Consider the following 144179-nt stretch of genomic DNA (forward strand, 5'->3'; position numbering starts at 1 on the left):
TAGGCTGTACATTTGCCTCATTGGAACTTACATTCGTATTTCCACCACTGAAAAGAGGCAACAAAGTGTCATAAATGTCTTGTGAGCTTACATTACTGTCTCTAGTACATGACAGCAAGGGCTGAACAGAATCTTCCACAAACACTACATCCCGAGAAACCAGAATACGTTTTGTTTGCGGATGATACAACCTGTAACCTTTGCTTTCAGCACTATAACCAACAAAAATACATTTGACAGCCTTATCATCCAATTTTCTACGCTGCACTTGTGGCACCAAAGCATATGCCAAACAGCCAAAAACACGCATGTGCTCAATAGAAGGTTTTCTATCATGCCATGCTTCATATGGAGTAATAGACTGCAAAGCTTTCATAGGACACCTGTTAAGTACATAAGTGGCACACATGATGGCCTCAAGCCAAAAAGAATGCGGTAAAGCTTGACTTTTGACCATACATCGTGCCATTTCCGTCAGTGACCTGTTTTTCCTCTCAACAACACCATTTTGCTGAGGCGTATAAGGCACTGTACATTGGTGTTTTATCCCACGACTAGCCAGAAAGGCATTAAATTCATGAGACATGTACTCCCCCCCTCGATCGGAACGGAGGGTGCCCATAGTACATTTCGAGACATTTTCAGCCATAGCTAGAAATTGTTTGAAGCACATAAAAACTTCGGACTTCGCTTTAAGCGGAAATACCCATGCATGCCTGGAGTAATCATCAATGAAAGTCACGAAGTACAGGTAATTGCCCAAGGACGGAGTTCGCATGGGCCCACAAACATCACTATGCACAAGCTGCAACCTGCATGTGGCCCGAACTGAACCATCCTTTGGAAATTTAGAACGCTGCATCTTACCCAAAATACAACCTTCACAAACATGTTTTACAGGTGCTTCAAGAGGCGGCAAAGAAGCAACCATATCAGATTTTTGCAAACGCAACAAACTGGCAAAATTCAGATGACCAAAATGTGCATGCCAATGTTTTGCATCTGAAATAGCCCTTGAATCTGCAACACCATTTGCAAAATTTTGTCCACACTTGTCATACAAAGTGAGCTTATACAGCCCACGGCACAAAAGGCCAGATGCAACAATTTCATCACCAAAGCTGAGATCATGAACTGTACATCTGTCATCCACAAATCTGACTACAAGTCCAAGTCTAGCAAGTGCGGATACAGACAACAGATTCTTCTTGATCCCAGGTACATAAAGTGCATCAACAAGTGTGAAGGAACTGCCATTAGCAGCAGTGAGCACAATCTTTCCAACTCCCTGAACTAGATAAGAGGCGTTGTTGGCACAAGTGACTGAATTCCCATTAGGGACAGATTCGAGAGAGGTAAATAATTCACGATGTGAGGTAATGTGCTTTGTAGCACCACTGTCGAAATACCACACATGTGAATTTGCAGCAACTGACAAGCATGCATCATGGATAGCAGGATTGTAAGTGCACTCTGCGCTAAAAGCCCATTCTGCATCAACATCAGCATTACAGTCTCCTTTCACAGAAGACTCAACAATGGCTGCATTTGTAGTGGAACCACCATTTGCAGTGGAACCACCCTCTTTCTTCTTAGCCTCTTTGGCCTTCAACTTAGGACACGACTTGATCAAGTGATCATTGGCTTTACAATAATGGCAACGCATCTTCTTTTTGCCCTTATCACTAGAATTGCCAGATGAAGTGATGCCAGTAGAAGCATTAGGAACAGAATTTTTGCCACTCACAGCAGAACCATGAGAAGTGGCTGCATTACTGTTACCACCCTTTCTTTGAGAAGCAATAAAAGCCTGTTCAACTGCACGCTGCCTAGTCCTGTTTTTTCTGAAAAGTGACTCTTGCAACAGCAATGTGCATAATGCATCAAACTTGACAAGTTCTGGATTTCCTTGGGTCATAAGTCTCCAAGTACTAGCAAAAGTCTGGTAGGAATCTGGTAAGGCATCAAGAACAGTCTGCACAAGGGAATTGTCTGAAATGACTTCACCTACAGAAATAAGCTGCTCATTGATATCCTTGACACTAGCAAGGAAAGTGTCCGTATCATCTTCCTCATGCATAATCTTCGACTCCAGCTCTTTACGCAACAGAGCAATTTTAGCCTCATTGCGGCTTGCATAAAGACTTGCTAAAATATCCTGTTTTGTAAATTTTGCTGAACGGATGTGAGGAACAATGGTGCGCTTCACAGACAACGCAATCAATGCATGAGCCTACGCATCCTTAACATCCCAACGAGCTTGTTCTGCCGTAGGCAAAACAACTCTAACAGCTGCAATCCTTGCAACAAGACCTGCAACATCCTCAACATCGCCTACATCCTCAGAACCAGGACGTACATCAATGGCCTGCACAATGTTCCAAACACCCTTTGACACAAGAACATGTTGCATCATATAAGCCCACATAGGGAAGTTGTCCCCATCCAACTTGTCCTTAGCAGCAAACATCTTGAACACATCTGTGTTGTTGTTGTCAACCATGGTAAATGCTGCACCTGATTTGAAAACTGTCCGAAAATAGGAGAAACGGAGCGGGAACACCTGTGCTTTATAGCACAAACCGTAGAAGACTATAAGGCACCTGTTATGCAGAAAACGGCACTAATAGAAATTCTGCACAAAATGACGAAATAGCCTGTGCAGTACTGCCTGTAGTGGAAACGGAGGCCGAAATGAGCCCAAATCAAACTTCTGAGCAGACCAAGCTCTTTGAGCCCTCCCAAAATATTTGTCGACCTGCGAACGCTCGCCAAAGCTCACTGAAATCGGAGAAAGTGAGTAGGCGTGTGTTGGAGCAGCTGGCGACTAAGCCCGGGAGGACGTGACCTGCTCTGATACCAATTGTTGGAATTAGGGTTGCAGAGAAACAGACACAGCTTGGGGAAGAACAAGGAAGCTCAAGGCACACAATAGAGAGTGTGTTACTTAGTGTGCAATGGAAAGATAAATAGCCCTAGAGTGATGGGCGTATATACAATGCTCGGGGTAAAAAACCTCCGAAAGAGGGAAAAAATGCCCCGGCGGTCCTAGTGTGTTCACACACATCACTACCACATGTATATGGTAACACATGCATTGAGAACTCTAAGGAAAGTGACCGTTCGTAATTGGAGAGGTGCCCTGCCCCCTTAGAGTGATCATAGTTGGGGAGGTGCACTACTATTGCATCCAACAAAAACAATTCAATGCTTTTTCAACAATCCTTCAACGTTGCCAAATTTTTCCGTGCTATTAAAATCTATATGGATCTCATCCAATAGACCTTAGTAGCTACATGCATTGAGAACTCTCAGGAAAGTGATTGTTCGTAATTGGAGAGGTGCCTTGCCCCCTTAGAGTGATCATAGTTGGGGAGGTGCCCTACTATTGCATCCAACAAAAACAATTCAACGCTTCTTCAACAATCATTCACTAAGCATATCCTCCTATAAGAGGACTCTTAGAGACTTTGTTTATCGAGAAACCCTAACTTCGTATCTGGTAAAAATGACCCACTACTTCTTGCCATAGCTATGTTAGGTGTATCTTGCACTCAATGCATTCCAAGAGGCAACATTTCACATATAAATTCCATCAAGAATATGTTTTGATTTCATAAGGGCACCACTTTTAACATAGATATCGATCAAAACATTAGCAAGCACAAAATGTTTCCTGAATAACCTTTGACTAGCAATCTCACCGCACCGTGAATTCTTCGCCCATGAAATTTGGTTAAGCTTCCTTGCCTCCTACATGTTGATCATATCCTATAACTCTTTGGTATGTCGTTCTCTTACAGCGAATGTACTGGTTGCAAGAGACAACACCAACTGGCAACCACACTTGGCATACATAACAAACAAAGCCTTGCCAAGAATGACATCTTCCCCTAATAGCCCCTGAAAAAATCTCATCATGAATTCTCTCATCCATGTCAACTTCTTGTGTAAGACCACATGCCTTTAAGAAGATAGCGTAGGTGATTGTATACTTCCCTTTGCATCCAATGAACAGTAGAACTAAGCATGGCATAGCCATGTTTGGGATATCTTGCAATCAACATGTTCCAAGAGACAGCATTTTAGACAAAAATCTCATCAAGAACTTTTTTTGCTTTCATAAAGGCACTATGTTTACTATACATATCAAACAAATCACTGCCAAGCACAACATAATATTTATTCAAGCGCCACTAACTAGCAATGTCAATGTGATTTCTCTCACTCACGTAAAGGTCTGTAAGGTCAAAGGTCTCCATGGTACATGTTACACGGTTGAATTTTTTAGAAATACCTTTTGTCCATATGCATATCCACATAAGCATTGCCAAGATCAATGTGTTTCTCCAACAACCTCTAGCATAGGTGATTGCATCTAGCGAAAGGCCTTTGTTTGCATGTGGGTTATATAGCCTAGAGCTTCCTTGCCACAACTAGGTTGGGCATATCCGGCCATCAACGTGGTCCAATAAATGAGGTTTTGAACAAAAATCTCATCCAAGAACTTTATGTGATTTTTTAAGGGCACAACATTTGATATATATATATATATATATATATATATATATATATATATATATATATATACATAAACCAAAGATTAGCCAAGCACATGTTTCTCCAATAGCTCTTAACTAGAAATCTCATTGTGAATTCTCTTACCCATGTAAAAGTCTTGCGTAAGGACACATGCTTTCATGATGCAAGAGTAGGTGAATGAAATTGGAGAAAGGACTTTTCTTTGCATCCAGATAAGATAGCCCAAAGCTTCCTTGTCACCACCATGTTGGGGATATCTTGCATTAAACATGCTCCAAGAAAGGGCACTAATGTTGCAAGGGTTTCTCAACAATGATCCGTAGATCTTGCAAAGTTTATTTTTTATAATGAGATGGAACTAATTGCTCTTGGTTTCTCACTGTTTGATTCCATCTTTGTGGTCCAGATTTCTTTCAGGGTTCGTTTCAGCTCCTTGCATTTTGCTTTGCATTTGGTTTTTGTCATTGGAGGTTCTCACACAATGGTGCCAAAATGTTGATCGCTGCCAAGCCTCACCATATCGATGCTAGCAAAGCAGGAACCACAGACATAAGATGCCAATCCGTGCGACATAGCTGACTCGACTAGTGCATGGAGGTTACAAGGGATAGCTAATCTCTCAAAAAACCCAACTCCAATGTGCTCTTGCCTAGATCGGTCTTTGATGTGCGTCAAACATCAAAAGCCACTTTCCTTATTGCAAGCTTAACTTGATGAATTTGTATAGCTACGATGCTCCAAACGCAATAAAACTTACTACCTAGAATATGCAGAGTATCCTCAGCATCCCCATATACTCGAAAGTCATTTCTGACACTCATACAAATTGCACCTAAAATAAACAGCCTATTTTGGGTTGGTCAATTTCAACCTCCGAAGCACTCTATAGCTTCCTTAGGCCGTGCTCTATCTATCCCTGTGGTCAAAAATCAGTTTAGATGCATGTTTTGTGCGTAGGGAATGAAAATAGCTCGTAGATGAGCACAACCAAAAACACAACTTCCTTGCGTAAAATTTACATAGCAAGGAAAAGCTTTGACCTGCGAGCACGTTGGATGCTCAGAATCACAATGCAGCATCGCACAAGGGAGTCATAAATACTCAAAACAACAGAGAACTCATAGTATTGTACTGCAGCATACACTCACTTTCATTACCCACAAAAATTAGGTCTAAAGTTACAAAAATTGGCTTTTATACCTTAGCCAAGGTTTAAGAAACGGATTCCTAACTAATTGGGCTCAATAATAAGGCTTAGGGACTATATTTAATTACAACTTTGGAAGCCCTTGGACCCTTTACACTTTTTGACGACCAATAATAATACAACAACTTTGAACTTTTACGAGATTTCTTGCTAATACATGAGGTTGTGATACAATTAGTGGGGATAAATTTAATAATAATGTTCTTTTGATGCTTCTGTTAGCTAAGTAGCTAATAATTCCTTGGAAAATGAGGTCTTTTCTCATATATCTAGGGCTAGAGATGGGGTGAGGGTAAAAACTATGAGATTTTACAAAAAGTGAGAGCTAGGAATGAATCTAATGACATCAGTATACTCATTCATGTCTTTGGATTCACCGCAAAGTAGTATTTACAAAAGATGGCTCAGGTGATTTACATCGCCCATTGGGCACCAAAAAGTGATGTAGGCAAAAATATTGTTTAGGGTGAGGATGCGATGACTTTAGTGCTTCCTGCTAGAGTGTGCATCTAAAAAAACTCGTAGTTGTTGCTTGGCCTCAACACTTCCCCCTCTCGACTTTTTTCCGTCCTCGAAAAGACCTTTATTTGTGAGGGAGTGACATGGTCTTCTTCATTTTTGACATGTGCTAGTTGAATGCCAGTGTCATTTTCTCCCACTGGTCTTGTTTTGGCTGATGATAGAGGCGTGAATACGGCCTATCGCACTCATGAATCATGTAAGAATTTTTTTTGGCACGGAAGTCCTTGCAGGCTGGCATGAAGATTGTGTTGTTCATCTCAAAGTAGCTGGTGTAGAAGGCTTCTTCGAATGTCTGCATGTAGCAACCTTGTAGAAACATCAAACATGTAAATAATCTGAATATGACTTTCATTTTGGAGTGTCATTAAGGTTAAAGATTAGACTTTTATGACCTTCCAAAAATGAAGTCCACTTGATTTTTGTGATTCTGAGTTTTTCACTGTGTTGATGCAGGCAGACAACAAACCCAAAAAAATGTTTTTTTCCAAAAAAGATTCAAAACATAATTTTGCACCCTCCAAAGTCTTTCTAAATCTATTCTATAGCTAAAAAGTGTTTTTCTCTCTCTAAAAACCCTTTTCCAAACTCTCCATTGCTGCAACAACCATATGCACCACATATAGTCCAACATTATCTCTCTGCTTTCTCCCACCTCCATCTAGCACCAAGAAAGCTCCTCCCCCATCTCTTCCCCTTGCCCACCACATATTTTCACACCAAGCTAGCTCCTCTCCCTTCTCTTACATCCATTACAGCATGAAACAAGATTGTCCACCTTCTACTTTCATTCACTCACACTACATGGAAACCTCTACTCCCAAAGGTGGCAAAAGTATGAGCTCACATGACTTGCATACCAAAACAACATGAGGTGTGAATGGTGAGTGGGCATTGCAAGGGTTCACTTCCAACATAAAGATAGAATGGTAAGAAAACTACCTTTGTAGCTTACATTCAAAGCTTAACATTATCTCCATCTTTAAGTTTATCATGCTGGAGATAACCAACCTCTTTATGGCTTTCAATGTCTAGGGCTTCACACCTCATAACATTGGGGTGTGCTATTTTGTTGATGGCTTTGGTGCACCGTCTAGGGTTGTGTAGCATGTGATTGAGTCTCACAATGCAAGTAAGTTATGTTATCTATGGAGAGTTATCAAAGATTCTCCTTCTAATTTTGTCTTTTGTATAGTTGTCACTAGATTATTAGAATGACATCATTTTGTACTTTGTAACTTTGTGCTCACAAGATTTGGTGGTTACTTACATAGTCAACTTGATTTGAGAGGACATGGGCAAGCAACCATGTGCAAAGATGGAAAACACTGTATTCTTGGTCCCCAATGAACCTTTTGCTACCATATTAAAAGATTTCGATAAGAATAGTAGGATTTGTGTAGAATCTTGAACCAATAGGTATTCTCTAGGAGCACTTAGAAAAGCCCTCCATAAAGTACTACCATCTTCCCTAGTATCATAGACACACAAATACTCAAGTGTATATGAATCTCTAGATAAGAAAGACAAACAACTATAAGAGAACCATGACAACAACAACATTGTCTCCCTTTGTAATGCTTTTCATGAGGTTGGATTCCTTAATAAATTCTTTTGTATTTATACTCATTTTGGTGCAATGTAAATATGTTTTTTTGTTAAACGGTGTCATATTGAGTGAGAGTATTTAATTTAGATTACTAGAGTTTCATACATATTTGAGAAACATTGCTGATTTGCCTCTAAGATGTTTCAAGTCTTAAGTCTTAATCACTCCACCATGAAGAAATTCAAGCAATATTTTGATTTTAATTTAATCATTAATGGTTATTCTTATTAAAGTGGATCATAACCTTTGTCAAGATGTCCTCTTATGGGGATGTTGAATATATCCTGCTTCATTAGCACCGTTTCACAAGTTGAAAAAGCCAAATTATTGCTTTCCAACATGCTATTGTTTCCATACTAATATGCCTATGCCAAGCTTGACTTATAGAAAAGACAACTTGAGATGGAGGTGTTGATGTAAAGTGGATATTGATAGGTAAACAATTAACGTATTACTGATTCATTTTTCAGCATACATATATTGTAAATCCTTTGAGTTTCCATCTTTTTTTGAGTAGTGTTGACAAGTGTTTGGTTTCAAATCTTCTTAAATATCCCTATTCATTGGCTATTGGTAGCTATTTCTTTGGTATTGCTAAATATGATACCAATAGCTAGAACTTAACTGTTTAATTGTGAATTTGACCTCTACTATATGTAGCTCATTTGGATAGAGAAAGTGTAAACATAAATTATAGATGCATACATTGTTAACATAGAAGATATGTACCACTCGTGCCTATGTAAAATGATAATCAAGAAACCTTTGGTTGGATACTATAACATTAGAGGTCACATGCTAAAAATACCAAAGAAATGCTTTTACCAAAACGTTCCCAAGAACATGGGGTGGACACAAGGAAGTAAAAATTGGCTCCTTGTTTGGTTGGTTTTTAGTGCTTAATGTTAAGTGCACAGGATTTGTGAGGCCTTTGACCCGCCTTTGAACACAAATCAAAATGGGGGGGGGGGGGGTTCTTGCTTGGATTACATCAAACACTACAGCTCGATCTCATGGCCATGCATTAAAAAAGGCCATGTTTGCCATTTTAAGGCCCTAGGGACCCCAACAAGTGGGGCCACAAGGGGGCGTGACATGTCCAACAAACAGGGACCAATGGCAAATAAAATGGCAAATACAAGCACATTTTAGCTGTTTGGCAATGATTCAAGTAGTAAGTTTTTTTTTAAAAAAAAAGTGTTGAACTTTTAAGCTGTTTTCAGCAACTTGTAGCTCCAATCGACTCCGAATATGTCCAGGCTTGGCTCACATAAATTTGTTCATCTCGTTGCGCTCTTCAACCATCGTGTGATGCAAAAAAGTCATATCTTGCTCGATTTCTCCAAAAATCAATGTGCAAGTTTGTAATTTCTTTAAAAAATGATATAAGATATACATTTATTACTTTTTCCTTAATCTATAGGCTCAAACGAGCATCAAAACCATCGAACGAGCATCAAAACTATGGAATCTAAAAATACTCAAAGAACCAATGTTTTTCCTTATGTTAAGGGCTATATTTCCTACATACGAAACTTTCCCAAAATCTCACCCTATCACATAGTTCTTGCATCCATTCCATGACATGGTATGCTCATGGGGTGACTTGTCACATAAAAATATCTTTGGTGGGGGTACCCTCATGTTAGGATATGGTGTGTTGCAAATGGAAAGTTGTTGTATTGTCCTACTATGGAGCTCTCCATGTTAGCATAATGGTTCTTGGTGTAGTGGTAGCCACATTGCTTGAGGAGAACTTTGTGCCACCGTAAAAGATTCATGTTATGTAAGTTCCTTGAGCCATTGTTGCAAACACCACCACTCACCTAGCATAGTAAGAGGTCACCTTGTACCATGACGCGTTAGAGACATGTTCTTTAAAAAAAACATGTATGAATTCAACATTTGCAAGTTGTATAATAAAGACACTTGTTAAGAATATGCTGTACAAATTTGCAAGTATTTGCATCCAACTAGGAATAAACAATCCTAAAAATATACATTTTGATGAGATTACCCACCTCTAATAAGCATGGATTTGAAGCATTTACCTGCAAGATGTAACAAAGAAGGTTGTTTCAGAGAAAAAGTGGTGGCACTTAACTTCTCTAACCTTTGACCTTTCACTATTTGACACTCATCAATTTCAACACAAAAGCAACATTTCGCCAAGCACTCCAAAACAAGTAGAGGAAAAGGATGAAAAGAGAGAGGGGGGGAGGGAGAGGGAGGTTTAAAAAAGGTCAAAAATGGTTTTTTTGATAGTCAATTTTTGGCCCTTAGTGACACACATTTTTGTTGATGTCGCCACACTCCTCTACTCCCTTCACTTTCAAAAAGCTAGAGAGAGAAAGTGACCTCCTAGGTCTAAAAAAAAGACTAGAAAAGCCTATTCAAAACTAGCCTCTTGAATGTCCTTGTCATCTTAACCCTACACAACATTAGCCTTAATCCTTAAAAAATAGGATTCCTTAAAAGGCCCACGAAAAGTCCATATTTTTTCTAATGTTCTTGCATTTTTAGCAAGCCCTTAGGCTGGATGTTCGCTATCATTGCTGCTAATAGCTTTATCTTTGCCTTGAGGTCCTCTTAGGCTTCCTCAGCAGTGTAGTTGGCCTCGAGAAAATCTTGCACTATTGCTTCTGGGTCAAATGGAGGCAGATCCCCGAGGGGAGGCTTCTCCTCTTGCCTCTGCTCCTCAACCATGGCTTCGCTTTGCGCTTCAAGTGGTGGTAGCCCTTGGTCTTGGCCTTTGCTTTTCACTGGCCTCACTTCTGGCTCTTTTGATTGTGCTTGTTATGCTTCCCTCTCTTATTCATGTGCTATAGAAATCTCCATTGATTGTTCACAAAGTGGCTCCTTGATGTCCTCTAGCTCCGCAGGGACCTGAGAAACTGCTTGGTGATGATCGAGCCATCTTTTGGCGCTTCGTTCTCTTGTTGTATCGTCATCGAGCTTAACTTTCTTCTCTTTCTTCTTTCTCAACTGTAGCATCAGATGGTTGCTTGGCTATCTAGCTGGTTTGGCCTCTGATCTTCTTTCTTATTAGGACTGCCAAGTTATGGGCTTGCTCTTCTCTTTCTTGTTTCTAGGATTTCCATCGAGCTTGGGTGGATTTTCTTTATCTTTGCTTTTGCTCTTCCTCAGCCTTTGCCTTGAGCTCCTCTTGCTTCTTGACTTTTTGTTCCCTGTGAGCAATCCTTTGCTCAAGTTGAATCTTCGACCGTCTATCTTGTTTTGGTGCTTAGAGCTCAATCAGATCCCCATGAATTTTTGAGTCGAAGCTCATTGAAGTGGTGGATCCTTCGTCTCTCAGGTAGTATGGCTGTGTGGTCCTCCTGGCCTTTGGCTGCTTGAGAGTCACTATAGGTGTGGATGCTCCCTTGCTTTTTAGTCTTTGCATGATGTCGGACCACTCTGCCGATGTTGGTGCCTCTTGCAGTAAATCGGACTCTCCGACTAGGTATGCAACTATCTTTGTCACAGCACTTCCGCTTCTCCAAGGTGCGATACTCCTGTTTTCTTTTCCCATTATGTGCGTTCTGTTGCAGCCCCATGATTCTATCAAAGGCCCATTCGGCCACATGAATCGTCAAAACCTTGTGTGTCCACACGATCTTGTGCAAGGTGGATGCAAGATTTCTTTGAGGCCTAGTTTATCTTGTTTGCTTGTCAAAATGCATGTGTTGGTGGCGAATTCTCATCAGCATCTCTCCTTCACATCCTTAAAAGTGAAGAGATTTACACCGCCAAGCTCTTCATCGGAGTAGCCTTGGGCTTGATTGGTTCTCCCCTTGTCAATTTTGTGATCTTTGCAACAAGCTATGGGGTGGGACCATGTCAATATTCTCTTTTTGTGCATTGGCCATAGTGGCAGTGGTCATGTCTGCTCTAGTCTTTGTGAGCATTGTGATCAGCTCATAGGCTCGTCGGTACTCTGCTTGCACAATGGGCTGTGCTAGAAACACGTCTAGGCCAAGTCTAGAGATGGCCCTATCGGCATTGGTCAGCAAATAGGCTATTTTGTTGAAGCCTGGAGGCATTTGAGGTACCTCCTATCTTCTTTCGGCATCATCTTTCCATGCGGTTGTGAAGTTTCTTGACCCTTGATGCTGCTGAGAGTGAGTTCCTTCACAAAGCAAGCCTTTGACCCTGTGATGTTTGCCATATCCACGTGGAAACTCTTCATGTCTTCTAGCTTGTAGATATAGTGCATATCCTCATCTTCTTAAAAGTGTTTGATCCTTTCGGGTCACTGTCACATTTAGGTCAAAATTCGATGTCTTCAATGTTTCCAATCTTTTCTAGGGAGTTCTTCATGGTATGGCATTTTGTCGTTTGGCTTTGGATTTTTCATTGCTTCTCCATATTTTTTTATTAGAATTTTAAAAATAAAATCCAAAAAGGTACTTAAGAAATTGCAATAAATCCACAATCTAGCAAAATAAAGCCAAAATTACCCAAAAATTAGGTAAATTATTCTCGACAAAGAAAATAAGATTTTTGCTACATATAAAATATTTAGGCCATTATTGGTCTATTTTTTTGTGTTTTTTCTTGATTTTTGACCGTATAATTAGAGGCAAAATATGAAACGTTAATTATAGGAAGTATATACAAGAGTATGGGGTTACTTTTGGCTCTGACATGACTTGATCCCCCTTTAAGTACTTATGGGCATTACTTAGCATTTGTTGAAAAATCAAATCGCAATAAAACGCAGTAAGGTTTATACCATTGTTAAACAGTGTCCTGTAATATGTATAAATCATTTTGCAATAAGTTTCGTATTGAATGCCACCCCCCTCTGATAGTGAGTCCTCCCAAAGAATTGCTGATGAAGTTCTTGACGTGGGATGATAAGCCCTTGGGCTTATGGAATTTGGTGCAAAGGTGGTGCTCCATGTTTGAATGAATATGTGCCATGGAGTTTAAGTTTTAGTTGAAGTATGTGGTCCTTCATAGGTAAGTAGTAGAATTCTATTCTGACCATGGATTCTTGACCCTTGGGTTGCAAAATCTGCTTGGTTTTTGACATAGGTGACATATGCTATTCTTATTGGCGAGGTTTTTGGCTTTGGGACCCAAATCTTCACTTGGTGCTGTTGTGCTTGAAGTAGGAGCTTTGAAATCCAAATTTCATGGGTTGATCTTGTGGACTTGGACCATGCTTGGGCAGCTTGGTTATTTGGTCCGTTTCTTGAGCTGAAAGGATGCCTCTTATTCTTAACTTTTTGCTTGTCTGCACCCTTCTTTAGCCGTTGGCATTTTTCTTATTTCCGTTGTGGATGGGCATGGCTTGTGGTTCTTCCTGAGCTATGAGACACCATCTATTTGGGAATCCACATGAATTGTTGATCCTTCTATGCTTGAACCAAAATTTTGAGAACCCAGATAATTTGTTGTCATCTTTGTTGCTTGGGTTTGTGATCCCAAAGTAGCATGCATGTTTGTGGCCTTCTTTTTGAGGGTTCAGGGGCATTGTTTTTTAGGGTTCCTTGGTGGATTCTACCTGTCTGATCCATTGGTAGGATTTTTGTGGCCTTGTTATTTTAGGTTTTGTTGTGGAATCTATCTTTGTTGGCTCTTTGGCTGATGGCTTGAGTTTCCATTTGTAATGGGAATGGCCTATGAACTTTGAGGATAATGGAATTAAGAGAATTAAGGTGAGCATTTTTGTGAGATTACTTTGAGAACATAGAGGGTGAACTTAATTGATGGTAGCAAAATAAACATAGCACTTCATTAACTTGGCATGAGTAATACATTTGCAAGAGAGAGAGTATTAGAGAACATGACAATAGTTGAGGACCGGATTTACTTGGAGCCGGTCCCCCCTCCAAAAGATGTTTGTATTATAGATTCTCTCATCAAGAGAGACTTTGTTACAATACAATATTTGTGTTCCTTGTGACCTTGGTGATGCTATGAAGATGGAAAGCTTCATGCATCACAAGCTTAACATAAACTTTGCAAAAAGTATTAACTATCCCAAGCCTCAGTCCCAAAGCCTCAAACACCTTCAAAGGTGGAGAGAGCTAGCGGGGAATGAGGGTAGGGAAGTGGAAGAAGAAATAGTTTCTTAGTTATCATCACTCTTCTTGCTTAGTATAGCATAATAGCATACTAATGAAGATGAAGAAGATGGAAAGCTTGAGCATTGAAGCGTGGCTCTTGGTTGGATTTGCATTCCATAGCCAAGAGTGTTGGTGTAGGCTCTCCACTTCTCCACAAGCTTGGAGAAGGAGATGGAGCTCTTGCATTTTGCACTCCACACAATGAGAGAATGTGTGTGTGTGTGTGTGTGTGTGTGTGTGTGGGAGAGTATACCCCCTCTCTCATGCTTGGTCCACACCTTTCTCTCTCTGTTGTATTATTTTATTATTTCATTTGGACATGTGTCCTCTTTTTCTTCTTTGAGAGAAAGAACCTAATTATTTATTTTTATGTATCTAAACTCTCATTGGACCCCTTTAAAACCTAACCAATAGCATTCAAGCACATCATGAGGGCCACATGTGGAGGATCATTTGAACATGTGTCTTTTATGCTTATTAAGTCATTTGGTTGAATTGAATACTTCAAGGACTTAGTCAATCAAGCAAGCATGTGTCTTTTATGCTTCTTAAGTCATTTGTTTTGAATTGAATACTGCAAGCCTTAGTCAATCAAGCATGGACGTTCATGCCTCTTGAGAATTTATCTTTGAATTTAACATTTCAAAAACCTTAGTCGTTCAAGCATAAAAATCACCTCAAGCTTTGGGCAAGGTTCCCACAACCACTTTAAGCAGCTTAGCACCTCATGCTTGGGTACGATTCCCACCTCGAGGTTAGCCCTAGCTTGTGTAAGGTCAAATGACTTTTTAACACTAAATTTTGGAGGTCTTTAATGAAGCTAACCATAAGGTATTTTAAGCTCTATTAGATGCACATTGCTCTTTGATAGACTACCTTCATTTGGATCCCTTTTGAGATGTAACCATCTCTCCTCTTGGTCCCTTGCTCAGGTAAATCTAGAAGCACTTATTGCACATTGCTCTTTGGTAGACCGTCTCCTTTTGGACCCCTATTGAGATGCAACTATTTCTCCTTTCGGTCCCCTGTTGCGATAGGTCTAGAAGCACATATATATATATACTAACTCTTGTTCCCCTTTTATCTTCCCATATTAAGTGATCAGTTTAATATGAGAAAATCATTTGGTAAAGCTAGATATTATATTTTATGACATTACCTCTCTTGAAAGCATAGTTGTCCTCGACTATGAGGTAGAGAAGATAAAGCCTAGTCATTAGTCCATGTTTCTTAGCGGGTAGAAGATCCCTTTTTACCCGACGACATCATTCCAGAATGGATGACTAATCCATGTGGTGCTCGGGAGACTTAGCTGCCACAAGCATGTCTGCTCTTTAGTTCATATCATACTTCCAAAGTAGAGTGACAAGTTCTACTTGGTGTTTGGGAGACATCATCACCACAAACATGATCCTAAGAATGCATACTTCTTAAACTTTGTGCACAATAAAAGAAAGAGAATGAGTTTTATAAGACAAAAACGTTGTTCATTTAAAATGCAATTTCATTTGCTTACTCTAGTGTAGCATTGTAAGCATTGACAAGGTTCATATTATCCTTAAGCTAAGTTCCTTATCCATCTAGCATCTTTAAAATGATAATTCTTAAACTTAACAAGATATCGTTGGATAATCTTACCGTTTCTTAGTACCTTGTCTTCGTGTGTCAAAGAATTGATTCAAGCTGCAACACCTCTTCTTGATCTTCGATCTCTAGCGGGTTCTCCATTATTGGTTCTTTTTGTGGCTCTCCTTTGTAAGGCTTAAGTAGGCTGACATGATGGTTAACATTGTGAACGAGACAATGGTTGGCAACTTTAATTGATAAGCCATCTCATTGATTGGCTTAAAAATTTAAAAAAGACCATAATATCTTTTTGCTAGTTTAGCATAATACTCTTGGTGGCCCGTAAGAATCTTACCCATAGTATGCCTTAGATGAGCCTTGAGAAACTATTGCAAGAGCCAATCATTTTTCTTAAAGGCTAAGGCTCTTTTGTGCTCATTAGCAGCAACCCTTTTTGCCTTTGCTGTAAGATGGATATAACCCTTTTTACTCTTTGGAAAAGATTCTTGTAAGTCTCGGCTATATTCATCAGCGGCGAAGATCTTCCCATATACCTTAAGTAGCAGGGGACTTTTGGATCTTCCCTCTTTAACGTTGAAAGGTGCTTTCCCCATAGAAGTATGTACAATGTCATTGTACGCATAGTCTATAAGAGGTAGGTACTTCTCTCATTGAGAACGTTGATCTACTTCCATGACATAGGCTTTTAGTAGATTCAAGAATCATTAGATTAGTTATTTCACTTTGGTCATGTGTTTGTGGATGATAGGCCAAAAGAGAAATTTAATCTACTTCCTAGATTTTCAAAGAGACTCTTCTAGAAATTACTGGTCATTCTAGGATCTTTGTCCGACACTATGGATGTTGGCAAGCCATGATACTTGAAACTTTATCTAAAGAGGGTTGCCATTTGATGTGCCTTAATAGTCTTTTTGACAGGCATAGAGTGTGTCTTTTTGCTAAGCCTGTCAACTGAAACAATTCCATTTACTTCCCTCGATCAAATTTCAAATTTTGGTATACCACACATTATGAAACATACTCTTGTATGTTTACTTTTCATGGCAAACCAACAGAAATACATTTCTACTCCTCGAAGAGTAGATTATGGAATCCCTCTTTGCTCCACATAAGGAGAAACATAGGATTCATACATGACTTTCTTATTGTATTGATAAGTAACACATAGCCTATTGCCATTTGGAAGATAACCATCCTTCAAGGTGAATGGTTCTTTTTTTTTCTTCCCTAATGCAAAGGGTGTAATTACTTACTTAAATTCTTGGTCAGTAGCATACTCATCTATCATGAAAGATTCATTATTGTGAGTTGCTATAGAGACCACATTTACCCTTGGCCGTTGTGAAAGTGCATCACCCACTTGATTGTGCTTGCTAGAAGTGTGAGCAATATGAAATTTAAATTGCGAAAGAAAACTTGTCCACCTTATTTGTTTGTCGGAGAGCTTGATTTGCGTCATGAATTTCTTGAGGCTTTGTGATCCATTCATAGGATGAATGGAGCCCCCAAGAGATAGTGCTTCCATGTGTCTAGGGCATGTAGAACGGCTAAAAGTTCTTTTTTCGTATATATCCAAGGCCCATTCATCGGCATTGAGCCTTCAGATCTACTATGCTATGGCATGCCCTTCTTGAAGCAAGACTGCTCCAAGGCAATCACCACCACAAGCATCACATTGGACCTCAAATGGCTTTGAGAGATCCGAAAGCATGAGGATTGGTTGGGAGATAAGTTTCTCTTTGAGATTTTGAAAAGCATTTTGTTCTTTAGCAGTCCATGAGTACTTAATATTCTTCTTTGTTAAGTCATGCAATGGTCTTTCTATTTGAAAGAATTTTTCTATGAAGCGTCTATAGTATGCACACATACCAATAAAGCTTCTTAGCTCATGTAGATTTCTTGAATTAGGCCATGCTTTTATTACCTCCAACTTTTATGTTCCATATAGATACCATCTTGAGAGATAATGTGACCTAAATATTGAATCTCTTGTAGGAAAAATTCACTTTTCTTTGGATTAATGAAAAGCGTATCCTCTCTCACAACTTGAAAGATTACCTGGAGGTGTCACTTGTACTCCTCAAGAGAATTTGAGGGCCTGAAGATTTTTGTCCATCGTGAGTTTGAATGTGGCTGGAGCATTTGTCAGGCCAAAACTTGCAAATAGATCTTCTACCCGCGGCACGGGAAATCCTTTTAAAAAAAAATAGTGATCCTATTTAGTGCTCTATAGTTGACACACATGTGATATGTGCCATCTTTATTTTTCACTAAAAGTATTGGTGAACAGAATGGAGAGGAGCTATAGTTTTTTTAAAATAGTGATCCTATTTAGTGCTCTATAGTTGAGACACATGTGATATGTGCCATCTTTATTTTTCACTAGAAGTATTGGTGTACAGAATGCAGAGGAGCTAGGCCTCACCATCCCTTTTTTCCACCAATTCATGCAATTGCCTCATGATCTCCTCTTGTTGAGCTTGTGAAACTTAATAAGGAGATTTATCAGGCGGTGAGCTTCCTAGTAGAAGCTCTATTGCATGGTCATCATCCCCTTGTTTTGGAGGTAGCTCACTAAGTATGTCATCAATGAAAACATCTTGGAGTCCATTTAGGAAATTAGACAACTCTAATTCCTCTTGATTCCCTTTATTGCTACTTGTGAAAACATTAGAATCATTTACAGATTCTCTAACAAAAATCATATAAGCAAAAACTGAGCTTTTTATTGACTTATCAAAAGCAAGCGTATTTACCAGGGATATGGTGTTCCCCAAATCATTAGCATCTACATTCTCTTTTCTCTGCAGGTGAAATAGATTCTCCTTTCAGGGGACTTCATATTGGCAACCATGCGATTGAACCATGGTGCCCCTAGGATAACATCCTCATGTTGGAGAGGAGAGATAAAAAAAAGTCTTCTTTGTCGACATAGCTTTGGACATGAAGCCTCAACTTCTAAATCAAGGGAGTAACGGAGGCTTGCTATTCCTTGAAAGCTCCATTGGCAATTACAGTATCTCCCATCTCAAAAGCTTGAATGCCCAACTTAGTGGCTAACTTCGTTGATATGAAGTTGTGAGTAGAGCCATAGTCAAACAAGATGAAGGCATCATGTTCCCTTACCTCTCCCCAAGCATAGGAGAGAGGTGATCCTTTGCAATGAGTATCGTCTTTGGAGCTTCAACCATGGAAGCTCTAGGAGTGTCATTGAGTACATTTCTTTTGGGGCAAGAACGATAACCATGTCCTTGCTCCCTACACTTAAAGCATTTATGGTCTTTATGAAAGGCCTCTAATTCTTTGGGAGAGAGCTTATTTTTACCTTTGTAAGCTCCTTTCTCCTTGGCCTTGTTGTTGTTGGTGTTAGTGTTGCCTTGGGAATATTTTTAAGCATTGCTCTTCCCTTTAGCTTCATTTTGATCCTTGTTTTCCATGGGCTTGAAATTTCTTCTTGCCCCTTGTTGGAAATTGATCCTTGAAGCAACCATAGTGTGGTGGATGACTTCGATGATAGTACTAGGTTGTTGTGAGCTGACATACTTGGCCATTTCTTTAGGTAATACCACACAAAATTGTTGCTTTTTTTTGGCAAAGTCTATCCTTTGAAAGACTGTAGCTTTGAGATGTAAATCCCAAAACTTGTTTACATATTTGTGAATAGACTCATGTGAGAGAAGCTTCAAACTGCGACATTCGGTAAGTACTTTTTCCTTTACATCACTTGCAAGGAATTGCTTCATGATGGAAACTCGTAGTGTTTTTCATGTCTTTGGGGCCTCACCATTGCCATGAAGGCTAGCCCACCATTGATGAATAAATTTCTGGGAGTGCATAGCTACATGGCGTAACTTGGAGGACTCCGTGAAGCCCTCGTCTCCAAAGGTCTCATCAAATTGTTGGATGAAGGTCAATGCTTTGATGGTGGCACCAAAGGTGCCATCATAGGTGAGAAAAGAGATCCTCCTTCCTCCCCCTTTGAATTTCTTAAGCTTTTGGGACCTTTTCCATGCTGGGTAAGTTTTGCGATGTCCTCTCCTCTTGTATTCTCTAAGAGAATAACTATTGCTTTCATCGGAAGAGGAGGAGGGTGAAGAAAAAGGAGAAGAGGGTGACCTCTTTCTTGCCTTTTTCTTTCTTTGTTTCCTCTCTTCCCTTTTGGAGTGACGAGGAGAAGGACTATTTTTCATGCTTGCACAAAGCACATTGAGGTGCATTACCACTATGTCAGGGAGAGGCTCTCAACAGGAGAGATCAGCTTGGCTTATGTGCCAACATAGGACAACCTTGCAGATCTTTTCACAAAGGCATTGTCTCATGATAAGGTCGAAGCTTTCCGCAAAGCTTTGGGCTTACTCCCCTTTGTGGACTGATCATGTCCTCAGGGAATGGCACTTCCCTTTACTCATGTGCCAGATCTCGTTCACCGCATCACTCCAGGGGGGATTTGTTACCATATACATGTGGTAGTGATGTGTGTGAACACACTAGGACCGCGGGGGCATTTTTTCCCTCTCTAGGAGGTTTTTTCCCCCGAGCATTGTATATACGCCCATCACTCTAGGGCTATCTATCTTTCCATTGCACACTAAGTAACACACTCTCTATTGTGTGCCTTGAGCTTTCTTTGTCTTCTCCAACCTATTTTCGTTTCTCTCCAACCCTAATTCCAACAATCCACACCGGTCCTCCTTTTAGCTTTTGTTGTAGTAGAAATTTGCGTCTTTCAATGTGTTCTTTAGCTTGTGCTTGAGCTTCATCTACCACTCTAGCCTTTTCTTTTGCGTGTTGTTTTTCCACATGGATATTTTGTAGCATATCCCTCGTTAGTGACATATGATATTTCTTAATCCACTAAGCCAATTAGGCATCTCTTTTCCTTCTTATGTTGCAAACCTTGCTTGGTGATAGGTCTTTAATCACCAAGGGTCCCATCTCTCACATTTTAAGTTTTTTATCATGTTCTACATCATTGTCGAATCCAAAATGCTATGGAGAGTCGTAGAAAAACTCTTCCTCCTCCTTTTCATTGTGCTCTATTGTTTTGGGTTCATTTGAAGCTTGCATTGACCATGTGATGGTATCACATCATAGCCATCCTTCTCATAGAACTTTGTAGTGGGACCATCTTCAATAGCACACACATCCAAGGTTTCCAAAATGTATTTCCATTCTAAAGGCTCTAGTGCTTCTTCTGGAAAGGAATCTGGGATATATTCTTTGTCTTCTAAATCCCTTTCTAGGATACATTCTTCTCATTTTAAGCTACCACAATGTGAAGCTGTGCACATCCATAGCTATTTGGATTGACCTAACCATGCTGGAAGTTCAAATCTGGCTAATGTAGCTGAATCAATTTCTTTAATAGGAGTTCTTGTCACTTCCTTGTAGCTATGGTTGTTTAAATTTATCATGGTTGTGTTCTCCATGTGCCTTAGGTAAATATGATCATATCCTTAATTGTGGACCATTTTTCATAAATGGTCTTCCAAGTATGATGTCATAGTTATTCTTCTTGCCAAAATCAACAATGACAAATGTATGCTCATATTCAATCCCGCAAGTGGTAACAACTACTTTCTCTAGAAGTCCTAGGGGTTTCTCCATTTATCTATCTGCGAGCTGTAGTTTCATTCTTGTTGCTCTTAAAGCAGGCTTTCCCTATTATTTCCATGTTTCTTTTGTAGCAATGGCTGCCCCAGTCCTACCATCAAGAATTGCCATAGTGATGAGAAATCCACAAGAAGAGTCATATTGAAATATTCACCTTCACAATATTCTCCTACTTTGTTTAATGGTATATGCCTGATATTTACGTGAGGCTTTTGAGTTCTTGGATTCCCTCTTAAATTCATGACAAAGGATCCTTCACACCAAACTTTTGGAGACAGTCTTCTACCATAGTCCACATGTTAATTTGTATTCGTAATAGCTCAGCTAACGTTATTGTACATTAGTGTCAATAAAATGTCTATTAGACCTTTCGAGTCAATGAATTTCTTGGAAGAGAGTCTTTGTGATAGGACTGTGACAATATCTAATTTGGACTCTTGCTCTCCCATATAGGATGGTAGTGTTCTTAGCGAACAGGGTCAACTGTCTATAAATAGAACAGATCCTTGGTCTCCCTAATACAATTGCATTTCTAGATTTATTTGAGATCCTCAATTCCTCTGTCGGTGGAAAAAACACTCCTCTCCCATTATCGATCTGGTTTACACGTTTGCTTAGCTCATTAGCTTTGTTGGCCTCCTTGACCTATTTCCATAGTTTGTCAAGACCATCTATTTATCTACACTCCTCTAGTACGCTTGGGTGAAATCCACTGAAAGACTGATCCATGGTATTCAACACTATTCTTGGCCCTTGTATTGATTTTTTGGGTTTTGGTTCGTGCTTCTGACTAGCATATGACCTTATTCGCTCCTCGCTTGGTGGAATTGTTGGTCCTGGTATGACGATTATCACATCCTCCGGTCTCCCAATTGGAGGTTCTAGTAAAGCTTGGGCTGTTTGAATCATTTTCTATGTCAAGCCTTTGCTTCTCTAGTTTCGCACGTGGATATGTCATCCACCTTTGTTCTTGAGTTTGATTATTTTTTAGCCATGCGTCATATGCTTTAAGGAGGGCATCTAATGATTCGTTAACTTTTTCTACCAAAATTGATCCTTCTGAGCTAGCGCTCTTGGTTTTCTCAACTATGCTTGGCTCTCTGGTACTTCCTCAGGGGTTTCCTCTTCTTTATTTGTTTCTTCTTCAAGTTTTGTCAATTTTTCTTTTGTTGGTTTCAATTCTTTAGCTAAGGAATTTTGTTCACGTTCCTTCCTAGCTTTCATCCTAGCCTTCCTAGCTTTCTACGTGTTTCGCTAACCCTTACGTCCAATGCCAATCATATCTATTTTTGGTTCTTCTATGATAGGTTTGTTTGCCATTTTCTGAGCTTGTGCTCTTGTGATTACGTGGATTGGTATCACATTTTTGTTTTCTGATCCACTACTAGATGGTATTGCCTCTAGTATATTCAATGCCACTTTTTCTCCTTTGTTAGGGTTCCTTGGGCAATCAAAAATCAAATGAGTGATTCTAAAATCAGGACAATATCCATTCACTCTTATGATCTCCATGTGAGGACATTCTTTCATCAAGTGGTCACCACCACACTTAATAACATGGTCCTCTAGGTTGTTGAGGTGCTCCTTGAGAAGCTCTCTGCGGATAAGCAGGTCTTGATCCCATTAATCCTCCATTAGCTATGAATAACAATGTGCGTTCATCTAAATTGTATCTACCTTCTTCTAAAACATGTGTAGCAGCCGGTGGTCCAACAGATCCAATCATGCTCCATGGTTTTGGCACTTTTGGTTCTTCATGTGGATAATATCCCGTATTGGTCATATATCCACTAGGCTCCTTGCAATATGCAAGGATTGGCACAAGTGCCTGCTCCTCAGGCTCTTCTACAATTGGTGAATCTCTCATTCCTACAGGTCTCTTTCCTAGTAGTGGAGGTTTTTGTCCTAAGTCTGGTTGTGGTCTTTCAACTCTTACTGGTACGAGAAGAATTCCTACTATGTATCTTGGCATTGATGGGACTTGCGCTTGTGCTACTTGGGCTTGTGGGGCATAGTGGTGTTCTTTTACGTACCCCTTGTTGTAATAGCACTCTTCAGTCACGTGATTTGTCCATTTCTACTCTATCTCACACCACTTAGGTTTCTTAATTTGTAGCTTGGCAAATGGATTAATCCTCTTGAGCACTTCTTCGATGAGATGTTCTTGATTTAGAGAATATTTTAATTTTTGTACTGACTTGGCAGACTTGGATCCACTATGCTATGTTGAGGAATCATCATCTAAATCCTTGAAATCTCCTTCCTTGTAGACAACACAATTATCTACCAAATATAGAGCTTCTTTCGTTAACTCGTTCAATGTAGCGCTCTTTTTCATGTGTAGATCTTTTTGGAGATCTACGTTCCTCACTCCTTGGATAAAAATGAGCATTTACCTTGACTGGGTTGGTAGTTCTTCTACTAGAGAAGATAACCTTGACCTTGACAAAATTCTCAAGAAAATCAAGGCCGAACAATTGGAAAAGAGAGATTTTCCCTCTTTCTACTTAAATTTATGGATTTGCGAGACGGTGTTATGAGCTATTCCTCTTTGAGAGAATTCCTTGATAAGCTCCTCAACACGTCCTTGATTTACTCAAAATACCTACGTTCCACAGAATCAAACTTGGTGGTAGCGTCCTCTTCGAGAGTCGGTCCAAATCTTGCAAATTGCATTGGAAAATCTAAAACTTCCTCATCTATATTACGTGCACAAAGGCTACCATGTGATCCCTTGGATCTTTGTTCCCATAATACTTCTTGTTCACCCATTTATAGACTTGGGATGGTTTGATCCTATGGTGATCCACTGACCTAAGCATAGGGTCTCCTAGTCCTCCTCTATGAACTCTTTCTAGTCTAAGGTATTGTAAGGGTTTCGCCACTAGAGGTGCTCCTGATCCATAATTCCTGGTTGGTCTTGCAGGTGGTTATTTCTCTCTTTAAACCCTTTCGCTTTGCTCTCAATCTTGGTGTGGCCCTTCTATCCCTACCAAATTTTGCATTCTCGTCCCACTCTCATCTTAGTACTCCTGATGGAGTGGTGATGGTTGTGGTGGTGCTCCTAGCCTTGACACGGCTTGATAACCACCTCTGTTTGCGTTCTGTTTTGATGTTGCATAATGTTGGAGCCATGCTTGCAATGATAACAATGTTGTTAGCTGGTCTTGAGGGTTGGGCAATGGTTGTCTATTTGTATACAATGTGGTGTTGTATTCATTTGCAAAGGGATTTGTGGACTTGCTAGGGGTATGTATGGGCCTTTGTCTCTCTACGTGTCAACACTTATAGAGCTATCACTCTTTCTACATCCCTAGGAAGGATTGACTCATATTCACGTCCGTACTTGTCAACAAAAATGACGTCAATTCCTACTGGCGTGTCATAGGAAAACAAGTACATGACCTTGTATGTGCTTAATTCTTTAGCATAGAGTTACATGCATTGGTAGTAAGAGATGGCTCTCCCATCCCCATGCTTGTAAATCCCTACATTATCATGAACCGTAGCCACTCTTGTCACTCTCTTGTCACGAACACATAAGGCTCTAGGAAGATCAATCTTAGGAGGTAGTTCTTGTGTCTCCATGACCATCTTCCCTTTTTCTGCGTTCTCTCCATACTGGTTGTAGTTTTTTGGTTCTCTTAAAATAAGGCAGTGATTCCCTTCTTCATACTGGTTGTAGTTTTTTGGTTCTCTTAAAATAAGGCAGTGATTCCATTCTTCATCGTGAAATCTATCAGCATCATCATATACTCGGATTATTTCTAATCCTTGAGAAAGTAGTTCTTCAATATATATTCATTTGCATCCTCCAGTGTTGCATAACTAGGGATCCATGCATGTTTGATCCCTCCAGGAAGATTTTCATGTATTTCAACATGGTCAATGTTACCATATACATGTGGTAGTGATGTGAGTGAACACACTAGGACCGTCGGGGCATTTTTTCCCTCGTTAGGACATTTTCCCCCCCGTGCATTGTATATACGCCACATCACTCTAGGGATTTCTATCTTTCCATTGCACACTAAGTAATACACTCTCAGTTGTGTGCCTTGAGCTTCCTTCATCTTCTCCAAGCTGTGTGTGTTTCTCAGCAACCCTAATTCCAAAAACTGGTATCAGAGCAGTTTGCATCCTCCCGGGCGTAGCCGCTAGCAGCTCCAGCACACGCATGCTCACTTTCTCCAATTTCAGTGAGCTTTGCTGAGCATTCATAGGTCGACAAAAATTTCGGGGAGACTTGTAGAGCTTAGTCTGCTCAGATTTATGATTCGGGCTCATTTCACCTTTATTTCCACTACACCTAGGTCTGCACAGGCAATTTTGTCATTTTGTGCAGAATTTTTGTCAGTGCCGTTTTCTAGAGAATAGGTCCTATACAGTCTACTGCGGGTTGTGCTATATAGCATGTGCTAGTCTCACTCAGTTTCTCCTCATTTCGGGTAGTTTTCACATCAGGTGCAGACATTTTCCATGGCTGACAACAATATAGACGTGTTCAAGATGTTTGCTGCTGAGGACAGGTTGGATGGGGACAATTACCCTATGTGGGCTTACATGATGCAACATGTTCTTGTGTCAAAGGGCATCTGGAATATTGATGTACACCCTGGTTCTGAGGATGTAGGCGATGTTGAGGATGTTGCAGGTCTTGCTGCTATTAGAGTTGTTTTGCCTACGGCAGAACAAGCTCTTTGGGATGTAAAGGATGTGCAGGCTCATGCATTGATTGTGTTGTCTGTGAAGTGCTCCATTACTCCTCACATTCGTTCAGCAAAATTTGCAAAATAGGCTTGGGATATTCTAGCAGGTCTTTATGCAAGCCGTAATGAGGCTAAAATTTCTTTTCTGCATAAAGAGCTGGAATCGAAGATTATGCATGAGGAAGATGATATGGATACTTTCCTTGCTGGTGTCAAGGATATCAATGAGCAACTTATTTATGCAGGTGAAGTCATTTCAGATAGTTCCCTTGTGCAGACTATTCTTGATGCCTTACCAGATTCTTACCAGACTTTTGCTAATACTTGGAGACTTATGAATTAAGTAAATCCTGAAGTTGTCAAGTTTGATTGCATTATGCACATTGTTGCTGGTGCAAGAGTCACTTTCCAGAAAAAATAGGACTAGGCAGCGTGCAGTTGAACAGACTTTTATTGCTTCTCAAAGAAAGGGTGGTAACAGCTATGCAGCTACTTCTTATGGTTCTGTTGCGAGTGGCAAAACTTCCGTTCCTAATGCTTCTGCTGGCAACAATTCATCTGGACATTTTGGTGATAAGGGCTAAAAGAAGATGCGTTGCCATTATTGTAAAGCTAATGATCACTTGATCAAGCAGTGTCCTAAGTTGAAGGCCAAAGAGGCTAAGAAGAAAGAGGGTGGTTCCACTGCAAATGCTGGTTCAACTACAAATGCAGCCATTGTTGAGTCTTCTGTGAAAGGAGACTGTGATGCTGATGTTGGGCTTTTAGTGCAGAGTGCACTTACAATCCTGCTGTTGATGATGCATGCATGTCAGTTGCTGTAGATTCAGATGTGTGGTATTTTGATAGTAGTGCTACAAAGCACATTACCTCACATCGTGAATTGTTCATCTCTCTCGAGTCTGTCTCTCATGGGAATTTAGACATTTGTGTCAACAATGCCTCTTATCAGGTTCAAGGAGTTGGAAAGATTGTGCTTACTGCTGCAAATGGCAGTTCTTTCACACTTGTTGATGCACTTTATGTACTTGGGATCAAGAATCTTCTTTTGTCTGTATCTGCACTTGCTAGACATGGACTTGTAGTCAAATTTGCGGATGACAGATGTACAGTTCATGATCTCAATTTTGGTGATGAAATTGTTGCATCTGCCCTTTTGGCCGTGGGTTGTATAAGCTCACTTTGTATGACAAGTGTGGACAAAATTTTGCAAATGCAGTTGCAGATTCAAGGGCTATTTCAGATGCAAAACTGTGGCATGCACGTTTTGGGCATCTGAATTTTGCCAGTTTGCTACGTTTGAAAAAATCTGATATGGTCGCTTCTTTGCCGCCTCTTGAAATGCCTGTCAAACATGTTTGTGAAGGCTGTATTTTGGGTAAGATGCAGCGTTCGAAGTTTCCAAAGGATGGTTCAGTTAGGGCCACATGCAAGTTGCAGCTTGTGCATAGTGATGTTTGTGGGCCCATGCAAACTCCGTCCTTGGGCAATTACCTTTACTTTGTGACTTTCATTCATGATTACTCCAGGAATGCATGGGTATTTCCGCTTAATGCGAAGTCCGAAGTTTTTATGTGCTTCAAACAATTTGTGGCTATGGTTGAAAATGTCTCGAAATGTACTATGGGCACCCTCCGTTCCGATCGAGGGGGGGAGTATATGTCTCTTTAATTTAATGCATTTCTAGCTAGTCGTGGGATAAAACACCAATGTACAGTGCCTTATATGCCTCAACAAAATGGTGTTGCTCAGAGGAAAAACAGGTCACTTATAGAAATGGCACGATGTATGGTCAAAAGTCAAGCTTTGCCGCATTCTTTTTGGCTTGAGGCCATCATGTCTGCCACTTATGTACTTAACAGGTGTCCTACAAAAGCTTTGTAGTCTATTACTCCATATGAAGCATGGCATGATAGAAAGCCTTCTATTGAGCATTCTTGGCTGTTTGGCATATGCTTTGGTGCCACAAACACAACACAAAAAATTGGATGATAAGACTGTCAAATGTAATTTTTGTTGGTTATAGTGCTGAAAGCAAAGGTTATAGGTTGTATCATCTGCAAACAAAGCATATTTTGGTTTCATGGGATGTAGTGTTTGTGGAAGATTCTGTTCAGCCCCCCTTGCTGTCATCATGCACTAGAGACAGTAATGTAAGATGATCACACGACATTTATGACACTTTGTTGACTCTTTTTAGTGGTGGAGGCAAATGTACAGCCTATGGGGGTTTCCAAAAATGTTACAGATCAGCCTATTAGTGATGCAGATGTACATGATGTACTTGATGAGGAAAGGGCTGAAAATGAGCAGGCTAGAGGTATGCCAAAATGGTTGGTGCATACATTGTGTGACAGTAAATTGGATGCACCTTTGTCTAGTCGTACTCGTTTAGGCTCTGGCCATGCATCTTATGCATCAGATTGTTATGCTTTGATTGTGTCTAGCTTACATGATGTTGAGGAGCCTTTGTCTTTTGATGAAGCACAAAATTCAAAAAATTGGATGGCTGCCATGCAATCAGAATATGATGCACTTATAGAAAATGACACATGGAATTTATGGCAAAAAGGCCCTTGGTACGAAGTGGGTTTACAAGTTGAAACGCAAGCCAGATGGTGAGATCCATCGCCATAAGGCTCGGCTTGGTGCAAAGGGTTATGCACAACAAAAAGGCATAGATTATGAAGAGACTTTTTCTCCCACTTTTCGTCTGACTACTATGCGTTTTCTATGTGCATTGGTAGCTCACTTTGGTTGGGATGTACATCAATCAGACATTGTTACTGCTTTCTTGAATGGTGACATATTTGAGGAAGTGTATGTAACACAGCCTTGCGGTTTTATCAAGAAAGGACAAGAGGACAAAGTGTGCATATGTAAGAAGGCTTTGTATGGGTTGAAGGAATCTCCTTGTGCTTGGTATGAGAAAACTGACACTCATTTGGTCAAATGAGGCTTTCATAACAGTCCAACAGAAAGCACATTGTATGTAAAGTGTGAGGGTGATGTACTTCTCATTGTGGGTAAAGCATGAGGGTGATGTACTTCTCATTGTGGTTCTTTATATAGATGATTTGCTGATCACTAGACCAAATGAGAGACATATTACTGAATTTAAAGCTGATTTGAATGCTACTTTCAAGATGAAAGATCTGGGGTTGCTGCATCCTTGGGTATACAGTTTAAGTAGCATGATGGTGGTATTGCCTTGTGTCAGAAAAGTTACATAGAGACATTGCTATGTAAGTTTGGACTTGAGGATTGCAAACCTATTGCCACTCCCATGGAAACAGGTTTAAAATTGAGTCTTCATGATGCTGGTGATCCTACAGATGTCACTCTTTACCAAACTGCTGTTGGATGCCTCATTTATGTATGCAACAGGAGGTCGGATATTCAGTTTGCAGTCTCACAGGTCAGCAGATTTATGCATAGACTAGGGTCTAAGCATTGGTAGGCTGTCAAGAGGATTTTCCGCTACCTTAGTGTCACTTTACATCTTGGCTTGTTTTATCCCAAGGGGGGATCATTGCTGCCAGACTTACATGCTTTTTCAGACTCAGATTGGGCTGATTGTTGTCCACAAGTGGTTTTTGTTTCATGCTTGGTAGTTCATGTATATCATGGTTGATCAAGAAGCAACCTAATGTGGACACTTCTAGTTGTGAGGCTGAGTACAGGGCAATCTTCACAGCTATGGTTGAGTGTGTATGGCTCAGACGCCTTATGGCTGATTTGGGTGTTGGATAGGACATTGCCGACACTATCTACACTGACAATCAGAGCGCATAGGCAGTTGTGAGGAACCCAGTTTTTCATGCTCGCACAAAGCACATTGAGGTGCATTACCACTATGTCAGGGAGAGGCTCTCAACAGGAGAGATCAACTTGGCTTATGTGCCAACACAGGACAACCTAGCAGATCTTTTCACAAAGGCATTGTCTCGTGAGAAGCTCAAAGCTTTCCGCAAAGCTTTGGGCTTACTCCCCTTTGTGGACTGATCATGTCCTTAGGGCATGGCACTTCCCTTTACTCATGTGCAAGCTCTCGTTCACCGCATCACTTCAGGGGGGATTTGTTACCATATACATGGCACTTCCATTTACTCATGTGCAAGCTCTCTTTCACCGCATCACTCCAGGGGGGATTTGAACACACTAGGACTGTCAAGGTTAGGAGGTTTTTTCCCCCGTGCATTGTATATACTCCCATCACTCTAGGGCTATCTATCTTTCCATTGCACACTAAGTAATACAGTCTCATTTGTGTGCCTTGAGCTTCCTTCGTCTTCTCCAAGCTGTGTGCATTTCTCTGCAACCCTAATTCCAACAGTCAACGAGATTTGGGAGGTGCTACCTCTTGTAGCTCTGTGTTGCTAGAAGCCTCCTAGTTACTGGCTAGACATCAAGTAAAATGACTTGTCAAAAGAGGTGTCGGTCTCACAATCCTCTTCTATGATAGTCGATAGTGGGTCAAGCCTCACTTGATTGACACTCTCTTTGGAAGACACAAAACTACCTTGGTCAGCCGCTACTCTACCGTTTCTCAAAAGATATTTACCCGATCTCAAATACATGAAATAAGATAGAGGCTCTTGTAAAAACCCCAACCTCTTACTTGTAAGGTTAGCTAGCTCCTTTGTATAACCTTTGCTTTTGGATAAATTGGATACCTGTATACACACGATCAAGCACTTTCCTCTTGGCCTTTTGAGTGCTTAGTCCATATTTCTCTTTCAAAATCTTCACTAAAATTTACAAAGATTGCAAACAAATTTGAAACTCAAGTCAAAATTTTGAAAAGTCAAGCCCTAACTTCCACAAGGTCTTTAAGAGCGATTATGGAGTCTATTTCAGTGAACAAGGGTACTTCTAGGAACCTCTTAAGGTAATCTATGTTCAGGTATTCTTAAATCTCAAATCTGGGCCAGGTGGCAGTGACTTCAACCTAGTCACTTCCTACTGATTGTCACTGTGAGATGAGTCTATGTACTATGTATGAGGTGTTTTGACACTTTTTGGCCTCTGTTTCACCTTGGTGCCATAATTTGGCTTTCTACCTCATTGTTTTGGGCAATTTTGTGGTCTTACACCTATTCAATTGAGATGAAGTAGGTTAATTTGGGTTCTATGCACTGTTGGGAATCAACTGGAACCACTCTTGCAGCTTTTTGAGCACTATGGCAATGACCGTGGTCAGTACCACTGGTGGACTTTTGAAAACCTAATGCTTCCTATAGCTAGGGTTTCCTATGTGGAGTATTTTTCCCTTATGTTGGACATAAACTGATGAGATTTGGTCAGTCTAGTGACACAAAACCTTCAACTTTGGCCACTTATGGACAATTTTGTCTTGGTCTGGCAATCTGTAGATCGTTTGGACTTGGGGTAATTGGATTCTTGTTGTATAGAGTATGAGGGTCCTGATGATATGCTTAATCTATGAAAATGGGGCAATTGGCAATGACCACGGTTGCTGCCACTGGTAAGCTTTTTGAACCAAGTCAGTTTCTGTAGCTTAGGCTATGCTCCTGTGTTACTCAAAGACATCCTCCACCACTTAAAATCACTTCCTTAAAATGGTTTAGTTTAGCTGGTTCTCAAAGTTAACTTTAAATGAAAAATCCGTTATTTTGGACAGTTGATGAATTAAACAACAATCAAAATTTCCAGATATGTCCTTCTAAGGTATATGCAAGTGCACAAACAAGAATTTCTCAAGTCACAAGTTATGCACATTTTTTGCATGTTCAAATCACTTTTTAAGTTGTTAAAAGTTGCAATATGGCACTCAAAAGAAACTTCGACTGATATGCAACACCAAAACTAAGTCTTTACCTAAATACTCCCCCTATCTATAACCTAAAACAATGAAGTAACAAAAACAAAAACAAAACATAATAAAATGAAGTGATAGCGGTGTAAAAGATAGCATAATTTTTTACTCTAATCACAACTCACTGCAACCACCTACTAGACACAAACTACAACAAGACTCGACGTGCGGATTCAATGCATAATGCACTAAAACCAACAACTAAGGTCGTCCTAACCTATGTGGCAACCAAAGGAGCTCGACTCCTAAGTCTACTTAAGAGCTCACCATGCCTCAGTGACGCTCCTACCTAAGGATAAATGTAATGAATTGTGACACTCGGTAATTGGATAAAGAAGAACCTCACCGCGATCTCCTCTGCTAGTGTAAGTCCTATGTCCTCGGCTATGGTGCCAATGTTGTCGAGCCATTGTGATCGGATGGAGTAGCCTAGTAAGAACTCAAACCAACATAAATTATGTCAATCCGAGGACATAGTTGACCCAACTAGTGCATGGAAATGTCAAATGCAATGTCCTAATGACAATGCACTAAGGAGAGAGGTGTCACAAGCACGTAAGATGAGGAAATAGCCAAAATGCTTGTCTTCCCTGCGGTCTAACTAAGACTCAAATGGCCATAATGATGTCAAATGAACCCCAAACAACATGAAGCTTAAAATATGAGGCCTCTAGACTATAGGCAACATGGTGCTACCATCTAGTCCCATTGTTCCTATGGTTAGGTGGGTGATTGATTGTGATCATTTCCACACCCAACCTCAACCAAAAATGACGAATGAGGGGTCGTTTGTCTTCCCCTTAGCCCTACTTACCTCTCTCCATGGTTAGTCTCATAAAAAACATCATTATTAACAAACCATAATGAACGATTAAACACACGAAGCAACCTAGAGCCAAGAATGCGCATTGCATTGCACACACACACACACTCAAACACGTGGAGGAACCAAATCGTTTCAATACCATTCCATAGGAGTTAGAGGGAGGCTCTCACACTAACAATGAGCCTGTAAATGAAACATATGCAAACTTGGACCAACGTAATGCTGAGGATAGGGAGAATTCCCAGCATTCTCACCAGTCCAAGTGAAGGCATTTGGAGAGAGCAGAGAGGTGCTCTCACTCCAATGGATCTCAAAAGGGTAAGAGCAAAAGTCAGAAGTGTAATGAAGACAGTGATGACAATAGGAAAAGTCACAGATCATCACATAGGAAGTCAAAAAAGAAGATGGAGCCAGATACTGTCTCAGAGAGATGACAACGACAAATGGGACACTGATATAGATCATTATAGTGAAAGATAGACCAAAGAGAAGAAATCAATCTCAAAAGACGAATCCAAACATTATGAACATTCTACTGATTTGAAGATTGCATTTCGAGTTTTCTAATGGGGTAAGAAGGATGACCCAGATATCCATATTCAGGCGTTCAAACAATATGTTGAGCTTAAAGATATTGATGAAGATGAGTGGGGAGAGTATTTTTCATAGACACTGAAAGAGGTAGCTAGGAAATGGTATTACCATTACCCAGTCTTCCACCTCAGGACATACAAAAAATTGATTAAATCTTTTTGCCCAGAATACTCTGATAACAGATGGGTCTACCTAATACCACATCTTTAACACTTTGCCTTTTATGAGCGCGTAACTGTGTTGTTTTTGGCTTGTAATAGGAGGGGCTCTAATACACAGTCATGATAGTTGGTAGACTAGTATCAAGATATTAAGGCTACCACCTTATTTTACTTGTCTACTATATTATGCTTCTCTATTATGTACTAGTTATTATAAGTATAGCTTACCTATTCGTGTGATGTATTTTAGTCTATAGTACAAGTCTCTCTGTCCCCTAGTAAATGTTTTATTTTGAACCCTAAAAAATAGGTTGATTTTGCTATCTTTAATGATCTCTTAGTCTATTGTGAGATTTCAACCTTACTTTCTAGTTTACTAGCTATCAAGACTCTATGATGAGATTACTATGAATAGTTTCTTTTTCTACTATAGACTACTTTGGACTTAGTATTTAAGGACTGATTCCTGTTAATTTCTTTAGACTCGTTTTCCTTATATCTATCTAAGACTATTTTGCTTCTAGATGGTCTTAAGTTAATTGGAATTTTGTCATGTTTTAGGTTGTCTCTTTGGCACAAGGCCTTCCCTTACCTATGGATTCTCTCTCAAAGGCTTTCTTACTTGTTTTAGAATGTGTTCAGGATGTTGAGGCATCGATGCTTATTTTATGAAAGCATCTTTGGACCCAAATTAATCTCTTGTTCATTGAATTTCCTTTGATCAATGGGTCAAGATCCTTGCTTTGATAATAAAAAATGCTTCAGATGGTATTAAGCTACTCTCTAAAAGTATCGTCAATGTTTCAAGGATGGATCAATCTCACAATCAAGATCTGGATAATTTCTCATCTATAGGTTTTGAACTTTCTAATCAGCTTAGGAAGTTTTGTGGTCTTAGCCCCAACACCCCCCTTTATGGGAGGCTATTCCACTTTTTTTTTTTGGAAACAGGATAGTCTGGGTCTACTGGCATCTGAATTTGTCAAACAAAAAAGCAATAGACCCTTTAAAAATGCCTTGCACACGTGTCACTTAATTGGGGGACGTCTAACGGCAATAAAAATACCATACAGACTAAGGTATGGGACTAGTCTATAAAAAAAGGGATTTTCAAGTTGTTCCTTTGGCAAGTATGAAACCAGCTAGGGTTTCTGGTGGATGTGTTGCTTACTAGGCATGCCCTTAAATTGGAGATGGGTAGGCCTAGAGTGTGCGTTAACTTGAAAGAAGTTCAGCTTGTTCTTTCTTTCTCTCTCTCTCTCTCTCTCTCTTTATATATATATATATATATATATATATATATATATACATATATAACAAATTCGGGTCCTTTTTACACTTCACAACATTAAAACTTGCTCTGCTTTTGGTTGGTAGAGAGATGCCCACACTGTGCATTTAGTATTAAGCACAAAACTTATGGGACCGCAGGTTATCTATGAATGTGGTGGTGTGTACGTGCATCCAATTTATAGATAGTGTGACACTTCACATGATGAACATCATGGACCAGAGCTGTAGAGAGAGAGAGAGAGAGAGAGAGATTTCCATCTCGTTCTAATTAATTAATGCCCCTCTTAAGCTTTTCGTTCTGGGCTCGAGTTCAAATCTCTTATTGCATCTTCTCTGTAACGCACACAAACATGTCGTCTTCTTCGTACGATAAGGTCAAGCGAGCGAAGCTGTCGTTCAAGGGAGGCCTTGACCCCGCAAAGAAGATCGAAAAGAAGAAGAAGAAGAAGCAGAAAGAGGTGAATCTGAGGGATCCAACAGAAGTTGAAGCAGAACAAGGAAAAGGGGCAGAAGAGACCACCGAACTTGACAGCGGCACTGGCCATGCACCCGAAGGAGGCAAGAAAAGCAAGCTTTACGAAGAACTTTTCCCTGTCGAAACCAAGCGTTTTGGCTACCAAACCCAGAAAACGGTGTCCAGGGAAGAAGCCCTGGACGTTAGGATCAAGCAGAAAGCGGACCGCTATTGTAAATGATCATGTAGGTGTGTAATTTATTCAGATCTTTTCTTCACTGGCATATGGGTTGCTTCGTCTGCATGCATTTTGTTGTTGTGTGATCAGGGGTGACATTTGTTGATTTAAGTTAAAAGTACGGGCATCTGTTGTCGGCAATCAGCCAAGGAGGGAACCATATTCGTACGGAAAATGATATTACACTTGGCCAAAATTGGCAAGGAAAATTCAAGCTTATGATTTATGCAGTCATGAATGATAGTTGTTTCGAGACTGAAGTAAGATGTGAAAAGTTTTAAATTGCTAGGGTGCTATGGGTGCTTACCATGTATAATCGCTTGTGTTTTTCTGGAGTAAAATTAAGGTTCCGTGTGTTTCAAGTTAAAGGATTGAAACATACTCCAACCTAACTACTACCAATCAAGGTTTTGGGATTGTTCCTACAATGTTTAAATTATATTTTTCTTCTCCTTCTTCTATCAATGAGGAGAATCAAAGGGAGATTCTTTTGACGATTTTGGCCTGATTTTGGATTCAGCCCCAGCAATTTGTATTTTTGATACATAGCTTGTTTGTTTTGACATTCTGTTCTAGTTTTTGTTAGTATTGCTTTTGGCCTATCTATTGCTTTGTTGCAATAGATAGTCCTACTTTTATTTGATGCATTGATGATAATTTTACCTATGTTAGTTTGTAGATGGCTAAATCAGAGTTTCTGCTCTAGCCTCTTTGTAACAACGATGGTGGTCTTTTTGGCTTGGCCCAAAGGGGTGAATCCATAGTGATGCCTCCCCTTTTTGCTAATGAAAAAGGGGAGGTTATGTTTTAAGAAATGCAGAGGTTTTGATCGCTTGGAAGAGATAATGAAGCATTTACTGATCAGATATGTCATGATGAGAATGGAAGGGGTGAATGATAAATTATTGATATTCATTCAACCTTAGGCATATGTTAACTATGATGTTGGATCACTCATTGCACTTTTGGGAAGGTGAATTTTGGACCTTTTCTCTCAATAGATTTCGAGGTTATTTGTAGTTACTTTTTGGCTTGAATGAACACTTGGCACCCATGGTAGAGACGTTTAATTTGGTAGGGATGGCAACAGAAATGTGGCTTGTGCAAAGGAGGCGGCAAGTGGTAGGTTAAAGAGGTCTTCCCTGGAGCTGTATGGCGCTAATTGTAGACTTACGCTCTGTGGTGCGAGGCATCCAGTGTGCAGGGTCGACAGTGTAGGGAGTTGACCAGGAGTAAGGGCTAGTGGGAGCGAAAGTGGATGCAGGTGCAGCAATGAAAATCTATGCCTGTATAGGCTTAACTGTGTGGATTGAGGGTGTTCAAAGGTCGGTACAAAGCGAGTAAGTAGGTTTTTGAGCTGGATGGTGGCCAATTGGTGACGTGTGCATGAGAGGCTGTGGCTCAGCCAGATGGTGTTGTTAATAGTGAACAGATAGAAGAGCAAGCAAACAATTTTGGTCGGTGATTGAGAGGACGACACATGCACACGAGAGAAAGTGATGCGTTTGGCGGTCAGAGTTGGGACTGGCTGGCTTCAGGGTCAATAGAGGGGATGGCCTTGTGGTAGGCATAGCAGACTATCGAGTGAATTTGGTGGTGTTGAAGGTGGCAGAGGGCATGTAGCACACAATGGTGGATCAACGATAGCTTGCTTCTAAGTGCAAGCCATCTCTCTATGCTCTGAAGCAATCGGAGCTTTCAAAATAGCACGTCTACCTTCATGTGCGGTCGCTATGTCTTGGCCCAGAACTGTCTGCTCCACCCTTGCGGCCATCTCCTTTGCTAGTCCTGCCTCTACACCTTCTCCCATTCTTTCTCTACCACCTGAACCCCTGGAACATGGGGAAGGTTTTCTGGGATAACCCATGCAACTTAGGAAAAATTTAGAGGCGACTGAGCCAGACAGAAGTGCGAAACAGCATGCAAGCCAGAGCGGGCTGGCTCCAAAACCGAAAAAGGGCGTGTAGCCAAAGTGGGGACAGTCCTGCATTGCATAGGCTACATCTGCCAAGCAGGCATACCATACCCAACCCCTTTGGTGCACCTCTCCTCTGTCAGCTGAAGCTCTCTCTCGTGAAGCCTCAATATGCGGGCTCCAGCATGGTTGCTACTGTAGAATTGCGCATACTACCGTCGGTGCTTCCAGAGAGCCGTGCACTTTGCTTATATATTATTAAGTCAGGGTCCTTACTCTCTACTGAGATTGCAACGGGTGCTTGGAGGCCATCCTCAACAGAAACTTAGTGACTCTCTCCTTAGTGTTCACCAAATCTGAGTATGCTACACAATGAGGAGTCCATTGCATGACTGGTATGTTATTGCCAAAATTGTCACTTCATATTGTTATTTTCAATTAATCTTTGAGATGAGTTTTGCATTGGTTAGAATGCAGCTCGTTACACCGGTTTCTTATATCTTTTTGTATGCCACTCTAGTGTGATGCTCATGTCTAGATGTGTATGTGGACACCACATAAATCTTCTCCTTTCCTCCGACCCTCTTGTATCTGTTCTCTTCCAGAGTTTGCCACTTTGCCCTATTTGCATGGTGTAGCTTGCCTATATCGACCTGGTTAGTATAACTAGCACCATCAACATTGCATCACGATGCGAAAAATACTTCCAAGCACTGACAAAGAAAGAAAGCATTAAGATGAAGAAAGAATTGTAGCCATATGTGGCTTGGGGAATTATGGTGCCCTTCTCAAGATGGAGCATTGTATTAACATGTCTCTTTGAGTTGAAATTCTCCTATTTGGCTGCTTCATCCTCATCCGTGGTGCATCAGCTATGGCCATGGCAAGAGCAAGTCTTTAAGTGGTGGCAGTGTTTATAAAGAACGAATAGGCAAACCATTGCAAGCTTCCTTGGCAAAAGTAGCTTGAAAATTATCATTGATTTGGCATAAGTTTTTTAGCTTGAAGATGCTGCAAGAAGTCACCTAGTTGGAGGCTTTAGGGGTTACGGAGCGAGTGTTAATGTGAATTATGGGAGTGTTTTTGCTTTATGTCCGTGTGGGCATGGACATGATATTGATTGACTTGTACAAGTCCAATTAATTGATTTGGCATTGATGTCAAAAGGAACATAGTGAGGATTGATCATTTATGTTTCTCTCAACGATGAGTACAAAACGTAAAGTAGAATTGATACAAAATGGAGTATGGAGATAATACAAAATTTGGATGATTTACCTTCCTTCGAAAGTAATTGCAATAATTTTGTTAGACATGGCATGCTACCAAAGGCACGATCTATATAGCTATCACGATTTAATATAATGGGGAAAGAAATTTTGTGAGGAGTCTGCCATGGGCATCATATGCTATCACAGCTTGGAGCTCCTCTGGCAAAACCTCCTTATTCATTTTCTTGATGGCTAGGGTATGAGATAAAGAGATGGATCGATGACCCAGCTTGGCTGCATCTCAGTGAGATCTGATTGCATATGACAAACAGAGCCTTGGAAAACAAAGCAAGCTCATGAAGAGACCACAGATATTACTCAATGCACCTACATCTACTCCATGAAAATAGGTGTGTCAAGAAGAGATGGCATTCAATAAGTGGGCTTCATAATATGCGACGAACTAATGAATATGTGTCTGATGGTGGAGTTTGAGTGTACTGAGTATACTTATGGCAAATATAAGACATATCATGGATATTAGTTTAGTATTTCTATGTTGGCATGTTCAGAGAATGTGGCCCATTCAATTCTGATATGAACGTGTGTCTCTTTCTAATGTAAGAAAGCCATATGCTTAATTCATATGCTAACTAAACACACTATGCATACCTTAATTTAGATATGTAAGGAAATATTCCCAAGTAGGTGGGTCAAATTTTTTTTTTGGTGGGTTTGATTAATGGGTATTTCAAACAGATATTGTGTGCAAATATATGCTTACAATATCTTCAAAAAATGTACAAATGAAAGCTCCCACTTAGCATGCTAATGTTTTTCTTCCCATGGTCTACATCGGTGGGCATTTGTACGGTGTGTGTCAAGCATGCTCATTACTTCATCCAAGGAAATGTTTTCTGAAACTTATATAGCCATTTGCTATGATATGATTTTGGTGAAAGGCTATTAGGTCTCCCCAATCTCGAAAAAATGAAAATCCTTTCATCTTAAGTGCATAAGTGAAGGGTGAGTTTAGCAAAGGAAAAGACCCGATAGAAAGTCCAAAGCTTTTATGTACCCATATAAAGAGATTAGTATGTGACCCGCGTGTTGCTGCGGCAAAGTAAACAGCGTCTTTATTCTAAGAGTAGAAAGCTCTCTCTCTCTCTCTCTCTATATATATATATATATATATTTATTTATTTATTTATTTGTATGTGTGTACACACACACACACACACACATATATATATATATATCCCCCAAATTTGAGGTCATTGTGTTTGTTTCTATAATATTAAAAATCCCACCCTCTCTCCTTCCTTGAGAAAGTATGCGCGCATGTAAGCACTAGCGTTCAAGAATCAAGACTCATTGGCTATATTTTTTAGGTCTCTTGTCCTCTTCTTCTTCTTCTTTTCTCTCTCTTTCTCTCTATCATCTCTCTCCCTCTCAAATCTCATTTGATAGTACTTGTCACTCAATTATTTATTTTGGTGATACTAAACATTGTGTGTGTGTGTGTGTGTGTGTGTGTGTGTGAGAGAGAGAGAGAGAGAGAGAGAGAGAGAGAAATTGATTTAAGCTATGCAATAGGACGGCTTCTTGGCGAGCAGTGTTTGGAGAAGGTTTACTTGAGCTTGGGGGTTGAGAATTTAATTTAATTGGTCTCAAGACCAGTTAATAGGAAGTAAAGCTTGAGAGAGAGAGAGAGAGAGAGAGAGAGAGAGAGAGAGAGAGAGAGAGAGAGGGGCGGGGGAGGGGGGGAGGGGAACATAACCTAGTCAAGGGAGACACACATGGGGCCACCGCTATTTGTTGATACACTGGGCTGCGAGCACCTTCTCTCGCAGCAACACTATGCAAGGGTAGAAGGAGAGGGTTACGTGTGGAGAAATTAAGAGTCAGGAGACTATTCATGTCAATAAATAAGCTTTAGAATATTTTGACATCGTAAAAAAAGTCTCAAATTATTTCAAAGATTTGAAGGATTTGATAAAATTGGAATGATATAGAGATGACTCACATAAGTTAAGCTTTCTCTCTCTCTCTCTCTCTCTCTCTCTATATATATATATATATATATATATATATATATACATATACATCTATACATATATATACATATCCATATATATGCATATGTATATAGCACATAGGCCTTGAGGCATCTTCCTATTGTTCCAATACAGTAACTATAACATTCAAAATTTATATGCTACCCCCCCCTACACCCCCCCCCCCCCCCCCCCCCAAAAAAAAACCTCTCTCTCTCTCTCTCTCTCTCTCTCTCTCTCTCTCTCTCTCACACACACACACACACACACACACACACACACACATACACACAAATGTTGGGTGGATAGCAGTTTGCATGGAGCTCATGTGTGCATACACAAACGACTTGTCATTGTGGCATACTATTTGACGAATTAACGGTCTAGTTGAAGTGACGATCCCAAGTGGACATTACAAAAGGAGAAGCGAACTCCTTTTTCTCATTTTTTTGAAATGAAAAGTATAGATGGCACACACACAGGCAATGCGGTTGTCTCTCCTCTCTCTCTCTCTCTCTCTCTCAATAACGTGGATAACAATCCTTGTATTTTCATGTCATGCATGTCCTTAAAGCAAGATAGCCCCAAGTCGATGTTAGGCGAGTTTTTTTCTTTAAAGAAATACACTTCCAAAAATTTCTTAATAATATTAATATTGGTCTATCTTGTGTCTCTCCGTCGGGTTCTCGGTCTCTTTGCTTGCCTCACCCAAGGTTCAACCGGCGCAGTTGGTTTTTCTTGTACCTCCATTGAGGGGCCATCCATTTCTTTAGCCACCTCCCCTCCTATCCCATCTTGTTCACCAGACTTCACCTCCATTTCATTAGCCTGACTTGCAGGCTTGTCCTCTCTAGTTACCCACCTCCAACTCGTCTTGCATTGTGGGTTGTCGGCCTACTTATCCCTGCCGCCTCGGTGCAACTCCTTGCAAAATGACCGATTCTTCGGCATTTGTAGCAAGCATTGGGGAAGGAGGCAAACGCCAACTCTTGTCGAAAGGCGCCAAACTCTCCCATATTGAGATATACGTATTTGGGAACAGGATGGGTATGTTCCATAAGACACACACCTTGACATCCAATTTGGGTCTCATCTTCTGCAGTCTCAGTACAAAAAGGGCTCGGCCCAATGTGGAAGCGATGGTGAGAACATGATCAAGAAGCCATAAAGGCAAGCTCTTCGACGTGACTCACACATGGCACAAAATCAACATCTTCTCATTGGGGAAAAATTCTAGTGTCCACGGCATGACATACGCAAAGTAGGACGCCCCCCAGACCCCTCCTCTTATCACGAGATCCTGGGCTGCTTGCTTAGAGGTGCAAGCCGCCACCATAGAACCCTTTACCCACATCTGTGAAGCAATTAATGCCATTACAATTGCCAAGCGCTGTTATCGCCCACTCTCACAATCCTTGTGTGGTCATCCGTCGACCCATGAAGTACATGACCACACATCTGGCGCAACAAGTCTCCAAGCTCTATAAAGCCAGCTTCGGATTAAAATCAACATTCATAATATAACCGTCATGATCCTTATCGTGACTCAGCTTAACCGCCCCGAGTAACAACTCCTCGAACAGAGTCCACTCTGACCCGTGCTCATTAGCTTCACACTCGTTATCCCAAGCACATTTACGGCCCTCCAAATTGAAGACAAAGTTCAAATCCTGCACCAAGGATCTCTCCTGCTCCAAGTCATGTTGTTCACTCCCCCCCATCATCACCTTCGGATGATTCACATCCCCCATCGTGGCATCAACGTCTTGAGCCATGGCAAACCTGAAAGGCGTCAAGCAAAGCCATCCCGAGCACGGCTTCAAGATTGAGGAGTGTGATCACGCTCTTGACCATTAACCAAACCGGTGCGCTTAATACACCCCAACCCAAGCCACCCAAAAAAGGCATGCTGAAGCGCTTACTACACCCCTAATGCAACCCCGCTTAGTCGCGGACTCTAACCAAGACCCTGAGCTCATCTCAACGAGCATCGCAAATCTTTTGGGTAGCTAATTCTGCTCTAGGATACCTCTATGCCAATTGTTATTATGAAATTCTTCTCAATAGTCTTGTGTAGGCCATAGTGAATTTTCACCTTGTTTGAAACCATTAAGAGACCATTGATTGAAGGCTATTTGGTGACATGTGTTTGGTGATTTATAAATTTACGCTTTATGGTGGCACGTGTGCTGCATCTTTATAAATTCTATAGCTAACTTGGGTCGCTTTGAGACTTTTGAAATTTAGGATTCCTGGCCAAAAAGCGTGGGAAGAAATAGAGATCCTTCCCACAGTTAAAGAACTTTTTAGGGTGATAATGTTAGGCCAAACATCTAGACAATTTTGACCACTTTCATTACGTAGACCACCTTGAGTTGCAAGGGACAATTTTTACGTAAACAATTATAGTTTACTAGTGTGGACGACGACCTTCGGTGGCCTCTCCCTCTTTCTACATACTGTCTTGCTGAGTGCGCAAGGTTGCAGGGCACACCACCGAATGAAGGAGGAGTCGACACGTGGCAAGGAGGGGCCCAAAATCCCTCCCCCCATTATATATGCCCTTTCCCCATTATATATGTATAGATAGATCTGTAATTTATTTATGAAATCAGATTTAAAGAGAGGTCATTATTTTTCATCCTTCCAAGTTTTGAGATTATTATGTGGCTCCTTTTACATCTTTCGTATCATCTCTTTTTATTTCTTTTTAATAATCTTTGACACAATAACGAAGCTCAAGGATTTATAAAACCGCTCCTCTTGTTTGCAAGTTATGTATTGTCTGGTGAAATTTCATACGCCGCTTTATCATCTTATCAGTGGAAGGCCTCATGATTTCATCCCTTGTTCTGTATCTATGAACTTTGAAGTATCTTTTCGTTCAAAATTATTACAAAAGATTATTATACAAAAGGGAAAAAATTACAAGGTGTTATAGTTTTGGCATCTCAAGATGTACTGCCTAATGTGATCCCATTATTTAGTTTAGCTTTTAGGTATTCAATTTACTTATTTGTCAAAGGGTAGGGCAATTTATTGAGGTTGCTATATAAGCAACCCTTTGTCCATTGTATACACATTCAGTCATTGCCAAGGTTGATTAGTTCACGAGACTCTCTCTCTCTCTCTCTCTCTCTCTCTCTCTCTCTCTCTCTCTCTGTGTGTGTGTGTGTGTGTGTGTGTGGATAGTCTCTTACGATGTTAAATTCTCTTCTTCTCGGGTGTGGGTGTGTGTGTGCGCGTTAATAAGAAGAGGAAAATGGTATAACCTTTCTATCACCCAAGTCTAGTAGATTGGTTATGCCATTTCCCTCTTGAATAACAGGTCTTGAGTTCAACTCTCCTTGTCAGATAGATCTTTAAGGTCTCTTGGGATAGTTTCCTATGACGTTAAAATTCTCTTCTTCTCGGGTGTGTGTGTGGGTGTGTGTGCGCGCTAATAAGAAGAGGAAAACAGTGTAACCTTTTTATCACCCAAGCGTGGTAGATTGGTTATGCCATTTCCCTCTTGAATAACAGGTCTTGAATTCAACTCTCCTTCTCAAATAGATCTTTAAGATCTCTTGGGATAGTTTCCTATGACATTAAAATTCTCTTCTTCTTCTTCTTCTTCTTCTTCTTCTTCTTCTTCTCTCTCTCTCTCTCTCTCTCTCTCTCTCTCTCTCTCTCTCTCTCTCTCTCTTTCTCTCTCTCTCTCTCTCTCTCTCTCTCTCTCTCTCTCTCTCTCTCTCTCTCTCTCTCTCCTTGGTCTCTACGCTTCTGCATCGTCGACTTTGGTAAGAACATCCTTGGCGTAAAGGAGCTGTCCCGTGAAGAGTAGAAGAACCTCATCGCCATCGTTTCTCTTGCCAGCTCCCTTTGTCGCTGCCCATCATTGCTGCTTGCGTATTGAAATGTTGTTGTGCAACGGTGCCAGTCTCACCCCTTCTTGCTTGCGTTTTGAATGCTCTGTCCACAGGCGGGCTCCCTTGGTGACACCTCCAAGCTATGTTGTCTCGAGCATTTTGAAACGCTGTCCTGTTTCCCCCCCCCCCCCCCCCCCCCCCCCCCCCCCCCCCCCCCCTTCTCAGTGACAGTTTTCTCTGCTGCATTTTGAAACGCGGTGATGACATTGGTCCCCCCTTTTTTTCAACATTGAGCCCGATGTTTCAAAACGTTGTGGGTTGTGGACGGCACCATTGGAGATCTAGAGAGGGAGAAGGTGGAACTTGATTTGGTGGCCTGTGAGAGGCTGATTGTGGGGCGGTTTGGGAGACAACAAGGCGAGCAATTTTGTAGTTGAAGAGAGGGATAGCAGAGGGTGCGGAGCAGCTTGGGAGTAGCAGACGAGTGGAGTGGCTTGGAGATGTTATGGCTTGGTGCTAGTGCGGCCACCCTTGGAGTGCGAGAAGGTTTCCCAAAATTGCAGTTCTTGCAACTTCATCATGCCCCCCCTTGCTTGACCGCCCGCGACGACTACGACCAAAACCAACAAGTGGCTATGGAAAGCGGATTCACCATCCAGTTAGTGGCCTATGCACCGGCACATTTCTCAAGGAACACGGCAAATTGTTTGGCTCGAGATTGTGAAGTCAAAAGCAAATGGAGGAGTTTGTTAGAGGACAGCGACAAAGGCAAGCTGGATAAGGATGGCAACACCAGTACTCAGTTAGCTAACTTGGTACCCGCAAGGTAAGACCACAGTTGTTGTGAATGGGACTCGACGCTTTGATTGGCTCGAGAGTTTGAAGCCAAAGGCAAAAGCAGGAACTCACAGGTAGGTAAAGACAAAGTAAAGCTGGACAGAGATTATGGTAATAAAGATTTGACAGAGGAGATTGGCATGGCATACATGGCGGCGGCCACGGTGGCCTCGACGTCAGATTTCTAGTCAAAGTGTAAGTGTCACCACTAGCTTCAGTCAGAGGGTGACTTGCGAGTGGCAGAGAGGGGCAAGAAGTGCTCCCTATAATTAATTTGGACCCTTGTGTTGGAGTTCAAGTTATCGGTGTTTGGATCCGTAGGTCGGAGTTCAATGCACATGCATCTGGCAAGGAACCAATCAGACGTCTAAAACACTATGGATGGGTGCACCAATTCATCAGCTCCGCCTAGTTTTTTCTCAGCCTCGGTCCTAGCATGGCCCGCATATAGAGCAGCCCCCCCTCTCCCACATTCGATGAGATCCTGAGTAGTGTCCCCCTAGATTTGATGCAAGTTCATCACACCCGCTGCCGTAAGAAGTCCCCCCCCCCCCCCCCCCCCCCCCCCCCCCTCCCCCCTCCCAAATTTAGCCGTCTAAAACACTATGGATGGGCGCACCAATTCAGCAGCTCCGCCTAGTTTTTTCTCAGCCCCGGTCCTAGCATGGCCCGCATATAGAGCAGCCCCCCCTCTCCCACATTCGATGGAGATCCCGAGTGTTCCCCTAGATTTGATGCGAGTGTCATCACATCCCCCCCCCCCCCCCCCCCCCCCCCCCCCCCCCCCCAAATTTAGCCAAGCCTCTCTACATTTGGTGTAGCCCCCGAGCCCGCCCCCCCCCCCCCCCCCCCCCCCCGAACTTGATGCAATTCCCCCCACATTCCCTGTAGGTCTCCCCACATTTGTTTTGTACCCTCTCCCATATAGAGCAATTCCCCCTACATTTGGTGCACCTCCTATTGCTTTCGGGGCTACCCTACTCCCAATTTTCGGAGCTTCCTCAGTCGTAGATGCAGCTTATGGATGGCCATCACTACAAGATAGAACTCCATTGTCATAAAGATTACACTATGAAGAAATTGAGACAAATTCTTTCCAAAATGATATAAGGTTATACTTGGAATTATTGAAATTTGAAGGGTATTTTGGGAATTTCCACAAATTACAAGGAGATTTAGGTAATTTTCCCTATTTGTTGAAAAAATAAAAATATAATTTTTTTCAAAAATTTATTTTAAAAATCTCACGGCTAATTAATCTTAATCTTTACTAATCTTCTTGTTTAACTTCTTTCTATGGCTTGCTCTTTAGTACTCCCCCATAAAGAGCTTACGTTTCCTTTTTACAATATATAATATCTAAATCTTTCCTAATGAAAAAAAGTTCATCCAATACAATTCATAGCAATAGATGTTGTGATCAAAGTGGAAAATATAGAAATGAGTGTGCTTCTTGAGAAGACATTGAATCTTATGGGTGAAGGGACCTATGTATTAGATGAGTAGCTTTCACGTAAGTAAAAGGTCAATGCAAACTATGTTGAGCACTCTGCAAGCTCACTCACTACGACTCCCATTGCAATAATAGATAGTCCTCCGGCCAAGCAAACTGATCAAAGGGAGATCATAGATTTGAGTAGCCTGCTTCAAGTTTTGCTCCCTTGAATAGCTTCAAGAGGAGTACCCGACAGAAACTTCTCCAAAACGAGAATATGGGTACATTAACAAAGCTTTTAATGCAAATACAATGGGTGGAGCAGGTTTCAGAGATTCCAAGAGCCTACAATGGAGACCTTGTTTTGGAAATTGCACCTATGATGGGAAGGTGCAACATATGGATGCAATGGAGAATAAGTATGACCCTCATTTGTGGTTGAAGCCTCAAACATCCAATATAGTTTTCCCTGGAGTGGTACATCTCAGTCATTGTGTGGGGTCTTTGAAGTGCATGAATGAACAATGTGCCCATTTGGTTAATACAAGCCATTTCAATGGCTATCTACGGAAGGCCTCTATACATGGGCAATATTGTGAGATTAGAGAGCCTTACATGCCACTTCTATAAGGCAATTGCTTTGTGCATTGCATTATGATTTGAGTGTGTCGTGTACTATGTCATGCCAATGGACAAGACCACCACGTGAGTGATGAATTTATCATGGCACACATAGACACAATGTGCATAGTGGCACATCAAAGACACAAACGAATAGCACCAAATTGATGGTGCTAAATATTTTGACCGTGGGCCCACACGCAAGAGCCACAAAGGTTTAAATGTGTTTAGCGAAAGAAATCATTAGTTCAAGACTTCTTTGCAACAACACCAAGGACGGAAGTTTAGGTGAACAACAACTATTTGCAATCGCAGAAGAGTTGGGACCCTTGGTGCAAGATAATTTGTGTGTGCATTTGTCATTAATCGTGTTTTAATGCAAAACTCAATTCTTGTGTATATTTAGTCCTAGCAATGTGAGCTTCGTAGGTTTTGAAGTTCAGTGTTCGCTTCAGTGGGGAGGTGGTGACGAGGTGGTGGCAAAGAGTCTTTTGGCATTGATGCACTCCTTAAACTCAAACAAAACTGCACACATCTCAACACAGGGCCAATGGTAAAGGGGTCCAAATGAGAGATGATCTATTAAAGAGAAAGGCTAGCTAATGGAGCTTAAATACCTTAGGGTTGGATTCATTAAAGACCTTTGGCTTCATTAAGACCTCCAATGGTTAGTGTTAAAAGTCCTTTGACCTTAGGCAAGCTAGGGATGTGCGTGAGGTGGGAACCCAACCCAAGATTGAGGTGCTTGTTGTGCTTGATGACTGAGATGCTTGAGGTGCTTGTCATGCTTGAGATTCTAGGGTTGTACTTGAGGTGGGAACCCAACCCAAGCTTGAGGGGCTTAAGGGCCAAGATTGTGGTGGGAATCGGGCGCAAGGTTGAGGGGCTTGAGGTGCCACAAAAGTCAACAAGATCCCTACAAGGAGGGGGCCAGCCCTACAAGAAGGGGTATGAGAGAGAACACACACACCCTCACACAAGGCAAGCCTAGACCAAGGAGGCAACAAGGACACATGTCAATCTCCCCTTCATGTTGTGTCATGTTGTGCCTAAAGCCTATTGGTTGGCCTCCCAAGAAATCTAGTGAATTTAGTTAATTTAATTAATTGTTTATGCATTTATCAAGTCCTCTCCTCAAAAGGGAAAGGGGGACACTTGTCCCAAGGCTACCTTTGTTGCCTGATATGCACCAAGCTTGTGATTGGCTAGGCTTGGGAAGGCCAAAGAGCTTTCATTTTGAGCTAGAAGAGGGGGTCGCGACCCAAGCAAGGAGGGGGACTTGCTTGCAGGATATACTCTCCCTCTCTCTTTCTCTCTCTCTCTCTCTCTCTCTCTCTCTCTCTCTCTCTCTCTCACACACACACACACACACACACGCACACACACACACACACACATTGTGTGTTAAGTGCAAAGTGCAAAATCTTCATCTCCTTCTCCAAGCTAGTAGAGAAGTTGACAGCCTACACCAACACTCTTGGCTATGGAATGCAAATCCAACCAAGAGCCATGCTTCAATGCTTAAGCTTTCCATCTTCTCCATCTTCATTACTATGCTATTACGTATGCTAGTAAGAAGAGTAATGATAAGTGAGGAACTATTTCTTTCTCCTATGAATGTTTCTTCTTCCTCTTCCCTACCCTCATTCCCCGCTAGCTCTCTCCACCTTTGAGGTGTTTGAGGCCTTGGGACTGAGGCTGGGGATGGTTAATGATTTTTACAAAGTCTATGTTATGCTCGTGATGCATGCATCTTTCCATCTTTATTGCATCACCTAGGTCACAAGGAACACAAAGATTGTATTGTACCAAGTCTCTTTTGATGGAAGAATCTATAATACAAAAGCCTATTGGAAGGGGGACCGGCTCCACATAAATCAGTTCCTCAACTGTTGTCAAGTTCTCTAAACTCTCTCTCTTACAAAAGCATTGTTCATGCCAAGTTACTTAAGTATTATAATCAAGTTGTTATTACTAAATAAGTTCACCCTCTATGTTTTCAAAGTAGTCTTATAAAAATGTTCTCTTTAACTCTCCTTATTTTGCTATTCTCAAAGTTCATAGGCCATTTCCATTACATTGGTATCAGAGCTATTGGTTTCTCTTTTCTTGCTTAAGAAGAGAGGTCCTTAACATGTCCATGAAAGGTTGGGCATGTTTATTGCAATAGGGTAAGTGGGACAGGGATCTATTATCTTGGTTGAGAAGGACTTGGTTCAAGGAACACCATTGGGAACTATAGTCTTAATAATGGAGCCTCTCGGGGCTTGCCTTTGGCTTAACCGTTATTGAGCTACGAGCAAGATCAAAAGGAACCGTAATCAACCGAGCAATGGTAGACCCTCCCCACTAGTCTTTGCAATCAATAATGTCTAAACCATGGGTGTGGCTGCTTGAGGATTGATTTTCAAAGGTAAAGAAGGGTAGCGACTAAGGTTTTTGAGGGTACCAAAGCACAAAGTAATCCTATACATCAATTTAATCAGCATGTCTGTTGAGCCAGCAGAGGATCACACCCACATTTTTGCTCACACTCATCATTTTGTAACCATTGATTGTAATAAATGTCTTTCCGACATTAATTTTGATTTGAGCCATTCATTAAGTAACGGGACTCAATTGAGTTTCCAGCTTGTAATCCCGAAGTAATTTCACTTGCTGATGTAATTAGTTAGAGATGTTCTCACCTCCAAGGCTGAGGTATATAAGCCAAAGTTTTTGTAACCCAGGGGAGATTATTAATCAAAGTGAGTTTTTGAGCGCCGTGACTGTGTCTGAGAGAGAGAGAGAGAGAGAGAGAGAGTCTTATCTACTTGCTACGCGAGCTACGGAGCCGCCATTGGAGAAGCGACACCGCCATTGTGTTAGCAACGGCGAGAGCTACGCACAGATACCAAGAGTGCGCGCTATCGGCTTCTATGTGTGGTAAGTTCCTACGAGCTTCGGTGTGAGTTTTCTTCCAACTCGTGTGTCGGAATTGAGCATGCAGCATATCTATAGAACCACAACGAGTAGAGCTACACATTAGTACCATCAGGGTCAAGTTTCGGTCACCTGTATATTTCGGACTGTCTTCATACGCGTTTACCGCACGGAGTGGTTATAGGTTGATTTTGCAGTTCAAGTCTTTAGGGTGTTGTTCTTACCTAGTGTATAGACTTCACCTTGAGTTTGAGATCGATTCAATGATTCTAGATCCTGTTTCGTATAGCATTCGTTCGTAGTACGGATTTTAGTAACTTGCGTATTTTAGAACTTAGATTTGATTTCCTTAGTAGTGATTGTCATTAGAAGGTCGAGTAGGTGATTTGACACCCACCTAGTTGTTTCCATGCGCCTGCGGGTCAACCTCCGTCCTCGTCTGACAAATTCTGTTGTTGGTTGAGTTCTCGCTATTTAGCTTCCGCTAGCGGCGTAACCGCCTTAACATTTGGCGTCGTTGCCGGGGACGAGAGCCCTAAGTAGGTGACCTTAAACTAATCCTATGAGGTGAGTCGTATAAACTACTTTGTATACTTTAGTTAGAAAATATCTAGGAGTGGTGGACTCCGAAGATCTCGGGAGATACTAGGAAGTGGGGTATTCCTGGGTCTTCCGTGTTGACAGTATTTTTAGTTTAGCTTAGATTTGTTTGTTGTTTTGTTGGTGTTGAGTAGTTGTTGATAGAAGAAGAATTTGCTAGTCCGTGAGTGGCAGTGGATCTCTTTAAAATCACAATTACCAAACCCATTTTATGATTAGGAATAGCTTAGGTAGGACTTCATTTGATCTTGATCTAGAGCTAGTAATCATTGGAGTATTTGCTTGATATGGTTGATTGCATGTTAGATCACTAAACCGTCGAGTTAGTAGTGAAACTTGCAATAAACAAAAGTCAGAGAAATTTTCTGTTTATCTGGGAGTTGATGAGCACTTGAGAAAGCTTTAGGAAGGATTCTGTGCCAAAAAACTGGAAATCTGCAACTTTAGACATCATACGCGTATGATGTCTAAATGACCAAACAGAGACCAAAACAGAAATTTTGACTTTACTTGAGTGTTCAAAAGGGGGGTTATACCCTAATTTCAACTTAAAACAAGAGCATTAACACTCAAAGAAACCCAAAAAGACAAGTCGGAGTCCAAGAAACGCAAAGAATAGAAATTTTGGATTAAGATCTTGTTTTTACATTCAAACCTGACAAAAACACTTGAAACTCAATTATAAACATTGGAGAAGGCTTAAAACCAAGAATAGTCAAAATCTGGGACAAAAGACATCATACGCGTATAATGTCGTTTAGCACATCCACTGCTTATTTTTGATATCTGACCTGACAAGATTGTTACAAACACTGTAGAAAGCATAAATATCAAGTCTTGACCCAAATTGATGAAAAAGACATCATACGCGTATGATGTCTTTTACCTAATTTTGGACATATTTTGATACTTTGCCAACACAGATCCATTGTAATAGCTGTCTAGAGGTTATATTTCAAGTTTCATCCCATTTGGATCACAATTGACCCAAAACAAGTCAAAAGCAAAAAATTACCAAGAAAAGCCTAAATTAGCCATAACTTGCTCAAACAGAGTTCAAACTGAATTTTGTGAGTGGACCGAGCATAAGGGGGCTACTGAGAGTGAGCATAACCAAAATAGTCCAAATCTGTGAAAAAAGACGTCATACGCGTATAATGTCTTTTTCAGTATAACTGCAACAAAATTCTCACTTGATGAAACAGAAGTTGTCCAACTGACAAGATTAAACAATTGACCTAGTATCAATCAGTTTGGATCAATTCTGACCACAAAAACTTGGGAAAACAAATTGCCGAGACGGAAAAGTTAAAGTCCTTTAGGGGAATTGATGAATTTGAGATCGGGCAGGAATCTCCAGAATAACCAACCAAAACAAGGGGAACAAGCAAGTGTCATATCAACCGAGGGAAGTGTAAACCAAAGTTGGGTGCAACCATTAGAGCCGATCTTTGAAGGAAGTGTTTCTGATACTTCTTCGGAGAGATCTTACGATATTTTCACCGAACACTTGGAACACTTGAACCTGAACAACAGAGAAAATATGGCAGCAGGACCATCAAACCCTTCCGTCACAATGGAGCTATTGTTCATAAAATATCAGTACGACAATGAGCAAGGTTCCAAGATCTACAAAGATGGAATGGACCGCTATTGTGTAAAGATAGGAGATAGACCAAGTGAGTTCAAGGACTTAGTGCCTGTGAGCTATAGCGGAGATAGATATCTAGATGACGAGGGTACCATGTATTTGGTAGTCCTAAACCCTAACATTGTGGACAAGTGGGGATTGATGGGCACCAAAGCCAAAGTAGATGAAGAACTTGAGGAGAAAGCACCAATAATGAACTTCCCTGATGCGAGGTTAAGAAGAGAGAATGAAACTACAAGGATCAACACTGATAACATCTATGTGGGGCTATACAAATATAATAATGGGGAGCAAGATCTCTATTATAGATGTGAAGAACCCTACACTGGAGAGTTGACAGACCAAAAAAGACTTTATGTCTTTACCTACACAGAGGGATCGGAAGTGAAAATTGCCGCTTATGACAAGTATGGGAGGCAATACTCAACAATGGGCAAGAAAGAATTAGAAGGATATACATACTTTGGGGGACCACTACATCAGTATTATGTTACTTCTAGCTCACAAAGACCAGCACCAACAAATGGAGTGCAAAACCCAATGACAACAGGAGGACAAAGAATTCAGGCTGCTGACTCTTTCAGTCAACCTCAGTACTCGAAGCCCGGACCAATGGGATCATTACATTCCAGAGAGTCAATGGATACGAATCGAGGTAGTGCAGTTCCAATCCCCACATATACCACTCCAGGTCCAAGGTTTGAAGCGGAACCATCACATTTACCTCCTAGTAGTAGACTCAGGGCAGGGGAACCGACAAGAGTAACCCATGAAGTCCATGATGCTAGAGAAAGCTTTAGCCGGGACACAGGAGCAATGAGATTGGTAGTAGACCATAGACGTATGAGGCCATCTCAAGTAGCCAAGTGTATGCCAAAGAAGTATGGTGGTTCAGGAGATCCGTATGCACATGTGTCACTCTTTAAGCAAGTCTTAAGAGCTGAGCAGATAACAGATTTCCATACACAATACGAGGGATTTGGTCTTACTCTAGAAGGTACGGCATTGACATGGTTTCAACCACTGAACAGAGGGGGATTCCATGACATTGACCATTTGCTAAGAGATTTTGCTGAGGAATTCTCAAAACGAGGGATTAAGCACAATACGGTCTCACAAATATATGCTTTTAAACAGAGAGAACACGAAAAAGTGAAGGAAGCTTCACTTCGCTTCAAACAATACATTGAGAGATGTCCAGTACATGAACGACCACAAGATGACAGACTATCTGTTCTCTTTATTGAAGGATTGAGAAATGACACTCTCAAGAAGGACTTGCACTTGAAAGCTTGTACAAGTTTCGAGCAACTAACGAGAGAAGCATTGTACTTAGTGGATAACTGTACGGTTTATGGAGAGGTGTCAGCGGATACAGATTTTGCATCCAGTAGCTCTTTCTCCGTAGCGAGTGAGACTACCACTAAAAAAATTGTTCAAACAACAACCATGCCAAATGTAGAGCAAATGATAGAAGATGCTCTAAAAAGGATGGCACCATACCAAAAACCATTGCCAAAACCACTGAAATGGTGTGCTATTGAACAAAAATGGACAAACCATCCAACTGAGGAGTGCTATTACAACAAAGGGTATGTAAGGGAGCGTCAGTATGCACCTCCTGCTCAATTAGCACCACCTCAGGTACATCCAGTACCTCGATACCCAACGGGAAATGTACCAGGACCTATGGGGATAGAAAGACCGCAACCGGTATTGGGACAACAACCACCTTTACCAGGAGCAAGACCAGTGGGCATTAGATATGCACCAAACTTAGAGAATCAGGAGGAACAAGCCTTAGTGCCTGTTCAAGCCTATTATGAAGAATCTGGTGCACACATGTCTCCAACTGTGTATTACCCACCAGAAGAACCCAAACAACCAGAACCATGGGGCATGATTGGGAATGTTGGAACACCAACAGTTACAAGTGCTTCTGATGAAGAGAGATACAATTTGGATGCAAGAACATTGATGTTCATAGCTCATGGAGGGTTAACAGGACAAAGACCATCCTATCCACAAAGGACGAATCAAGTGGGACCAAGACCAGCACTAGGACCCTGTTACAAGTGTGGAGGTGACCATCTGATGAATGTTTGTCCACATACGGAAATCATTAGAATTAACGCTTATTGCACTGAGTGTGGGGTTACTCACTTCATTGAGGATTGTTCAAAGAATCCAAACAAAGTGCAAAAGAAGACATTGAATATGCTAGAAACTATTCCTACCAGCAGTGGGTCTGAAAATGAAACTCTGATACCAACGCAAGTTGTTACTAGAGCTCAAGCTAAGAAAACCGCTAGAGAACCTGAGAATGGAAAGTTAGCGACTGAAGTGGTTAGTCAAGGACCGCGGAGTCAGAGAAACACATGGAAAGCTAGAAAAGCACGCATGAAGTTGAGAAAAGAACGTGAAGACGCTATTCTAGCTGAGGAACTAAAGCGAACTAAAGATAAATTAGAAAAACTTGAGAGTCAAAACGGGAAACGAGAGATGAGCCCGGAAAGAACGAAACAAAAGAGTATCAAAGAAACAACGAGCTTAAGCTCAGGGGGATCAGTGCTAGTCGACAAAGTACACGAACCATTGGACGCACTGATGAGAGCTTACGAAGGTAGGTTAAAGAACAACCAAACACAAGAACAGAGGTGGATGACATACCCAAACGCGGAATTGGAAAAGCAGAGACTTGAAATGTGCCACAAAATGATCGAGAGTGCACAAGCCTTATTAGAATCACCAAAAGAAACAATGAATTGTGGAACAGAAAACCCAATTCAGCAAGAGACTATCGTTTCATGGGTAGCTGAAAAGACTCCCAGTGCACAAAAGCCTGAAAATACACACAAGGATGACCGCATAGTATTGAACACAACCGATCAGGAGATAGAGAGTTTTCATCCAGTCATACAGAGGATTTACGAAAGAGATGAGGATTACAATGAATTTTGGAAACAAGTGAGAGAGGCAAACTTTGCAAACGAGCTAAGTTGCCAAGCTAATCAGACAAATTGGGAAAAGGACATCAGGAATCCTCCCATAGTGGAATTTGAGGCAGGATCTCAAGTGGACTTGGATCTGCAATCTTACTGGGGAGATGGGGGCTCTGTTAGAACAATGGAGAGCAAACCTCATTCACTGAATACCTTACCTTCATACTTAGGAGAGTATGAAGCAAAATCCGAGATTAGAGCACTTCCCTCACGAAGAATCTCATCAGAAAAAGTCATGGACTCGCAAGGATTGATAGAGATCTTGTCAACACCAGTGACATGCACTATCACTCTAGCTGAGCTTTTGAGGCTAAGACCACATATGTGGACCACTGTAGGAAAATGCTTGGAGAAATTTGGGATAAAAGACCCAACATCGAGACTGCAAGAGGGTATACAAGAGCTGAGCAAACCACAAAAGAACGCTAAGCCTGTACCCTTAAACAAGGTCGGAGAGTATTGCGAAGGTGAAGAGGGGAATACAACCTTACCAGTTGAATTCCAAGGAGTGAACACGATGGCAATACTAGACAGCGGAGCTGGGGTAGCCATTGCTACAAAAGAAATCTGGAAAAAATGGGGGAAACCAGCAATAAGGAAGACTAGGTTGAAACTCCAATTAGCAGATGGACACATGGAGAAACCTATGGGGTTATTAGAGAAAGTCGTAGTGACTTCTTGCGGCATTGAATACGAACATACTTTTGCTATTGTCGATTTTGGCAAGGAGAATAACTATGATATCATACTGGGAAGACCATTCATGAGACAGTTGAAAATGGTCCAGGATTGGGGCTACGATCACATATACCTGAGAAATATGGAAACCACTACACGTGTGAACCTGAGAGACCATAGCTACAAAGATGTGAACCGAACACCGGTAGAGGAGTTTGATTCAGCTACTTTGGCGGGATCCGAATTTCCAGCTTGGTTAGGTAAGCCCAAGGAGTTATGGATGTGTGGAGCCTCGAAATGTGGAAGTCTGAGGCGAGAAGAATATGTTTTAGAAAGGGCTATCGAAGACGAAACTTATATAGGAGAACCCTTTCCAGAGGACACGCTTGAACCATTAGAATGGACACACATTCTAGCAACCCTAGATGTTTGTGCAATTCCGGATGGTCCCACAACGAAATTTTGCGACAAGGACGGGTACGACGTGGTTCCGTACTTCATGTTGAGAACTGTACTCGAAAAAGAAACTGAAAAGAACGATACACTGGAAAAGGAAGATGAAGAAGAGGTGTTTCACGACATTCCCGATCATCCAGAGTGGGGAAATGAAGCAGACAACGAGTCAACGGACAATTCAAGCGGAAACGAAGAAACTATAACGGATGTCCGATTTTATGATTTTCCGAACCAAACTAAACAACGCCAGAAACGCTATAGAGCAAAGAGAAAAACAAAGGGGTTAGAACCAATCCGATGCCTAGAATAAGAGGAAAAAATCAATTCCTAATGCTAGTAAAGGCGGAAGATTGTGTTAAGGACAAGATTTCTGGAAGAATGAGAGGCAATGATCAAAAGAGCTTACGAAAAGACAAAAGAAGCTCAAGAAATCAAGTTCAAAGAATGAAACGAAAACTGAAACAGAAAAATCAGAAAAGAACAAGCGCAACAGAGAACACACGGAGTCCAAGTTAGAACGTAGAAACAAGTACAGAGAGCTCAAGAAAACTCTGAAAGAAGTTTGGACGACAGAAATTGAGAGTGGAGAGGACGAAAACGCCAAAATCAAGGAAAACATGGATGTTCCCTCTCACTACAGGAAATTCACAATAGAGGATAGGAAGGTGGTATTAACCCAACCTATTCGAGAGAGAAGGGAGAACGAATCTTATGACGGACCGGAGGATGCAAAAAAAGTTGATTTAGCAGCTCCAGGTGAGACACCTAGACCGGTGTACATAGCCACAGATTTGTCTCCAGGCGAGGAAGAGAGACTTTTGAGTCTTCTCAGAGAGTACAGGGATGTGTTTGCATGGTCTTATAAGGACTTAAAGGGAGTTGACCCATCGATATGCCAACACACAATCCCACTAAAACAAGACGCAAAGCCTAGCAGACAGAGACCATACACATATAATGATACGTTTGCTAAGCGAATCAAGAAAGAGATAGATAAGCTAATGGAAGCTGAATTCATATACGAGATTGAACACACCGATTGGGTATCTCCGATTGTGGTGGTACCCAAGAAGAACGGAAAACTCTGAGTGTGTGTCAACTTAAAGAAAGTGAATGCTGCAACAATCAGGGACAATTATCCCCTGCCTATAACTGATCATGTTCTAGAGCGTGTATCAGGGAAAACAACATACTCCTTTCTTGATGGTTTTTCAAGATATAACCAGCTAGCCATAGCACCGGAAGATCAACATAAAACAGCTTTTGCAACAGAGTGGGGAATTTATGCTTATCGGGTTATGCCTTTTGGTCTAACCAATGCTCCCGCAACCTTCCAGAGGTTGATGACGCATGCTTTCAAAGAATACTTAAGGTTGTTTCTAGAAATATACATGGATGACTTATGCGTACATTCTCTTCTGAGAGATGAGCATCTAGAACACCTAAGAAAAGTATTTGAGAAATGTAGGACATATCGCATTTGTCTCAATCCTGAGAAATGTGTGTTTATGGTCCGACAGGGCAGAATTCTGGGACATATTGTCTCACAAAACGGAATATCCACGGATTTAGAGAAGATAAAAGTTATAGTGGATATGCCTAGACCAACCAATGCGAAACAAGTACAGAGCTTTATGGGACATTGCGGATATTATAGACGATTCATTTACATGTACGCTATAATAGGCCAACCACTTTACAGGCTAATAGTGAACTTTGAATGGACAGAGGAGTGTGAGGAATCATTCAAGAAATTGAAAGAGGCACTCATTACTGCTCCAGTCTTGAAATCACCAGATTGGGAGAAGATATTCCATGTGCATATAGATGCTTCGGCATATGCAATAGGATGCATTCTGGCTCAGCCAGAAGAAGGAAACATGGATTTTTCTATCTGTTACGCCAGTCGACAGCTCAACAATGCAGAGAAGAATTACACCACAACAGAGCGAGAGGGATTAGGAATGATATATGCTGTGAAGAAATTTCGGCATTATCTTCTAGCCAACAAGTTTGTGTTTTTTACGGATCACCAAGCCTTGCTCTACCTAGTGAATAAACCATGCAATACCGGGAGAATAGTGAGATGGTTCATTATCTTACTGGAATTCGACTTCACGGTAGTAGTAAAGAAAGGAAAAACACATCTTAGAGCTGATCATCTTTCGCGATTGACGAATGGAGAAGACCCTATAGGAGTAGATGACGACATGCCAGACGCGTACTTGTTCAACATAGAAATGATACCGAAGTGGTCTCAAAATGTCGTTAGCCTATTAACCTATGGAGGAGAGTTTGATAGAAGAGAATACAACCAGAAACATATTGCTATTCAGCAATCCAAGAATCTTCAATTGGTTGCAGGAAGGTTGTATCAATTGGGAAATGATCATGTTTTACGACTATGCATCAATCCTGAGGAATATAATATATATCTGCGCGAAGCACATGTTCAGGAATGTGCATTTCATTGTTCAAGAAGGAACACATATAGGAATTTGTTACAATTGGGAGTCTATTGGCCAGGAATGAAAGAAAGCGTACATGAATATGTCACTGTATGTATTGTATGTTCATCAAAACCGCCAGCAGAGTATTCGACATTATATCAGATAATGATCGCTCCGAAATGGAGTCAGTATATTGTTGAATATCTCACAAATAGAACTTTCCCAGAAGGAACGTCAAAAGCTCGTCAGAAATCTGTAGAGACAGAAGCTAGAGATTACGCTTTAATAGGAGATCAACTCTATAAGAGAGGTAAAGACAACCAGCTTAGGATTTGCGCATCAGAGTCTGAGTATGTGATAATCCTGGAGCAAGCTCATGGAGGAGTAGGTGGAGGCCATTTCTCAGGTGATAAGACAGCAAAACTTGTCTTAGCCGCAGGAATATGGTGGCCAACATTACATATGGACGCTGAGGAATACGTTAAACGGTGTGATGACTGTCAGCGGACCAAAGTACCACTTAAAAGAGATGATATGCCGCTTAGACCAATGATGGGGGCAAGAGCTTTTGCAAAATGGGGGATTGATTATGTCGGACCCATTTCACCTCCTGCATATAAGACTCATGCACAATACATCGTTGTGGCTACAGACTATCTAACAAAGTGGGTCGAAGCAAAGGCAACTCAAAAAGCAGATGCCAGGACCACGGCACAATTTCTATATGAATACGTCTTTGTACGATATGGATTGCCAATAGAAATTGTGAGTGATCGAGGCACACATTTTATAAATGAAGTGATAGAGATCCTTCTAGATGAATTCATGGTAATCCATAGGAAATCAGCCCCGTATCATCCACAAGCAAACGGACAAGCTGAAGCAACAAACAAAACCATATGCACGGTCCTTACGAAGATTGTATCTGAGTCGAGAACTGACTGGGACCAGAAGTTGCATTCAACATTATGGGCATATAGGGTAGCATATAAAACATCAATAGGAACGACCCCATATAACATGGTTTTTGGGCTAAATGCTATCTTACCAATAGAATTCTTGATTTCAACCTTAAGGGTGGCTAAGGATCTAGAGTGGACAGGGCACGAGCTTTCTGATAGAATAGATGACCTGGAAAAGCTAGACGAGCTTCGCCTAAAAGCAGTAGCTTCTATCTACGCTCAAAAAAGGCGACAAAAGGAATTTTTTGATAAGCATGTGCGGACTAAAGAGTTTAAGGTTGGGGACTATGTCCTAGTTTACACTCTGAAACAGCATGCTAAGAAGCTTAAAAAGCGAGGGATGGGACCTCTGGTGATTAAAGATCTATCACCAAGTGGAGCCGTCAAGCTTGCTACATTAGACGGAGAAGAAATGCCCAATTGGATTAGTGGATGCAGAGTGAAAAAGTATCTTTTGCCGCTAACCCAAGACATGCTTCTCAAAATACATCAAGAAAAGCTGCGTGTCCAGAAAAAGAAAAAGATTGTGGAGGAAGCGCAAGCCGAGGCGAAGGAAAGAATGGAGAAAAGAAGACTACTGCGTCAGAAACAGCGCAATGAAGGAGCAATACGAATAAACGCAGTCAGTATAACAGAAATGGATAATGACAAAGAAGAACCCATCATTGAATGCAAAGTAGGAACCAACCAAATCAAAGCCAGAGCACTATTGGATTCAGGAGCTCAAACTAACCTACTTTCACTCAGTTTGTATAGACAATTGACAAATGACACTAAATTACAAACTGCCAAGCAAGAGTTAAAGAGTTACTCTGAGAATTCAATCAAAACTGTCGGATGCACAGTTTTACATATACAGATTAACCAGTATGTGTATCCTCATATGTTTTACGTGGTTGAAGACCAAGCTACACAACATCCATTATTGCTAGGACAACCATGGCAGAAGCAATACAATGCAATGATTGACTGGAGTTCTAAATCAGTGCTTATCAAATACGAAGGTGAAAGTCAATCAGTTAAGTTCACCAAAGGAGCAGAGCCAACTCCAAAGGAAGAATCCAAGAACAAAGGTAAACAACAACCAGAGAAAAAGAAGAAGCAATGGCAACCAAAAGTTTCTATACAACCGGATTACTCTTCGACGAGGAATTCTCAACATTGGATAAGGAAGACAAGCAATAATATAACAGCTCAACCTTGGGAAAAAACGGAGTCAAAGTTGGTATGGAGACCAAAAAAGGTTGTGCCAGAGAACACAAAGGTGGAAAACAGAGTCTTCAATACCAGACAACAGAGTGATTCCAGACAATCAAGGACAGTGAAACAGATCTGGATTCCAAAGAAGTTCATGACGGCACAAAGCTATAGCAAGCAAATTTGGATCCCAAGGATTTGTAAACAGGAACTCCCTTCAGTACAATCCACGGAAACTCCTAGGTATTTCAAGGCGAGGAAATCAACACAAAGAACAAAGCAGGTTTGGGTCGCAAAGAGTTTGTGGCAAGCACAAGCGAAGCGGAAGCAGATTTGGATTGTGAAAAAGAACAACAAGGTAAAGAAGAATCCATCTACTGATTCTACTACCAAAGTACCAAAACCAACCCAAAACCCGACCACCAATCCTTCAATCAAACAAAGAGCAGCTTTATTGGAAAGACTGTTGTATCATCGCTCTACAATTGCATTGGGAACTTATGACCAAAACAACTACAATGCTTCGCCCACAGACACTTCATAGTCGTCCGGGAGGACTCAGACTAGGAGGGGGGGAGGTATACAGGTATACAGGAGCTACAAAGCAGCTACAAGCGAAAAAAACAAAGAAAAACAAAAATTATATTACAAGGACAGTGTCTTACATGATTTTGCAATTTTTATGTTTGATTGCGGATATTGATAATATTTATGCCCTTATATGCCTTGTTTTGCAACAAAAAGAGATCAAATGATGAATTTGGGTCTCTAGACGTTTAAATATCACTAAATAAGAGTGTTTTTGGAGCTAAAAAGTGGAAAAAAGTGGTAATCCAAGTCCAGAAATCACAAATAAGTGTATATTCATATACACAGGGTTACCAGCTATTTATTGTGTATGTTTGGAATTTTTTGGTTTCAATTTGCTATTTTCCTTTATTTTTTATGATTTTCTTAATAAAAGTAAAAGAAAAATAAAAAAAAAGTAGGTGAAATGAGATCGGAAAAAAGAAAAGAATAGACGGTGATGGTCCTAATGACAAGGGCAACCCATGGTAAAAATTGGGTACAATTCTGAAAAAGTTGCGGAAAGTCCGAAACGGCAAAATTTTGGCAAAGTGGACGGAATTCTAAGAAAACAGGTCAAACGGAGTCCAAATTGGAAATTTCAAATCCTAAAGTGCATTTCACAACGAGATAGGAGCACATGACAAATTTGGTAACAAGTGAACCGGGAAGTCCGAAGTTAAGTATTTTTCACATCACTTTCAAGCTCATTTCCACTATTACCTTCTTGGAGAAGAGCAGAGAGCCACAGGAGCACAGACCTTCTACGACCTTCTACGACTTCCACGAGAGCTCAGAGGACACCAGACATGAGAGGTAGACTCGTTGCCATAAGCTTTTGATGCTTATCATTAACTTTTGTCGCGAAAACTGACCAAAACCAAGAAACAAGAGCAGACGGGGAATGGGTAGAATGCTAGGTAGTGGCACAACCGCCTAACCAAACCTTGCAAGAACTTATAGGTGGGTTACCCTAGTATAGAAGATGGGTTTCTAACACTCAAAGCTCGAGAAAGAACGACTGGAAAAACCCTAGGTCAACAGAGCCTGCAAGAGGCAAACAGGAAAAAGTTGTCGAAACAACACGAAACTTCACAGGAAGTTCAACCACATCAAGGACAATGCAACCATGGAGTATCTCCAAGTTTGAATCACAAAAAGTAGGTCGGAACAACCGATTTGGCTGCGGACACACAAAGCGTCATTTTGGCATAACGGCTAAAATTGACGACCGAATGAAATGAAACTTCACAAGCAGCTTCAAGTAACTATCGATGACTTATGTTTGCAAGCAAAACCCAAAAGAAAGCTGATTCACTTACCGATGGTGAAAAAGACGCTTTCGGGCAACCAAAGGAGAAAGATGGAGAACGGGGAGCCAAAGTCAAGTTCAACCAAATAGATGGCTTCACAACATATCCAATGAGCTGGAAATGCAACTCTCGAGAAGAAAAATTGAAGAAATTCAACTCCAAGGCAAAAAGACGACTTCGGAGACTGAAATGCCTATAAGGGGCCTTTTTAGCTAAACTGATGACTTTTTAAGTTGAAAACTAGTTAGCAGGGCTTAGGGCACTAGCACAAAGCATTCTTTGCACAAAAAGACCAACATTTCAAGAAAAGACATCATACGCGTATGATGTCTCACAGCATGAATTTCACATCCATTTCAACATTTGAGTGCATAGCCTCATTCCACATATTAATCACATCCTATGAACCAAGTATCATGAGAATTGGAGTTAGAAAACCCAAGGAAAACCAAAAAATCGCAAAGTAGGCCATAAAATTGATTTTTGGTCCTAATTTTGTCAAAATAACTCCAAACTCATTGAAACTTTGTAGGATTGTTGTTAAACACATCTACAAGCTATCTGGAACCAAAAAGCACCATTTTGACACAAAGACATCATACGCGTATGATGTTTATTTGCACTTACAGAGCCAAAACTGCTCATTTGTCATCATACATCCATTATATATATCTAATACATGCTACATATGAAATTTGGAACCATTTGGTCAAGAGGATCACCCCATTAGCCCAATTGAGGAAAAATCCTTCACCTAAAGCCTATTTTTGGCCCAAATCCAACATACTCAAGTCCAAACCAAGATTTGAGTAGGAACAGTCCTTCACTAGTACATAGGGAGTCCACAGAACCAATCCCATGCAAAATTGATGAAAAAGACATCGTACGCGTATGATGTCTCCAGAGCCATTTTTAGCCCAAAATCTATCCAAACTTCATAAATCCACTAAATAAGCCTATCTAAAGCCAAATGCAAGCTTATAGAGAAATTTGGTCCAAAAATACACTAAAAGACATCATACGCGTATGATGTCTCACTATGTGATTTTGGCACCTCAGGGCTTCAACCACCAAACAGAAGTGATCTACATGCCATTTGAAAGTGAACCACCAAGTTTTATCCAATTTGGATCATAAAATCCAATTCCCTTTCAAAATTTTGCCAAGAGCCGGGACTGGACTAAATTGGCCAAAACTTGACCAAATGGGATCCAAACTCAAATCCAAGCATATGATAATCATGTATACACTATCAGCTACAAGCACAACCAATATGAAGTCATTTTAGCACAAAAAACATCATATGCGTATGATGTCTCCAGCATGATTTTGAGCCCACTTTGCATATTTTTTCACCTACCTTGCATCCTTAGGCCCTGAATAGCTCATGTTTCAATTGTCAAGTCATTTGGATAGTTAAAAGCTTCATTTCGGCTTTCAGTACTAAAAAGACGCTAACTTCTGAAATTGGAGTTACAGGATCCATGGATTCCACCAAGTCATCGGCAACGAAGAGAAAAAGACCGACAATCAAAGATGCTATTGCAGAAGCGGAACCATTTGACATTCCAGCAGAAACCCTCAAGCCAACCAAAACTTAGGTGGAGGAAGCAGTATTGGAGAAAGAGGGAATAAAGATCTACCAGGGGACTTTCAGAGATCCTCAAGGGCAAGCGGTGGATGTATCGATGATCCCACAGGAATTGGTATATTATAGCAGGTCAGAAGACATCAGCAGGTACCTGGAAAGGGCAGACTTGCACATTTTCTTCACCTCGAGACCATCAGGTGTGGATACAAGAAGAGTGTACGAGTTGGCAACATCCATTCAGAAGGATGGAAAAGCCACATTGACAGCCATGGATGGAGAGAAGGTAGAAGTACAGATCACTCCACAGCTAATTGCACACGCATTGAAGCTGCACAACAAAGGGAGCTCGGTCAGGGAAAGAAGGGAGGCCATAGAGGTCTATGGGCCCAAGAAACAGAATGCGACCTATGGAGATATGAAGGACCCAAGAGCGGAAACCCTTTGCCGACTATACAACCAATTTCTTCATGTTTGCAGTAAAAGACCGCAAAAGTATACGACACCACTCCATGCCATTGCGACCACCATCACATGGGCATTAAAGAGAAATATGCCAAAAGAGGTGAATTACGCTCAACACATCCACGAGCAAGTAATTGCCATGCACAACGAGAAGCCAAAATACATAGGAGGAGCGGAAGTTCTGACAAGAATAGCTTATGAAGCTATTGGAGCTAGAGATCAGTGGCCAAAGGCTCCCTCCCAGAATGAGTGGCTTAGAGAAGCCGACGAGGAGGAAGAACAGCCCGAAGTATCCAAGAGGGCATCCACAAGAGCACGCCGGAAACTAGAGGTAGTTTCAGAACCTGAAGAGGATGTGGACGAGCCACTTAAGAAGAAAGTAAAGAAGAAGGTTGCTCCCGAGCAAACCAAAAGTCAGAAAGAGGCAAGAATGGAAAGATTAGTGGAGCAGTTTAGAGCGGAAAGAGCTCTAAAGGGTGACTTTGAAGAAAAGTGGGTGCCAGACCCCACTAAAGTCGGAACTAGCTCGGCCAGGCCACATATTGATCAATACGATCAATATATGAAAGCTTATGAGGAGTCAGAGGCTATTTTGGAGCAGCAACCTGTCGAGCCATACACTGAAGAGGAGGTACAGCAATTAAAAGTTGAGCTGAAAAAAGACGACAAGGGGAAAAGGAAAGTAGATGGGTCTACTAAGGCTCAAGAGAAAGATGGGCAAGCCGACAAAGGGAAAGCCAAGGAAGCTGAGGACAAACATCCCTCTATGAATGATGTACCAAGCCCGAAGAAGACGGAAAAAATTGTGGAAGAGACCACAGTAGAGGTGGACACAGATGTTTTGGAAAAGCCAGAAGCCGAGACCAAAGAAAAGAAGATAGATCCAGTTCAGCAAAACAGAAATGATTATGAGGATCTGGTAGAGATAGGATACACCGAAGAAGAGGCCCTTGAGGCAGTTTATGGGATCACCTTACAAAAACAAGATGAACGGAGAGGGACGGAGAAAAAGACAGAGTAAAAAAGAAAGTGAAGAGAAACTGGACGAACCGAAAATACTAGAAGAGCCAAAGCCAGTGGAGGTGGTGGCGGAAAGAGCTTTAGAGTTGACAGATGATGATGAAAAAGACATGCACATGGTGCATGAACTACTCAGCAAGATAAAAGAAAGGTCCAAGGCAAAGGAAGTAGAGATTGAGACAGTCAAACAAAGGGAAGCGGAGTTGCAGAGAAATTTAGAGAATGCTATGACTGAATCTGAAAGTCATAAAGCATCACTCTATGACGCAGAAAACGAGAGAGACAGCTTGATACTCCAACTAGCCGAGGCTTCAAGAGAAGTAACAAGTGCACAGGAAGCAAGGGAGCGGATAGAGGATGAGTTGGAGGCGGCTAAGGATGAGCTCATTGAGCTAAGGGAAAGAGTCGAGCTCCAAGAAAGAACAATCACTAGACTCAGGTCTACCCCTAGAGCTAGCAGAGCAGGAACCGAACAAGAGGGAGCTATCGTACCAGTTTTGGAAGACCAGGTCCGAAGCTTACAAAGAGAGCTAAGATTAGAGCAAGTGCAAAGGTTGCACATTGCGGAGGGATCATTGGCCGCAGAGGAGAGGCTCACATTAGAAAATCAAACACTACGGACAGAGAACCATGGCCCTCTGCAAACAGCTCCAAGATCTACAAGAGCAACAAAGGAGAGAGACAGAGACACCACAAGAAGAATCAGGTGGAGCAGCCATAGAGCTACCAGAAACTAGAGAGGCAACCACAATTGAAGATCCAGCCCCAGCTCAAGAGGTGGCCTCGACTTCAAGAATCTCTGAAGAAGAAGAACAAAGGCTTCATGACCAAATAGAAAAGTCAGCAGAGGAGAGTGCCAAGGCGGAAATGGAATGGGAGAGGAGACTCCTAATCTCCATTAGACTTCAGGGACTAGACACAAAAGTGCTCCATGAACAGTGAATGCAACCCAGCCTGTCTTTCCCTTTGATGAAATTTGAAGTGCTAAAGACGAAAAAGAGACTAGAAGGAGAGCAGTATGTCTCTCTTTACGAAGGCGACATCACAAAGGAGGAACAATCAAAGAAGATAGTAGATTCACAACCTAGATGGAGGAAAGGTTGGCTGAACAAATACCCAGCCTACCTCATCTACTTGGTGGAGGCACCAAAGGAGATCCGGGAGGATGCAACCTTCTGCCCGGTGCCAAGAGTCAGAAACTGGAAAGAGCATGGCAGGATTGTAGAAAAGAAGCCAAATTGGCTTAATTATCCCAAGATGCCAGGACCAAAGGCAGGAGAGAGAATAGGTAAAGCCTACATGGTGAAAACCCTAACGGGCACCATCAAGCTCTTTACTGGCTCTCCTGACCTTTCATGTCAGATGCTCAAGAAAATCTGCAGGACTCTCTTAGCTTGCATTGAAGTGTTCGCGCCAGATAAAGCCACGACCTCGAGTCTACTATCGACGGCCGACACGGTGTCTGATATGATGTACGATCTTTCATTGCAGCCTTCTCCAAAAGTGTTACACCTCCTTATGTTTTTGCCTAGCTTCCACATGCAAACATTCGAAGAAGCTTTCTACACCGGCTTTTTCACCCACGAAAGCAAAATATTCGGCCCAACCTTAACCATCGGCAACCTACGATACGAATCACATTTGCAGATGCTCAAGACGATAGGACTTTATTGACCAAGCATAAAAGTCATGTCAGGGACGACATGAACGCGGGGGGGGGGGGGGGGGGGGGGGGGGGGGGGGGGGGGGGGGGGGGGGGAGTGTTGAGCCAGCAGAGGATCACACCCACATTTTTGCTCACACTCATCATTTTGTAACCATTGATTGTAATAAATGTCTTTCCGACATTAATTTTGATTTGAGCCATTCATTAAGTAACGGGACTCAATTGAGTTTCCAGCTTGTAATCCCAAAGTAATTTCACTTGCTGATGTAATTAGTTAGAGATGTTCTCACCTCCAAGGCTGAGGTATATAAGCCAAAGTTTTTGTAACCTAGGGGAGATTATTAATCAAAGTGAGTTTTTGAGCGCCGTGACTGTGTCAGAGAGAGAGAGAGAGAGAGAGAGAGAGAGAGAGGGAGAGAGTATTATCTACTTGCTACGCGAGCTACGGAGCCGCCATTGGAGAAGAGATACCGCCATTGTGTTAGCAACGGCGAGAGCTACACACAGATACCAAGAGTGCGCGCTATCGGCTTCTATGTGTGGTAAGTTCCTACGAGCTTCGGTGTGAGTTTTCTTCCAACTCGTGTGTCGGAATTGAGCGTGCAGCATATCTATAGAACCACAACGAGTAGAGCTACACATTAGTACCGTCGGGGTCAAGTTTCGGTCACCTGTATATTTCGGCCTGTCTTCATACGCGTTTACCGTACGGAGTGGTTATAGGTTGATTTTGCAATTCAAGTCTTTAGGGTGTTGTTCTTACCTAGTGTATAGACTTCCCCTTGAGTTTGAGATCGATTCAATGATTCTAGATCCTGTTTCGTATAACATTCGTTCGTAGTACGGATTTCAGTCACTTGCGTATTTTAAAACTTAGATTTGATTTCCTTAGTAGTGATTGTCATTAGAAGGTCGAGTAGGTGATTTGACACCCACCTAGTTGTTTCCATGCGCCTGCGGGTCAACCTCCGTCCTCGTCTGACAAATTCTGTTGTTGGTTGAGTTCTCGCTATTTAGCTTCCGCTAGCGGCGTAACCGCCTTAACAATGTCTGACAATAACCAAGAGAGTAGAATGAACATTGATACCTTTGATTTTGCACATGAAGGTGCTAATGATGATGCCCCCATGTTTGTCAATTATCTTGTTACTAGGTTGCAACAAGCTATGGGCAACCCTGCTTTGCAAGCTGAAGTTACTCAACAACTTTGCGCTTATGGGATTTCCCTTCCTCTCCAAGAGGAGAGAGAGCTTAGGAGACCTTTTTGAAGAGACCCCCAAAAGAAGACTCTCTCCCATACAAGAGGAGGAATCCAAAGAATAAGAAAATAATGAATCCCTAAGATCCTCTGATGATGTGGTTCCACAAAGACAGCGGTCTAGATGATCGCCCACTCCTCCCAAGAGGAAACGGTAACTTCAGATTTTCCACTAGGAGATGGGAAATCAAGCTAGGACTTGAAGGAGGATCTGACAAGCAGGAAAGCAGATGTTACTTTTGGATAGCTTATAGAGATGGTGCTTAAGCTAAAGCGACAATGGAAGAGGATGGTTAACCCAATGGAGAAATAACCAGAGAGAGGTTCAGTGAAAGTGTTGGCAATGGATGAGCTACCAAACGTTTGCCCAATAGTGGATGTGTGGCACAAAAGAAAAAATCTGGGACAAGGTTATGTTGATGACGAAGCCCAAATATGTGTCATAACACACTCATGCGTTGAGAAGATGGGTCTTCAGTGTCTGGGGTGTCAGGCTTTCGAATCAGATTGGCAAACCATCAGAAAGTAAAATGTTTGGGTGTTGTAAAGATCTTAGAAGTGGAGGGGTATGAGGCAAAGGTGGTGGTTGATTTTCATGTGATGCCAGCGGGGTTGGGAGCATATCCTATTATATTGGGTAGACCATGGTTACGTGCAGTGGGAGTTGTTCAAGATTGGAGACATAGCCTCTATGGAAAGACAGGTGCCAAAAAGCTATATAATATGGACACAAGGAAACTATTGGAGGAACTTTATGAAGATGAGGATGAGTCTAGTGATGAAGACTATTCCACGGTGTCTGACGAGGAAAGTGATAGTGCTACTAGCAGTGATGAGGATGTTGATGTTGCTTTTCTTCTGATGGACAAAGAAATCCATGAGTTTAGTTTAGTTGCATTTGCAAATAAGATTGAAGATGAAAGTGAAGGGCCTTATGAAGTGATTGAAGGGATGATTCAAACCAAGGTTGAATTGTCAAATAAGTAGGAATTGATGACACAAATGATCAGTGGAGACCTCTCAGCTATGGAGAAGGAGATATATTTGCACATGCTGGCTAGTTTTCCTTATTTGTTCATTACTTCATATGAAGAGATTAGAGGGTTCAAAGGAGAAGAGATGCATATAGAGCTGAAGGAAGGTGCTAAGCTAGTGCGGAAAACACTAAGAAGGATGGGTCAAGAGCAGATGGAAGCCTTGCAAGAAGAGGTGGACAAGTTATTGAAGGCAGGGTTCATAGTCCTAGTGGAGACCACAGAATGGGTGAGTCATGTAGTAGTAGTCAATCCAAAGAAGGATGGCAAGTGGAGGATTTATGTAGATTTTAAACCCTTAAATGCAGCCACTAAGAAGAACCCATACCCTCTTCCATTCATTGATCAGATCTTGGATTCAGTGGTGGCAGGTTATGAGAGGTACAGTGTGTGTGATAGTTTTTCAAGCTATTTTCAATTGAAGATTTCTCTTAAAGACAGAACAAAGAAAACTTTCATTACGCCATGGGGTTGTTATTGCTACACGGTATTGCCATTTGGGTTGTCAAATGGACCATCCTTCTATCAAAGAGAGCAAATTGGGTATTGTCACCATTCATTGGTAGTTTTCTTAAAGATTTTATGGACGACTTTTGTGTCTACAGCATTAGGGTTGAACACCATGAGAAGCTGCAGATGGTATTGGCTCGATATGATGAATGTGGAGGACAACTAAATCCAAAGAAATGTCATCTAGCACAGCCAAGGGTGAAGTTATTGGGCCATATGGTGTCAGAAAATGGCATTGAGGCTGATCCAGACAAGGTTAAATCTATTATTCTTCTTCCATCACATAAGAGTACGAAGCAATTGGGAACCTTTATACACAAAGTGAAGTACATGGTGCAATTGATTCCATTGTCTTCACAACTCCTTTATCCATTACAACAAGTGGCAAAGCATGATCCATTGCAACGGGATGACAAGTGTGAAGAAGTGTTTCAAGAGGTGAAAGAGGTGTTAGGGGGGCTGTCAGCCATGCAGGCTCCTTATTGGGAGCAAGTGTTTTATGTAAATCCATCAATAGGGGATGATGCCATTGGAGCCATGCTATTGCAAAAGGGGAAGAGCACCCATTATATGAGGCCAGTGTATTGTGCAAGCCGAGTGAAGTTGGTAGCAGAAAGAAAATTGTTGGAAGTAGAGCTAGTGATGGCCAGTTTAATATTTTCCTGTTGACGATTTCCTCACTACTTGCTACCACGACCTTTTGTTTTTTTAACGAGTTATGCCTTTTTGACACAATTAATTAATGGCACTAACATGTCAAATGTGGTCAAGAAATGGGTAATTGAGCTGCAAGAGTTTGAGTTCTCTATTTTAGTGGAAGACAGTAAAAGAGCTACCCTAGCTGATTTGTTGACTTACAAGGAGAATCCCCTTCTTGTTAAGGAAGAGGTGGTGAGAAGGGTAGTTGAAGAAGTGCCACAAATCAGCAATGCACATGTGTTGTTCTTTGATGGCTCATACAGAAAGAGCCATGATGCGGCTTCAGGGGGAATAGCACTTTACGATCCAGAGGGGAAGCTAGTATGCAAGAGAGGGTTCAAATTGGATGCTCATAGTAACAATGAGGCTGAATATGCTACTTTGAAGCATGGGATTAGAAGGTTGAGCATAAAAGGTGATGCCTTGTTAGTTGTGAAGCAAGTGTTGGGTGTGTGGAAGAGCAAGCACACCTCATTGAAGAAAATGTGTTTCAGCATTAAAGGCTTGTTAAAAAAGTTCAAAGCATGGAGCATCAAACACATTGAACGTGCTCTAAATGGAGAGGCACATGAAGTAGCTCAAAGCATGATTAGGGAGCTATTTGTGTTGAGGACTAATTTACCTCTTTATCATGGCCGGGAAAGTTTGGCTCAAGAAGAGGAGTTTTTGCTAATAGGAATCATTCCGAAGGATATTCAGAAGTTTAAAAAGTATGGTTTTGTGCGTAGAGCATCCAAGTACAAATTGATTGGTGATGTCTTGTACATGAAAGGGGTTGATCTCATGTTGAGACGTGTACCTTGGCGGGAGCAGCTTTATAGAGTGTTGGAAGAGAATCATGAAGACGCATGTGGTGGATATTTTTCTCTAAAGATCACCTTGCACAAAAAACTATTATGGCATTTGATGTGTTTGAAAAGTGGGGGATTGATGCGATATGCCCATTACCTATCACAAGCAAGGGCAAAAGCTATATTTTGACTGCAATGGATTATCTCTCTAGATGGGTAGAGGCTATAGCATTAAAACAAATCACTGCGAAGGATGTGGAAAACTTTGTGTACGATGAAATATGTTGCAAGTTTGGGGTGCCACTGGAGCTACTTTCAGATAAGGGGCCAGGATTTAGAGCTAAACTATTAGACTTTTTATGCGCGAAGATGAAGATTAGGCACCAGTATGCCACTCCTTATTATCCACAATGTAATGGCTTAAATGAAAGATTCAATGGAGAGTTGGTACAAATTCTTTCGAAAGTAATAGAGCACCAAGGAAAGAATTGGGATTTGGAATTGCCTACTGCATTATGGGCTTACCGTACTTCGGTAAAGACAGGTACAAGGTTTACTCCATTTCATTTGGTATATGGAAAGGAAGCACTATTGCCTGTGGAAGTAGAGTTGCCTACAGTCAAGATGTTAGAGAAGTTTCTTGGGCAGTCCAGTGATGCATTCAAAGAGAGGCTCTTACAATTACAAGAGGTTCATTTGGATAGGATGAGGGCATTGGAACATTATGGACAGATGCAAGATAAGCTTTAGCAAAGATAAATGAAAAGGTCAAAATGAGCCTATTTAAGCCCTACAAAGGAGAGCCACCAAGTGAACCAATCATTGAAGCCCCTCCCAAAATTAAAGACCAAGAAGAGGTGCTACAACCCAAAGCTATCCTTTGGCATGAAGACAACATACTACAATATGGTAAGATTATTCGACGGTATCTTATTAAGTTCAAAAATTATCCTTTTGAAGATGCTAGATGGATGCAAGGAATACATCCTAAGGATAGTATGAACCTTGTCAATGCTTACAATGCTACATTAGAGTAAGCAAATGTACATGTTTCTTTTAAAAGACCAATGTTTTTGTCTTATAAGACTAATTCTCTTTTTATTGTGCACAAATTTAAATTTGATTCATGCTTATAATCATGTTTGTGATGACGACGTCTCTCAAACACCAAGTAGAATTTTTCACTGTACTTGCAAGAATGAAATGGTCTAAAGAGGAGATGTGCTTGCGACAGCTACGTCTCCCAAGCACCAAATGGATTCGTCATCCATCTTGGAATGATGTCGTAGGGTAAAAAGGGATCCTCTACCCGCATTGACTAATGACTAAGGCTTTATCTCTTCTACCTCATAGTCGAGGACGATTATGATTTCAAGAGAGAGGTAATGTCATAAAATCCAAAATCTAACCAACCCAAATGATTTTCTCATATTAAGCTGATCATTTAATGTGGGACAATAAACAAGAAAAAGGGTTAGAATATAGACATGTGCTTACAAGTCTAGCTCAACACGGGGCCAATGGTAAAGGGGTCCAAATGAGAAATGATATTTCAAAGAGCAAGGCTAGCTAATGGAGCTTAAATAACTTAGGGTTAGCTTCATTAAAGACCTCCAATGGTTAGTGTTAAAAGTCCTTTGACCTTAGGCAAGCTAGGGTTGTGCTTGAGGTGGGAACTTGGTCCAAGATTGAGGTGTTTATCGTGCTTGATGACTGAGATGCTTGAGGTGCTTGATGACTAAGATGTTTGAGGTGCTTGTCATGCTTGAGATGCTAGGGTTGTACTTGAGGTGGAAACCCGGCCCAAGCTTGAGGGGCTTAAGGACCGAACTTGTGGTGGGAACTGGGCCCAAGGTTGAGGGGCTTGAGGTGTCACAAAAGTCAACAAGATCCCTACAACTGAGGGGGATAGCCCTACAAGAAGAGGTATGAGAGAGAACACACACACCCTCACACAAGGCAAGCCTAGACCAAGGAGGCAACAAGGACACATGTCAAGCTCCCCTTCATGTTGCCTCATGTTGTGCCTAAAGCCTATTGGTTGGCTTCCCAAGGGGTCCAATGATAATTTAGTTAATTTAATTAATTGTTTATGCATTTATCAAGTCCTCTCTCTCAAAAGGGAAAGGGGGACACTTGTTCCAAGGCTACCCTTGTTGCCTGATATTCACCAAGCTTGTGATTGGCTAGGCTTGGGAAGGCCAATGAGCTTTCATCTTGAGTTAGAAGAGGGGGTCGACCCAAGCAAGGAGAGGGGCATGCTTGCAGGATACTCTCCCTCACACACACACACACACACACACATTGTGTGTTAAAGTGCAAAGTGCAAGAGCTCCATCTCCTTCTCCAAGCTAGTAGAGAAGTTGATAGCCTACACCAACACTCTTGGCTATGGCATGCAAATCCAACCAAGAGCCATGCTTCAATGCTTAAGCTTGCCATCTTCTCCATCTTCATTACTATGCTATTATGTATGCTAGCAAGAAGAGTGATGATAAGTGAGGAACTATTTCTTTCTTCTATGAATGTTTCTTCTTCCTCTTTCCTACCCTCACTCCCTGCTAGCTCTCTCCACCTTTGAAGGTGTTTGAGGCCTTGGGATATGAGGCTGGGGGTGGTTAATGCTTTTTACAAAGTCTACGTTATGCTCGTGATTCATGAAGCTTTCCATCTTCATTGCATCACCGGGTCACAAGGAACACAAAGATTGTATTGTACAAAGTCTCTCTTGATGGGAGAATCTATAATGCAAAAGCCTATTGGATGGGGGACCGGCTCCACATAGATCCGGTCCTCAATTGTTGTCAAGTTCTCTAAACTCTCTCTCTCTTGCAAAAGTATTGTTCATGCCAAGTTACTTAAGTACTATGATTAAGTTGCTATTGCTAAATAAGTTTATGTTCTCAAAGTAGTCTCACAAAAATGTTCTCTTTAATTCTCCTAATTGCACTATTCTCAAAGTTCATAGGACATTTCCATTACAACTCGTTGTATGATGCATGCACAATCGACCTAGCAATTTCTATTCTACAGAGTACAAAGACCATTTTGTACAATCGTGGAAAACACATTGGGAAGGTCCCACCGATACAAAATCTTAATGAACACCACGTAAGTCGTCCTCATCAAGTAATAAGGACGGTGAATGAGGCTACTAAGGTCACTCCAATTTATTAAGCAAACACTCCACTGATAGGGGATAAGGAGACGTCACGACGGAAGCAAAGACCAAGTGAAATTATTAATGTGGAAGATGATGCATCACACAGGCCAGAGTACAACTTGGTTAGCAAAGATTGTTAGAAGTGTGGCAAGCCCCATAAGATTAACTTTGTGCAAGAAAGCACATCAGGTAAATAAGGTAATGTGGGCTATATGACAAATGCCGCAAGGTAGCACACTCACGTGTAGGGGCATGCTAAGAGGAGGGCAAAGTTGGGGCTAGAATATTGCAGGTTCAAGCCTCTTTTGAAAGTTACCAACAACATCCCAAAGGTGTGGTACGGTAGTGATTTTGGTTTTGTCCAGATCAGGCCTTGCATTGCCACATAGTAGACCACGACATAGAGCCACAGTCTCAACGTCCACCACACATTTGGCCCGTGCATGTGGACACCAACCTAACTAGTGACAAGCTGCAAATATTGTTTGAATGGGGTATCAAGTGGAGTTTAGCAATAAAGGAAACTCTCTTGCAATGCAATTGCTCTTGCTCAAAAGCAGACCAATACTCCTATCAGGTCAGATGATACAGTCACTCCTCAAGGTAGTACACAAGCCACAATGCAGGATGGTGTGCGCATACGATATCGGTCTTCCAGTTTTGGAGATGTTGCACGCAAGATCAGCCTAGCGCTAGCGCTGAAGGCGAAGGTGGTAGAGGAGATATGTGGAGTAGATGGTGTTGAAGAGATCTTCAAAGTAGAGACCCACGGTGAAGATGTTCATGTCCGGTTATACAATGTCCACAGTTGTAAGGAGCTATCGTGCACATGCCCAGACTTCATGAATCGGGTGGCAAAGCAAAAACCTTATCTTGCATGCAAACACATGTTTTTTTTTTGTTATGGCTAAGCCAAAATGAACATGTTTATCCATCAGCATGTTCTAGCTGATGCTGATATATTTAAGGCACTTAGCTGGGGCAAAACCTATCCAAGCATCGATGCGTAGAATTTAACATTGGAGAGGGGAATGGGGAACACACCCGACACACACACAGTGTGGCCCCTATATAGCTCAAAATATTCACAGCACCCTTGTCCTCTCAAAAACACCTTCAAAAAAGACAATTCACACTAACAAGACCGTGCATGCACTTCGCCCAATGCACCTACCACTGACAAGATCCTCACACACCAACATGCACACACCACTGCGGTTGATCTCGACCCTCTCAATACACACAACTCCTCTTAATATGGTTATACGCTTTACGCTCGATCGAGCAGTTTGTCCTAGTTTATGCTTGCTTGTGGAGCTATTTTATGCATATGCAAGCATCGATTTTGATGCAATTGGTCATGGTTTCATGATTGTATAGTGCTCGAGTGACCTCCCACTTTGTTGCCATTTTGGCGTTCACTTATGGCAATAGACCTGTGTGACAGTGAAAGACGGCGGTCTCATTCTTGTTGATACTTGTGTTCTTGGCATTGTGGTCACACATGACACATCAGGCGCCGTTGTTTCAAACGTATGAGACAGTTGGCGGAGATGTATGCGAGATGTAGATACGGCTTTGACACATGCTAGAGAGGCAGTTTTAGTGGTAGTCTATGGCAGTGACGGTGATGTCATGCTTGCCTCGAGTGTACCTCTTGCAAATATGCCTATGGATAGCAAACTTTCTCCACAGTGGTTACTAGATAGCTATGTTGCTTTCCATGTCACACCATGTCGTGAGTGGTTTAGCACATTTTGTAGTGGGAGACTTGGTTGTGTGCACTTGCCCAATGGTTTGGAGTTTGACATAGAGGGTATAGGAGACGTATGTTTGTCTTTGCTCGGTGGTGCATCATATACGCTACAACATGTGCGCTACATTCCTGAGCTGAGATAGAGCTTGATCTCAATGAGATCGCTAGCAGACTTTGGTTGTTAGATATTGCTTAGAGAGAAGTCTTTCTAGATGCATTGCGGTTCATTAGTAATTGCCAGAGGAGCCCGCAACGGCCTGGTATATCCTATGCATGTGTCTGAGATTTGAGACGGCGTAGTCTCAGTCTTGTTGCTGGCATGCTTTGAGCAAGAGATGAGACGTGTCTCTTTTGCAGGTGAGCTCCACCATGCTCACGAGACAAAGAATTTAGGTATGCATGACGTGCCAGTAGACTCTACAGAGACAGAGAGAGAGAGCGACAGTGCTCTAGTGAGACACAACAGGTGTTTTCAAACTTTGTGCAGGCAGATGTAGAGCAGGTTTGCTCCCTGGAGACACAGACAAATCTGAGATAGACATGGAGTTCTTTGATATGCTCATGTTAGAGGCTGATGAGTTGGTGCCAGGATGCACAGTTTTTCCTATGGGTGAGAAGGACATAGGTTTCCCAATGTCGACGTTGATACATCCATACGTGATGGGTAGTCTTGATGATGCAGTGATTGCAGATAGTGTAGGGAAGGCGAGTACAACCAGGTTTTCATAGATTTTGTTAGTGTTTGGGTATCTCATGTTCTACTTACTAGTGTCAACGGACCTAGCAGCTGCAGTGGGAGCATTTGCAATAGGGGTTGTCAATCGTGCGATGATTGACACTAGCATGATGCATAGTGGAGTTTTGTAGATCATACAGAGTATTCTGCGGGATTTACATGCAGGCTCTAGCGTGGGTATGCACGCTCACCTACCACTCAAGCCGACACGACTGTGTGATCGATAGAATGAGCCAATGGGCATAGTTGAGAGAGTCTCTCATTTACTTTCTTGTACATACTAGTAATTTAGCTAGCAGGTCTCACTTATCGACAATCACCTTTAAGTGGAAGATTGTTGGGGTAAAGGCACTGCGCTTTTGCCTGAGGTCAAACGTCCGGTGTTCGGTCGCCCGCCCACCGTGTGTATATACCCTTATTCTTTCTATATGAAAAATAAGGAGCTCCTCACTTATTAGTTTTTGAGAGGTTACTCCACCCACAACGTCTCGTGCTTCTCCACATCCTTGCACGCATCGCACTGCACCGTGCGCACACGCATCCGCGTACACATGCACTCACAATCTTTGACCCATTTCAATATATAAAGTGTGGTAAACAATTTTAAAAGAACAAGATATCCTCTAAGGTTCACAAAAGAAACAAGAAATGCACCAAGATTAACTGTGAACATCCCAAAAAAAGCTTCATAGTCTCCATATGGGCCATCTTGATAGGTGTAAAGCTGAGAAATGGTTGGGTGGAGTTTTAATGTGTAGGTCCATCTCTCTCTTTTCATTAATAACCGATGCCTTGAAACTTAAAAATCCCATTCTTGCATGTTGGTATACCCATGTAATTTTTCTCCCCTTTGATATGAAAATATTTCAAGACTAGCTGCAAAAAAAGACTCTTAGATTTAACAATTAATTTATAGGGACAATAAGAGACAGAAAAAGACCACCACCACTTTCCAAAGGGGCTATAATAGAAAGATAAAAAGTTAAAATCCATCTACAAATTAACATAGGTAAGATTATCATCAATGCATCAAATGAAAATAGGATGCCTTTGTTATGATTTAATCCACCCTCATGAGTGATTGATTTAGGACACCTACAAAATCACCGTAATGGTGTGGTTTAACGTCATCGTGAAAATTGGGATAGCTAGATTTTTTTATACTTGGTTATTGTTCTTGTGATTATTGGTTTGACTCATAGGTGGATGATCGAATACTTGGATGTCGTTCTTGTGGGTAGTGGTTTGACTCATAGGTGGACGATTGCATTGTAGATTGGAGTTGAAGGAGATTTACAGAGTAGTTTCACATTTTGTCATAGTTGTTGTCATGGTTGCCACACAATAATCTAGCTTGTACATAGCTTAGGTTTGAATATGGTAGTTTAGAAATAATGCTCATGGGAAGCACCTCTTGTAATATGTGGATGAGAATTGCATGCTTGTAAAAAGGGGCCTAAAATTGGCACACGTTTACTTTATAATATATTCAAAATAAGCTATTCATTTTGTCACCATCTTGGAAATTCTTCTTATCCGGGTTGTTTTATCATGTGCACGCACGTGTGTGTGTGTGTGTGTGTGTGTGTGTGTGTGTGTGTGTGTGTGTGTGTGTGTGTGTGTGTGTGTGTGTGTGTGTGTGTGTGTAAGTTTGTGTCTAGCATATTTACATTTGATTAAGAAGCCAATTTGCGGCTAAGAAGAGAAGAGAAGTTGAATTATGAGGGTCATCATAACCGTCCAAGAGAATCTCAAGGTTCATTACACTTTTGAACTCTGGTTCTTCAACTCTCGAGTTTCGACTTCAAGTCCTCAACTTCAATGAGAAGTTCAAAGAAACAATTAGATATCGAGTCCCAAATTCAATAGATTTTATTTAAGAGGGAAGTAGGATAGCCAATATACCATCAATGAGAGGGAACTCGGATGACCACTCCATGAAAAAGCGATGAGAATTGAAGCTAGCGTGGAATCACTCCTTGCACATAAGAAAAACCTGCATGGAACTCAACCAAATTTCGCATGGCTACATCTGAAAGGGGTCATCCTTGACCTGAGAGCAATTTTCTTTCATGGCCTACGTCTGCTGAAAACTTCTGCTTGAGGCGCTGCAATTCCCACTTGTTGTCACACTAGCGCTCTGTATTCTTTGCATATTGTCAACCACATTTCCAAGCCTATTTTCATACTTTATTGTTAAAAAGGTTTCTCTACAGAGGGATTACTTGACCCTATTGAAGAAATGGAGATTCCACCTTCCCCATGCCAAGGGACTGAAGCCCAAAAACTTCCGTTAAATATTGCCAAATTGATGGATTTCATGGCTTCACAAGTTAGAACCACCATCATATCTAAACTATATGGATACCCCAAGCTATTACTAGCTCTTTGAGATTTCTTCAATGGTGAACTGAAGGTCGGGTAACCACCATTTGTACCGATATATAGGTCTAATGAAGTGCCAGTAGAGGAGGAAACCTTAGATCCATAACCCAATCTATATGGGAACTCTGCTGTTGAAATACCTGTTAACAAGTTGGGACAGTACTTTGAAGGTAATGAATCCAATGCGACCCTACCAAAGGATTAATGGTGAAGGGAATCCATGATGTGGGTGCTGGGATTAGCATTGTAACTAAAAATTGATGGGAATCTGGGTAGACCTCACCTTAGGACTACAAACATAGTGATAAAGATGGCCATGGGACCATTGTTAAACCTATTGGGATGCTAGAAGATCTCAAGATCAAGGTTCTTGGACACAAGGTAAGGCACATCTTCATTGTTATGGATTTTTCCAAGCACACTATGTCATCTGAGATGATATTAAAACGTCCTTTCATGAGGGAAGAAAAAATGGTGCATGACTGGTCTAAAAACCACGTCTACTTACAGTTCCAAGATGCTTCATTCGAGTTGATCTTGTGACTGGTCAAGCACATCCTCTAGGAAACAAATTTATAATTGACCATCGATCTAACACCACAATTCACTCGGCCCCATTGCAGTATTGTTACACGTGTAAAAAGGACACTGATGTTGGAGAAGATTCTCCTTATATGGATGTTCTGCCTAGAATGGCTGAGTCTGACAACGTGGACTAGGTCCACATAGCGGCAACCATAGACACTTGGAAAAATAGAGGGAAGACTTGGGTAACACCTGACGGGGAAAAAGTGCCACAACTCGTACCTTTAAATATGATAGGAGCAATGCATATAGCTTTTGATGACCTACCAAATGAAGGCTTGACTCACATTGGAACCAGTAGTGTCTCAAAAAACTATAGCCCACACGTTTCAAAGTCGGAATCATTGATTGAAATTGACTCTGAGGACAAAGAATCTGAGTTAAATCTTGTTGCAAATTTGATGACAAACCATTCAAGGCCCATTGGTATCCTAGATGACAATCTATCCTAGAGAGGAGAAGACACAAGTAGCGATTCATCGAGCGACTCTGCACTGGAGACTGGCCATAATAAAAAATTAGACAAGAGGAGTAAGCAATATAAGAGGTGATGATATCGAGCCAATGTATGTGCTAGGATAAATGAAAAGAAGTCTACCACAGAATGGCTCAATTATATGGGGGCATGTGATGCACATTGGAAGTTGGTAGATAATTGGGGTGAACACCTTCAAAGCGTCATGTGGTGCAGCCCACAGCCCATTGACATTGCACAGTTAGAGACCGCAGAGAATCCAAAGTTGAGCCATATTGTAAGGAGATGCCAAAATCGAGAGTTAGCTCAACAACTAAGGGAAGTGGAAGCAAAATCACAGTCCAAACACAACAAGATCCCACGGACTTACACCCTACACCTGATCATTTCAAATCCTACACCATGGAGGAGCGTAAGGTTGTGTATACAAAGGCCCAAAGAACACCTACTAATGGAAGTAATGGAGTTTATGATGGTCCGGCGATAGTTAAAGAAATAGAGTTAGCAGACCCAGGTGAGGACTCCAAACCTATTTTCATTGCCCAAGACCTGACAGAGATTGAGAAATATGTACTTAAGGATCTCCTCAAGGAATTCAAGGATATATTTGCTTGGACATACCATGACATGAAGGGCGTTCCACCTTCCATAGTGCAGCATACAATTCCAATGATTAGCATTACTAGGGCCAATCCAACAAAGACCCTACCCAATGAATCCTAAGTATGCAAAGATTATTTAGGAAGAACTCAAAAATTTTATCATGTGGATTCATATACCCTATTGAGCACTCAGAATGGGTGTCTCCAATAGTTATTGTGCCAAAAAAGAATGGGAATCTCAGTGTGCGTGGATCTCAAGAAGGTTAATACTGCCACTAGAAGAGACCATTACCCCTTGCCATGTTCGGAACATGAGCTTGAGAGAGTTCAGGGAACGAATCTTATAGCTTTTAGATGGGTACTCTGGTTACAATCAAATCACAATCGGGCTAGAGGACCAAGCTAAAATTGCTTATATAATTGAATTCAGAGTGTTCACATTTTGTGTTATGGATTTTTTCTTAACTAATGCCCCGGCTACATTCCAAAGATTAATAAGCACTACTTTTAGGTAATATTTAAGGGAGTTTTGCAAAGCTCTTTTAGATGACCTTTGTATTTATTCTTTGTGAAAAGAACATTTGTTTACGGAAAGTGTTTGAAAGGTACAGATTGTATCGCATCTCATTAGACCTTTCAAATGCCAATTTTGGGTTAGACATGGAGTCATTTTAGGACATATAGTGTCCAAAAATGAGATTTCCATAGATGAAAGCAAAATGAAAGTCATTGCTAATTTACCATCACCTACAAACTATAAAGGAGTTCAAAGGTTCATGGGCCGTGTTGGTTATTATTGTTGACGTTTTATTTTAAACTTTGTCGAGATAGCCCATGTAATGGAAATGGCCTATGAACATTGAGAATAGCGGAATTAAGAGAATTATAGTGAGCATTTTTATGAGACTACTTTGAGAACATAGCGGGTGAACTTAATTAGCGGTAGCGACATAGCCATTATAATTAATTAACTTGGCATGAATAATACTTTTGCAAGAGAGAGAATTAGAGAACATGGCAAATGTTGAGGACCGGATTTATGTCCCCCCTCCAATAGGCTTTTGTATTTTAGATTCTCCCATAAAAAGAGACTTGGTACCATACGATCTTTGTGTTCCTTGTGACCTAGGTGATGCAATGAAGATGTAAAGCTTCATGCATCACAAGCATAACATAAACTTTGTAAAAGCATTAACCATCCCCGGCCTCAGTCCCAAGGCCTCAAACGCCTTCAAAGGTGGAGAGAGCTAGCGGGAAATGAGGGTCAGGAAGAGGAAGAAGAAGTAACATATGAGAAAGAGATAGTTCCTCACTTATCATCACTCTTCTTGCATAGCATAGCATAATAGAATAATAATGATGATGATGAAGATGGCAAGCTTAAGCATTGAAGCATGGTTCTTGGTTGGATTTTCATTCCATAGCCAAGAGTGTTGGTGTAGGCTCTCAACTTCTCAACAAGCTTGGAGAAGGAGACGGAGCTCTTGCACGTGAGAATGAGCATGTGAGTGTGTGTATGAGAGGGAGTATACCCACACTCCTAGCTTCCTTAGTCAACCCCCCCCTTGTAGCTCATGTTGGAAGTTGATTGGACCCCTACAAGCCTAGCCAATCACATGCATAGTGTATATCGAGCAGCCATGCTACCCTTAGGACAAGTGTCCCCCTTTCCCCTTTGAGAGAGAGGACTTGATAAATGCATAAAAAAATAATTTAATTAGCTAAATTATCATTGGACCCCTTGAGAGGCCAACCAATAGGCTTTAGGCACCTTATGAGGGCAACATGGAGAGGAACTTGACATGTGTCCTTGTTGATTTTTAGACAAGGCTTGCCTTGTGTGTGAGTGAGTGTGTGTGTGTGTGTGTGTGTGTGTGTGTGTGTGTGTGTGTGTGTGTGTGTGTGTGTGTGTGTGTGTGTGTGTGTTCTCTCTCATTCCCCTACAATTTGGGCTCGCCCCCCCATGATTAGGGATGTTGGTTGACTTTTGGAACACCTTAAGCCCCTCAAGCACCTTAGTCACGGAGCACCTCAAGCACCTTAGTCATGGAGCACCTCAATCCCCTCAAGCACCTTAGTCACAGAGCACGTCAAGCACCTCAGCAACCACGGCAAGCACCTCAAGTACCTTAGTCAGCAATCACGACAAGCACCTCAAGCTTGAGCCGGGTCCCCACCTCAAGCACAACCTAGCTTGCGTAAGGTCTAAGGACATTTACACTAACCATTGGAGGTCTTTAATGAAACTAACCCTAAGGTCTTTCAAGCTCCATTAGCTAGCATTGCTCTTTGACATACCATCTCTCATTTGGACCCATTTACTTTGGCCCCATGTCGAGATAAATCCATAAGCACATTTCTATATTCTAACTCTCTGTTCATTCTCCCACATCAAATGATCAATTTAATATGAGAACATCATTTGAGTTAGTTAGATATTAGATTTTATGACATTACCTCTCTCTTGAAATCATAGTCGTCCTCGACTATGAGGTAGAAGAGATAAATCCTTAGTCATTAGTTGGTGTTTCTTAGCGGGTAGAGGATCCCTTTTTACCCTACAACATCATTCCAAGATGGATGACTAGTCCATTTGGCTCTTGGGAGACGTAGTTGCTGGAAGCATGTATGCTCTTTAGTCCATATCATAACTCCAAAGTAGATTGACAATTTCTACTTGGTGTTTGAGAGACGTCTTCAACACAAACATGATTCTAAGCATGCATATTTTTTTAATTTGTGCACCATAAAAAGAGAATTAGTCTTATAAAACATTGATCATTTAAAAGAAACATATACATTAACTTGATCTAATGTAGCATTGTAAGCATTCACAACGTTCATACTATCCTTAAGCTGTATTCCTTGCATCCATCTACTCTAGTGTCCCATACCACTAGAATAAGTAGTGAATGTCATACCCTGATGAATCACGATATCATTGGTCACATAAATCTCAAGTCCAAATTCATAAACACTGTCGCGACAAAAAATCATCATATACCGATTCCAATTCCAAATCCAGTTGTAATTCCAAATATGAGTCCAAATCCAACATATATTGCATTTTATATACCCGAGTAACAAAATCATACTAAAAACAGTGGTGGCCAGCCACTGCAGCATGATTATGTGATCGATATTGCCTCAACTGAGGAATGTACACCAATGAGACGTGATGCCTAAATCGGTGAATAAGCATTAATTTATCAAACCAATATTAAAATGGAGGATTCTTGCATAAGGAGATGTTGTGAAGGGTGAGGGATTTTGGAGATGCTAAGATGAGAAAATAGGTGGAATAAGCACTTGGGTGGTGAATTGATAATATTGTATTTAGGTCTAAAGATACATAGAGAGAGCTTACTTATCAGGGATAATTGAAATCTTTTGCTAGAGAGATATTATCAGAATGTATTGAGAAATTTCATACTTGGAAAGTCTCTGATATGGTAGCATTATCTATAAAAGTGTTACTCAAAGACAAAGTACGAAAGGTGATTTCTTGTTAAATTCAATAACAACTTAATCGCACACTAAATACTCTAGACAATTTAATTGCACACTAAATACCCATTATATGATGATTAATGAGCTCCTGTTTGAATCTGCAAAAATTAAGACTCGGGATGCAAGGGGTTTGGTATCTAATTGTAACATAAGAATAAGTACCTAACCTCAAATAATCTTAACCGTCGGTGAAAGAGTATTAGAAACAATGGGAGTTATGACATAATTGAATATTGAAAATAATCTCGCAAAGGCACCAAAGTGCAAATGGAGTTACATTATAGTATTGCTAATGAGATAATCTTACGTTATTTGACCAATGGTTCATGAAAATAGTGAAAAGATGAAAAAATATCTCCTTTTTAATAGAAAAATGCTTACATCGTGATATCTGCATTCTAATAATTGAGGTAACAGTCAGTTGTGTTGTGGTAGCTATAAGTGTATCTGGTCAGAGCCCTCATATGGCCATCATTGTTAGAATATCAAGGCCTGATGCATCTTGAGAGGGATTTTTTTCTTTTGCCCCTAGCGTACTATGATTATTCACGGTGCTTATGATCCATGGTATGAAAATATTGTTTGTAGGGTCAGGTCTTCTCCTCTTTGCTATCGTTGTTGATGATCTCTATCATCCAATCTTCTATGTCCTACTAATGTGCAGTCATGGAGGGTCTCTGTAGATGGAATGGTCGGCATTAATATTGTGTTTTCAACATTTCACTTTACTTAATTTTATTTTTGTGCCCAGGCATTGGATTAGATCCACAAGGATTGTATCAATCAGCTTGGTCTCATATGTAAGTTTGCCCTTTTGAAGATGTTTAATATAAAATTTCATTTCATTTCTCTCTCTCTCTCTCTCTCTCTCTCTCTCTCTCTCTCTCTCTCTCTCTCTCTCTCTCTCTCTCTCTCTCTCTCTCTCTCTCTCTCTCTCTCTCTCTCTCATGGATGCTACCATCCTGTTCGCACGCCATCGGGCACCCCTCGCTACAAGCAACTGCATAAACGTTCCCCATTACCTCACGCAATGTAACATTACATTTCTTTCATATTCACATTTTTTTGCCACAAGCATCTAGAAGAGCGTTCCAAACTCAAGGATAATCAGACGGGGGAATCCTCTCGCTCGCTCTCATAACTTTGCGAGCATACCTTGTTGGCCTGAAGAAGTTCACAATATTAGTATAGCTATCGGCCAATGCGATGACCAAAACAAAAATTTGTAAGTACTTTCCTATACTCCAAAGTGGTGTCAAATAGATAGTACATATTTTTCTCTTTTATGTCTTGTCTAGTCCATTGGTCACGTACACACAGATTTGGCGATTTAGGCAATGTGTAAATGCTCATCCTCGTGTTGATTCATCGATTTAGGCAACACCAGTTATATGTACAGATCCGTCGGTTTAGGCAGCACACCAACAAATTGCAATTTCACTATTTTAAACAATATTGAATGCAGATCCACCGATTTAGGCAGCATTAGTGCAAATTCTTTGATTTAGGCAGCACATCTCATTGGTGCAGATTTTCCGGTTGAGGCAACACCAATTCCCAAATCATGCTGCAGTGACTAGTCCCCCCACTGTCATTAGTATGATTTTGTTAACCCGAGTATATAATAAAAGTGATTGGGATTTGGAATTATATTTGAAATTGGATTTAGATTTGTATTAATCACGTTTTTTATGAAATACTCGCAATTTAAATTCGAATAGACTGTACTTGATAGTGATTGATAGGTACTATTTAAGACTATGAAGGAGTCAGAACCAAGCGAATAGGGGTGCTTGAGGGGTCTCTGGGACCTCTATTTGCTTGGTTCTGACCTTATGAGGCCCTAGGATTAAGATATAGCACTTTTTAAGACCACGGATGCATCTAGAACGCCCAAAAACCATAGGATAGCTCTTTAAAACGCTGAAATCTGACGTCTCTAGCTCAAGATATAGCATTTTTAAGCCTAGGGCCTCATGAGGTCAGTACCAAGCGAATAGAGGCCCTTGAGGATCGAGGTCAGTACCAAGCGAATAGAGGTCAGTACCAAGCGAATAGAGGTCAGACCTCTATTCGCTTGGTACTGACCTCGATCCTCAAGGGCCTCTATTCGCTTGGTACTGACCTCATGAGGCCCTAGGCTTAAAAATGCTATATCTTGAGCTAGAGACGTCAGATTTCAGCGTTTTAAAGATCTATCCTATGGTTTTTGGACGTTCCGGATGCATCCATGGGCTTAAAAAGTGTTATATCTTAATCCTAGGGCCTCATAAGGTCAGAACCAAGCGAATAGAGGTCCCAGAGACCCCTCAAGCACCCCTATTTGCTTGGTTCTGACTCCTTCGTAGTCTTAAATAGTACCTATCAATCACTATCAAGTACAGTCTGTTCGATTTCAAATTGCGAGTATTTCATAAAAAGGTGATTGATACTTGTGCGAGATGCACAAGAACAAGTACTTCACTTTATAGGATAGCAGCAACGGGTCATAAAAAGGCGTTCGGCGCTTGTGCCAGATGTCATTATCAAGCGCCTTACTTTTCTGATGATAGTGACAATTTCACCAAAATGGTTTTCATAGACATTTTCAAAATGAGAAAAAATGTTTTTTCAACGTAACGTTAGCCTTCTTCCTATTGGCTAAGGAGCATTCTCTCACTAGAGTTGAAAGGCCCAAAAATGAGTCCATTTCTTTCCTAATGATTATGGGCTTGTGCCATTATCCAGGTATACAGTTTTGTCGATTTATGGCTTGCAGTATGTATTTTTTCTATTTTGCAAGGTCTTCCACGCATCTGTTTGTAGCAGGCTTTAATACCAGTGCTACAAACAGAGACGTGGCAGTCCCTGCAAAATACTAAAAACAGCATACTACATGGCATAAAACAATAGATTACGTACCTCCTAACCATACTTGCATATTATCCAAACTATACACAATAAGAGAGAGACAAAGAGCAAGAGAAATCAAGAGAGCACGTGGAGATGCACCTCCTAGAGCACAGTGCTACGCCAGCAGATCAAGAGAGAAGAAACCATTAACAAATACACCATCTAAAGATCGATAGCGATGAGTTTCTGAACTAGACCTTTTGGAGCTACTCTTGTAATTCTAAATTGATAGCGATTAGGAAAAGGCATAGGGTGGAGAACCTCTTTGAATTGTCATCATCATGGCTAGCATGTGAGGTGCAAGTGGGGTTAGTTTTGAATATATAAAATTGGAGATCTCTTAGGAGATCAAAGATCTTAGGACAAAGAGCATGATGCTACTTTGATAGGTTTAAATAACTACAAAAGATTACAATAGTGTTGTATAGTATAGTATCATGTTGTGTGGTTGAGGTCAATCCTCAAAAAGTTTTATGAATGAGTAGGTCAAAGGAGACCTTGCTTGCGAGGGAGAGAAATTCAAGGTTTCAAGAAGATGATGACTTTTACAGCTATGTGATTGGCTATATGCTCGTGGAGAACCTCCTCCTTCCATGTTGATAATGACAAGCTAGATCTTGATTGTCATCTCTTGTGGGACCTCAATCATTGTGTAGACTCCTGCTTGCTTTTACTTTACGATCTACCATCATAGTTGCCTAGATTTTGTCTTTCTTCTTGATAGTTAGGATGTCATATGGACAAAGGGTATTGATCTTGCTACCGCTATAGGTTGAGAGAGACAAGGGATGAGGGACAGCTTGATTGTACAGGGGATGGGTTGTGGTTGAGAACTCCCAGGTTTTCTTAGAAGAAAACCTGGGAGAGACAAATGATGAGGGATGGCTTGATTGTACAGGCTATGGGTTTTGGCTGACAACTCCCAGGTTTTCCTCAAAGAAACTAGTCTAGAACCCTCTTGTTTAGAACACACAAGATCTCTTCTAACGGATAGATGATAAAGGAAGATCCAAAGGAGGGTTCCAAGGGAGCAGCTTAGCTGGCATTATGAAGTAGTTGAAATCCTGATCCTGTTTGCATTCACCTTCATCATCTTGCTGAATATGTAATAGTCGGTGCTTGAAGAGAACCAGTAGATTGCGACCACGCTTTTCTAAAAAAAACTTGTTTAAATGATGTCCCTTTAGCATGAACCCCATGCTCTCATCCACATTATGTAGCTTCATCATCACGTTGAGCGAAATACTACACGCGCTCTGATAAGTTGTGGAGACTTGGGGGGCAATAAAATGAGAAGAAGTTGGTGTGTGTGTGTGTGTGTGTGTGTGTGTGTGTGTGTGTGTGTGTGTGTGTGTGTGTGTGTGTGTGTGTGTGTGTGTGTGTGTGTGTGTGTGTGTGTGTGTAGTAGTAGTGACGAATAGATATATATTCACAAAAGAACACTACCTGTTCATAGACCAATAATTCTAGACAAGTTTAAAGGAATCTATACAAATAATTTATTTGCTATTAGAAAATAAATTTTGTACAAAGATGAGGGGAAACCCAGTGGTGGGTAGAGGACAGAAGAGATGTTCCTGAACAATATATGTTTTTCATTAGAGAAGGTAGCCCTCACCTGCACCCATAGAAAACAACACAATATTCTGTTAGCATTGGCTTTGTATGCAGGTGATGCATGGGCATCCCAGTTTTTATCCATGTCACCGTGAAAAAAAACAACCTAATGTTCGTAAAGTAAGAAACCATATGTGCTAAAAGAATTTAGTCTCAAATTGGAGAATCACAACTCTTATGTCGTAATTGCAACTATTAGTAGCATAATCTAACAGCAGAAACTCCACATATTTACCAAATCTGACACATAGAAGTAGACCATATTGGTATCCTATATAGCAAAGAAAAGAAGTTCTTATCTAGACTCATTATCAACCAACTTCATTTCATTAGCTAACTCATCCTACAAACCAAAGCTACCTAATGATCAGTAGACGGTCCCTAACGCCCCCAAGAGAAGGTAGATCTCAACATGACAGTTGTTATGTCAGATGGTTGGATGGTTGTACACGGTATATAAAGCAAACTTAGCAAAGGTAGTGTCAGTCCATTAGTGAGAAAAGTAACATGTCAGATTAGCATCGCTTCAAGGCATGGCTTCAAAAGCTCTATATCCATAGTAAGCTATCTTTCAAGGCAGGAGTGGTGATACGAATGCCCATGCATTCTAACCTTAAGAGAAGCGATATCATGGGCCCTAATCTTATTCACAAGAGGCCATAGCCCAGTCTTACAACTATGTTTCCAATGGTCATACCAATATTAGCATTAACTCACTAGTCTAACTGTGTATTCTAGGCTCACAATAGGGAAGACATAGTAGCTCAGCTCAAAGCATAGAACAGTTACCTTTTGCAAAATATTAGCCAGCCATACATCCAACAATTAGCGAGCAAACAGCAGGCTCTCTATACATTCTTGACATCACCATCTATAATTATAAACTCAGGCGGTCAATTCAAAATAATAGTAGGTAAAGAGCCTTGATAGGGCAAGTAAATCAACTCGAAATAGAGCCACAGTCCTCTGTACATCGAGTTATCACCCCATATGAAAGATCCCAAGTTAGCCAGAAGTACAAGACCTACTTCAGGCTATGTAAATATAATTTAACATATTAATAGCAACGAAACTTAATTCAAGAAGTGCCCTAAAGGAACCAGCTCATCATGAATGCTACCACCTCTATACCACGTTATAGTGTCAATTATAGTTTAACGCTTCCAAGGACTAGGATAGTAAAGAGCATACACCAGTGTCAGTACCATACACCTACAGCTTTAGGTTACCATTTCCAAAGCAGAGAGTCAAAATTATATCATTTACAGGGAATGACATTTGACATACCTTCTAGGTCCATTATCATATCAAGCACAGTGTAGACTACCTTTTGATAGTGTATATCAGACCTTATTCATGCTGGCAAACCCAGAATTCCCTTTCATCAAGACTTGAATTGAAGTGAATAGAAACCAAGTGAAGTACTCATGTTGTAAGTGGTTACCTAGTGTGAGTATCTAAAGTCTCATATGCTGCTCAAAGAACAGAAGGGTCTCTAATGCTACTCAATAGTAGTTATGAATATGTGGAATCCCACTTACCTGCCTGCTATACACACCAGCTCTCCAGAGAAACCCATATGAATTCATTCGAGCACTTTGTAAGTTGTTGCCTATTATTCATAGCTTACATCCCAATAATACAGTGGTCCATCTAATATAGATAGATAAGAGACATCAAAGGTTAGTGTATCAGATTACAAATACTACAATCATGACCAGCTTGAGGACAACCCTCATTTATTTTTTATACCTAAAATTTCCATAATCTCATATCACAACATCTACAACTCATCCCATTAGTAGACTCCTCAATCAGACAAAGCCTTCTTGGCAATCTCCCTCACTTGTATCATATACCACAATCATGTAGCATCCCAATTCTGCAAACTAAATTCATATGCATATAATCTACTACATGGGTTATGGTAACAATATCATACTTAGTATACCTTAATATAGGTTATCAAAAAAAAAAACAATAAAAGAAGTTAGTATACTCTACTTCATTGTTCAAACCAGATGGTGTCAATAGTTGTTTCGGCAATTATAGAGTATACAGCTCAAGACTTAAGTAAGCTAATCCAAAGCAAGTTTTTTTAATGCAGAGCTGACCCATGTAGTTGTCCCATCTTGAGACAGCAAGAGCATTCAGCACGTTATTTCAACCTTACCCAAGTAAGGTGACCAAAAGACCAGAAGCACGTTATAGCAGCTGGAGGGATTAAGAAAAATATGTTATTGCATCAGCATAGAGATTTATTGTCTGACCATGCATCAATATTCAAACCTTATACCATCCTTCACTATTCAAATATCATCAAATAAGAGTAATGTTAAACTATAGTAACGCATCGGATTCTCAGATGGGGCTTCATGCCTATATTAATATTACTCAGATAATTTTCCAGGTAGCTCAAGTATATGGTCAACTCAGAAGGAACAGATGCGATTAACAATATTTTAGGAGCCATCATTATCGTATGTTGCCATCTTACATGTCATAAGACTAACCAAGTGAGAAGGTACCATAGTTGGCCAAAATCTTTGACCATTCCCTACCCAGCAATCTATTATAGCAAAACAATTCTTTGTCCATTGCCACATTATCCATCATGCAATACCAGGTCATAAAAACCAAAAACTTAGCAGTAGGTTCCACATCAAAGTTAGGAACTAGAGGTGACCATTAGTGAAGAACAACAAGCTTTAGTGTATAAAAGGAAAACTATGAACAATTTTCTAATAGTGTATACTAGAAAATCTATGAACTATGTTCCAATATATAAAGAAAACATAATTAGACCATCTCCGCTTCATTTGTGGTGAGTTTAGAAAAGAGGCTTCAAAGTTATTAGGAGCAATCAAATAAATGTCAAAGACTTAAGTTTCTTTCTTATGATTCCCCCACCAGTAGATAGAGTTGAGCTCCTCAGCTCAATCCTACAGTATGCCTATAATTTTTCAAGACACGACAGAGCCCAGCATGCCACATACCTGATCGCGGTCATTAGAAATGTATAACTACAAAAAAATTCCATGTTATTGAAATCCCCAGGTAAGGTTTCCGGGCCATAAACATACACTCAATGATTCTCGCTTATCATACAGTTTCATTTGCCAAATTTATGCAAAAACTGAATCACTTGGAGACTCGAAGAAGAGGACGACTCCCCCACAATTTTTTCCTTTCCCTTACGCATGTTGCAGTCTTAACTTCTTACAGGGTAGACACAAGGTGAACACACAAGCTGAAAACACAGAGCAACAATGCTAAGTGAGTGTAATACTCACTTGTTCCAATTGTGTGAGGGTTTTATAGAGTTTGGTGCCGAGCTGTAGCTGAAGGGACCCAAAATTTGCAGCCCTCTCTTTATCGCAGGCTTTCTTCTCGTCGTTTCCTACAGTCGACGTAGCTCATAAAGCCCATGTTATCTAGGATTTTATCAACGCCAGATCTGGTGAAGCCTAGTGTGTGCAATCGAGCTCTGTATCGTGCACGTTCAAGTGCCATGCAGAGGCTGGAGTGTGACAGAAAATATGAATGCGTAGTTTTTATGTTGAAGAGGGTTAAATAGCCAAGCTATCTAAGATTATATGAGGCAAAAGATTCGAAAGTATCTAGGGTCTTTAGAAAGGAGAAAAAAACTAGCTGAATAATTCTGAGAACAATGCTTCAAAGAACCACGCCTTTTTTTAGCTAGAGGAAAATAGTAATGTAGAGCTGAAACCTAGTATTTTTCCAATAGTAGCAACTTAAACTCGTTAGGTTATTTAAGCCTAGTCGATGCGAGGCTTGATTTATCATAAAAAGGTCTTATGAGGTATAGTCTCCGAATCTGGATGGTCGCAGACAAAAATATTCATAGCACCGACGTTTCTAGAGAGACCCTGATAAGGGATGGCCAGCTGGATCAGAATCTAGGAAATATATTTTGCTAAAAGACCAAGGTGTGTTAATGTGTTACGAGATTCCAGCAAGTGTGATCAAGTAATGTGCGATTTTAGTAAGGATAGTCACTAGGTAGAGGTTGCTTTGTGGGTCTATATAAGACAAGAGTATCATACTCCAAAGTGCATTGTAACAGATTGAGCATTTTTTAAGAGTTTTAGTCAACATTTTACTAGTTTTTTCAATATCTTGTCTTAAGCTGTGCCTTATACTTCATCATCTATGACTTATAGTCAAGATCAGGCATTAGTGATAGCCATTGCCCATCTGCAGTAGTCAAGTGAGTCTATCAAGAGAAACTTCATACTCTAATATGAGTGTCTTCTATTCCCTCAATTAGGAACTTCAGTTGCGCAGATGAAATGGTGGACTTATCAAAATAGAGTGACACGGGTGACCCTCTGGGGTCAAGAACATTTCCAGAACAATATCCATCTGGCAATGGTAAAGGCGGCCCTGGGCTTAGGGCCACAGTATTATTATGTGCAACATTTAATGAAGTGTGGATTTTTTGAGCGGTTATATTTGCTAACGCAGTTTCTACCACATCGTAAGATATTTTTGTATCCCCATTTTGGCCCACCACTAAGAGGATATTTTAAGCACTCACCCCAAACTAGGGAGTTTAGTGTATTTTTAGCCAACCGTATCTTATCATTGGCAGAGCGTCCAAACATGTGTTATTATTGTGACAGCTACCTGTGTGATCATGTAATGGATGGGCAAATTGAGATGTAAGGTGTTGACAAACAGTTTTTATTAATTCTAAGCCATGTTGTTTCTGTCCAGTTATGTTGTGAGGCTTGAGAAAAGACTCATGCAATTTTCTGTGTGCGTGCGCGCGCCCACCCATTCCTAGGCACCATATTCTATGAGGTAGGAGACCCATAGAATATGGGTCTACTACCTCAATAGTGAAAAAAGAGACAAAGTGATACTACCTTTTAGAAAGGAAGTATTCGCTCATACTTTTAGTGAGAAAACTAGTTCTGGATGAAATCAGAGATATGTCCTTCTGGTTGTAAGACAAGAAACAAGTTTTGAAGGTCAAACTTGAGGCTTGATCAATCATTCATCATTAATGATTTGTAGACGCAGGCAACAAGGTCTTTTTTTGTGAAAACCATTATTAACAAACTTTGTTATGAGAGTATTAATTTCTTCATAAGTTGAAAAGATGTCTGATGAGGCGTACATTATTAGGAATAGCATTCCTAGACAAGAATGTAGGGAGTTTTTAAAGGGTCTATTGCTTTTTCTTTTTACAAATTCTGAAGACATGAGTTTGAGATTGTCTCTCTTCTGGAAGAAGCGAGTTTGAAAATTTCCCATGAATGGAGGATTCATAGTGATTATGATATTCAGAAAGTGAGTTTTAGCGATGACCCACTTATCATGACTATATAATTTTTTTAAGTATGTAGGTTCAATTGTCAGACAAGGAGGGTATATATCTTTATGTGTTTTCTCAAATAGAAGATTATTAAGGCTACAAAGGTCTTCCATAAACCTAAAATAATGCATAAAGTGAGTGAGCAAGGAAGTCATAGTAGGGTTACTTATCATTTTCGGGAGCCATTTGTATTTGAAGTACATTAGATAAAGGTTACACAATACTGGGGAGCAAGAAAAGCCCATCGAAATACCCATAACCTGCATGTAGCATGATATCCCTAGTTGGATAAAGCACTTATAAGGATCCAAGTAATATACTTATATAAATCATCTTCATTAAAAACATCGGGGGCTACTAGTTTTGACTTTTTTACCCAACCAGTTTGCTTTTTTATTGAAAAATAGGTATATCCAAGAGTAGCTCTATGTGCAAATGCTATATGTGAGATCAGATAGGGGATTTAGAAGACCAAAAGAACCTGTTAGTGGAATATTCTCATAGAACTGTGTTATATCAACAGTACAGATAGAGTATATGTTCTCTGGGAGGTTAATGTAAACATCAGCCGCATTTTTAACTACCCAAAAAGGACAGTAGTCAATATTCTTGAGCCGTTTTAGGTCACTTCGCTTAATGGCACAAATTGCTTCAATCTCTAGTAGGATAAAATTTACGCAATAGGTAATGTCATTTGTAATACAGGTAAGTAGGCTATTAGATGGATCAAAGACCCATCTAAATTTATGTTTATGACTCTTATATGTTGGGAAGAGTACTGGTAGTTTATGCGAGGTAGGACTGTATCCTAGTCCTGATTTTTCATCTTTCATTAGTGTGATAATTATACAAGGAGAAATATTAAGTTTGTAGAATTCGTCCCCACTGAGTTTGGCTAAGGCAGACTCAAAAGTCAAATTTTTACATATAAAAGAAGCAGTGTTAGTTGCTTTATCCAGCCCGACTATAAACCATTTTTCCAAAATTTTGGAGATAGCCATCCTTAAATTTGGAGCAATCCAAGTAGTGTCAGTGCATAGCCAATTTTGAGGCATTAAAGTGATCTTATTCAAAAAAACAAAATCTTTAAGTGAAGAGACTAGTAGTGAGTGAATTTCAAGCTCTAGTTGGAGCTTTAAGGCCAAGTCAGCCAAGCATTCGAGTAGTGCCGCGAGGGCTAAATGAGGATTTAAGGGGTAAAGGGGTATATGATTTAAGCCTTTACTCAGAAGGCTCCTTACTTGAGTGTCTGAGATTAAGTCCAAGTTAGACGTACACACATGCATGCCAAATGAGTGAATGTTTTACAAAATTCAGGGTGTTGGATACAATCACAATGTAGAATGTCCTCTTTACGGAGACAATCATTGGAATACACAAGGTTTTTAATAGAAGGAAGGTACTTCCACCCAAACATAACATCTTTCAGAAGGAGATTAGGTCCAAAAACATGTCTAAAGCATTCATCAAAAATCGATTGAGGAGTAAAAAATTCTAGAATCTTGCTGGTAAACAAACAGTGTGTAAAAATTCCAATACACGCTTCTTTCTTTGGAGGAAGTAGAGTCTGCCACCACTGGTGTTCCTTGGCACGTGCACATCACATATCCAAGAGATGTTTGACCGGTAAGTTTCTGCCGCTGCCTCTTGTAAAACTTCTAGCCCTCCCTCTTCCAAACACAGAATCACCCGAAGAAGGTGTTAAAAAGGAGGTGTACGATGTTGAAGGGGAGGCAAGAGAGTTAGGTCATTTGGATACTTGAGCATCTTCATCTTCAATATTAGGCTTGATTTGCTCAACCATGCCCTTGATACCTTTATACCCTCCATATGTGGTTAACAAAGTACCACATCCGTCAGAACCAAGCTCTTGGAGGGTATCACACATTATACTTATGTAGTGGATAAAGGAAATTTGTGCTAAGACCAATTCCTTGGCTTGTCCACCAAGCCAAGAGCAAAAAAGTGAGAGATGGAACTCTGCAGCTTTGTCAGGAAAAATACTTGGAAGATTGTTGAGGGCGTACCAAACACATGGTCAAACCATATAATGTTGGACTCACAAGCAGCTTTAGGATCTAAAAATCTGTAGGCACACTTGAGGTAGGGTCTGAAAACATTCCAGACTGTTTTTGTATAGTAGTAAGCATTATTTTTACTAAATGTCATTACTCCTTTGGTTCTCACATAAAGCCCAGTGTTAGAACCACATTTTTTTTCATCGAGGAAAAACATGTTAAACGGTGCTTTAATCAGATCTCCTTTATCCAGAAGTTGCATTCCCTTGAGTATTTTAAGCTTGCATTCTGCTATTGTGGCAGGTGCGAGGTTGGCAAGAAAGACCCAAGTAGCATAGAGATGGGGGCCAGAAACCCTTTATTTGGGAGCGTCCAGAGTTTGTGTTCTACTCCCAAGGATTCTACTTCAATCTGTCAAGATGGTAAGAGAGGAAAAGCTCTAGATACTTTGGGTACAATTTCTAAAAGGGATGCCTCGCTAAGTGAACAAAGTTCTTTTGAAATTCTTTGACTGCTTCTAAAGCAGCAGCATTCCTACAGAAGAGGCTGTCAGTAGGAGGGACTATTGGAGTAGAGGGAGCAGTGACAAAGTTAGGACTTAGCCCACACAAATTTTCTAAGGAGATTGGACAACTCAGAGCCTTTAGAAGAGAAAGTAGCTAAATCCCGATTGTGGGTTTTGGACAGACCAAAAAGATTCGAAGTATATTCAAGTAGTAGGTTAATGCCTTCAGCCCTATTTTTAACAAGGAGGGCCAAGATTTTTACCCATTGGTCAAAGTAATAAGATGAACTAGAGATAGACTAGCCTCCTATGAGGCATCAACAATAAGAGAGGAAACTTCCCCATCCTGGATACATTTTAGAACAAGAAGAGAAGCCATGGATAGGGGCTCCATAGGCAGAGTAAGGCCCTGGGACAACGAAATAATCTGAAAAGATTCCAATAACCTATATTAGAGCAAATATCTCAAAGGAACAACGTAAACTGCTTAGAGTATATTCAATAGGTAACTTTTTTGAGTTTTACAACCCTATGAAAATAGGGCCTAGTCCAAAGAAGGATGGCTGGAAAGAAAGTTTCTAATTCTCTAGATAACCGTAATTTTTTCGTAATAAGAACTCTTTTTGTTGGGTCAGAGCTCACTTTCATTCTCACTGTAAGCTTTTCAATTACCTCGTAGACAGAAAGGTGAAAAGATAGGGTAATTATAAAGTGGACAAGAAGAGAGGTGGATTATTTTTATAATAGGTCAAAATATTGTAGTAGTGCTAGCAACCTTTCATTAGTGACGTCATAAGAGGCCATTAGGACTGTGTGATAGCACCCCTGCCTATTAGAATATAATCCCTTAAATTATAATAGGCAACAAATCCTAGAACCATGATCTAAGAGAGAGTGACAAGTCATTCTCTCATTTGCGCTTATTGTGTGTGTATAGTAGTTACAAATAGATATATATTCACAAAAGAACACTACCGTTCATAGACCAATAATTCTAGGCAAGTTTAAAGGTATTTGTACAAATGATTTATTTTCTATTAGAAAATAAATTTTCTACAGAGATGAGGGGAAATGCAGTGGGTAAAGGACGGAAGAGATCTTCCTAGATGGAGTCTTGCCACTCCATGATTATAAAGAAGAACTTCAACTCGGCAACCATAACAGAACAGCATATGTTTTTCATTAGAGAAGGTGGCCCTCACCTGCACCCATAGAAAACAACACAACATTCTGTTAGCATTGGCTCTGTATGTAGGTGATGCATGGGCATCCCAGTTGTTATCCATGTTACAGTGAAAAAAACAACCTACTGTTCGTAAAGTAAGAAAACATATGTGCTAAAAGAATTTAGTATCAAATTGGAGAATCACAACTCTTATGTTGTAATTGCAGCTATAAGTAGCATAATCTAACAATAGAAATTCCACAGATTTACCAAATCTGGCACATAGAAGTAGACCATATTTGTAACCTATATAGCAAAGAAAATAAGTTCTTATCTAGACACATTATTAACAGAAATTCCACAGATTTACCAAATCTGGCACATAGAAGTAGACCATATTGGTAACCTATATAGCAAAGAAAAGAAGTTCATTAGCTAACTCTTCTTACAAACCAAAGCCACTCTAATGATCAGCAGACAGTCACACCTCCAAGGAAAGGTAGATCTCAGCATGACTGTTGTTACAACAGCTGTTATGTCAGATGGTTGGATCATCCGTCATTAATTTGTACATGGTATATAAAGAAAACTTAGCAAAGGTAGTAGTGTCAGTGCGTTAGTGAGCAAAGTAACATATCATATTAGCATGGCTTCATGGCATGGCTTTAGAAGCTCTATATCCATACTAAGCTATCTTTCAAGGCAAGAGTGAAGATACGAATGCCCATGCATTCTAGCCTTAAGAGAAGTGATATCATAGGCCCTAATCTTATCCACAAGAGGCCATAGCCTAGTCTTACAACTATGTTTCCAATGGTCATACCAATATTAACGTTAACTCACTAGTTTAAATGTGTATTCCAAGCTCACAACAGGGAAGACTCAGTAGCTCAACTCAAAGCATAAAACAGGTATCTTCTGCAAAATATTAACCAGCCATACATCCAACAATTAACCAGCAAACGGCATGCTCTCTATACATTCTTGGAATCACCATCTATAATGTATAAAGTCAGGCGGTCAATTCAGAACAGTAGTAGGTAAAGAGCCTTGATAGGGCAAGTAAATCATCTCAAAATAGAGCCACAGCCCTCAGTACATCAGGGAGTCATTACCCCATATGAAAGATCCCAAGTTAGCCAAAAGTACAAGCCCTACTTCATGCTATTTCAATATAATTTAGCATATTAATAGCAACAAAACTTAATTCAAGAAGCACCCTAAAGGAACCAGCTCATTATGAATGCTTACCACCTCTATACCACGTTATAGTGTCAATTGTAGTTTAATGCTTCCAGGACTAGCATAGTAAAGAGCATACACCAGTGTCAGTACCATACACCTACAGATTTAGGTTACCATTTCCAAAGCAAAGAGTCAAAATTATATCATTTAGAGGGAATGAAATTTGACATACCTTATAGGTCCATTATCATATCAAGCACAGTGTAGACTACCTTTTGAGAGTGTATATCAGACCTTATTCATGCTTGCGAAACCACAGTTCCCTTTCATCAAGACCTGAATTGAAGTGAATAGAAACCAAGTGAAGTACTCATGTTGTAAGTGGTTACCTAGTGTGAGTATCTAAAGTCTCATATGTTGCTGAAAGACCAGAAGGGTCCCACTTACCTGCCTGCTATACACACTAGCTCTCTAGAGAAACCCATATGAATTCATTCAAGTACTTTGTAAGTTACTGCCTATAATACATAGCTTACATCCCAATAATACTGTGGTCCATCTAATATAGATAGATAAGAGACATCAAAGGTTAGTGTATCAGATTACAGATACTACAATCATTACTAGCTTGAGGATAACCCTCATTTAGTTTTTATACATGAAATCTCCATAATCTCATATCAAAACATCTACAACCCATCCCATGAGTAGACTCCTCAATCAAACAAAGCCTTCTTGGCAATCTCCCTCACTTGTATCTCTTACGATAGTCATGTAGCATCCCAATTCTGCAAACTATATTCATATCCATATAATCTACTACATGGCTTATGGTAATAATATCATACTTAGTATACCTTAATATAGGTTAATAAAAAAAACCAGTAAAAGAAGTGAGTATACTCTACTTCATTGTTCAAACCAAATGGTGTCAACAGTTATTTTGGCAATTTAAGAGTATACAGCTCAAGACTTAAGTAAGCTAATCCAAAGCAAGTTTTTTTTATGCAAAGCTGACCCATGTAGTTGTCCCATCCTGAGATAGCAAAAGCATTCAGCACATTATTTCAACCTTACCCAAGTAAGGTGACCAAAAAACCAGAAGCACGTTATAGCAACTAGAGGGATCAAGAAAAATATGTTATTGCATTAGCATAGAGATTTATTGTCTGACCATGCATCAATATTCAAACCCTATACCATCCTTCACTATTCAAATATCATCAAATAAGAGTAATGTTAAACTAGAGTAACACATCAGATTCTCAGATGGGGCTTCATGCCTATATTAATATTACTCAGATAATTTTCCAGGTAGCTCAAGGATATGGTCAACTCAGAAGGAACAGATGCGATTAACAATATTTTAGGAGCCATCATTATCGGATGTTGCCATCTTACATGTCATAAGACTAACCAAGTGAGAAGGTACCATAGTTGGCCAAAATCTTTGACCATTCCCTACCTAGCAATCTATTATAGCAAAACAATTCTTTATCCATTGCCACATTATCCATCATGCAATACCAGGTCATAAAAACCTGAAACTTAGAAGTAGGATCAACATCAAAGTTAGGAACTAGAGGTGACCATCAGTGAAGAAAAACAAGCTTTAGTGTATAAAAGGAAAAATATGAACTATGTTCTAATAGTGTATACTAGGAAATCTATGAACTATATAAAGAAAACATAATCAGACCATCCCCGCCTCATTTGTGGTGAGTTTAGAAAATTGGCAGGCTTCAAAGTTATTAGGAGCAATCAAATAAATTTCAAAGACTTAAGTTTCTTTCTTGTGATTCCCCCACCAGTAGACACAGTTGAGCTCCTCAGCTCAATCCTACAGTATGCATAATTCCTATAATTTTTCAAGACAAGGCCGAGCCCAGCATGCCACATACCTAATCCCGATCATTAGAGATGTATAACTACAAAAAATTTCCATGTTATTGAAATCTCCGGGTAAGGTTTCAGGCCATAAACATGCACTCAGTGATTCCCGCTTATCATACAGTTTCATTTGCCAAATTTATGCAAAATCTGAATCACCCTGAGACTCAGAGAAGACAACAACTCCCCCCTTTCCTTAGGCATGTTGCAGTCTTAACTTCTTACAGGGTAGACACAAGGTGAACACACAAGCTGAAAACACAAAGAAACAATGCTAAGTCAGTGTAGTACTTACTTGTTCCAATTGTGTGAGGGTTTTATAGAGTTTGGTGCCGAGCTGTAGCTGAAGGGACCCAAAATCTGTAGCCCTCTCTTTATTGCAGGCTTTCTTCCCGTCGTTCCTGTAGTCGACGTAGCTCATAAAGCCCATGTTATCTGGGATGTTATCAATGCCAGATCTGGTGGATCCTAGTTTGTGCAGTCGAGCTGTGTATTGTGCACGTTCAGGTGCCGTGCAGAGGGTGGAGTGTGACAGAGAATATGAATGTGTAGTTTTTATGCTAAACAGGGTTAAATAGCCAAGCTATCTGAGATTATATGAGGCAAAAGATTCGAAAGTATCTAGGGTCTTTAGAAAGGAGAAAAAAACTAGCTGAATAATTCTGAGAACAAGGCTTCAAAGAACCACGCCTTTTTTTAGCTAGAGGAAACTAGTAATGTAGATCTGAAAACTAGTATTTTTGCAATAGTAGTAACTTGAACTCATCAGGTTATTTAAGCCTAGTCAATGCAAGGCTCGATTTATCATAAAAAGGTCTTATGAAGTATAGTCTCTGGATCTGGATGGTCGCAGACAAAATATTCATAGAACCGATGTTTCTAGAGAGACCCTTATAGGTGGGACAGCCAGCTGGATTAGAATCTCGGAAGATATTTTGCTAAAAGACCAAGGTGCGTTAATGTGTTACGGGATTCCAGCAAGTGTGGGCAAGTAATGTGCGATTTTAGTAAGGATAGTCACTGGGTAGAGGTTGCTTTGTGGGTCTATATAAGACAAGAGTATTATACTCCAGAGTGCATTGTAATAGACCGAGAAATTTTTAAGAGTTTTAGTTAACATTTTACTAGTTTTTTCAATATCTTGTCTTAAGCTGCGCCTTATACTTCATCATCTATGACTTATAGTCAAGATCAGGTATTAGTGATAGCCATTGCTCATCTACAGCAATCAAGTGAGTGCATCAAGAGAAACTCCATACTCCAATATGAGTGTCTTCTATTCCCTCAATTAGGAACTTTGGTTGCGCAGATGAAATGGTGGACTTATCAAAATAGAGTGACACGGGTGACCCTCTGGGGTCAAGAACACTTTCGGAACAATATCCATCTTGCAATGGTAAAGGAGGCCCTGGGCTTAGGGCCACAATATTATTATGTGCAAAATTTAATGAAACGTGGATTTTTCGAGCAGTTATATTTGCTAGCACAGTTTCTACCACATCGTAAGATATTTTTGTATCCCCATTTTGGCCTACCCCTAAGAGGATATTTTAAGCACTCACCCCGCACTAGGGAGTTTAGTGTAATTTTAGCCAATCGTATCTTACCAATGGCAGAGCGTCCAAACATGTGTTATTATTGTGGTAGTTCCTGTGTGATCATGTAATGGATGGGATAATTGAGATGTAAAGGTGATGACAAAGAGTTTTTATTAATTCTAAGCCATGCTCTTTCTGTCCAGTTATGTAGTGAGGCTTGAGAAAAGACTCATGCAATTTTGTGTGTGTGTGTGTGTGTGTGTGTGTGTGTGTGTGTGTGTGTGTGTGTGTGTGTGTGTGTGTGTGTGTGTGTGTGTGTGTGTGTGTGTGTGTGTGTGTGTGAAGGTGAGGAGGAGGTATTAAGATGGAGGCTCTATGGAGGTGGAGGAGGTGCAATGCAGGCTGGTGGTGTGAGGAGAGTGTGATGGAGGGGCTCCAGCGCTACCAAAATTTCTTGTTGCAGCATGGGCTTGCTGAAGAACTCGTGGCCTACTGCACCACACCTACACAAAGGGCTAATGTCGAGTGCTTGAGGGGAGGTGGCCATCATGGTCACATGTCTCTTTCTTTGGTGTTGTTATGCATGTACGGTACTACAATGTGTGGGGGTTCAATGCTAGCCTCAAGAGGAGTGGTAATTCCCTCATGTAGCCTTAGATGATGGCCTTGGTGTGCATGCAGCCATCGAACACAACCAAAGGCGGGTGTGCATTATTTAAGTGACAAGATGGTCGAGTTGGTCTAAGGCACCAGACTAAATTTCTGGTTTGAAAGGGCAAAAAATTGGTGATGCGTGGCGCCAAAAGCCAGTTGGTGGGTAGAATCAGTCCATGCGAGGAAGCTAGTGAGAGAGAGAAATGAGTGCATGGGAGGGAAATCTGCATGGAGGCTTCTAGTGATAAGTGAGAGTGAGAGAAAGATCATTCTAAAAGGTGGGGTCACTACGCAGTGCATGACAGCGAGATCCAAAAGATGAGAAGGTTGGTTCACTTGCAGTAGCTACCAATGTTTGGAAGGTTGAAAACCAGATGTTAGCATTGAGTGGGTGGTGTTGTAGAGCCTACGACTCCAAGCATTAATTTGGTAAGTGAATATTGAGAGGTAGAGAGGTAGTGTACATGCATTGTGGGTAAAGTGGCCTCTCAGTCGTCCCATGCATTCCACATGGCTGGTGTCATCTAGTACCATCCATTGTTCACTCCAACTCCTTTTGTCTGCTTCTTATTCTGGTGTCCCTCTCATGCTTGATTGTTGATGTTGACCTACGTCAGCTAAGCTCCATTTATTTGCTTCGTTTGTAGGCGTCGACATCAAGCATTTACTGAAGCAAGTGAGGGTGATGGTGTGTAGCAAATCAGTGACCCCAGGCTGCCAAAGCTTCTACGTTTGTATGCAATGAACATGTTATGCTGCAAGGAACACCCATTTTTTTAATAAATTCAAAAAAATAAACGAAGGGTTTTCTAAGGGGCTTTCCCACGACCTTTAACCCCTCTACAAATCCCCTCATGTGTGGTAGTTTGGTTATCTCACTTTCTCCTTGAGTAGTAGGTTTAGAATTCTAGCCCAGGTCCCTTGAAGTCGTTTCGGTGGCACTAAAATTTCTCTACATTTTTTGCACCACATTAAAACCAAATTCTCCGGTATCCTTTATCCTTCTTATGTTATCTTCGTCTTCTACTTCTTTCAGTACTACAATTTCTCTACTTCTTCTTCCTACATAGAAATATATATACTTGATCTAATTGAGTAATTTTATTAATGACACACGATGGAGAGGGGGAATGGGGGAGCGGAGCACGCCCGGCACAAACACAAAGGCCTCTCTATAGCTCAAGGTATCCACATCACCCCTATCCTCTCAGAAAACACCTTCAAAACACACTTATCACAAGCAGACCACCGCCTGCTCTTTTCCCAATGCTCACACACTCCACAAATCACCATGCAACACACAACCACTGCCACGGTCTGTCTCCACCCTTACACACACACACAGCTACTCAATCTCACTCTCTCACTCAAAACATCGTCGGTCCGGGGGGGCACACACATCCACACTGTTGGCACCAAGGGGAAACACTAGAGCAAGAGAAAGAGAAGGGGGGAAGGGGAAACAACAGCAAAGTGGGGCAACGCTGGCTTGATTGCACTTTAAAAGGCATATAGAAAGGCTTGCAATTCCATCACCATGGTCATTTTCAAGAAAAAAGTACAAAGGGATTAGTTTGTCAGAGAGCTCTACTTTGTAGGCTTCAAACAGCACAAAAAAAGGCCCTAATTTGATTAAAATTTGACTTTTATAGTGGGGGGTCTTCAATTTTGGAACCGCCTTGGCCCATCTGGCCTCAAAATTTGACATCTTTTGGAAGATGTAGCCGCTTGCTTTCATCTGCCCTCTTTCTCTTTTTTTCACTTGGGGGGGGGGCATTAGCGATGTCGCTATTGCCCCTAGGCACTATTATTTTTTTATTTTTATTTTTTACCCTTTGGCTTTGACTTGGCTTCCTTGACTGATCCACCCTTCACTAGCCTCCTTTCTCTCTTTTTTCCTTCACCCTCCACCTTGGTCCTGTCGTGCCCGGCCATCTCTTCCTTGCCCTTTGCCTTTGCTTGGTCGGCGCCTTGAGACGGCCCCGCCCACTCCTTATACACAGGGCGGCCCTCCTAGGGCTCTCTCTCTCTCTCTTCATTTCACATGGGGCTGCCCTCCATCTCATGCCGGGGAGGCATTAGCGATGCTAATGCCCTCCCCTTTTGCCTTCAAAAAATGGCCTTCAAGGGATGTGGGAACGGGCCCCCGTCGGGCACTGCCACATCATCAACCGGCACAGCCTCCATTGCCAACGCACGCCACTGGTGCAGGGCGCCGCCGCCTACACCTCTCAAAACCGCCAACAGTTCCGCCCTACACCACCAGGCTCGCGTGCACACAGTGCCGCCATTGCCAAACGGACAAGGAGTTCTCCCTCTCTCTCTTCGATACCCCATGTGAGGGCACCCCTTGGCTCATATAGCCCCCCAAACTGTCTCCCTTCTCCGCATATGGGACTAATGCCAGCCACGTGGTAGCCTATGGGGGACCCCATCCCTCAAGGTCATATAAAACCCCTCCAAAAGAACATTGAAAATGAAATTTTTTTCCTCACTTCAGAGCCTTGCTTCTTCTTACTCGATGATTACATGCCCAAAACAGAGAAACCCACTGGCAATTCCCCTTTTAGACTTTGACCTGCTCAGCTCACGCCACCTTTTGATTCTCCCAAGGCCGCAAACCAAGGTCGTCAAAAACAGAAAAAATTATCTGGCACCTTTCTCCGAGCAATTGCCCCAAACTTTGTTCATCTATAACTTGGTGCTCGAGGCTCAGAATCACGCGCTGTCAATTTTTGTTTACTCCCATGATGCATGCTACCCTTTAGAATCCTGTCAACGCTCAAGAAATGCCAGGTGGCACATCCTCCAATGCGTGCAAGTGGGCTCAGACCTGGCCCCCAAAAAAACTTCTAGTGGCCATAACTTACTATCCAAAGCTCTGAGTGGCGATCCAAGAAGACAAGTGTGCTCCATAATTCAAGCTCTTTGCATCTATCTGTTAACATCTGCCTGGGCCACCTACCCCCATCTACCCTGTCTGTCGGGGATCTGCTAAACCTTCTTACTTTGAACTTTCGTATCTTGAGCATCAGGGCTCCGTTTGATGAGCCGTTTGGACCGGCTTCTAGAGCACATCGAACACTACATTCAAGAACATTGACTCAGCACTTCAAACACCTTCACTTTCTATCCCATCTAGACCATCCTTTAGATCTCTTGGCCTAGGAAACCGCTTAAGACATACATTTCCGCTACCCTTTGGCTGCCCAGGACCTTGGTACCTGCTCTAGCATTCTGCACTACACCTACCTACAGCCTTTGTCTGGCATAGACCACTTTCTAGCTCGGACCAACTTTGGCTGCACCATCATTGCCCAACCCCCTCGTCGAACATTTATGTTCGACCAAAAGCATATGTGCAAAACTTTAAAACTGGCACACCAAATTGAGAATTGAAAGCACTCGCAAAACCATAACTCTATGTACAGGCTATGTACAAAATCTTTGTTTTTTTCTCCCGCACACTGCATGCTTTAGGTGGGTTGCCCACCCCCCTTGGCTACAATCTGATGCATGTCAGGCACTAGATTTCTTTCAAAATATAACTTGAGCCGCACAGCGTTCACCCTGTTCCTAAGAAGCTTGCCATTTTCTCTTACTAGCTGATAGGTCCCATTCGGAAAGGTCTTCTGCACTTTATACGGACCTGTCCACTTCTTCTTGAACTTCTTTTGGAATGTGAAATCCAGGTAGCTTTCGTACTTCATGACCAAATCTCCTTCTTCTATCTTTTTGTCTTGCAAGTTCGGATTGAACTTGGCAACCCGCTTCTCTCTCTGCTTTACATAGTAGTCTGTTGCTGCCTCTCTATCCATCTGCAAAGCCTCCAAACTGGCCATCCGATCTTGTAGAATTCCTTGTTGAGTGGCATTGACATGCCACATACCCTTCAAAGCACCCAATTGTGCATGCAAGTGCAATATAGCCTCCTTACCATAGACTAGCTCGAATGGAGTGAAATTTGTAGCTAGTTTATAGGATGTCCTATACGCCCACAGAAACTTCTTTAGGTTTGTTTCCCACTTAGTTTCTTGCTTATACATGTACTTTGTTAACATTTTGACGATTTGCCCATTGGAACTCTCGACTAGACCATTGCATTGGGGGTGATAGGGTGAGGGAAATCAATGCTGAATCTTTAGCTTTTCCACTAATGCACTCATGAGCTTGCTTCTAAACCCCTGACCCCTATCAGAAACTAACACCGATGGAACACCAAAGCGGCAACAGATGTTGTCAAACACAAATTGAAACACCATATTAGCATTCACTTCCTTCACAGCTTTGGCCTTGATCCATCTTGTAAGGTAGTCAATGGCTACCACCACGTACTTATTATCGCTTGTAGACTTTGGGAGAGGACCTATGGCATAGAGACCCCAATTTTTGAAAGCACTTTGTAGGATGATGGCACCTTGTGACTCCGCTACCAGTTGTCTTTCACCTATAGTCTGACAATCGTGGCACGTCTTGCACCAGTATTGCACGTCCTTCACTACGGAAGGCCACCGAAAGCCTGCTCTAAGCACTCAAAACAGAACCTAGTCTTTGCCCTAATGTCCACTTTCTACGTGGCATTGCTCCAACACCATACCCATCACTTCTTTGTACAGCACCCTTCTAAGCACTCCGTCATGCCCATAGTTCATTAGATCCTCACCTACCAGTGTGAATTTGTGGGCCTTTTGCACCACTCTTCTCCTTTGCAACTTGGACAAACCCTCTGAACACTGCCCTGTACTCAAAAACCCTTCAATCTCTTTGAGAGTCTCCCTGCCTGCATAAGTGGCCGGGGCCACATAGAGACCTGCAACATGCACCTACACTTTGCTACTCGCTAACTGGTCCGCCTCTTGGTTCTGCTCTCTTCTTACATGCTTGAATTGAACCTCTTCAAAAGACTTTAGTATTTTCTTGATGGAAAAGAACCAACGCTTCAAAGAATCCTGCTTTACCTGCCATTGGCCTAGCAATTGCTTGATGACTAGCAACGTATCTCCCTTCACCACCAATCTCAAAATGCCGAACTCTATGCACTGCTTCAAACCCAAATGCAAAGTGAGATACTCCGCCTCGTTATTGGTGTGGACGTCCTCCAAATCATACGCCTTCAAAAATATAGCTTTACCGTGTGAGTCGTGTATCACCACACCTCCTCCTACCTTCTGTACTACCCTTCGATATTCTCCGTCGAACCACATTGTAAAAGCATTCTCTAAATCAGGCCCCTCCTTAGCTTCATCTCGCACCACCCTTGGATAGGTTGGCAAATCAACGGCCTTGCTGGCAAGAATGTCTGCCAAGTGAGATCGATTGGTATGATCTACCTTGAACTCGAACTCAAACTCTTGCAACTCCAACACCCACTTCATAATCCTCCTTCCTAGCTTCAAATGTAGCACTACCTCTGGCAATATATTGTTACCTGTCAACACAAAAAACTTGCACACAATTAAATGCACCTTGAAATTCTTGCAAGCGAAGACTAGAGCCATCACCCATTGCTTTGCCTCGATGTAGGTAACCTCTCCTGGGCTAATCACCCTACTCTGTAGCTTCTCCCTACCTTTTGTAGTAGAACCGCTCCAATAGCAATAGTGCCCACCGTCATAGACACATAGAAGTTGTCTTCTCGATTGGGAGGACACATTGCTGCCAACTGACACAAAATTTCCTTGACCCTATCAAAAGCCTCCTGAGCTTCTTCATCCCACTCATAACCGTGCACCTGTTGAGCTCTTTTTTGAAGAGTATGCACATATTGCGATAACATCCAAAAGAAACGTGATAGATACTTTAGCTTATGAACAAACAAAGCCAAACCTTGAGCATCTGATGGTGGCTCCATCAACACCAACACCTTCACCTTCTCAAGATCAGCCTCTATACCATTCTGCGATACCACATGACCCAATAGTTGTACTTGAGGTTGTACTAGCTTGCACTTCTTGGGGTTCAACTGACCTCCTTCTTCATCAAGCCTTTGAAAGCATAACTACAAGTTCAATAGGCTATGATCTTGAACTGTATCAGCCTATATCATCCATGAAGACCCTGATAAAGTATCCCAAGTATGGACCAAATACCATGTTCATCCAATCTTGGAAGGTGGCATATGCATTCACCAATCCGAACGGCATCCTGCAGTAAGCGAAACAACCCCATGGAGATATGAATGTGGTCTTCAATTGGTCTTCAAGTGCGATGCCTATTTGAAAATACCCCGAAAAGGCATCCATAATCGAATATCTCTCGTGCCCAACCACCTGCACTACAAGAGGTTGTGTGCACTTGTGACGTTTTTAGCGACGGAAATACATTGGGTTTTTACTCTCCGGCATCGCTAAGACCATTGCTAATAGCGTCAATACGGGAACGTAGCTATATGCGTCGCTATAGCCATCACTATATAGCGACGCTTACAGGCTACCTATAGTGATGCTTATAGTGACGTTGCAGAGCCTTATATAGCAACGCTTATAGCGACGCCTGAGAGTAAAAAAATTTGGTGGCAGGGCATTAACCATATTGAATGTTTCAATAATAGAGTAAAACTAAATGAATCCAAGATAAGCCCAGATTCACCTTTGAAAGAAAGTGCAAGCTTAGGTATAGACCCAAAGTAGTCACCCACAAGACAATATAACCATTAACTCCATCATCCATAGTATTGTTTGGAGAATAAAGATACAAAATTGACAAAAGTAAATTGATGAAAGTAAATCAATGACAATTGTACACATCATAGGCAAAATCTCTTGATTGTTAAGCTTTGCAAATGTAATAGTTACAACACCATTGTCATTATTGAGAAAATATACATGGTTTTCCAATAGTTACAAAAAGACGTATACACGTCATCTCATCATACATATGCTATGACAAAAGTAAACTAATGATATCTAGCTATAGCTAGATTGACGTCGTCTAATCAAACGCCTCACCGCGTCCAAGCAGTGTATCTGTCGGATTCTGCAAAAAAAAAAAAACACAGCTTTCTGTAAGTATAAACATATAATTTACAAAACAATACAACAAATATAAAAGAGTAAATCCTAATACTAACCATTACTGCCGCGAGAACTCAGAATGTCCATCAAGGCGTTTAAGCCCTTTCTGCCTGCGTCCTCGCACTCGTACGATGTGGGGTCGTGTCCTGTCTCATCGACCACTGTTCAAAACATACAAAAAATCCATTATGTTAGAATTTAAAAGTACATAGACGTAACTACCAAACCTAAAGAGCAATGCGAAAACACTTACAAAATCGGCCTCAAATGACGCCCACCCGCCACTCCCCAAGTGGTGCGAGCTCCCTGCCTCTACTCGCGCTTTGGCTCCCTCCTTTTGTTGCTTCCACTTGTCAGGATTCTCGTGCGTTGCTTGCTTTGCATTCTTCCAATCTTATTTGGCTAGCCAATCTGGTCTATTCCACACATGCTTTATTGCTTTTTGCACTTCAGAACGCTTGTGCTTGTAGTATTCGTGCATTCGAACCTTCATCAGGTCTTCATTGAAGCGATCATCCCGTGTTCACACGGGAAACTCGTCATGCAGTATGCTGATGACTCTGTCTTTTAATTCACTTGGTGCTTCACTCCAGGTGTTTAGTATGTAGTGTCTAAACACCTGAGAGCAAGCGCATGCGCGAGATCACCTTCTTGCCTTCATCATCCAAGATGATGCCGCCGCTGAAGTCGACGGAGTAAGGCAAGCCCTCTCGCCTGTGACGCGTGAACCTGGGTGTCCCGGCAGGGGTCTTTAGCGGCATGTCGATGGGGGTACGGACGTCAGGTGTCTCCACTGGAGTCTGGGCCCCGAAGCGAGGAGTGTTGACTGGGGTGACTCCCGGAGGAGTAGCTAGTGGTGTGTCGCAAAGAACGGCCGATAGCCGCGCAAAACCTGGCGTAGATGGCGATGTCGTGGCTAGTGTGGGGGTGGGCAAAGAAGGGGAAGGTAAAGAGCCTCGTCGAACACGAGGCAGTGTCGAGGCATCAGCGATGGCATCCCCACAACAACCGTCACCGCCACCACTAGAGTGTTGGTGCCTCGACGAGTGTGAAGATCATCTCGTTGACACCGAAGCTTCAGAGCGCGTTGAATGCTCCGAAACAGAGGGAGACACTGAAGGAGTAGAACAACGTGATGGTACTCCAAAGCGATGATGATCCTCGTACCACTGCCTCTACCGGGGTGACAAAGAAGAAAGAAACTCATCATCATCTATACCTGCATTAAACACACGAACATTTAATCTTAATATTGAATGGAGAAGAAAACACGGACAAGTAGAGAGAGAGAGAGAGGACTCATAAAGAGGGAGGGATTCCCGTGTAGAGAGATTCCTGTGAAGTTCTTGTGAATTTGTCTTCCATGTGCATTCTATGTATCTTGTAAAAGCACTACGCTCCGAGTGCGATGGAGACTGAGGCTGCAATCGCAAAGGAGGTGATCCGTCTCTGCTCATAGATGTTGGATTCTTAGCGTCTCTTTCACCCGATCAACTAGATCTAGTGGAGGAACGAGCAGCTTATTAGCGTCTCTTTCACCCGATCAACTAGATCTAGTGGAGGGACGAGCAGCATCTATGAGTAGAGACGGATCACCTCCTTCGCAATTGCAGCCTCAGTCTCCATCACACTCAGAGCGCGGTGCTCGTCGGGCAAGAAGTGTCCATGCTTGTGAGATCATACTTGGAGCATACGTACCTGGAGTGGACGTAATGACGATTAAACACAATTTAAATTTCTCAAGTATAGCCACGTGAATACAATATATATTATAAAATGGAGCAAAATTGTTCAAATACAATGTTTATGGCTTTAAGAGGTCTCTCTCTCATCCTCGCATAGTTCAACATAACTCCCTATATCTATATAGAGCTCTCCGTTTAGGCAGATGTCCTCCGTTTCATTTTGTAGATCCTCTGCATGCACCCCATAGAGAGTAGCAGCTTGATGCTTGTCTGGCACCACCTCAACGACTTCTGACTGAGTATCTTCTCCAATCTCCTCCATTGATGCCGCTATGATTGACACATGGTAGCCCTCATACGTCCGTGCACTACAAGGGTCTACCTCTATGACGTACCACCAGTTTGATGCAGACTTTGTAGGATAAAATATCACCTGTCATAGCCACATAACTTAGATGAGAGCTTCCAAGCACATAACTTCTAAAATTGGATAGCTTCCAAGCACATAACTTACTTGTTCACAATGCTCCGGTAGTATGAAAGTGTCTCTTAGGTCGGTCCATTTTTTAGTTGAATCCACTTCAAGGAAACCAAACACTCCTCTACGCACAGTAGCATTGCGACCCTCCATGTTTATCTCGAGCCATTGCACGTCGAACAAGTCGACAAAAAATCCTCTATAATCGATCCTCAAAATCTCTTGAAGCGTGCCGAAGTAAGTGAGTTCCTCCACCATAGGATCTACATCAGAGGACCATCGTCGACTAGACTGTTCAAATTTTTCCATGATTCCATAATCTTGAGTAAAATGCTTTTTTATGATTTGTTCCACCCTAAAATGTCGACCTTTACACCATGCTGCTATGTATGACTTATACTACAACCAACAAAGATTATGACTGGCCGTTCAAACATCTACAAAGTCACTAGTCGTATATTGCAAACTTACCTTGGTCGCGCAACCCTGAGAGTACTCCCACTCCTCCTCAGTCACTTCTTCACGGCACTGTTGTGCACTTTTCAATTGGTTGTGCAACCATCTTAAGCTCATGAATGTTGGTAGGCTCTCCATACCCACCGGATAATGCATCGGTGGTCGTCTTTCCCGTCTCCACTCGATTCATGCCCTTTATCGCTCTTGCTTTGCATCCTCGTATTGTGAAATCCACTTTTGCATCACTGGATTGTGAAGCATGCAAAATCGATTGATTTTAGCCTCTATATCTTCCGTCATCTTCTTCTCAACACCGAGATTGCACATGACAATCCCAGATATGTGCTCATCATCTATGGTTCTCCATAGCGTGTCCCGGGCTTTATCAAATCCGTCTAGCCACTCTCCAATGTAAACTATGGACTCTGATACCAGCCAACCTTCTGCCATGCTACCCTCCAGACGTGCCTTTTGACAAACATATCCCTTAAGTGTTTTCATGAAACGTTCAAAAAAGAACATCCATCTGGAATGTACTGTGCCAGCTATTTCCACCTCATCAACTATGTGAACAAGAAGATGCACCTGAATGGTTAGCATGGTAGTAGGAAAGTGTTTCTCAAACATGCACACAACCTCCATAGCATTTAGTTTGGCGAATGGTATGTAGTCTACATTGATGTCCTTTTGTGAGATCCATTGCACAACCTTTGCAAGTTTGTAGATTGTGTTAAGGACGTCAGGAGACAAACATCCCTCAATGGCCACCCGGTAAAATAAACTGCAAACACGTCTAGCAATGATATTAAAGTCCACACACGAATCTATTACACAATTCCCACTATGATATATTCCACTTCAAACATATCTGACACATTTTATGCCAGTCATGTGACTTCAAACCGGTAAGATTTCCTTCTTTAGTGAAACACATTCGGAGCGAGTGCATTACACCAGTGGGGGTCCGCATAGATTGAATGGTCTCTTTTACTTTGTGTTCTTGGGCTCCTGTGAAAATCCATGGCGCTTTAGGGAGTTTTATCAATCCATCGGATGCTGTCTACGGACAATATTGCTCCATACGATCCACATTTCTAAGGTCAACCCTGGCTCCCAAAGTATCTTCTTTACCAGTCAGATGGTCCCATACCAGATTACCCACATTCTTGAATATGTGCATTGGATTGAGCAAGTGATTGATCATGAGTCGGGGCCAATATGGTAACTCGTACTATAGAGAGAGTCTCTTCATCCCTAGGGACAAACCGTCATCACACATCTCCTTCTGCTCTAACCATGCTTGTGCAGACATCCTCGGTGGCTCTCTTTACAAAAAGCCATCGCGTAACACGTGATTCTCTGGAAGATACGCTTGATGACCTTCGTAGATTTGCTTCTTTAATCCCGACGTGCATTCAGTCTAGGTCCACATGTGACACATGCTCTGTATCCGCTTGTTTGAAGCTCTGCATGTATACACATGACAATAGATAAGCTTGAGAAAAACCAAGATTTACATTGTTTGAGTTTGAGTGTAAATCACCTGAGCATTCTGTTAGTCCGGGATAGTCATGCATGGTCCACATTAGAATGCCTCTGATCAAAGCATTCCGTCGACCTGTGTGTCGGCTCATATCCACCACTTCTATGCCAATCCACAATTGTTGTAGCTCTTCCAATAGTGGACGAAGATACATATCCACCCATGTCTATGGAAGCTCCAAGCTCCAATCTGTCGCCGATGTAGCCGTTGCAAAGCTTGCCGAGAAGAGGGAAAATGTTGTACACAATGGGCTGATCTGTAGAGGAACTGTGGACTCATCTGTGAGCACTAGGAACCTCCTGAGAGCTCTCCTACAAGCCTCTGTATGGCTACCCACAAGCCTCCTCTATTTCTTTGCTCAGATCTGTGACCTCTCCGCCATAGACGACGAGTTCATCGCGAAGCCGTCCATCTACGCTCTCACACTTGTCGCTCTGATACCAATTGAAGGGGATCGGAGAGCACCACAGACAGAGAGTGAGAGAGAGAAGGACACACACGACACACAGATATGGGTGGGGAGACTCAAAGAGTGGGCAGCCCCCTATATACTTATGCTATGTATAAGGTATACAAGTCAATGAGTGCCCAGACTCTGGGCGGTCGGGCAAGGCACAGGCGCCTATACCCCAACAAATCCATCCCCAAGTTTCACAAGATCTTGCTTGCTTTCTCTCTGGAATCTGGCATCACATTATCAGCTGGCAGTATGTGCTCTTTGAGCAATCTACACATCGAAAAAAATGCGGTACACTTGTGTAAGTAATCTATCATATCATTATACATCTAGAGTTTTTTATTAAAGTAAACACATTGTAATAGATCACCTAAAAAGTGATGTGACGCTAGTGTCACTCCATCCAAACTTTGCCTGCATGTTGAGAAGAACTAAGAGTGCTATCAATCTAGACACACGTGCTCCATCATACAATGGCGTATCGGCTTCACTTTTCATATCATCATAGATAAGCCTTTCTGAATCAATGATCGTCTCGATCATTTCATTGATCTCGGGCTCAAACATTGCCTCGTTGGGAATGTGGTATGCATGATCATCCTCCAAGATGTCAGAGGCTACATCTTGTGGCCTCACGTATGCTGCTTGACCAAAGCACCTACGAACACGTCTATTGGGTTGCAAGATTGCTACATGTTGGCCAGCGTTAGAGTCCGACGAGTTATAATTGGCAACAACTCGATCTATAATAGATGGATTGAACTCGCCAAATTTGTGAACGTGCTGCAAAGAAACGCGTCTTCTCCGTCGCACAGCATGCTTACGTTGATTACAACGACATAAGATCCTTGTTGAGAGATAGGTGTTTCGGTTGGACGGCCCCACATCCTCGTCACTACTCATAATGAAGGTAAAAACCTTATAACTTGGACATAAATTTAATCTTCTATTGGCATTCTCTCTCTCTCTCTCTCTCTCTCTCTCTCTCTCTCTCTCTCTCTCTCTCTCTCTCTCTCTCTGTGTGTGTGTGTGTGTGTGTGTGTGTGTGTTCACATTGTAAACTACCTCTCATTCTCTAGTCATGTCCAATCCCCGCACACCTCGGTCTAGAGGTGCACGGGGATTAGAACCACCGGGTTATAATCTTGTCTTTATTGGTCAATGCCTATATTTGTGGGAATGAGAAATCTACACACCCATGTCTACATGATAGTGCATGTAGTGGACAAAACCCCTTTGCCTCTTCTCTAGCTATAGCAATTCACAGCATCTTAACATCTCTTCAAAGCAGATCTTTGTTTGAGGGATTACTTAGCATATTACATGTTGGCCTCCAACCTGAGTATCATGTCGTTGAAAGCTTTCCAACTTAAGGTTGCATCCGTAGAGAGAAAGAGAGGGATCACCGTTCGTCTAACTCTAATTTTTTTATCGTAATCCCGGAGGTAGACTTTAATATAAAAACTCAATCCAAAATCTAATCTTAAATCTAACCTAATTGAACATGTGGTGATTCGCGGCTAATTGAATATGGTTAGTATGTGAGTTAATAGATGTCAGATTCTGATGGGAATATACATATTGTTGTGTAACTAGTGTTTGCTCTTTGGGCAAAGTGCGCCTTCATTGACATGCACTAAAATCTAACCTAAATCTAATCTAATCTTAAATTGAACATAAATCTAGATCTAATCTAATCTTAAACTCAAAATAAACCTAAATCTAATCTAATCTTAAATCTAACCTAAACCTAAATGTAATCTAACTTAAATCTAAATTTAATCTAATTAATCTTAAATCTAAATCTAATTTAATATTAAACTCAACATAAACCTAAATCTAATCCACACTTAAATCCTAAACCTAAATGTAATCTAACTTAAATATAACATAGCTAGCTAATCTTTAATACTGTCCCAATTTTAAATCTAACATAATCTTAATCTAACGTAAATCTAAATCTAACATAATCTTAAACTCAACATAAACATAAATCTAAATGTAATCTAACCTAATCTAATTTAAATCTTAACCTAATCTCTCTCTCTCTCTTTGTTTTCTCCCTTTACCTCTCTCTTTTGTCTTCTCCCCCTCTCTCTCTCTTTGGTTTTTTATTCTCTCTCTCTCTTTCTCCCTCTTTCTCTTTCTCTGTGTTTTCTCCTCTCTCTCTCTTTCTCTCTCTCTCTCTCTCTCTCTCTCTCTCTCTCTCTCTCTCTCTCTCTTTGTTTTATATCTTTCTCTCTCTCATTCTCTCTCTCTCTCTCTCTCTCTCTCTCTCTCTCTCAATGTGTGTGTGTATGCATTCTTTGTTTATGCATATGTGTGTGTGTATGTGTTTTTTGTTTATGCATGTGCCCTCTCTCTCTCTCTCTCTCTCTCTCTCTCTCTCTCTCTCTCTTCCAAAGACACAATGTGTGTGCGTGAGAGAGAGAGAGAGAGAGAGAAAGAGGCGAAGGGAACATGAGAGAGAGGAGAGGGAAGGAGCATACCTGGCTCTCCTTCCTCTCCTTGTGTGTGTGTGTGTGTGGGGGGGGGGGGGGGGGGGGGGGGGGGGGGAAGAAAGAGAGAGAGAGAGAGGGAGAGCGCGGATTACCTCTTTGCTTGAGCGCCAAAAACTCAAATCTAAGATCTGAGTTTTTGAGCGCTCTCGATTTATTTTTACCCATGTTGGCGTCGCTATGGGTGTCTCTATGTAACAAATAGAATAGCGACGTTGATAGCGACGCCGTGGATTTTCACTTTTGAGCGTCACACTGCGAGCGTCGCTAATGTGAAGTACCTCTTGTAGTGCTGGTTTAGGATCTCGTCTTGAAACGGCAACAGATAGTGATTTCTCTTGGTTGTTGCATTCAGTGGCTTGTAATCGACACACATCCTCCATTTCCCATTCTTCTTAGGGGTTATAACCACTGGTGAGACCCACTATGGCTCCTTCACAGGGTATATAATGCCTGCATCCAGCAAGTTATTGATCTCCTGCCAAAGGGCCTCCTTTTGGATTTTCCCTAGCCTTCTCAGCTTCTGTGCTTTAGGCCAATGTCCCTGCTTGAGAACAATCTTCTGCTCTACCCCTCTTGCACCGTGCAAATGCTTGTATTCCATCGCAAACACGTTTGGATAGGATGCACACAGATGAACATAACTCTCTTCTCACCCTTGGTCAAATCTTCACTTAACATGTTTGAAACCTCCTCTATGCTTAAACCATGAGCTTGAGGCCGCATACCTATTTCTTCAAGAGGGGAGTCATCTATGGTGACTTCGAATAAATATGCGTCTATCTTCAGCATGTCTTCCCCGCTCTCCTCTTCCTCTGTGCTAGTGTAGCCTTCATCATAGGCCATCTCTGTCTCATACTCGTAGCTCGTCGTATTGCCCTCATCTTTAATTGCCATAGGATGAGAATTGTTCTCCTTGGTCTTCAAATCTAGCACAATCTGTCTTCCCATCTCTTTGTCAGGCAAGGTGAACACTTTGCTCTCCTAATCTTGCTTAGACACGGTGGCAATTGCACGATCAAAGAACAGAAAGATAAAGAAAAAGATAGAACAGGGTGTGTCGAGCTACGAGACGATGGCCCCCCTTCAACCGTAGAGTCCGAGGGAGGCTATGCATGAAGAAAATCATGGAAACCGAGGTGTAGCTGTTGTACCGCAAAATTGGGTACACACAGTGCAGGATTTGTCTGAGCAAATGCAGGAGCTGCGGCTAAGCGTGATGGATAGAGGACAGCTGAGAGGAGCAAGGGGCAGGGCAAGGCCGCTGCCAGGTAGGTGCTACAATTGTGGAGAAGAGGGGCACTATGCACCCAATTGTCCTCAGCCACAGAGAGAGAGGAGGCATGTACCCGCTGTTTGGTAGAGGTCGAGGCCAAGGATAGTTCAATAGTCCAAGGGAGCAAGCATTGGAAAATCCTATGCAGCCAGCTCTGCCAAACGGAGGTGACGTCCCAAGAGTGAATATTATCAAGGTGGATAAGTAGGATGTTGAAGTTTTGGCCAATAAGAGGGCAAGAGCTGAGAGAGAGACAGAGACAGAGCGTGAAACCAGGGCTCGCAAGGGTAAAGAGAAGGTGTATGAAGGCAAAGAGCAGCCCGAGCCTAGCAAAAGATGGTGGATGTTGTTATGGAAAAGAGGATGTAGGTACATGCCTACATAGACGGTGGAGCACAAGTTTGTGTCATGACAGAAGCAGCTATGAAAGAGACAGGAGTTAAGGCGATAGCCAAGTCAAATGTGCGCACGAGGATAGCCAACCATACTAAAGCCAGGTGTCTAGGTGTGGCTCAAGATGTGAAGGTCAAGGTGATGGGCATAGAGTGCCTGATAGACTTTTTTGTGATGAAGGCAGGAGACAATGCTTATCCGATCATTTTGGGTAGGCCATGGCTTTTGTCGATGTAAGACCTAGGAGACTAAGACGTAGGATCCTCCTCCCTACCACCCTTTATATAGGCCTAGCTCCTAGCTCTTGCCTTAAGCGGATCCCCAGTCCACACTAGTCCAGTCCAGGCCTTTGGCCTAGGTCCCTGACCCCCTAGGTTGGGCCTTGCCCCATAGGACCCTTGTCCTAACATTACTCCCCCCTTAAGGAAGAGTTTTCGTCCTCAAAAACTAGAGTGAAAAGAATAAGTTTTCACAACAGTTGTAAAGCAATAGACTTGACGGTAGACTAGTCAAATCATCTTAAAACCGTATCATAAGAATCATATCAAGAGTTGTAATGTGCATACATTATTTAGCATATCCTAAATGTATGCTCTTAGCACCTCTAAATGGTGTAGCCACCTATATTTTATGCTCGTAGCAAGTTTATGCTCTTAGAATGTCTATTGTCCTTTCTTAAGTTGCAGAATATAAACCTTTGTTTATAACATGCTCATAACTTAAGTTACAAGAATGATTGATGATTTACTCCTTCCATTTGAAAGAGAGGTTTCGTCCTTGAAACAACTAGAGATGTAGTCTCATGCCACCTTAGACAAAAGAGTGTTAAACACTAGGGCCCATAACACCTAGTGTGCATGCAATAACAAACCTTTATCCTAGCCTGTAGAATACAAGAATGCATGAATCATCATAGATGGATAGCATTCATTTACTTAGGTAACACATTAGATCATAACAGAAAACACATGTTCGAGTCTAAAGTGTGTAACTTTTTTCAGTTTCCTTTAAAGTGACTTGTTGACGTAACTCATCAGCCAAGTTTAAGTCCGTGACTTGTTCTCAAATTTCATCAATAAACAACCATAACTAATGTTCAAAGTTGAGAACCTGACTTATACATGAAGAGACTAAACCTAGTCGCAAACATGCTTTAACTGATAGTAAGTAAACTCCAAATAGAGCAATAAATGCTTATTAATTGGATATGCTTGGTGCTAATGTACGCACTTTGCATATCCTTTAGCCCAAGATTACACTTTGTAATCTGCCTATCCCCTTGGATAACTGACAGTACTCAGGTGTGTTTCCTTACGGTTTACAGACAGTCATTCCACATGACTGGTAAATGGGAATCACAATATCGTGTAACATTGTTGAGGAATCAACAATGTCCGGAATAACCATCATGGTTAACTTGAAAAATCCACAAACACTCAAACCGAGCCATCACCTCTATTGGTGATTAGTAGACCCAAAAGTAATCTCCTAGGGATATTGCACATAGAGTGCAAAATGCTTCATAAGCAGCAACTTGAGGAATATGCATGCCGTTCCAAATCAGCCTTTGCTAAACACTAAGGTCCATAACACCTAGTGTGCATGCATTTAGCAAAAACAGATCCAAACCTGTATATCCATGGTGATCCTTGCCTTCAACTTTTGGCAAATGTGATGCACCTAGCACACATTAAAGAGGATTGTAAATAGTTATGAAAAGAAAGTAAATACTTTCAGTTGCAATCTTTTGCAAGCCTTACTGAAACAATGAAACTTTTTCATTAACAACTCATAGCCTTTCTATATGTAAAACAACCATCTGTAATGTTGTTTAGCAGCACTTGTACCTTAACAAGCCATTCTAAGTATCCAACAATTTTTGGCCCCCGAAATTGCTCCTGATACGTCATGCTAAAAATGGTCTAGAAAACAAATGTGACCAGTACCTAGGGACTTTATCGTGACACATATTTGAAATAGTGGGCGCCAGTGTCAATCCCAGAGACTCATATTCGCCACATGTGGAATATGTCTCAACTAAGGATGTCTGAAAAAAGAACATCCTACAAGTACAAGATGTACTTGTGTGTGGAGGTAACTCTAAACACTCTACGACAAGAGTGAGAGGGACCCTCATTCATTGCTCCACAATGGCTAAACCGAACTCCTTGAGTCCCTATACCATGTTGTATCCCATGTGACAACATGTGCCAAATCGAATCCTACAAGTGGATTCATAACAGCATAATGTACATTGGACATTACGGCCCAAAATACTTGTTTCGACATGCCCTTGGCATGGCCCTGAAATATTCAAGCGTATTTAAACAACTTGATAAACCCAAGCAATGCATACTAAAAACTGGAATAACACCAAATCAATAGATGCGTACCTGGAGATTGAACTAAAGGTTCACTGACCCGTATTCAAATACAGAGGAGCACGTCGTCCACCTGTGAAAAAACAAGCAACATTGCACCGGAACCCTGGGTGTTGCCTTTGCAATCCAAACCCTTCTATTAGAATCGACGTAGTCAAACCTCTTGGTAAGATCCTTTGTAGAAACTGCTCGACTAGCAGGTAACGGTAACCAACATAGGCAACCGTGTACAGAATGAGTGGAATCAACTTTAGAAGTTGAATTCATATGTTACCGCGTGGTATATTGCGGACTGCTTTCCTTGAAAGTATAACGAGAATAGATCAAATTGTGATCCTCCATGACGATGGGGTGATTTAGAAAGCACTCGCGGGGTAAAACAATGTGTCTATGGACGCATTGTTTTACCCCAAAACAATGCGTCCATAGACACTCGTAGTGCTAATGAGAGAGCATGAGATCCACATAAGTGGAAAGTGTAGCTCTTATGGACAGCCATGCTGTCGCAACGGTATGTTGCATCTAAAATCCGTGGTAGAAATCAGCTGAGTTGAGTTTATGGTTATCAAAAACTCGACTTGAGTGTCGCACTGAAACTATGTCGTGCAAAAATGACACCATAAACATCCGTAATGACAAGATGCTTGCTTGTCCATTAACATCGTTATGTAGTCTAGTGGATAGATCTGTTCGATCTTAAGAACAATCACCCAAGGAATGCCAGCATTTGGGTCATACCCGAGATCTGACAATGACTCTTAGCCAGTGTGTGTGGCTCCTAGCCCTTTTGGCAATTAGTGTTCAATCGGTGAACCGATGAAGACTAATGTGAATGGCATCTTGGCCAAGCACCTTGGCTCAAACTGACTCACAAGAAAAACATGTATCAAAGAGCTTCTTAGAAAGTTTTCCTTATTCTTCGAAAGAGAGAGAGAGAGAGAAGGAGAGAGTAGAAGAGCATGCTGGGCTGAGGAACTTTTCGTAAAGTTCTAGAGTGGGTGCCCAATCAGTGTGCTCTTACACATCTTATGCCTGACTTGCAGCTTATCCTATAAGCATGCAACAATCTGCCTGTATAATGCTCTCATCGAGAGAGGTAACAAAAAACACAAGCCACAGCTTGACCTACTTACCATGTATGGGGTCGTGACTTTACGAAAATGACTTAAAAATGGCACTTTGCCTCTGAAAGAAGTCCAAATTTTAGGTTCCTTTTAGGGTTGTTGTGTGTTGATAGCAACCGACAATCAAATTAAACAATCCCTTTTGTAGTCTGTTCGTGACATGGTTGCAAATGTGATAGCAGAAGCGTAATTCATGAGGCGGTAGAATTGAATCCACCCAAGTAGCATGCCTTGCATCCAGTATGGTAAGCCCTTGGCGAGAGTGATGGTCTCAACCGTGAGAACGAGAACCATGAGTGCCTTGCACAATTTAGACTGGTAGGGATTCTGTGAGCTGATGTTCCCTATTTTGCCAGTTCCCCAAAGCCTTGCTTCATATGAAATTGCCAAAACACTTTGCTTTGCACAATGCGAGTAATTGCCAAGTAAAGTTTAAACAGGAAAAAACAAGAAAAACTTAAACTTGGCTAACCTGGTCGTTGTTGCTGCAACCAGTTGTCATGAAATTTGGAAGGAAAAACTCGTTCCAAAACGGCTTATAACCATATCTGCACAGACACCATCGTATATCCTATACACCTATCTAGTACATAATGAAATAACCTGCAATACCAAATAACCTGCAAACACATTGCCTATTTGTTCCCAATTTGTGTATGGTCATACCATATGCCAAACATGGGGAGTCGCAATGCATATGATGTCCTCTGGCCTCATTGCCAACAAACGCTATTGGCGACAGATGTCATAGCAAAACAAAGTCGACCGTGTCAACCATTCACAAAAAATAGACCTTGTCCATTTGTAGATATGCTGGAAAAAACGGAATTATGTGTGCAAAGTATGTGCATCTTGTACATACTTTAAGTCGTATGAATGATACCCATAATCAATCGTATACCATAGTGGTCAAGCACATGCTGAATAAACAAATATCAATTGCGTACCTCATTAAGTACACTTGCTGACAAAGCTTGTCGCTGGAAGAATCAAATGAGTTGCCAGCAAGAAGTTTCGGATACTGATGTGTGGTTCAATAGACATGGCCGATGGTGGATTCAATTTCACCATGTCGGATTGCCTGCTGCTTAAAATGAAAGAATGATCGTCCTTGCCAATCACCGATGCCTTATAAGGCACAAGCCATGCCTGAGCTGCCTTCACTACGAGACAATTGTGCATTTAGAAATCCATGTAGAGGTTATCTCGATCGGAGCCGTGCTCCTTAGTTCAAATCATGGTAATGACTACCAAAATTGGACGTAATCTATTGACCTTGGTCATACTGATAATCTGTTTGTATTCGTGTCCGATGTCAACCATGTCCTTCGAATTCACGTGCCGACTCCAAGTGCCCATAATAACAATGTCTCTTATGCTTTTCATATTGGTTTGGCTCCCTTTGAGCACTCCTAGCATGCCGTTTGTTGAGTCCTTTGATTCCGTGACCATGTCGCTAATGCCCTCCCCTTTTGCCTTCAAAAAATGGCCTTCAAGGGCCGCGAGAACGGGCCCTCGTCGGGAGCTGCCACGTCATCAGTCGGCACCGGTCTCCACTGCAAGAGCGCGCCTTTGACGTAGGGCACCGCCGCCTACATCTCTCAAAACCGCCAACGATTCCGCCCTGCACCGCCAGGCTCGAGCGCACATAGTGCCGCCATCGCCAACGGACAGGGAGTTCTCCCTTTCTCTCTTCGATACCCCATATGAGGGCACTCCTTGGCTCATATAGCCCACCAAACTGTCTCCCTTCTCCGCATATGGGAATAATGCCAGCCACGTGGTAGCCCCCATCCCTCAAGGTCATATAAAACCCCTCCAAAAAAACATTGAAAATGAAAAAAAATTCCTCACTTCAGAGCCTTGCTTCTTCCTGCTCAATGATTACATGCCCAAATCGGAGAAACCCACTGGCAATTCCCCTTTTGGACTTCAACCCGCTCAGCTCTTGCCACCTCTTGATTCTCCCAAGGCCGAAAATCGAGGTCATCAAAAAAAATAAATATATGAAGGTCATCTAAGAAAGCTTCACAAAACTCCCTCAAATATTCTCTAAAAGCAGTGTTTATTAATCTTGGAAAGGTAGCAGGGGCATTGGTTAAGCCAAAAGCCATAACACGAAATGCGAACACTCCAAATTTGGTTATAAAGGCTGTTTTAGCTTGGTCCTCCAGCGCAATTGTGATTTGATTGTAGCCAGAGTACCCATCTAAAAAGCTATAAGCTTCCTTCCCTGCAACTCTTTCAAGCACATGTTTTGAATATGGCAAGGGGTAATGGTCCCTCCTAGTGGCGGCATTGACCTTCTTGAGATCCACACACACTCTGAGTTTCCCATTCTTTTTTGGCACAATCACTATTGGAGACACCCATTTTGAGTGCTCAATAGGGTATATGAATCCACATTTCACAAGCTTTTCAATCTCTTCTTGAATGATCTTTGCATATTTAGGATTCATTGGGTAGGGTCGTTGCCGAACTGGTTTAGCCATGCTATTCATGGGGATTGTGTGTTGCACCACGAAAGGTGGAACGCCTTTCATATCATGATATGTCTAGGCAAATATATCCCTGAATTCCTTGAGAAGTTCTTTAAGTACACACTCCTCAGTCTCTGTCAGATCTTGGGCAATGAAAACAGGTTTGGACTCTTCTCCTGGGTCTGCTAACTCTATTTTCTTAACTCTCATTGGACCTTCATAGACTCCATTGCTCCCATCGATAGGTTTTCTTTGAACCTTTGTATACACAACCTTACGTTCCTCTGTGGTATAGGATTTGAAATGTTTAGGTGCGGGGTGTAAGTCTGTGGGGTCCTGTTGTTCTGTGGACTGTGATTTCACTTTCGATTCCTTTTGTTGTTGAGCTAACTCTCAATTTTGTTGTCTCCTTACGATACGGCTCAACTTTGGCTTCTCTATAGACTTTAGTTGTGCGATGTCAATGGGTTGTGGACTACACCACATAACGCTTTGAAGGTATTCACCCCAGTTATCTACCAACTTCCGATGAGCATCACATGCCCCTATATAATTAAGCCATTCCGCGGTAGATTTCTTTTCATTTATTCTAGCATGCACATTTGCTCGATATCGTCGCCTCTTGTATCTCTTACTCTTCTTGTCTAACTTTCGATTACAGCCGATCTCTAGTGAAGAGTCACTAGATGAATCGCTACTTGTGTCTTGTGCTCCCTTGGATAGATTGTCATCTAGGGTACCACTGGGCCCTGAATGGTTTGTCCCCACATTTGCAATAAGATTTAACTGAGATTCTTTGTCCTCAGAGTCAATTTCAATTGATGATTCTGACCCCAAATCGTGTGGGCTATAGTCTTGTGAGGTGCTACTAGTTCCAATGCCAGTCAAACCTTCATCTTATAGGTCATTAGAAGCTATATGCATTACTTCTAGCATATTTAAGGGTACGAGTGGTGGCATTCCACCCCCCTCAGGTGTTACCCAGGTCGTCCCTCTATTTCCCCAAGTGTCTATGGTTGCTGCTAGGTGGACCCAATCCACATTGTCCGACTCAGTCATCCCAGGTAGTAAGTCCATATAAGGAGATTCTTCCCCAACATCAGTGTCCGCTTTACACGTGTAACAATACTGCAATGGGACCGAGTGAATTGTGGTGTCAGATCTATGATCAATTATAAACTTGTTTCCTAGAGGATGTGCTCTACCAGTTATAAGATCCACTTGAATGACAAAATCTTGGAACTGCAAGTAGACATGGTTTTTAGACCAATCATGCACCATTTTTGCTTCCCTCATGAAAGGACATCCTAAGATCATCTCAGATGCCATAGTGTGCTTGGAGAAATCCATAACAATGAAGGTAACTCTTATTTTATGTCCGAAGACCTTGATCTTGAGATCTTCTAGCATCCCAATAGGTTTAACATTAGACCCATTGTCCATCTTTACTACTATGGTTGTGGTTCCAATGTGAGGTCTTCCCATAGTTTCCCAACAATTTTTAGTCACAATGTTAACCCCAGTGCCACCATCAAGGATTCCCTTCACAGTTAATCCCTTAGTAGTGGTTAGTATGGTCGCATTGGATTCATCAACCTCAAAGTATTGTCCCAACTTGTTAACAGGTATTTCTACCACAAGGTTCTCATTTAGGTTGGGTTGAGGATCTAAGTGTTCCTCCTCTATTGGCATCTCCCCAGCTCCATCCATCTGTGCAAATTGTGGTAGCCCAAACTTTATTTCTCCATTGAGGAAGGCTCGAAGAGCTGAGACTAGCTCAGGGTCTTTATATAGTTTGGACATGATGGTGGTTCTAACTTCTGAAGACATGAAATCCATCAATTTGGCAATGTTTAACGGCGCCTTTTGGGCTTCAGTCCCTTGACGTGGGGAAGATGGGATCTCCATTTCTTCGATAGGATCAGGTAGTCCCTCTGTAAACATTCTTTCCATCAAGAAGTGAGTACGCCCACTTTCCCATGACTTTAAGTCACTTTCTTCTTGGATGACACTAGGTATGGCTAAGGGTCTATGGACTTGGTGAAGTTGTTGTTGCGTAGGGAACATTGTGTCTGCAATCTGGATCTGCTTAGGTGCTGGTTCTAGATACCTTTGGGTATCTTCTACCAAACTCCTTAATTGCTTGACTCACTCAATCTCCTTTGTAGGGTTTGGATAAGTTCCTATCTTCTTTTTGGATCCTAGCCATTGTGGCTCATGAAGATCTTCCTTGTTGGTTTCTATCTTAGTGGTCGTTCTGGTCTCTATGGTTTCACCCGAATAAGAATCCTTTTCAACGTCCTTCATATATACGGGGTCGTCACCAGTCCCTATGTTTGTCTTAGAACTGGGGTCTGACTTCGTTGCTTTTTGCAATCTCTTCCTTCGTGTTTTCTTCTTTTTCTGAGATTGGGCAATTGATGCCGTGTCTCTTTCCTCAAGAATATAATTTTGTTTTTGGAGCATCAATCGTGTGAGTACGTTTATTAGTACCACACGTGTACTTTGTGATGGCTCCTCGGTAACCTCAATCAAGTTTAATAGCATGATCTTCGGTGCATTTGGATTATTTGGACATTGGGCAATCAAATGATCTATGCCACGTCGTTTACACATGAGTATCGGCATTGTAGACGTGCTCGCTTGATTGGTTTGCATTAGTGTGGCGTTCTTCTGTAGCCTAATAGGACACTCGATCACACGATGTGGACCTCCACACTCATAGCATTGAAGAGGTGGTCTCTTAGCAGTGTAATTGATATTTTGGCCTCTTGCAGTAAGAGCAGCTACTTGATAGACAAGTTTGACTTGTCCCCAATAGTCCTCCATGTAGTATTGTGGACTTTCTTCAAGCGCATCCATCCCATAGGCAATATTAGGGTCTATATCTTCCTCACAGCCTTCCAAACAAGCAATAGATGACTCACAACCCACTTGATTCACAGAAGTGATTCTCGGATGTGGTGGTTGTGGTCCTAGCAGTAGAGGTGGTAAGGGTGTTGTTTGAACAACATTTTGGGCCCTAGGGACCATGTGTTGTGACGTTTGTTCAAGAGGTGGGACCGGCATCAATGCAGGCACCCGAGGTGTGTCTATCCATGCTAAGGTTGGTCTATTCGCCATCGCGCGCTTAAATACTATGCAATCCTTAGCTTGATGACCATACCTCCCACATGCATTGCAGTTCCCATTGAACTTTACTCTAAAAGTAGGGCATTCACTGGTACTATGCGGTCCATAGCATACTGAGCACCATTGTTGCTCCCTTCTTAGATACATATGATTGTTTTGCAGAGCACGATTGTATCTAAGACTCTCTTGAATGGCCTTGGTGAGATCTGCTAAAGTCATCTTTGGCTCCTTAGCAATAGGCTTTAGGGTCATTGGCTAATGTCCCGATGCTTGCGAGCTAATATATTTAGGCTCAATAGACACTCTTTCTCCTTGAATCATTAAATTATCCTCCAATTGGATTGCATTGGTGGTGACTACTTCCCAAGTGGTGATACCTCTAATGACTAGGCCATTGTAGATTTCCTCATGTTGTAATCCCCTAATGAATTTATCAACCAATTGATTATTATTGAAGCGCTCATTTGGATTACAACGAGAATTCAAATGCTTCAAGCGACTAATAAAGTCTCTCACCAACTCTCCTTCCTCTCGTTGGGCTTTCTGGAGCTGAAAGGCTACACCCCAAAGCACTCCCTCTCGTATGTATTCTTTTACGAACAGTCTCCTAAGAGTAGGGTAAATCATTTTTTCTTCCACCCTTAGGGTTCTATACCAATGCCCAACCTTCCCACTTAAGGTTAGGCTTAAAGCATTACTCTTATGCAGGTCATTGTGTGTGTTTATTGGCTTGGGGAATGCATGAACCGATCAAGGAATATGCATCATATTTTGGATGCATGAATGAATGTGTCGACAAGGAAGGAAGGTGGGTAATTACCCAACAAGAGCATGGAGACTCGCAACTATGAGAGGGAGATTATATTCTTTTGGAAACTTGGGTAGAGATAGAAGAGAAGGGTGGTGCAATGAACCAAAAACAAGAGAGAGAAGGAAGAAGCCGCAACGCCGTCAAATTGGACAGCTATGGCTACTGCTACTCGAGTCTAAATCGCACTTCTCTCTCTCCCTCTCTCTTGGTAAAAAAGAAACTCTTTGAAAGAGCGCGCGCCGATGTGTGCTCTTTCAAAGAATTTCTTGTTTTGACTGTGTGTGTGTGTGTGTGTGTGTGTGTGTGTGTGTGTGTGTGTGTGTGTGTGTGTGAGAGAGAGAGAGAGAGAGAGAGAGAGAGAGAGAGAGAGAGAGGAGAAGTGAGGCCTCGCCATCGCTTCGTAATTGCACCTGTGTATGAGAGATGTTTCTGTTTGTCTGCAGGTTGTTCCGAAATGCTTGCCTCATCAAATTTTCAAATAGCTTATCAACAGAGCTGGACGAGGAGTGTGACTAAAGCCAAAGGCTCATCAGACCATGACTTGCACTAGTGGCAATATTCCCCAATGCCTTTCCCTCGATATTCAGTTGTCTGCCACTAATCCCCTCACACACTCTACTAAAAGCGCAAGTAGCTGGCTGCACTTAAGCCGTTGGCTTAATTCCTCGAGGATTATAACCATTATAAGATTTTCTGCCCTCATGTCCACTTTGACGTTTACTCCACATCTTGCCTCTCGTGAGCATAGAGCCGGGGAAGGTGCATCTCTCTCTCTCTCTCTCTCTCTCTCTCTCTCTCTCTCTCTCTCTCTCTCTCTCTCTCTCTCTCTCTCTCTCTCTCTCTCTCTCTCTCTCTCTCTCTCTCTCTCTCTCTCTAAGGCTTCAACTTAAATTAAAAAGCCTCTATTCCCGCCTACATAGAGCACCCCTCAGGTCTCTGGTTTTCGAGATAGGTCTTTGTTTTCGAACAGTTTTCGACTCACACCCTCAACAAGAAGGTGAACTTGTTTCAAGTTTTCAAGAGCTATGAGAACATGTTCTCACCAAAGCCTCCAGCAAGCGAGAAGATGGCCACCAACAGCCCCAAAACATCGGGGAGAGCACGGGCTAGCTTTGCCGTTGTCCTCGCAGCTCCTAGCAAGACAGACCGCATCGGACAATTGCAAGCTGCTCTCGACATGGTCATGGAAGAAAACCGCGACCTCAAAGTGCGTCTTAGCACGCTCGAGGCACGATTTGACTCCATGATCGGCCTCACAACAGACAAGGTGAAGGAAGTCGAAGAAAAGGTCACTCAAGCTCATACCTTGCACTCGCCAAAGTGGAAACTTGTGTGAAGACAGAATTGCAAGAACGTCAGCTTCAAGAAGAGAATGCCCTCAAGCTTCGCATTGGAGGGCTTCCCCAAGCATGGGATGAGTGCCAACAAGACTTCTGCAAGTTAATCGACCTCCTCAACGAAACTCTTAAACCGGTCCATATCGACTACGACCGGTGGAATGTATCGTCAACAAGTTCAACACCAAGCGCACACCTAGTGGACATGCCATTCTTGAGTTCAAAGACAAGGAGGAACGGCTCCGATTACTCCAGCAATCGCGTCTCCTTAGAGACACCGGATTTTGGATCGCCGAAGAACGCACCCCGACACAAGTCAAGCACAAAGGTGAAGAGTTGAAAAAAGTGCGTGAAGCACGAGCCAAAGGCAAGTGGGCAGTATACCGCAGAGGGAAGGCCATCATTCAAGAGTTTTGAACGCCTAAACTGGCCCCTACCCCATAGGACCTCTCCTTAGGCTTTTATTTTTCTTTTGATGGACCCTCACTCCTTAATTGATATGTATCGATTGCCCGCACTTAGAAGAACTGGTTGTAATGTTTTTTTTTTGGTCCCATGGGTCATATCTGACCTCCATGGACGATAATTCAATCTCTCTCTCTCTCTCTCTCTCTCTCTCTCTCTCTCTCTCTCTCTCTCTCTCTCTCTCTCTCTCTCTCTCTCTCTCTCTCAGGCTTGCCGCTGTTTTGCACATGCGAGTAAACGGGGGGGGGGGGCGCAGGTGTACACCATTGCTCTCTGTTGCCATAGGCGCACAGGACCTCAGGGGACAGGAAAGTGGTCCACACGATTGGGCAACATGTGAACGTCATGAGGTTGAGAACGAGGAGATTCGCCCTTATAATATTGGGGTAGAGCAAGAGTATGTATGGTAAGATGATGTTGACTTGCTCGTTCAACTCTAATTCAATTGCCACGAATCTTCATAGATGCTTCCAGATCCTTGTAGTCTTACAAGAATGCAGGGTAAAACCTAGATTTCAGTTGGATTTGAACTAGGTAGAGACATCATGATCTATTGCCCTTGGCCATTCAACAATATCCATCAAATCAACTCGGTAACACTGTCTAGAAAATTTGCCTGCAATATTTAAAAAAATAAGATCACCATGCGATGCTCGGTTGTGCATGCTTGAGGCGTGCAAGTACTGCACCAAGCCAGGCCTTTGTTCCCCTTCACCCTGCTAGCAACGAGGAATGTTGCCCCCCCTCCGCCTTGCTAGCGACAACGAATGTTTCCCCCCTTTTACTTTTCATTTTTTCTTCATTGTACGCAGAATCCACATTTGATTCTCGTCTACTTTTCTTTCTCCAAAAACGTAGGCACATACTCAATCTATTTCTTTGTCCTCTGTCGTCTACATCGCCAACAACCTGATAGCATCAACAAAAAATGTGATGACAAGTGGGGACTCAAGTACTTGAGCACTTCTGACACCTTAACATTGTCTCGTCCAAATGCCTTCTTAAGGGGAGGATCACATAAGATCTGTGATTTCTCAGTACTACTCTGGAGCTTGTGAGCCTTGATGTAGTCCCATACTCTCTTGAGGGCATCAGGCCTCGTGGTCTCCGAGGTTTGCAAGATGGGAGCTAGGCTAGAGGAGACGATATAGAGGATCTGAGCGCCACCTCTGGGCTCGGGATTGGGGTCAGGCTCGAGAGTGGTTTTGAGTTCGGCCTTGGGCACTTTCTTGCTCATTTATTCATCAACTCGTGCAAAACACAGAGCAGTCACACACTAGACCAAGGGCAAGATCCCGATCGATGGCAAGACGAAGGATTACAATCGATGGCAAGAAGACGGATTGGTAACAAGGCTCAGAGGAATGAGTAGCAGCCTGCACTACTATGCCAATATTTCAAATGACTACAAGTAGTAGTACTAGCACCAGCGTACATTCGAAGAGCATAATAATTCATTGCTTATTGGATATGATGTTGATCAGTGCACTACAGAATTGCAAAAAACTCTCTTCTAAAAGATCTTCTCACAAACAATCGGCCACAGAGCGTATGATAAGGCCTATGATAGAATTGAATGGGAGTTCATACTTCAAAATGTAAATGATATGGGTTTGGACAGATTCTTTTTCACATTCCTTTTGGGAATGCATCAGCTAGAATTTCAGTTAATGGTACTCTTACAGATGTTATTTCATTGCATAAATCCATAATACAATGGGTGCCCACTTTCTCCTTTGCTCTATGCTATCTCATCTGATGGCTTGGATTGGCTTGTTAAAGATGTTATGCAGTAGGGCAAACTCACTGCCATAGACGTACCTGGCTCTATGAAGCAAATGTGCTTCCAAAAGTTTGTTGATCATACCAATGCAATCATGAGGAATGATGTACATGCAATGGAAAATTTTAGGGCTTGTCTCACTGTCGCTCGATTTTTAACCATGCTAAAAGTCTAGTTTGATGGGGCTGTCTGCTTTGTCTAAGCTACTTTTCACCAAAAGAATAAAATTGCTGCATTGGAGGAAAAAACATGCCCATGATGCCTGCTGACTGGTGTTTTAGGTCAAGCCATTATTTCATAGTTTATAGTTTAGCTTCTTTTTTATGTGCCATATCCGTACGACAGGCTAGTCATTAGCATTGATGGAGTCATGCTGTGAATATCCACTTTCTAGCAAGACAATTTGAATGATTGGAAGATCCATACCAATTAAAATTGTGAGTGGATGTCTGAATACTGAAATAGTTAATAGGAGTTTTGGTTATGACTTGAAAAGTAATGGTGTTCCAAGGATCCTCTATCCTCTTGACTAAAGGGGGAGAGAGAGAGAGAGAGAGAGAGAGAGAGAGAGAGAGAGAGAGAGAGAGGGTCCTGCAAGGAAGTGTTCACCAAAACTTTTTGTAGGAACCAATAGAAAAAAGAACATTAATATCTTAACAAATTTTTTTTGTATTATTACCGAGTTTAACACTAAAATCCTCCAAATTTAGCCAGTTTCCTTCAATGCCACCCTCAAAACTAGGGCCCTTATAAATACACTTAAGGCCTGGTTGTTAATGAAGTTTTTGCCAATGATAGTGATATTGTTTCTCAGTTGAGAGAGAGAGAGAGAGAGAGAGAGAGAGAGAGAGATCTAAGCATCTTCTCTCACTTAGCATTGTTCTTTCTGATGGATACCACCTTATCTCGAGCATACACAAGCTCAAAACAAGTGAATTTGCTGCAAACAAATTAGTATGCAAAGTCAGTGCAGCGACCTTCCCTCTTGTTGTAACTATCGTTCCAGATTTGAAGAAGGCTCTAGTACCACCTTTTAGTGTATGGCATGGCTTTTATCTTCATAGATTGGAGCCAAATTTGCCTCTTATAATTGGTGGTGGCATGAATATTCCACATGACCAAAGATGTAAAGCATATTCCGACGATGATGTGCCCATTGTGTGGTGGATGCTATGGCCTTCCTGACATCTGTCATATTTTTTCAAACAACGATTCAAAATGGAAAGGAGCAACATCTTCAATCTTTGTGAAAGAAAAGCTTTGAAGTTGTCACATTGTATGGTAAAAATATCCTCAATACTTTATTTATTTTCAACTAACTTTTTTCAATTATGATGATGTCTTTCTAGAAAATTTTAGGCATAGAACTCTATTAATTTTGATTGTTGTTTTTGTAAATTGATTAAAAAGGGCATATATTGTTCAATTAAAGAAAAACATGATTTTATTGTAACAAAATAAGTCTTTCATAATTAATGGTGTTTGTTAGACATGTGTTGTGTAAAAATGGTGCCCTTGTATGAAGATCACAACCTTGTAGTATGGGCAGGGCAAGACGACATGGAAGGGACGATTGGTGTATAAATGAACTAATGAGGTGCAATAAATTGTTATCAAATTGATGTGGCTAAGAGGAGGAAGGATGCACATGCACTCAAGTATAAATGACAACCAAGAACCAAAGTACTAGACAAGGAAGCACTTGCCTTACAAAAAGAAACATAGGATGACTTGAGCATTAAGTAAAGACCTAGAGCTCTTATTAGTCTATCAATCTTACTTCATGCTCAAACATGTGAAGCCCAAGAGAGAAAAATCCAAGCCAAAGAAGAGTAGAAGCAGAGGAGATGAGATTACAGTGAGATAAATAGAGATTGAGCCAAAAGATAAATTTTTCAAGTATTGTGTTACTTTTTTTTTAAAGTCAACTTTGATCTTTTGGAATTAGGAGGTAGTTTATCCATTGAAAACTCTTTTTGTTGTAGTGCATCAATATATAACAAACAATAAATATTATGTTGATGATAAAATTTACTATATTGCGTACAAACACTTGCTCGGGTCTGCCTTTACTCAAAAAAACTCGCTCGGTGCGTGGTAAGACTCATTCGCCGATGTAGGCAACACTATCACAAAATCATGCTGTGGTGGCTGGCCACCACTGCAACTGGTATGATTTTGTTACTCGGGTATACAAAATGAAGGATATTTGGATTTGGATTTGAAATGGGTATATGTTGGCAGATATGAGGATATGGAATTGGATTGGAAATTGGTATATGATGCTTTTTTGTCGCAACAATATTTATCGAATTGGATTTGAGATTGATGAGAATTGAATATTGAATGATCAGTGTGACCAATGATATCCTGATCTATCAGGGTATGACATATACTGCTTATTCTAGTGGTATGCAACACTAGAATAGGTAGTATGTGGATGACGACATGCATAAGCTATGTTGTTTAGTTTAATCATTTTTTCTTTTCCTATGTGATATATTTTTTTGACAGAGAATACTAATCACTATTTTTGACAAGTATGCAGATTCTTATCTTTGCAATTGAGGATAGTTGCTTTCCAATGGAGAGGTATGTAATGGAATTGATATTTTAATATTTTATGCAGCTGACTGGTGGAAAAGGCCAAGGGTTCACTACAACAAAAAAGGGGACCTTCGACGCAGGTTTCGACGCATCCCATCGAAAAGCCCGTCGATATACGCGTCCCTACAAAAACGTCACTATATGCGTCGATATACGCGTCGAAAGGTAATATTATCGACGCATATTTCGACGGGCTTAGTGACGCATATAGCGACGACCATAATAGAAAAAAAAAATCTTGGGCAGAGGACAGGCAGCCTGGCCTGTGCCCAGTGAAAAGATGGACACAGCCACAGCCAAACTGCCTGTCCTCTGCCCAAGAAAGCGAGCAGCACCAAAATCAACCGTGCTCCCGCAAAAATTTCGGCAGAGTTCCCTTCGTTTTTACATAAACTTTTCAAAAAAAACCATATCATGTATACGCCTCCTACATGCTATCCATGTAGGATCTCACATGAGATTTAAGGCCAATAAAAGAAACGAAATGAACTTTGTGCAAAACCATAACCGTACCAACTTAAAACCATAACCGTAACGAACTTAATTTGTGCAAAACCATAACCAAATTAAAACCATAACCGGCCATAACCACTTTGATCAAAACCATAATGCAGATAACTATAACCATAAACAAAATTAACAATAACCATAAGCATAATCAGAAAGTAAAACATAACCATAAACAAAACAAGAACCATAACCATGTCTATACAAGAATAGGAGAAATAACCATGTCTATACAATGACAATGACAATGACAATAACCATAATCATAAGGAAAACAATAATTGTCTGAACAATAACCATAACCATATATGTCTATACAAAAAAGAGACACAAAAGCGTGTCTGTGTCTCACAAAGCATATATATGAAATCCATTGATGACTAGGTGTCATAACCTGCACATAGGACAAGTCACAAAATTAGTATTGATATTACTTTACATATACTTATTTAATTAAATCAACTCACACATATTAACGTCTCACCTCAAGCGATCAGCAAGACTCTAAGGCCTCCCAGTCTACAGGCTCTCCTGAAGCATCAAGATCATTCAATACTTCATAGATACCTCTGCGATATCCATTTGTCTCCTCCTGGCGTGTCGGGGCTCGATGCATCGCAAGATTCTGCGTTTATACAAAAATCAAAGTAATAAGAATACATGATTCATCACGTTTTAAAAAACACCATAGCTAGGATTGGATTAGAAACTCACAAACTCATAGCGAAAGGTGTCGAAGCCTCCGCTGCCAAGATGAGATGTCCCCTGGTTATCTGTCGTATCTGCGCGGCCTGACGTTGCTGTCTAAACCGCGTGTCCGCTGTCCGCTCATCCTCCCTGATCTGCTACCACGTCTCATATGGGATGCCCGAAGGCTTCGGCGAGCCGGTCTTGAAAGCCTGCCGAGCTGCATCTCGTCGATGTTTCACGGTGTCCCGTGCAACACCCTTGATCCATCTCCTCGGAACAGCCTTTGAACCCGGAGTAGGCTGGTACTCTCTCATGATGGTCTCCACTATATAACTGACTTTGTCCTCATCCTGCTCAGGCCAAGGCGTCAGTATGCTGGTCGAAAACTGTAGCTCCGCGAGCTGGCGAATCCGCTGTCTCATCTCAGTCCCGACTCTATCCATGTCAACAGAACCATCTTCCCATACAGTATAGAGCTTGGAGGCACTAGGATCGTGTGCCCCCCAAGGTGTCCGAGGTGTGCCAAGAGGTGTGTTGAGAGGTGTGCCTGGGTAGGACGGGGGTCGTGAGCGAGGAGGGGTCGAAGCATCTGTGGACCCTCCTCCACAGCAACCACCACCTCCACCTGCCGAGATCATCTGTGTCCCCCCATAGGCGTCGGACCCTCGAGTGTGATGTTGGGAGAAGAGGGGGAGATTGACCGCTTAGAATATTCAACACAAGCTTTCAAGCCATCACCATCAAACTGTCCATCTCTTCTTCCAATTTCCAAGCACACACACTCACCTAGACTATGACACACACACACAGTAAACATAGAATTGACATAGACATGCTTGTAAGAGAGTGTAAGAGATGTGTAAGAGATGGAGACTAGATTAGAGAGTACACAGCAAAATAACCATAGCTTAAGAGAGTAGAGAAGAGAATCTGCAAGAGAAAGGCCTAAATCTAGCCCCAAACTCCACGGCACCTCTCTTGTGGAGTTGGTATTTAATATATTACTTTGAGTTTAAGGTGCCAAAAATTGAGGCCCCTCTTTTACAACCACTTTACTTTTGCAAATGAGTGAAGCTCATTAGTTCTTGCATGACCCATAAGGGGAGTTCCCACTACAACTATTTACAGAGCCATAGTGGCTTATTGAAATGATGTTCTAAGATACTGTGCAAATATAAAGTGGCCAAGAGTAGTTGTCGTCGCCTCTTCATCAACTCCCCGCATTCCACTCTACAAAATCATCATCAACTCAATTAGTAAAATAAATAGACAGCACATAATTAACCATTATGCCCAGCTATCCCAATTGCAGCTAACCACTACAACAGGAGGGTGCCCAGTCTCGTAACATCCCTCCCACCAGGGATAGCAATTGTCCTCAGTTGCTCAATAGAGAAATCAACTGGACCGTGAGTGATGGAAAGTGTGGAGAAGGTTAGGAAAGTTGCGAAAAAACTTTTCAGGCATCCATTTGGCATCCTCTCTAGGGTGGCCTTTAAAAGTCAAAAGGTAACGGTTATAAACCATTCCAGTGCATGTAGTGGTGGTGTCATGGTCAACTATTTTGTCAGGGATGAGTTGCTCTTCTTGGTCTACAAGTGAAGGTGGGTCTTCATAAATGTGGTGTGTAGGTAGGGATCCTCGGAATGGGCGTAAAAGACTAATGTGAAAGGCATTGTGAATGTGCCAATGTGCAGGTAGGTCTAAACGAAAAGAGACATCGTTAATGACAGTTGAAATTTTGAAAGGTCCATAAAAACGAGGAGCAAGCTTAACAAAGACATTAGTATCAACACTTTTGATCCTTCGTTTTTCGATGCGAAGTAAAACATGATCACCTTGTTTGAATTGGTGTGCCTTGCGGTTCTTGTTAGCATGCTTGGTGTAAAGTTCTTGTGAGTGTTTAATGGCAGAATGCACACTTGCAAAAATATCATGAAAATCAGTAGTGAAATCATCAGCGGCAGGCACAACATTAGAAAGACGTGAAGCAGGAGTAGGAAGTGAGTGACCATATACAATTTCAAAGGGAGATTTACCCGTGGCAGTGTGAGTGGTGTTATTGAATGCAAATTGCAAAATATGTAGGTAGTCATCCCATTTCTTAGGTTGAGAGGAAACATAAGCCTTCAACAAGTCAATAATAGTGCGGTTGGTGACTTCGGTTTGGCCATTAGATTCAGGATGAAATGCAGAAGTGAAGTCAAGTGTAGTGCCAAGATTTTCAAATACAGTAGTCCAAAAAGCACTACAAAATTTTGAGTCTCGATCAGAAATAATCACTTTAGGCAAACCATGATGTGGAAAAACAGTCTTCAAAAACAAAAGTGCAGCTTGATGTGCTGTGAGTGTTTTCTTACATGGAACAAAGTACGCTTGTTTAGAGAAACGATCAATAATAGTCCATATCATGTCATATTTGTGTGTTGTGAGTGGGAAACCAGTAACAAAATCCATGGAAATATGTTCCCAAGGTCTTTCAGGAATGGGGAGAGGGTGTAAAAGTCCCAATTTATTACCTGTAGCTGCTTTGATTTTTTGACAAATCAAACAAGTTGACACATACTGTTTAACATCCATTCTCATAGCAGGCCAATAGAAATGACGACATAAATTTTGAAAAGTGGCAGCAAATCCTCTATGTCTAGCATAAGGTGGTTTGTGCAATTCTTCAATAATTAATGTACGAAAAGGTTTAGTTACACACAATTTTTGTTTGAAATAAAGGAAGTTTTCTTGAATAGTGTATTCGAGGAATGTGTGTACAGAATTATCAAGCATGTGCAACCATGTCGTTTTGAAGTCATCATCATGTACATAAGTGTCAGGCATAGTATCAAAGGAAGTTCCCGTAATGGTTGATAGATGATTAAGTGAGGGTCTTCTACTCAAAGCATCAGCTACAACGTTTTCTTTACCAGGTTGGTATTGAAGGTTGGGCTGGAAACTTTGAATAAAAGCGGCCCACTTAATATGTCTATCATCTATTAAGGGCTGAGAAAGTAAATATTTGATACTTTGTTGATCAGTTTTAATGATCAAGTCAGTACCCATTACATAGTGTTTCCAAATTTTCAATGCATGTACCACAACAGTTAACTCTTTATCATAAGTACTGAACTTTGTTTCAGACGGTTTGAATATACGACTTTCGAAAGCAATGGGATGGTTATCTTGCATAAGGACTGCACCGATACCTTTCCCACTAGCATCCGTGACTACCACAAAGAATGGTCTTTCAAAGTCAGGCAATTGCAATACAGGTGCATTAGTCAAAGCATGTTTAAGTGCATTAAATGAGCTTTCTTGCAAATCAGTCCATTCATAAGCGTGTTTTTCTTCAACAAGAGAGTCAAATAATGTGCTTTGTAAGCAAAATTACGAACAAATTTCCTGTAATAGCTACAAAGACCAATAAAAGATCGTAGCTCATGCAAGTTTTTGGGTCTAGGCCAGGATTGAATGGCTTCAATTTTCTTTGGATCGACATGTATTCCCTTACCCGATACAATGTGTCCCAAATATTCAATTTCAGATTGGAAAAATGAACTCTTTTCAGGATTCAAATACAAGTGATTTTGTGCAAGCAGATCAAATACACATGTTAAATGTTGCTTATGCTCTTCTTCAAATTTACTGAATACCAAAATGTCATCAAAAAATACAATCACAAAATCTTGATGGTCAATGAAAATGCGATTCATCATGCGTGTGAATGTAGCTGGTGCATTTGTCAAACCAAATGGCATGACAAGAAATTCATAGTGCCCAGTTTGTGTTCTGAAAGCAGTTTTGTAGACATCATGTTCAAACATTTTGACTTGGTGATACCCTGATTTAAAGTCAATTTTGCTAAAAATGTTTGCCCCTTTCAGTTTGTCTAGTAGATCATCCACTCTAGGAATAGGAAATCTATTCTTAATGGTGATCTTGTTTAAAGCCCTGTATTCGATACACATACGAAAGGTTCCATTTTTCTTCTTAACAAGAAGTACTAGAGCTCCGTATGGTGAACTACTGGGTCGGATTAGGCCTCGGTCAAGTAAATCAGTGATTTGATTTTGTATTTCCCTGTGTGCGGTAGGATTTACATGATAAGGTGCTCTACAAGGAGGTTCACTACCCGGTATGATGTCAATTTTGTGGTCTTCGGGGCGTGATGGTGGAATTCCAGGTGGTAGATCATGCATGAAACAATCTTTAAATTGAGAGAGGAATTCATCATGGGTGGAGTTATGTGAAGTTTCCGTTTCAGCAGAAATTTGATTTACCAAGACTAGATATGTTTTCCCCAGTTTTCGAATTGCTCGTTTGGCTTGAGTGTGAGAGAGGAGTGGAAATTTTTGATGTGCCAGTGTTGCTTGGATGGAGAAAGTTTTATTATTATGAGTGAGAGACATTGTACGTGTTTTATAATTACTCAACGGGTCAAATTCGTGACGAAATGGCATTCCCAAAATCATATCGAGTCCATGCAATGGTGCTACCAAAAATGTACGTGCTTGTGTGAATTCACCAATGCAAACTTCAACAGTGACTTGAGTTTTACAATTAAAACGTTGATTATTAAAAACAGTTTTGACCTTATGAGGTGATGAAATTTCAAAGAGTGATAGTTGTTGTGCCAATCGTGTGGAAATGAAATCATGGCTACTACCATCATCTAGCACAATGGTGACATTTTCACCCTTAACAGTGCCTTGCACTTTAAACAAAGTGTGAGGAGATATAGGAGTACCTGAGGATGGGTTGTCATCGTTATCATAATCAGGATCATATCCCTCACCGTAGTTAACTTCCACTTCATTGTCGTCAAGTGTAGCATCTTCGATGAGGTTAAGAGTAGCTCCGTTGGGGCGGTTGTTGTTGAAGGGTTTCTGATTTGAATTCCTGTTGACTCCATTTGAATGGCCATTGGATTGACCATTGCCCTTAGCATGACCATTTGGGCACTTGTCTGCATAGTGACCATACTGAAAGCATTTAAAACACTTCACCTTTTTGTTACCATTAGAATTTGGAGGAGAACGCTGGTTGAAAGAATTTTGGTTGCCTCGTTGTTGGGTGTTGTTGTTGTTGTTGCTCGTATGAGGTTGAGCAGTTGTAAGAGAATTGTCGAATCTACGTCTTTTGAAAAAAGTACGGCTTTGATTAATTTTTTAATTTTATTTTTGGCCAATCCGGAGCTGAAGAATTTTCACCGGTGCCGACCAAGATTCGCTGCCGTGGCAGATGGGTGAGTTTTGTCGAGGACCAAGAGTATCGAAAGAAGGGGTGACTGACTTCTTAGCAAAGGAAGACTTTTGAGTTAAATTGGTGGGTTTGGTACTTCAATAGCAAAAGGAGACTTTTAAGCTTTCAAAAAGGCAGACGTGAATTCAAAGTTTTCAAAGTTAAAGTGAAGTTAACTTTTATGCATGATAATGTCTTGGCAGCGAGTACAAAAGAAAAACGAGCAGGCTGTGATGATTTGGGAGATAGCACTTTCTACAATGGAAATTGGGCTTTGTGATAGTAGGAAAGTATGTTCCCCAAGCAAAGGCGATTCTCTTGCTACCAATCAAAGGCACTTTTATTGCAGGTCAATTAAGATTGATTTTGTGTGCAAGGGTTGTGTCCCACAGTTTGCTTCGGTTCGAGTTGCTCGGGGTGAATTTCAAGCTTGAATTTGCAGCTCGAGGGATTCAAGCTTCCTTGGAAGACCTTCAATTTCTCTTCGTCTTTTGTTTGATAGCCGTGATCGCCTACTTCGTTCCGCAACGTGAAATTTGCCAAGCTTAGAGAAGATTTCCTCTCTTAATTCCGTCGAGTACAACCCTTCTAAAATCTTTCAAAATCCTCCTATGCCGAGTCAGTTCCATCGCTTTTATTCCAACTTCTTTCGAATCTTCTTTTCACCTTCTTACCCGTATCGTCATATTTCCACAAATTTTAGTATTTATCGCAAAATAGATGTTGCGCATACCCGTTTTTAATCGTCGTGAAGCCGAAATTGGAAGCCGGTTATCGATTAGTAGCCGATTCGCCACCAATTGATGACCGAGTAGAATTTGTTTTGCAAATTAGACCGATTAAGCTTTGAATTTCCACGAATCCTTGAATCTTTGTATTGCAAATTTGATAAATTGCAATTTCGAGGTTGTCGATTCGAGAAATTCCCTTCTTGAAATTGAAATCCGATGCCAATTTACTCGAACCTGGTTGCTCTAATACCACTGTTGGGAGAAGAGGGGGAGATCAACCGCTTAGAATATTCAACACAAGCTTTCAAGCCATCACCATCAAACTGTCCATCTCTTCTTCCAATTTCCAAGCACACACACTCACCTAAACTATGACACACACACACACAGTAAACATAGAATTGACATAGACATGCTTGTAAGAGAGTGTAATAGATGTGTAAGAGATGGAGACTAGATTAGAGAGTACACAGCAAAATAACCATAGCTTAAGAGAGTAGAGAAGAGAATCTGCAAGAGAAAGGCCTAAATCTAGCCCCAAACTCCACGGCACCTCTCTTGTGGAGTTGGTATTTAATATATTACTTTGAGTTTAAGGTGCCAAAAATTGAGGCCCCTCTTTTACAACCACTTTACTTTTGCAAATGAGTGAAGCTCATTAGTTCTTGCATGACCCATAAGGGGAGTTCCCACTACAACTATTTACAGAGCCATAGTGGCTTATTGAAATGATGTTCTAAGATACTGTGCAAATATAAAGTGGCCAAGAGTAGTTGCCGTCGCCTCTTCATCAACTCCCCGCATTCCACTCTACAAAATCATCATCAACTCAATTAGTAAAATAAATAGACAGCACATAATTAACCATTACGCCCAGCTATCCCAATTGCAGCTAACCACTACAATAGGAGGGTGCCCAGTCTCGTAACATGTGAAGCCCGGAGGCGTAGTACCCGTGCCTCTGGCTGCCCAGTACTGAGAAGCCTCTGCCATCTGATTGGGCATCATCCGTGTGATGAAGCCCATGAATGCATCTGCACTCATAGAAGCCGGATCTGG

General features: G+C 41.4%; 1 protein-coding gene across 1 annotated transcript; it reads left to right on the forward strand.

Moving 5' to 3' along the window:
• Positions 1–34830: 34830 nt before the first annotated feature.
• Positions 34831–35314, forward strand: LOC147423304 (uncharacterized). The gene has a single exon (XM_086501640.1). It carries the CDS (start codon positions 34852–34854, stop codon positions 35269–35271), a length of 420 nt encoding a protein of 139 aa, XP_086357766.1. The 5' UTR covers positions 34831–34851; the 3' UTR covers positions 35272–35314.
• Positions 35315–144179: the final 108865 nt, after the last annotated feature.

The sequence above is a fragment of the Adiantum capillus-veneris genome, chromosome 26, assembly GCF_014529385.1.
Source record: "Adiantum capillus-veneris isolate H3 chromosome 26, ASM1452938v2, whole genome shotgun sequence".
In the NCBI taxonomy this organism is placed as follows: domain Eukaryota; kingdom Viridiplantae; phylum Streptophyta; class Polypodiopsida; order Polypodiales; family Pteridaceae; genus Adiantum; species Adiantum capillus-veneris.

Bases quoted from the DNA above. Each gene is read 5' to 3' on its own strand.
- LOC147423304 (XM_086501640.1), top strand. From the start codon at position 34,852: ATGCCCCTCTTAAGCTTTTCGTTCTGGGCTCGAGTTCAAATCTCTTAT.